The sequence below is a fragment of the Cygnus atratus genome, chromosome 2 (assembly GCF_013377495.2).
Source record: "Cygnus atratus isolate AKBS03 ecotype Queensland, Australia chromosome 2, CAtr_DNAZoo_HiC_assembly, whole genome shotgun sequence".
Taxonomy (NCBI): Eukaryota; Metazoa; Chordata; class Aves; order Anseriformes; family Anatidae; genus Cygnus; species Cygnus atratus.
Genome location: NC_066363.1, coordinates 145774992 through 145909219, shown reverse-complemented (window position 1 = coordinate 145909219; position 134228 = coordinate 145774992). Strand labels below are relative to the sequence as shown.

The 134228-nt window shown below is 40.9% G+C and overlaps 2 protein-coding genes across 2 annotated transcripts; one reads left to right on the top strand and one right to left on the bottom strand.

The window, feature by feature from the left end:
* Nucleotides 1–18821: 18821 nt before the first annotated feature.
* Nucleotides 18822–22555, bottom strand: UTP23 (UTP23 small subunit processome component). The gene is made up of 3 exons (XM_035556288.2): nucleotides 22308–22555; nucleotides 20194–20368; nucleotides 18822–19317 (listed from the first exon to the last, which is right to left on the bottom strand). The coding sequence occupies exons 1-3, from the start codon at nucleotides 22493–22495 to the stop codon at nucleotides 18937–18939; spliced, it is 744 nt and encodes a 247-aa protein (XP_035412181.1). The 5' UTR covers nucleotides 22496–22555; the 3' UTR covers nucleotides 18822–18936.
* A 10927-nt stretch (nucleotides 22556–33482) lies between these two features.
* Nucleotides 33483–118945, top strand: EIF3H (eukaryotic translation initiation factor 3 subunit H). Its single transcript, XM_035556275.2, has 8 exons — nucleotides 33483–33648; nucleotides 55557–55713; nucleotides 102028–102195; nucleotides 103681–103780; nucleotides 105164–105313; nucleotides 113251–113371; nucleotides 116042–116174; nucleotides 118684–118945. The coding sequence occupies exons 1-8, from the start codon at nucleotides 33529–33531 to the stop codon at nucleotides 118779–118781; spliced, it is 1047 nt and encodes a 348-aa protein (XP_035412168.1). The 5' UTR covers nucleotides 33483–33528; the 3' UTR covers nucleotides 118782–118945.
* Nucleotides 118946–134228: the final 15283 nt, after the last annotated feature.

Sequence of the window (134228 nt, the reverse complement as noted above, 5' to 3'; positions counted from 1 at the left end):
TCTTTTCATGAGTCTGCAACTGTAGTCATTTGGCGCTCAGTTATTTTTCTCCAGCACTGGCAATTTGTTGTTTCTCTCAAATGTTCATCTGGCTCTGTTTTGTTTAATCGTGGTGTCTCCCAAAGGTCTGCGCTAATGAGTTTCTGCATTCATACCATATGCTTTCTTTGCCATGGAGAAGTTTAGCTGTATGGAAAACAGATTTTGAGACTCTTTCTATTCCCTTCGCCCTCTCCCCTCAAATCTGAGCGGTCTTCTAGGCAGAAAAGGCTTTGCGGGCCCATTCATCCTGCTGGTTAGAACCAGACCACATCTTAAGAGTGCTCCCACATAACTTAGATACATGGTGGAGTTTTGAAAGGAATTGCCCGCTTGCTTCTTGACTCGGATTTAGGTTACCCAGCTTGTTTTGGAGCCTTCGTTTGAAATCCCAAAGGCTAAGGTCATCCGCATACTCCAAAAGTGTTTGAGCAGCCACTGGTGATAAAAGCAACCAGCTTGTTCCTGAAGGAGCTGTGGTTCTCAGGGTGGCATTTACAGCCAGGTGGGCCAGAGAAGGACTGCTCCTGAGCAAGGGGAGGTGTCAGGGGGGTTCAGGAGGTGGCTGAAGGTCAGCGCTGGGGCAGAGCCTCCCAGGAAAGGCCAAAAAGCTGCTCTGGAGGTAATCACAGCTAGCAAAGGGAGTCACCCAGACTCCTCAACTGCTAAAACAACCAATAAAAGCTAAATATCCTAGACAGAGAATTTAAAATCTCATTTAAAATTCTCCAGTTAGGAAACTGCCCAGCAGGGAATGTTCTTTACAAGAAAATCCTTGGAGGATTGTTTTTCCCACCCTTTCTGGCAGTCGCTCTTTCTCTCCACTACCATAAATTCCCGTCCCAGGGCACTTCTGGCACAGATCTGCTATCAACAGCAATGCTCAGCTTAGCAAAGCATCACAAATTCAGTTCCAATAGCACAGAAGAGTTCCCTCCTGCATTTTCCTCATATAAATCACTTTATTTCTAGTTTTCTCCTGTAGATGCAGTGGATACAAATGCATACAAATGACGTCCCATTTTTTCAGAATCTGCTCAGATTGTCCATCAAGTTGAAAGTGTATATGAGTGGTGCTTGCTTATCGAGGTGCGTGCAGGGCCTGTTCCCTGATACAAGAAACCGCCCAGTGGCTGGAGCTCCAGGACATATGGGAGAAGCTGGTGGGTGCCAAGGTCCTAAGAGAAGCGTCAGGAAGGAAGACGGCTCACTGCAAGGCAGCTGTTGTGGGAGACCTCCCATGCAGGGAGCTGTTCATGCTGTCGATGCATCAAGTGTGGGATGCACCTGAAGGGTGGAGACAAGGGCGGTGTTGCTGACACACACCAGGGTTTGGCAGAATTGTACAGAGGAGTTCATATTGGTAGGCATTGGGAGCAAGTGGCAAAAAAGGGTTGTTCAGGAGAATTTTGGGGAGGAACAACAGGTTACCTATAGCCAAGGAGCTTCATAGGTTCTCCCTTTCCCTTTCCCTTTCCCTTTCCCTTTCCCTTTCCCTTTCCCTTTCCCTTTCCCTTTCCCTCTCCCTTTCCCTTTCCCTTTCCCTTTCCCTTTCCCTTTCCCTTTCCCTTTCCCTTTCCCTTTCCCTCTCCCTCTCCCTTTTTCCTTTTCCTTTTCCTTTTCCTTTTCCTTTTCCTTTTCCTTTTCCTTTTCCTTTTCCTTTTCCTTTCCCTTTCCCTTTCCCTTTCCCTTTCCCTTTCCCTTTCCCTTTCCCTTTCCCTTTCCCTTTCCCTTTCCCTTTCCCTTTCCCTTTTTCCTGTTTTTTTTTTTTTCCTTTTCAATTCTTTTTTTTTTTTTTTTAAATTCTCTTTTCTTCTCCTTTTTGTTTCCTTTATGGCACCAGGCTAACAACTTCCCCTATATCCTTCAGAAAGAAATGGTTTTCTTTTCCTGGAAGCTGTCATTTCCCGACCTGTTACTGGAGGCTCAGCCAGGTCTGACAGGCTTTGTCACTATCCCAGGGCGGCCAGCCTGCCTAGCAGTGGTGCCAGTTACAGTCCATCACAGGGTCCTGCTGCTGCATATCCACTTTTGTATCCCTTCGTGATACTGAGACGGGAATCTCCGACTACTCTTGGTGGCAAGAGTCCCATCTAAGCATGTTCTGCCCTCTGCTTTACAAGCCTACTGCCAAGTAAGAAGAACATTAACACCAGTGGCAGACATTTGGGTCTGAGACATTAACTAACTTTCAGGCAGTGGTATCAAGTCCTAAATAACTATCGAGGTGTTGCCAGAAGAGCAGAAGACAAAACTGTGATTATGTATCCAAGACGCCAGCTCCACTCTGTCTGCTGACGTTACTGCTGCTACATTATTTTCCAGCGTTTGAGTGTTTGCCCAGATGTCTGTCATATGCATATTTTTTTTCAGTTACAAGGGATTTTCTAATTGTTTAGTTTTATTTTCTTTTGTCTGGTGTTACAGACACTTCCCAGGGTTCAGGATGCTTTAATGTAAATATTGAGCTTACCTGTAGGATGTCTCCTGATAAACTTGACTGTCAGTTATACAAGCTCAGATTTTTTCACCAGCTGGCCAGACTTCTTCAAGCAGCCCAAAGAATGTTGCATTAGAGTATGGGAAGAGGCTTAATCTACTTTTATATCCATTTTCAATAAAACACAATTTTCTCCAAAAGATCTGCCTAAAACCTTTGTCTCCCAGCTTGAAATATATTTCTGAAAGTAATAAAATTTTCCATTACACCAGCAAAGTAGATATTAAATTTTATTTCTGTGAGTATCAGAACTTCCTATCCCTCGAGGGATATCTTCTGTGTATCATTGCAAACCTGATAAATGAAGTACAATGAATCCAACTGATGTCCCACCTTCACAGCAGGGTTATTATAAAGTGGGGAAAAATGTTCCTACAGCACAATGCTCCTGCAGAAAAAAAAAAAAAAAGTCTCATTGCATTCTCAGGAAATTCAGAAAGTTCTTGCAAAAATTAGGACAATGTATTTTACTCCTCTCTGTGCCTGTAACTGTAAGATGAGCTTGCCATATACTTCACTCATTTAGAGGAAACACCCCTGTGATGGATGACACAACTCTGTAAAAAATAACAGCCTGATGATAAATTCATCATGCAGCTCTTACCTATTATCTTCCTAATACCCCATCTCCATGGGAGTTTCTCATTTCAGATCTCCTAGCCTCCTCGGCTGTTGCTCTGTCTTCCTCTATTTCTTTTTATTTTGTATTTTGTATTTTGTATTTTTTATTTATTTATTTTTTATTTTTTATTTTTTATTTTCCTTTATTAAACTCAGACCATGGGACAAATGGAGACGTGTGATGTCTTGTCACATGAAACAGAAATGCGTTGAAATGCCAGCCGCACTGAAGGGAGAGGAAATTTCCCTTTGGATCTCAGTGAAGCCAGCGCTTCACCCTGGGCTTTGACACCACGGAGCTGGGCTCCCCAGGGGACACCCTGGAGGCCGTGTCCCCTGGGGGCTGGCTGCGTGCCACTGCTCTCTCTCACTCACCTCTGGTGCTGGAAGGAGCAGAAATGGTGGTGTGGCTGCCCACTCGCTCGGAGTTTCACGCGCTCCTTATTCCTCCCTGTGCCAGAGAAGGCTTAGTAATTTAACCCTGATATCCATCCAAGACAGCATCCAATGTTCCTCTTGAAAGGATATTTATAGACACAGTAGTTCACAACAAGACCAGCAAGTGACACTGTGAGAAAATAAAAAGCTGTTTTGCCCGGATTAAGGGAACTGATGGATGCTTCTTATGCTGAGAAAATGCAGCTAGCATTCAGACATTATCACTACACAGCCACGTGCCAATTTGGTCAGCTAACTCATGTGCTGCCCTTTTGTTTTAGCTGGCAAGGGCTGGGGGAGTCCAAACCAAGGCCTCCTCCCGACCCATGACCCATGCCATGACTGCTCCTGGAAGCAGGAGTATGTAGAGGTTCCTCCTTCCCCTGAAACAGAAACCTAACAAGAAACACAAATGATTGGAGCAACTGCAACAGCAGTCCAGAGAAGGAAGACAGATTCTTTATTTTTGGTAGATTGAACAAGATAGGTGGGAGACATGGGCAAAGATCTTGCTGAAAGGAAGGTGTGGGGAGCTGGGGTCAGCCTCTTCTCACAGGTAACCAGTGATAGGACTGGAGGGAATGGCCTCAAGTTGTGCCAGGGGAGGTTCAGGTTGGAAATGAGGAGACATTTCTTCTCAGAAAGAGCAGTCAGGCACTGGGACGGGTTGCCCAGGGAGGTGGTGGAGTCACCGTCCCTGGGGGTGTTCAAGGGAAGGTTGGACATGGTGCTTAGGGACAGGGTTTAGTGGGTGACATTGGTGGTAGGGGGGTGGTTGGACCAGGTGATCTTGGAGGGCTTTTCCAACCCTGATGATTCTGTGATTCTATGGTTAAGGGGTGAGATCAGCTGCCAGGTGAGCATCGCAGCTCAGTACTGACCACCAGTGTGTTATTTTGTTTTCTTAAGGGTTCTCTACTATGTTGCTGTCCCCTTCTAGCTGTCTGCCAGCTGTTTCCATGCCCAGTTACAAAGTTCTCAGTCATCCTCCTCTCAAGATATTTGATGTGGTGAAGGAGGGCAAGGAGGGCACCTACCAGAAGCCTGTCTTCGAATCCCGCACTCCAGATATCTTCTGATCAGCCCTGGCTGTGCTTGGAAGCAGGGTATGGGGCTGAATGGGCTGGGGTTGGGTCTCCTGCTCTTAAATACCCTGCTTCCTTCTTGAAAGCCATCCCGCTCCCATCCTCCTGCTCAAGCTCCAGCCCACCCATCAGACCCTGCCTCCCAGCGCCAAGCCGGGGCTGGCTCAGCACTCCCATCTGATGGAAACGTTTCATTATTCCTGAAATGATTTGCTGAGCTTGGAAGTGGGGTGCTTAGCACAGAAAGATGCACGGCAGATAGCATAGACCAAGCCAAGGAGTTTGGGGATGCCTCACACCTACTGAGAGGGAGCCAGGAAAAAGCTACCCCTTTCCCTCTAAAATGTCCGCAGGTAACAGGGACAGGCAGCCTGAATTGTGATAGTAGTTGGGAACGTTTTAAAATCCATTTGCAGGTCACATCTCACAGGCAGGCAGCCTGTCATCAGCTCTGGTCTTGCCATGTCATTTCCACTCGCTCTCATTCATGTGGAAAGATCCTGGAGCGCCTTGGGCTGTGATCTGCTCCGTTCTATTTTTGGCCGTCTCCTTGCTGAAAGAAGGTGATTTCGCACATGTGGTTGTTTTCCAATTATCACTTGTTGAGACATACCCCCTGGCCGTATCACAAAGAGAATCAGGCGGCGAGTACATATTTACAAGCCTTTATTCGGAGGCACAGGGATGCCTTATTGATTTGAGCTCTGAATCGAAGCTGCGGGGACTCTCTGGAATCACATTTTTCATGGCTGAGTTGATCCAGCCTCCTCCTCTCTTATGGGAGACACGGGAGATTAAGGATCACCCAGTTTACTGGGTGTGTGACCAGAGGAAGGAAGGCCCATTGTATAAGACTTAAAATAAGCATCTCCTACAAGACGCTGCAAAGATCCCATTGTATTTGACATTAAACAGGCTTTTTTCCAGTTGCCACTCACGCGCTGCACAGTGAGCTGCGGCCCAGCTGCTTCCTTCTTTTCAAAAGCTTAATCTTTTGGGTGTATAATATTAGTTTGTAAAGCACTTTATCAGGAAAGCACAGATTTACAACGGGATGAGTGGGTGAGCTAGCAAAGCTGTGGCCTTTCTGTTTGCTCTGTCCCACTCACAAGATGCACGGGATTACCTCTGAGCTCTTTTAGCAGCGTAAGTTTGAAAACTGGGGAAAAGCGTGACGATAAATGAAATACTCCCGTTAGCAGAGAGCAGATGGGCTTGTTCTGCATCAAAAGTTAGCTCAAATATTGACAGTATAACACGCCGAACACAGGAAAACAAAAGCCTGCCGCTCCACCTTCTGGCAAACCAAGCCACGGGGGGAGCAAAGCCACCTCCCTTCCTGCCACCCCTTGTCCCAGCAGGGTCCCAGTGCAGATCCCACCAGTTCCCAGCGCGTCCCAGCACCACCAGCAGGGCCTTGCAGTGAGCAGCCCTGCTGCTGGTGGAGGATCCCTTCTGCGTGGCCGTGCAGGGTCAGCATGGGTAAACGCTCAGACACCAGCGTTTTTCGAGCTCCCAGCAGTGGCAAAATTCCCAGTGCGAGCCGCTGAGAGGAGAGGATCTGTTTTGCTGACGCCGTAGACGTTTCATGGCTCATAACCTTTGCCTTTTCTTGGCAGCCACCCTGTCCTTTGCACCAGTGTGGTCAGCAGCTGTCTTTTCTCCTTGAAACCTGAGCAAATTTGACATTTTTTTTCTGCAGTTTCTATTACTTTGGTGAGCAATTTATCCCAGGCTCTGGGATCTCTAGTATTTCTACCAGCTGTTTTCCTCTCCCAGCTGTTTACACCCATGCGAGGGAATGATTCCATTAGAGCAGCTTCAGGCTCCTTGCAGTCAATGACCCAGTTTCTTCTACAAGTTGTTGAGTTGCAGTTTGTTTTCTTGCTTGTAGTTTTGGAGACTGAAAGTGAGCTGCATCAACATTCTGGTAATTTCTGGTGCTTTCTTACCCATCTTTTCCTTTATAGACAGCCTACTTTTTCTAGGCAACCAAGACACTCGTTATCCCCCTTCTCTGTATGCATTGTTTAAATAAGGAAATAAAATTTGTGAAAAATCTCACTGTGTTTTTAATCTGCAGATTCACATATTCAGACTATGGTGACTTGTTTTTTCTCTGGTTCATCCAAGCAAGAAGACCAGACGTAAATATAATACCAGTAGGGCAAGGGAAATGGAAAAAGAACAGCATCTTTCTGGCAGTGCCAGGAGGCACACAGCAAGTGTAGGAGCTCTCTGTTTAGGATGTGGGGACAATAAGAACAGAGGTCCTGGACTGTGCAGCCTTGCTTTGCGCCACTGTGTTTGGTACTGGAGATTTCTGTGAACAACAGCTAACGTAAAGCTTGCCGGGAAAGATATAAAAGGGATGATCACACTGCAAAAAGCATGGGCAACTTGTTGAAAAGTTCAGTAATAGCACCAGATAGCCAGAATGGAAAATGCCCTAAAAATGTATGATTACTCTCCACACCAGAGGCTTGCAGCTGAAATTTCGGTACACTAAATGGACTATTTCCTTATCAAAAATGACAGAAGGCAAAGCAGACTGTAAGGTACTGTAGAAGTATGAACTATGACCACTATTTTAAGCCAGCCTACTGAATAGTCTGATACCTGGAAATCCACCTACCAGCAAGAACAGTTATTTTGTCCACGCCTAAATCATATTTCTGAACATTTTCAATCTGTAAGTAGTTAAGTTAGAAATAATTACATGATTCAACAGTGTGTTTCTGGAAAAAATAAGCAGTATGAGAAAACAGGTCTTTTCTTTTTTTTTTTTTTTTCTTTCCCCGTTCAGCTTTGTTTTCCATGCTCCCTTCTGTGCTGCTTTCACTCTCCAAGTATTATGTGAGGGATTCACACTAATCTGAGGGAAGAACCAAGAGGCCTGCAAATACCTTATTTTAAATTACATGTGCACTTGGGTTTCTGACCCATGGTGCAGTCTGACAGAATAAACTGCTGTGGTGGATTTCACTTACATGGATTTTATTGAAAACAATAAGCAAGGGAGTGTACACTCTTCAGGCAGCAAGGGTTAACCTGCTACAATTCTGCTAATTTAATTAAAAATGGAACAACGCAGTGATCACATCAGGCTTCCAATTAGGGCTAAATCAATAAACCAATGGATTCAAACCATGGCATTGCTACATTAATGCAGCAGGTAATCAGACTGGAGTAAGAGGCTGGCAATGCGAGAAATCGCGTGGTGCTAGCCCTGTTTCAAGCTCTCTGGAGACAAGAGACAAAACTCAAGGAAAAGCCAGCTTCCTTTCCATCTAGGGCTGCAGGCTGCAGTCTAACCAGCGCACGAAATCATTTAGCCAGTGAAGAATCATTTTGGTTTGAGGCCCATGCCAAGGAGACGTGGTAATCCCATCCTGTTTCATTTTAAGGAAATGCAATTTAGGAGGTTCTCAGCGGTTCCTCTTCATGCTTGGCTGCTGCTAGCAGTTACGGGTTAACTGCTCTCTCTGAGCAGCACAACGGCTAGAAACTGCTCGGAAAAGAATCAAGACTCCATCCATGAGCTGGAGAAGAAGGGATACGAAGAGGAGCCTGCCTCCCCCGGACCAACAGCTCTTTCCACTCCCCGGGCACTTGTTCCCATCAGCAGAAGGCCAAGCGGTGCTCGTCCAACCCGCCTGCCCTGCGGGGAGGCTGCCCCAGCACAGAGGTAAACAGATCCTGCACTAATTGCTCCACTTGGGTAGCTCTGCAATGGAAAAGTTACTTGAGATTAAAGACGCTTTGCTTTTGAGTACATCCACAACTCAACATAAATTACTCGGAATTTGTTATTCCAGAATAAAACGTCCACCAGAGTGCTCCTGGCAGACAGAGAGCCCCTTGTGTGGATGTCACGGCGCATCCTCCCTCCAGACCTTTTGGACCAAGTGCCACGGCTCCCTACCCGCTAATCAGCCAACTAAGCAAAAAGAATGCGGGAGAGATTGGAATAATTATTCTGTGTTGTTGCTTGTTTTACTTAAAGTCCCTTTAACTCCAAGCTGTCTTGTTTCTCAGAAGAGAGACCACAGCCTCCTCGGTGTGGCTGCGGCTTTCTTGCTGCACTGCCTTTATCCAGGCAATTTCAGGGGAGCACACCCTGCAAAACTAAATGCTCTGTTATTTTCCAAACACTCCTTTCAAGACAAAGTAGTACAAGGAAAACCGAGCTTTTGTCTGTGGAAATTCAGATCAGGCTTCATCAGTGAAGTTTAGAGAACCAGATTTTTAAAGATGCTTTGATGCTTGAAGATACTGGCAGATGAATTGCAAGACATTTCCTACCCGTTTATGGGTGATCTGTGAATTTTTTTGAGTTTCTAACTCTCACTTAGATCAGCGCCTTAGGAAATCAGGTTTAATGCTTAATGCGTGGGTGCTATGAACAAGTGAAAAATTGGTCTATGGATTTCCCAATGCTTAAAAAATATTTCTGTTACTACACAGCTATCTGCAAAGTGGCCAGGTGGGTATCTTTTCCTATGTTTATCCATTCTGATGTATTGTTTCAGTCTAGAGAGTGACCATCAGACAAATGTGGTCCTTAGGAATTCATTAGGACACTACGATAAGCACAGGATGCATTTTTTTTTTCTTCTCACACGGAAAAGATATTTCTGCCTTTATTTCCTTGTGCGTAACGCAGGGTAGGGAATTGGGGCCCTCCTTTGCTGTGGCTCATCATCCCCATCACATAGCGTGATAGGGGAGAGGGACAGACCTCTCCTGGTCGAGGTGGCCCCACACCTGATGCAGCACCACAGGTAATCAGTACAATCCCTGTCTCACTGCAGGAAAGCTCCGTGTGGTCACCAGGCCATGCAGAACAGTCAGAACGGCCAAACGATTTATTCCAGCTGAAATATTTTTTTACTGTGTAATGACTGGGAGCTAAGACTGCAGAGCATAAATACATCCTATGTGGCAGAGCAGTCGGGGTTGTGCCACAACCTGGTAACTCCTGAGGGCTGGGCAGGCAGTGATCTCCCTGCCATGGACTTCTACGGGACAAGTGAAAAATACGCAGGCAGACTGGTGTGCTTTACTGGATTCAACATATTTTTAATGAATTAAAAAAAAATCCATGGTAAATTCATTAAGACTTTTCCATGGGGCCTCTAACCAATGTCCCACAGCCGGGATTTAAAGGTCCTGAGACAAGACGTAGAAATTTTCCCCTTGGATGAGGCCCAGAGAACGTACTGGTAAGATAAATGCATACTTCTCTCCGCATCTCCTTTCCCTCTCTGTAAAACATTTAGGCTTAGATCTTCCCTGGAGATAAATTGGCATAGTTTCACTCGTTGCAGTAGAGCTGCAATGATTTACAGAGGGCGTATGCATTTTAAATCATGTCAGTTATGGCAGAGACAGAGGGAATACTGCAAACCACGCTCCCTTCTGGACCATCCCTTTCCCTCCAGCTCCCGGTCCCCACCTGGACGTCCTCCCCATCCTCATGTGAAAACCAGGCTCCTCTTACATTTTCCCATCCATCCACCAGCCCATCAGTCCTGGCTTGGGGACATGAAGTCCCCTGGGGAGCAGAGCTGCAACCCCACATTTGGGAAGCAGCTCGGTGCTTCAGACCAAGGCTCCCTGCAAGGCTTTGGGGTTTGCATGTAGCAGGCCTCTGAAGTAATTAATACAGAGGGCTGTATGCTGATTCTGCAGAGCCCATTAATCACTTTTGCGGAGACAGAGGGACTATTTGCACAGAGTTCTTGGAGATTATCGCCCTGGCTCCGGGATTTGTCATGCTGCATTACAAATGGCATTTTAGTGAGCTCCTCAGGTCCCAGGGGGCCGTAACCTGTCTGAGGCAAAGTCAAATGCTGTTGAGCAGCAGAGGTTTCTCAAGAAGGAGCTTATCTGTTCCAGATTGCTTGATTATATAAATAGAACCTAGATATGAGATATAAATGCAATTAATTCCTCAAGGGTTACATTTGATAATGGCACTGAAATTAATCTTCAGTGGCCGAAGTAACACTGGGCATTTCATGGAGTTTAAGTAAAAGCCTATAGAGATAGCCACTCTCCCACCAAAAACACTGAAGTATTTTCCCTTTTAAAAGCATATGTTTTTATTGTATTATTAGCCTTTGAACCTATTGATAGTTCTTAATTTAAGATGTTTTAACAGGGATTAATTTATTAGTGATTGTCCTGTACAAGCAGCAGGCTGAGCCAGGATTCCCAGCTTCCGGATCCACTCTCCCAGTCCTAATTTGTAAGAAGGATGAACCAATTTTGTGTTTTACAGGGTCCTTTACCATGTCTGAGTCCTGCAACATGAGTTAGGTGCCCAGCACCCTTGGGAGCTCGTCCAAGGTAACATAACAGGTCATCTCCCAGGGTGACTGGGAAACTCCCAGGTGATTCTAAGAAATCTAAGATTCTAAGATTTCTAAGAAAAAAATGCTGATCACAAAGCTGATTCTGCAAAAGTTTACCAGCTAGACAGCCAGATAAGGATAGTCATAAAGCCAAGGGCATCAGTGAACAGTAAATGTTTTCAGGCTACACATTTTTCAGCTGCTTGCTTTGCTCCCAGCTCCCCCACAGAAATTCCACTGTCTCAAGCTTTAACTTAGAGTAAACTTAGCAACTAGATAAACTTACTTAAACTTAGGAACTGTTACAGTTATCAATTAATTTTTAGGTTAGATCTTATTTGCAGGGCCCAGTCTACCTGTACATGTAAATGCACCCAGTGCCCCCCCCGACTTTCATCTCCACCTGGTAAGTGCCAGCTCTGCCCGGCCCACAGCCTGTTACACCCCATATGCCCATGCAGAAGACCTATGCACATAAATGCCACAGATTTATGAGAGGAAAGAGGAAAGAGGAAAGAGGGAAGGAGGAGGGAGAGGGGAAGAGGGGAAAAGAGATGCAAAGGCCGGGGGGATCCAGATTTGATATAGCGATTCTGGTGCAGGGGTCCAGCCAAAGAGGAGCAGTGTTCGTGTCTCTCAAAAATACCAAACAAGTGGTGGTCACCACTATGGAATTGAGTAGGATATTAAGAGAAATGTGACCAGGCACTGGGACATATAGTCTTGGCCCAAGCACAACAAAAATGCTGAGAAATCCTTCCTGGAGGGAAATGTGGTGGTGTGTGTAACAGAAAAAAAGACAAGGGAAAGGAAAGGAAAGGAAAGGAAAGGAAAGGAAAGGAAAGGAAAGGAAAGGAAAGGAAAGGAAAGGAAAGGAAAGGAAAGGAAAGGAAAGGAAAGGAAAGGAAAGGAAAGGAAAGGAAAGGAAAGGAAAGGAAAGGTGAAAGTAGGGCACTAGTCTTCTTCAGTACAGAGGTACCAGGTGTGTTTGTGGTGGAGGTAGGTTAGCATACAGCAGAAGGGTGGCTGAGAAAGCCTTAATCAAGTTGTGAATGTAGTTTTAAAAAGCAGACATGAAAGAAAAGTTTTGTTATTAAAAAGTTTGGAGATTATGTACTTCAAGCAATCCTACCACCTGCAGCTTGAGTCAGCTAGCTACTTCAGAGACTTTGGAAGGCACAAGTGAACAGATGGTATGTTTTTGACACCATCAGGTAGTGGGCAGTGAATATTAGTAAACTGGCAAGTATCCACTAAAAATTATTCCAAAGCAGATAATTAAATAAGTTATAAATAACAAAAAGAAATCTCAACAGTTGAAAAGGAAGGAATGAGGGGAGGAAAAAGGATTTTTTTCAGATGAATTATACAGCCTCATTTCTTACCTTTTTTCTAGCCCATTACACACAGAGACCAATTAAAAATCTAATAAATCAAACACCCCTCAGATATTCTACATAACTGAAACTAATTATCTACCATTTTGATACGGTCAAGCATATGTAATAACAATGTTCTAGCTCACATTAGCATTAAGAGCATAAATACAGACATGAAATCAAGTTCTCCAAGTATCACAAAGAGGTGATTTTTATGAATGTCGTATCCCCATCTTAGTTTTACTGTCTTCAGTGCAGAAGCTTGGCTGGCCTGCCTGGGTTCTCGTAGCATCCTGGTCACCGATTTTGGATTACTTGTGCAAGTTTCTCTCTGGCTCAAGCTTGACACTGATGGTATTGTTCTTGTTTAGGACAGCACAGCTACAGATCTGACTTCTTTTCTGCATGATGCAAAAGGAAATACAATTCTGTAAGCATTCTAGTGATGATTCAGAAACCTTACGTCATTAAGTAATCAATGGTTAATTTATAAAAAGTATCCCAAGTAAACAAAAAGCTCTAATTCTGAAAACTGCGTTGTGGATAAGTGGGATAGGAATACAGTCACAAGACTTGGGGGAAGAATTCTATTCAAACTATCATTTAAATAACAATTTTAGGATAAGGGGGTACAGGTGGTAAGTGTACAGCTGAGCTTTATCAAAGATTTATCAATTGTTGGATGAAGACTGGTCTCTTACAATAGTGTTAGTCAGTTGGCTTGTGTATGCTAGTGTTCACAACCTCTGCAGAGCCTGGGAGCTCAGGGAAACGTTTACACCATCATTGCACAGGTGAGGAGCCAAGACATGTCCCCAGGCAATGCACATCCAGGGGCATACAGCTCAGGAACCCGGGTGGCTCGTGGCAAGCGAAGAAATGAATGCAGAGCTCCTGTCCTGAGCCTCTTCTCACCAGACTCTTCTTGTCTATTCTCTCATGCAGAGGATATCCAGCAGAAAACAGACATGCTGGTCTTTGGGTGGGCTTGAAAAAGATTAAACTTGTTAGGTGCTGCTGTTTGGTGGCAAGAAGAGGAAGATGCCCTGCCTTCAACCTGGAAAAGAGATGAAAGAGGGGAAAAAATCACAGAGCTCTGTGCAGTCATGAGTAGCATGGGAAGGATGACTAAGGGATGCCTGTGTAACGTTTCATCCGTTACAGAGGCTAACTAGTAAGTAGCACACTCAAAGCAGACAAAAGAAGGTATTTTTAACAAAATATGCTCACGTTGTGCAGCTCCTTACCACGGAAAATAATAGAGGTTAAACCCTGACATGGTCTCAAGGAAAGACTGGACAAATTAGTGAAACAGAAAGTTTTTGTGTGCTGTTAAAAACAACATTTTTTTTCTGGGTCAGGAATTCCCTAACAAATTGTCAGAAATTTGGAAAGTAATCTGGGGAAGTACCAAGAAACATTTTATCTGTTTTCATCCCATTCCCGGGGAACAGCTTTTGGCCACTATTGGAGGCGTGATGCTGGGCTCAACAGATTTTTGGACCGTCCCCGAGCAGGCATGCCTGTATTCCTAGGAGCTGCCGGAGAGGTCAGAGGTGGAAAGAGGGAGCCAGGAAATCCAGAAAACTGCTCTCTTCTTTATTTTTTCTGCAAAACCTGCCTGTCAAAACAGGTGCCAATTCACACAGTGAAATATATCCCCAGCATTTCTCCACGACATCCCAAAAGAGAAACCAGCCCAAAGGGTCAGACCAGTAGCATCTTTGGTCCCCACGGGTCGAACATGGCCAAAAGATCATTCTGCATCAGTGAGAAGTCAGGACTGCAACGAAAATCTTCAAAGTCCCCGGTGGAGTTTCTGGAAGATTAGACTTTAAGAATACATACCATGCTCTGGGTCATGATTTCCACAGCCAGAGAAGCCTGTATCTCGCTGCGAGTACCCTCGGGAGCAGTTAACTGCATCGATTCACCCTGTCATTGGTGGCACGGAGAAGGTTGCTCCTGGGCGTCGTATCTGCCTGCCGGGCGGCGAGCCACACGCAGCGTCAGGCTAGCTCTACAGAAGAAGGATTTGGCTGCAAACCTGCCAGTGCTGCAAAGTGTAACACTGAAAAACCATAAAGCCGAGGCGCCTTTGGCACGGGGAGAGGCTTGTTCTGCTGGAAATCCAAGGCCACGAATGCAGGATCGGCGGCAAGGCCGGTCACTCCAGCTCCCTGTTTTAAGGATGCAGGAACTGGGTCAGAAAAGGCAATGACTTTCTCCTGAGGGAATCAGGAAGATTTTTTTATTTTCATTTATTTATGGTTTATCATTTTGTTCCCTACTCTCAACTACAGCTAAGCCATTTCTGGTTCACTTTTCCCTCCTGACCAATCCTCTCCTCAGCTTAACGCCCGGAAAGCTTCATATATACATTTTCCCCTCTTCCTCGGTTTCTTTGAAATCCCAGTGCCTAATTCACCGTCTCTTCTCCTCCTCCCACATCCTGGCTCTGGGTTGTTTGTGCCTGGGCCCTCGTTAGCTGCCTGGTTGTTCCCCCGCTCGTGCACACAGCTGCAGACGGAGCAAGCAGGCAGCGCAGTCCCCTGAGAGCCCAGCCTCTCTCCTCCTTAACAAGCTGAAGCAACTTTTTGAGAAATGTCAGCCTCCCCGGGCAGGCGGCTGAGTTCTCCAAGATAAATTTGGGACTCGGAGTGCATAGACACAGTAATTACCCAAAATGCATCCGTTAGTCCCCCCTCAGCCATCAGGTGCCGTCTCTCTGCTGCTGCCGACGCTCTGGATGCAAAAACCTTGCTTTCTGTCATCCTCCCTCCCTCCGCTGCAATCTTTCTCCCCGAAATTGTAAATGATAACACCTGTGGGGCTCTTATTTGTTCGTTCCCCGTATCTCTGGCTGCTCCCAGGGTGAGATATTACGCCCACACGGAGGCATGAAATATGCTGCAGCGCATCGGGGAACTTCTGCATGAAAGGCGCAGGGAGCATAAGTGGTGGCGGAGCTCTGACATTCCTCATCTCGCCTCCGGCAGGACGTGTTCGGGAAACTACAGGAGCACACTAAAGATGATCAAGAAGTCATTCGCGCTGTGTCGGCGTAGCCGAAAACAGATGAGCGGGACTGCTCTGGACATCCTATTTTCCTTTCAGCACCGGCGCGTGTTTATTCTTCGAGTCATGCTATATTCATATTTACTTTAATGATTCATAAACAGCCCAGGTTCCAGAAGCTTCTAATTAACTCATCTATTTAGTGCTGTTAACAGATGCTCAGGGAGTGATTTATCGTACAATACCGGCTCGCACCAACGAATAAATCCAGCCAATTGAATTGGCAGGCAGGCTGGGTAAATATCTTCGGCTGCTGGTGGATGAGGCTCTGTCCTAAATGCAGTATTAATGCTCTGCAGGCTGTGGCTGAAGCATTATTTTCTTCTTCTATTGCTGTGCACATGGAGCTGTACTCTGCAACGCTGGTTATTTCTCTCTTTTAGAAGAAAAGATTTAGTGAGGTACTGCAGAGGATGGGGGGTACGTATTTATCTTGTCTGAGAAAAGAAGAAATCAATAGCCCCGAAGAAGTTTTTGCTCAAGCTCCTTTTCATTTACCTCTAGCTTTCTGTAGGCTCGAAAACAAAAGCAGTCTGTCCAACATGCTGCAGCAAAACAATCCTAAGCTTTATCAGAAAAGTCACGCTGGGGACCCTGGCTGTAGGGGAGATGTGGCCAGACCTCCAGACCATTTAAATAACTAGGGGAATGGGACCGGCCACCGTGGCTTTGGGCAGAGCATGGAGCTGAGGCGCATACACCACCAGCCAGACGTGAGCAGCCCAACAGATTCTTACATGGGGGTGCTGTGCGCTGCACCTAGGGCCAGTCCCAGTGATTTGCATGGCTAAATTAGTAGGGGATCCTGGCACCGTTTCCAGCCTGGACCAGCCCCAGCCCCACCAGACCACGCAGCCCCACCAGTCTGGGCTGCGAACGCCCAGTACGGGCCGGTCCCTGCCAGCAGGGCTGCCTTACAGACTGCTTGGAGCACTCCTGATTTAATAATATAAATACATCCCTTCCATTTTGGCCTGGTACACTTGTTTTACTTGGAAACTAATTTTTTTTTTTTTCAATTTTCAAAATGGTAACAACACACGGTCCGATTGCCTCTGCTTGTTGCCTGGGCAGGAGCTCTCCTCCAGAACTGGAAGGCGCGTTATTTACCTTGCTGGTCGGGAGCTGCTGTTATGCTGCAGACGAATTTTTACAGCTTTTCTCCTAAGAGCTCACTCCCTTTTCATCCCATTTCTTCCCAATGGCATCATGACTCAGTCTGTGTTAACAAAATACTAAGGAAACAGAGGTAAATATTTGTTTAAACTTCTTAAGGTAGGAGTCATTCGAGGACTGTTAAAATATTCTTTTTGCAGTAATTATGTTAATCTTTTTTTTTTCTGTCTGCCTCGTCTTCACAAAGGTGAATTTAAGTTTTGTGGCCCAGCTGCACTGAAAGGGACTGTTGTAAATAATAAGGGTTTATTTTTCTGCCTTTTTTTTTTTTTTTTTAATAAAATGTACAGCAAAGCCATTGTTTTTAATATACTTTTTACTCAGAAGGAGATTTTAAAGATGAGCCACCTCTGATGTCTGCTCCAAACTTTACTTAAAGCAGCGCTTCCTGGAGCTGGGTTTGGGGAGGGGGGAAGAAATACAAACAACACTCAAGGGGGAACAGGAAGCAAACTACTTTAGCACTGTGCCCAAATAAATGAGGAAGGGAATAGGACAGCTTGCAAAAGGTGATACACATTAAATAAATACGCTGCACTAAGGAATTTCTAGGAATTATTAGATTTCTCTTCAGCACTCACTGTTAGCAATCAGTGGAGGAACAATACCATGATGAGTGTGACTGTTTTAATTAAAGCTTTCATCTCAAGTACATTAACCTTCCTTGCTGGTTTGATCTCTGGCAGCCAGTTCCCAAGGTGCACGTACTCTCTCATATGGAAAAATAAAAGGTGCAAAGCATTCCTAACAGGAGTGCGCTGTGCTGTAAGCAGAGCACGCTGATAAACCTCTCTTGCATGGCCTTGAGGGAAATCTGCAGACTCTAGGGACTGACCTTGCAGTTTCCACTAAGACCAGCCAACTCCCATCACTCGGGCTGGTTTCTTAAACTCCATGAAGTAACTGCCCTTCTATTCTGAAAAGCCAATAGAAGGCATCGTATGTTACAGCCGTGTACAGACCCTATATATTTAGGAATCTGTGCAGATAATGCACAGGTGAGAAATATTTTGCAAGCATATGATGCACACGTTGAGGGATTGTTTACAAACGTGCCTTAAACTCATATAGGGGAAGAAACTTTTAAGAATTACATCTCTGTTAAGCAGAAACACATGGAGAAAAGTTTAACAACTGATAAGGGATGGCTGGCAACAACATAATATTGTACCCGTGCCACAATATGTATTATACAGCTGATCCCTGTACTACGTCATCTCAGTTACTCACTTCTGCCTCCTAACGTTACCAGACGTGCAAGGTACAGGAAACAGCTACTCAGGTAAGTCAGATACTCAAAAGATTCTTGGCAGTTCCCTCCTCCAAAGCAGTTCTGTTCTGGTCGTAACCTTCCAGAACAGTGAAACAAGGGCAACAGCACACCAGTCCCATCAGGGCCAGCTGGCTGTCTTTGGGCTCCTCCACAGCCACGCTATGCTGTGATGGCTCTAGTTATAAGTCAGTGCTTTGTTTCAGCATTTTAAATTTGCATTCTTCCCATTTAAAAAGGTAGGATAAACTAGATGCTATTATAATATGTCAGGTATACCAATGCAATCACATGCACTCCAGGATCCCCTTAATAAAGATGATGAACAGACATACCAGTTCACATGGAGTAATTCATGCCTGAACTGACTTGTTGAGGTCACCTAGTCATTTTGCAAAAGTGTTAACTTTTGTAAAAGCAGATCTGCATTTAAACAATACTGATAAATAAAGAAAGGTTGGACGTGGTGCTTAGGGACATGGTTTAGTGGGTGACACTGGTAGCAGGGTGATGGTTGGACCAGATGATCTTGAAGGTTGTTTCCAACCCTAATGATTCTATGAAAATGCTACGCTCTTCTAGGTCCATTTCACATTCTGTAAGTGAACAACTGCCAAAACTAGTTTTAGTAAGAATAGCAACTTAGATTTAGAAAGAAGGCTAGTATCCTACCAAAAACCAAGATGAAGTCAAAGAAATATTTCTAAAAATTGTTAATGATCATGTGAATGCTCCAGCAGGAATCATGAAGCTGGAGAGAACAATGAAACTCAAGGTTTCATAAAAATTTTGCTGTGCACCCGATTTCTGAACAACAGAATAAATTATTAGGACAATAACCTCAAAATGTTTAAAATGCAATAATAAGCAGTACCATCTCATAAAAATAAGTTTTAATATTAACAACTTAATTGCAATTATTACAGATCAATCTCGCTTTTTGCAAAGTTCAAACAATGCTCTAGTCCTGCGCTGTTGCACAAACATGGATCTATTCCTCCTCATTCTTCTGCACTGGTTGCACAGCTTTTGTTTTAACCCTGTTTCGCTTTCTTCTTCTTTTCTTCTTCTCAGCTGAAGGCTCCTTGCTCTCCTGTGTTTTCTTCTTCTTTTTCAGACAGCTGAGAGGATTGGGGCCACCTGCCCTTTTACGTTTTCTTCTCTTTTCACCTTCTTGCTTTGCTAGTCCTTCTTTTTCTTTAAGCTGCACAATGCTTTGTTTTTGGTGCTCTGGAACAAGCTGACTTGTCTGCAACGTTTGAACAAATGCCAAAGACTTAGGAGAAGGTTTGTCTAGCACCATAGTGTTCTGAATAATAAAGAGGAGAGGAACGCCAGCCTTCTTTTTCACTTTGTTTGCTAAATCCTGGTCCTGTAAAATTAAATACTTTAGTCAATATTTTGGGATTAAACAATATTTGCAATTCAAATGCACCTACTTTTAATACAAAACTATAAAGATAAATTACATTACAAAAAAGATAAGAAACCTAATCTAGTAGATATAACTGGCAGAGTCTTTCAGAGCAATTTAAATTTAATTATTTTGCCTTCTGATTAGCTGTACTTCTGATGGAAAATTTATTGTTTCCTTTTTTCTTGGATGTGTAAGCACATATGGATTTTTTGAGAAAAAGTCCCAGTTTATTGGTATTTAGTCCATGATTTTACAAAGAACTAAAATAGTTCATTCTATACCAAGTCATTTAAAACTCTCTGTATCTTACATAGGGATAAAGAATTTTACTGTAAACCATTTAATATCTTGCATAAGTGTTACATCTACAGTCCCAATACCAGATCTAAGAAAAAAAAACAACTTGCCTTTCTTAAAAAATCCTTAAAATTGCAGTTATACAGTGTTTTAACACAATATCATTTCACTTTTCAGACTACTGTGCACAGCAGTTCAGGGTTGTGGATACACATACAAGCAATAGGCAAACTGACATTCAGCTTTTTTCTTACATATCTGTAGGTAGTCAGTGCATTTTCTCCACTTTCTGCTAAAGTAAGTAATATGCTTCCTGGGTAAAGCAAACAAGCTGTTCAAGTAATATCAAGTAATACAGAATATTCTCTATTTCATAATTAGCAATTACATTTAAGAGTGAAGAAGGCTTTACAAGATTAATTTCCACAAGCTATTTAAAAATCTCATAATCGAGGTTTCCGTAGATTTCATTATCCTTAGGTATCAAAGGATGACTTCAATGGAAATGGTGTTACATTTCCCATGAGCATTTACCTGGGTAGCAATAAAGAAGTGATGAGGGTTGCCTTCTTCAACCATGGAAAGTAAACAGGCCGAGCCGCTCACAGGATCCTTATGGTGAGAACAGTTTTGAACTTCACATCTTTGGGCAATTAATTTTGCTCCATACAGCGGTTTCCCCAATGATTCCAATTCTTTCAGAACACATCTAAAAAACAAAAGCAACAATGATTTTTTTTTTTTTACAACATTAAAAGGTTGACATTATGAATCGTTGCATGTGAGTTAATATGGCATGAGCAATGCCCACTTATTCTGGCTCTGTGATCTGTAAATGGCACCCAGTAATCTGAAAGGATTAACCACCCCAAATGCTTCAGTGACACTTCCTTGGTTCCAAACAAAGTTCACCAGTTACAACACTAAGTTACATTAAATGGATTTTAAGATATTTTGTATCAAAGGCAATGCTAAATCCTAACATTTATACACCTGAACTACTACTTAACAAATAACATTATTTGAATCAGCACAAATTGATTAAACATTACATGCAAGTTAAACTCTGCATTGGTATCCATCACCTCGCTTCAAACTTGCATCAGAATCCAACTGATTCACGCAAAAGAAGATAAAAAGATTCTCCACGTAATTAAAAATCTAGAAGCTTATGGCTTCACAGCATTCCAATAAGACAATAAAATGCAAAGCTGAAGTCCTCCTCTTGGCTCTGCTTAGAGATAATGTGGGTGCAGGACAGCGTAGTAGTCTATAAGGCTGCTAGCTTGGATCCTAACTGCATGAAATTCAGAAACGAGCAGGGGATGAAACCTAACCTACCTAACTTACTTTGGCTACTGAGTCTTACTATTACATGTGGAAAGAGGTAGGAATGTATGTACGGCCTTGACATACAGCTTTAAGAATGCAGTACTATGGCAATTCATCACAAGCGGGCATACCAAAATACTTTTCTAATCTTTTATTTATCTTACAGTTATCTGAGAAATAACTCCAAGACATTAAATAAAAGTATTCTTCTCTCCTGAGAAGAAATTTTAGCTGTTGGGGAAAAGTATGGAGATTTCAGACTGTTCTTTTTGTAAAGAATCGCCAAGTGAGCAAGAACATTTCCTTAAGGAAGCCCTGGTTATGCAACAGATGTGCTTCCTCACCTACTACAGTGTGCTTACAGAAGAAAATGAGTCTGTTCAGCTGTCCTAAGTAACAACAGGTCAAAAATACCCATATATATTGCTTAAAGAAGGATGAAGTGATATTTAAACAATTGGAATAAAGTTTCAAAGTGATTTGCAAACCTTTAAAAGCTAGAGGTGTGACTTGATCCTTTCAACTGCTTAGAAGCATGGGGCACTTCTGCATGTGCTATAGGGTGAAAGAGTGGTTAATTTTTTATCCAAGGGTATACATCTTACTGATATTTGCAGTACGTGCCTCTGTGATGGGCAGTGGGCTATTCCATCCACAGGTGATGGTGACTTTATAACATACAATACTCAAAGTCAAATGAAAACAATGGCAACTTCAAGGCAACTTGGGTATTTATTTTACACGCTCTGCTTCCACATCATCGTCAAGCACACCCGTTAGAGCAGTCACTCTGAGGAACAGGTTGCCCAGGGAGGTGGTGGAGTCACCGTCTGTGGGGGTGTTCAAGGAAAGGTTGGACGTGGTGCTTAGGGACATGGTTTAGTGGGTGACATTGGTGGTAGGGGGATGGTTGGACCAGATGATCTTGGAGGGCTTTTCCAAGTTTATTGATTGTATGATACTGGCAGGCTGAAATTCCAGTCCAGCACTACTTCCAACGCCCACAAGAGACTGAGCTTGCCTCTGCTGGCCTCACGTTGCCGAAACCACGCTAGGCACTAGGAGAAGCTGACCCACGTGCCACCGACACAACGGGTTACCCCCTGCCCTCCCATCCCTTTCGCATATTTGTCATCTGGGGAAAAGAAACAGCTGCTTCTGAAGGAAGCGCCCCCCCCTCCACACCCTAACTGAGCGACTCCCCTCGCCCCCAGCCCCACCGCCCTCCCAAAATGGCGCCGGTGCCTGAGGAGGAGCCGAGCGCGGGCGAGCACCTCCCACCCCGCGCATGCGCCCCGCTCCCCGGGCGCACCGACCGTGTGGTGCAGAGCTGCGTGGGGCCGCCCAGGTAGCCGGGGAGCTGCTCCCGGATCTGGATCTTGTTCTGGAGCGCGGCGTGGCAGAAGGTGCCGTCCAGCAGCACCTGGAAGGGCTCGCGGAACTGGAAGTTGTGCTTGTAGAAGCCCATGTTCTTCTTGGCGTGCTTCTGCCGCCGCAGCTTCATGGCGCCGCCGGCGGAAGCGGCGCTGAGCCCGCCCCGCTTCCCCCGCCCCGCCGGGTGCCGCCCGCCTCCGTGTCCGTTGTTACCGGTTCTCCTTCTCCTTTGTCACAGTCACAGAATGGCCGAGGTTGGAAGGGACCTCTGGAGATCATTGAGTCCAACCTGCGTGCCGAGCAGGGTCACCTAGAGCACATTGCTCAGGATGGCATCCGGTGGGGTTTGGGTATCTCCAGAGAAGGAGAGTCCACAACCTCTCAGTGCAACCTGTTCCTGCGCTCTGTCACCCTCACAATAAAAAGTGCCACCTTTTATGGAGCCAGAATCTCTTGTGCCTTAGTTTATGCCCATTGCCTGTCACTGGGCACAACTGAAAAGAGACCGGCTCCATCCTCTCGACACCCTCCCCTCAGATATTTATACATATTGATGAGGTCTCCCTTCAGTCTTCTCTTTTCCAGGATAAACAGGCCCAGCTCTTTCAGCCTCACTTTTTTGCTCCCATGTGTTCCTCCGCCTCTGGGAATATCCTGTGTCGGGTGTGTAGCTGAGCAGAGCCAGCTGGGTGTCCTGCCTGTGGTACGGGATGGCTGTATGAGGCGAGCGAGTTGCTTCAGGCACATAGCTACCCCTTCACGCAGATTACCTGTAAATTAGTTTGTTATTCTGTGTTTTGGGGTGCTGTTCTAGCATCTACCATTTGTTAAGAGCGGAAATACACTTTTTTTTTTTTTTCTAAATCAGTATAATGGTTAAATCATAATTACAGTCCCAGAGAATTCAGCATCAGTGTAGTTCAATCATGCATTGGCATACTTTTGGGCAGGATTATTCAATTCCTACTTATAGCGTTTGGCTGTAGTAGATATGTTTATGTATATCAAGTTCTACGTGCACAAAATTCAAGTTGAAAAGCATGTATTCTGCATTTTAATACTTTTTTTTTTTTTCACGACACATAAACAATGTCATTTCACTATAGCATGGGGAAACAGCTGTCATTCAGAAAGCTAGATGGCACAAATCTCTCCCTGTTCATCTGAAAACCTGAGCGCACTAGACATTTGGCAGTTAACAAACTGAACTTAATGCCAGTATTTTAGGCATGCAAAGAGGATGTGATATCTTAACACCATCGAAATGATAATTAGAGACATCTGGCTCTGTGCAGGTACAACAGGAGACATCTTAATGCCAGGGACAACTGTATTACAAGCAAGATACTGCAGGTACCTGCCAATATGCTCATTGTAATCAGTCAGTCTGCTCTAAGGTCATTTAGGCAAATACCGAGCTGTCATACTGTGTTGTTGTTGTTCCTGTGTTAACAAATAGGTATTGGGAACATCTGCTTCCAAAAAAGTTACTTACTGTTAAAAGAAGCTGAAAAGCAATGCAATTAGTTACTGTTCTAGAAATTAAAATGTTTAAATGGGGAAAAAATGGGAAGTGCTTGCAAGATGAAAAGTGCAAAGAACAGGTTATTGAAAGTATTTTCCATGGGATATGAGTGTGCTGTTGGCAGTACTTTGCTGTTAAGTCCTTTCCAGCAGTATTCAGGGAGCAGCTCCATGTGTTGATGAGTGTCATGAGCATACATGGGTACTTGTCCTGTTCTGTGAGCTAAGTGATATGCTGAATTTGTTGTTCTTTATTACATTTCATTCGTGTTGCTGACCTATTCTCATACTGGCATGGTATCCCAGTTCCTCTAATTTCTTAGTTTCATTATATGAAACAATCAGACAAAATCACTCAGCAAGACTCCAAAGCAAAACCTTAGCAGATGAACTCTATTTTTCTTGAAGTAATCTCCTCCTCCTTCTTCTTCCACAAAATTAACTGCCAAAGACAGGCAGTTATTCCTCATTAAGAACACTTTGCCAGCACATCACACACTAGAGGTGTCGGCTAGAATACAGAACTGCAATGATAACAGCTGCTAATACACAATGAGATAAAAAGGAAAAGCAAGTAAATGAGAGCTTGAACTAGTCATAATTTTGAACTAAATGCAAAGGGAGATAAAATCCGGAGCTGGCTGTTAAATACCATTGCAGTGAGATATTTCCCACAGCTCAATTGGTAAATAGTATCATCACAGACAAGTTGTAATGCAATTGGTATGGTAAAATATGTTCAGAAGGATGGCAGGCAAACCAACAGCACAGATTTCTCCTTCACTGTGTGGAAGATAGCATTAACTGTGTGATAGACTACTTGCAATACCATTCAGTGAATTGTATTTCACTTCAGTGCAATTATTCTAAAATTTCCTTTTTGATACATTTTAAATGTTAAAAGTAGTGTCTGTAAGAACACTGTACCAGTTGAGTACTACATTTTCTTCTTTAACATCTTGATAGTATTTTATGTATAATAAAATTATGTGTATAATAAAACTATATGTATAATAAAATTCACCATTTTCCTTTTACATTCACTTACTTTATTATTCCTGTGAGGCTTCCATAGAGTGGATGTTTTAACAAGAAACTTAAGGATCTCTTGGGAACTGCTGAATCCCGTGGTCACCAGGACCCGGGGATTGTTTCTTCCCGGCTGCTGTAGTGGAGCCACGTACATTTTGTAGGAGACGACCGGGTGCTGGACAAGTATATACACTTGCATACACACAGAGGGGACACTGACACAGCCAGCCATAGATACAACACTACCAAAAATCGTATATAACATAAGTACAGACAGCAAAGTCCTGTTCTCCCTGTCTGGCTGCTCAGGACTGGAATTCCCAATTCACACCGCATTGCAGATCCCTCACACAGTGGCACAGTCCCCCAGCCCATCCGATATCCTTGCCTAGGAGAGTGAGTTTATACAGAAGAAACAGTTAAGAAGGGGTTTTAATAAGAAGACCCTTCCTCCTCCCCCTTTTCCCACACTTCCTCCTGGATCCACCCCAATCCTTCCTTTCCCTGCCTTTTGGCCATTTCTGTGAACACCCCACTGTAAATTTTACATCATCTCACAAGCCCCTGCTGATACCTCATGAAAAGTTTTGCACAGTCCCATATGCCCCCTCAAATACTTTTTAATTCTTGAGATAATGATGTTTTCCCCTTTTTATCAACGACAAAGGCTGATGCTCTTCAACGTGGCTTTTTGGGGTGTTCCTTTACTGGCCATCAGTTTGTCCCTAAAGAGTGCTGTTCTTCACTCTTGTCTTTGTTACCACCTGCTCAGTTGGTAATTTCTGTGCATCTGTGTGTGTGTAACATGCCACTTAAATTATTTGTTATTTCTTTTGTACTGACTTGTCCTTAACCACATTATTTAGTGAACCAAATGCTCTCATTCATATTCCACGTACTCTTACAGAGGCTGTCTGTAGCACAACAAAACTTGTCGTAAAGCTTAGAGGAAGATACCTCTTTGAAATTACTTGCTATTATACTTGTATAGTTGAGAAGTTTCATCAAATATCTGGCTGCACCACTATAAGACTAAGAGATTTATTTATTTATTTATTTACTTACTTACTTACATATTTATTTTAAAGTGAGCATTTTATCGAAGAACTGGCATTAACAGTGGACTGCCTTCCAGGAGTATCATTGTGGAAAAGAAGGAGAAGAGAGTGGAAGGTGCTGAGGCACTTTGTAGCCTTGGTAAGCTTTGTTAACTCACAGGAACTGTTTCTGAAAGACAGAAAACAGAATTTGAAGTGTGGAACTTCTTTGTCTGAAACACGGGTCCCTGACTGCTGCCAGAATACTTGCAATAATATTAATACCCTATGGGTAAGTATTTATGAAAATAAGTATTTATGAATATACAGCATTTATGAAAATGAGCTGTCACACTAGAGAAGGAGACATATATATCGAAAGCGTGAGCAGAGCTTCATACTGAACTTCCCAAACCTGAGCAAGGATAAGCCATGCTTCAGAGGAAATTGGGCTTCTCTGCTTGCACACAAAAAGACTTGCACCAGAAGAGCATTAGCTCTTTGCAGGGAGGACCGTCTCTTGGCATAAACGAGTTGAACTCTTGTTTTGAGATACAAGGTAAGGCAAGAGTAGAATTAAGTAACAGAAAATTGCTGTGACATGTGGATTACTTGAAGCTATAGCTGTTCTTTAGCTGTTCTTTATCAAAAAAGCTTTGATGTAGGCCTAATAACAAAGATTTGCCTTAATAGCTGGCACTTGGCAAATGCTTGTAGCTTGGCAAGAAAAAAGATCTCAACTCCTGATTCTCCCAAACTTGTCCTGTGTCAGACCTTTTTAATCTGAATGTGTTGCCTTTGGGCACGTGTTGTGCCCTGTGGTTATCTGCAATAAGTCCTAGCACCAGACATACTTAAATATGAAAAATGAACTGATTTACAAAAATGAAAGGGGTAGGGTTTTCCTTTACAACATTTGGAATCAAAACTATCATAAATAAACACACGACAGTAAAGCATGGTTGGAATATGTCTGAAAATACTTTCCTAGGGGTATTTTAGATTTTTTTTCTGAGGTATAAATAGGCCACAGAAGAAGATTCAGCAGCATTTAATATACTAAATTATTATTTGTCAGAATGTTTATTATTCATTGCTGGCTGCTCCTTTCATCACCTTGGGGCTGGTTTTGAGCTTTTGAATTCTACCCTTCATCATGTACATTCATCTTTTACAGTACCTATTTTTCTATTATCTCTTGGGAATGCAGCATCTGGATTTATAATAAACATGGCTGTGACAATCCCTGCTTTTTCTTTATGGATTGGTATGAACTCAGCAGATGAGAATTTTACATGTGATAAAGCTTTCAGAACCCTTCTGGTCCTACTGTTACTGTACTCCTCAATTGGAAATTACTTCTGGCTTAAATACCCTAACTACCCATCACAGTACATCCCACATTAACGATCTTGTAAATTGTATGTCATAAAAAGGAGACATTTAATGTGGAGGTCAGGATATTTAGTTTCACTACATACTGGTGGCTTCCATGGGTAAGAAAAAGAGTACAGCGGGCATCTATGTGGGCTTTTAAGTGGCTGCTTAGTAGCAAATAGGTGGAGAATGCTCTGGAGAACAAAGATTTCACAGGAAACTTTAGCTTTCCTACTGGAGCAGAAAGAAATTAGAGGGCTGAAAATAATCAGTGGAATTCTTGACAGTTTCTCAAATGTTATCCCAACCTTTTTATCTCTCTCTCTCTTTTTGACCGTGAGCTAAATTTCTACGGGTGCTAAACAAAATGGGTTACATCAGCTAACTAAATCTTTTATCTTTCAGAGTAGATACACTAATACACATCGCTTAGGTTATGCAGCATTTTTGGTTGACGGAGCTTGTTAAGATGTACATGTACATACAAACAAAAGTTTTCATGCTGCTGCAAGTACACACGGGCATCAACTGAGAGCAGCCTTTCCTCCTGCACTGTTCATCAAGACGTGCACTCGTTAGTTGCCATTCTGCTCCATGCATGACATTGCAGCACCGCTCCCTCTGCACTTGCAGAACTTGTAGATGACTTGAGCTAAAGTGTGATATCAAAGTGCCATAATTTAGAAAAATAGGAAGTCTGTGGAGTACACAAGACTGGCATTTAACACTGTGTGGCAGCTGATGTGAAAGGTAGATGGAGGGGAAGAACGTCTTTATGCTGCTTTACGTTTTGTCTCCTGTTGTGCCTACGAAAGTACCCATTGTTTCATTTTGAGCAGAGCATCCCTCTCCTTCTTTCAGTTTTTGTGATAGAAAACAAATATATCTGGTCCACTTTAGTTCTTTTGGACGACTGCACTGTTGTACTTTGGAGATTGGAGGAAGTTGGAAGACATAAAACATTTTATATTTTTTATATGCTTACTTCCATTTGTTTCCTGATTTCTTGTTCTTCTTGAAGTTTGTTATCTTCTGCATGTGATAGCATACATGTCATCAACAATCAGAAGGTACATTAGTTGATTACAAAGATAAGGCTAAACAAATTGACATCAAAAGTAAAATTACATGGTTAATTTCTTTAATTTCTTACTTGAGATGAGAAAATAATTTTATGGCCAACATTCTGATTTATCTGAGAGAATTCAATTCTGCTGCATGAGATATTGAACATATCTTTTCACCCTTTCATTGATTTCAGGTAGAAATAGAAACAGAGAAGTGGAATCTTTAAATGTGGAGATAAATGATACATATTCCCCATACTTACATAATCTTCTAACTTGAACCTTCTACTACACTAAGAGCTTGTATCTGCTTAGAAACTTCCAGTAAGTTTGTGCAAATAACTATTTTCTTTGCTTTGCAGGCCCAAAATTAGCAGTTAAAATGTCAAAGTCTTTTTCATCAGCTAGATTTTCAATTAGGTAATTTTATTGTTAGGTAATTTTATTGTTAGTTTCTGTGTCATTTTTTGTTTCTGTTAGTTGTATGGTAAAGGTTTTGAGGCACTATAGTGATGGTCCATTAGTAATAATACAAAGTAGCTATAAACACCTTGAATGTGGAAAGAGTGGATAAGAATAGAAGGTAACTGAAAAGAGTTATTGGAAAACAGTTATTGAAAAAAAGCAGAGAAAAAGCTGAGCAGTGAAAAAAGTGTTCCAAAAGAAGAGCTCATATTTTTAAAGTGTTTCATTCATGGGCAGAAATATCTTATTATGCTACTGCCCAGAACAGCTGCTCCATTATTATTTGTATTTAACTGTAATGCTTTTACATTTATTCAAACAAATGCTAAAAGGTTATCTGTTTAAGAGCATGGCTGAAACCACGTATGACCTCTGAAACCTCCATTCTTCTTGAAAAGAAATTGAATTTTCAAAGCTCACATTCTGGCCCTGGAGTTCCTTTATTGCATTTGATGTTTGTCTCCAGGGGTTTCCATGTGGCTGTAGCTCCCACCTTCACCATTGTTCTATCACTGCTGAACCTTATTACTTTCCATTTCTTATTTCAAATAAAAAATCCAATAAAACCAATTTCTTCACTTTGATTCTCTTGGAGAAACTTAGAAAAAAAGTATGGAATGGATTTCAGTATTGGCACCAATAATGTCTAAAATCACAATCAGCCCCATGACAAGTCCTAGTATTTAGAAGTATTATTCTTTGGGACAAAATGCCCATGCAATTATATAACGTGACGTTAAATTTTCACATTGAGCTCCTCTGTGGGCAGCAGTAAGCACTGGATGAATACCTGACCCTTCAGAAGATTATTATTTATCAGTGAAACAGGCAGTTGTAGACGCTGCAGACATAAGTATGCAAAGGGCCTGACTTCGGTGAAGGGATTTATATCTGAACAAAGGGGGTGGAGAGCGCTACCTTATTTATCAGCGAGAGCCTTTGTCACCCTGGAGTTGGTGTGCCAGGGAACATTTCCTTAGGATGGAAATGCTGAGGTCGGCAGAACACAAGTGGCTGAAAACCGTGAATTACAGAGGGTTTATACACGGCTCTGCTTCCAGGAGCTGTGGGTGTTTGAAACTGCCTGCACGTGGCGCTCCGTGCTTCTGAGCACAACTGCGGTTAATGGATGGGCAGCGCGTGCGCTTGGCAAAGCTGTGACCACTGGAGAGCCCAGGCCACCGCCCTATCTTCTTCTGACCCCTTTTGTCTGTAAATAAAGGAAGAAAAGAATGAGCATTTAAGAGATCTTGCCTGCCCCGTTTCAGTCACAGCTCCTGAAACTCGATTCAGAAGTCTTCTTGCTGCTGTCCGTCCATTTTCTCCCAACCTGTGGCAGAGGGGAGTGAGAGGCTGGGTGGGTATCCTATGGGATATGAGAGTGGTGTGTAACTGAGAGGATAGTACAAAAGGCAGGCTGTGAATACAAAAGGGATTTCAAAAGGAACGAAGAGACCGTGCCACTTAGCACGGGCAGAGTTACGCAGATTAAGCTTTGCCCTTGTACGTAGCCATTAAGGAAGGACAGCCTTACGTTCGCTGCAGCGCTCCCAGATACAAACCCCGCTCCACAAAGGGACGATGTTAGATGCTGACTTCTCTTTCGAGTGATGTACGCACGACCTAAGGCAGAGTCGGTGTTACATGTAACGGCACATTGAAAAGGGGCAGCAGTCTGCTCGGATGTGCCAGGTGCCTGCATTCCACCACGCTTAAAAGAAGAGGCCCGAATACCTCATGTCCTCCAGATAACTGAACAGGAAACTTCTGTGGGGGTACAAGATATTACAAGGCAATTTTAACTCGGTGTTAGGAGAATCTGTTGCCACCGAGCTGTGGAGATTACTTTAATGCACACAGTTTCTGTTTGTAGATAATTAATGTTGTTTTAGGCAATTGGAGCTATTAATGCCGCTTTGTATTTGGGGTGCTGTTGTGTCTCAATGCAAGTACAGACTGCTATCTGCGTATCCTAAGTGATTCTTTTGTATTCCTGTACACTTTGTGATAATGAAATTAAGGCATTCATTATGCTCAGAAATATTTGGAATTGCTGAGGGTAGGGAGAAAAAAAACAACACAGAATTCAGACACAACTCATTAACCAACAGGTAACAAGTCATTGCAGGTTAGCCGATCTCTGGTAACTATTCACGTGGATGGTCTTAGCCTGCAGCATGTACAAAAGTAATTCAAGTTGCTTTAGCCCTTAAGGTAAAGTCAGCCTGACGATTTGGAAGGGATTACATCTTTGAAGCCTTAATCAGATAATTTCCATTTAGCAGCGCTCCTTCTGCTCATTGCACTGATATGGTGCAGCGAGGCCGTGGAGGGAGATGACACATCTGACTTATATCAAGGTTCTTACTTAGGCAGGAGTGAGGAATAAAAGGGCTTTGTTTGGTTCCATCTGCCTTCTGACTTAGACTATCATTTAAAAATGACTAATGGAGTTTGGGCACCGCTTGAGTTTTCTAAACTATTTTGTGATGGAAGTCTTATGTTTGTGGTTTTCCTGAGTAGCTTGGGCGATGCTACTCATTTTTTTTTTCAGTTTGACATCCTTTTTATGTCCTCTTTTTCAAAAAATGAGTATTTTAAATGGTGAAATTTTCTATGACCTCTTGCCTCCAGTGACGTGATGAGTTCTATATAGTAGGAAGTTGATATTTTTGTTTCATTTTTCATGTTAATCATAATTAACTAAATTGATTGAACTGTTCTGGCAGTGCACTAAATAATGAGAGCCCTGTGCAAGTCCATAGAATACGGCTATTTTATGTGCCCACAGTAACGGCTTTGAACATGCTGATGTTCTGTGCTGTAGATACTATTTTTTTTAATTATGTGGACTTTTTGTTTAAAAACTGATAGGCATGAATAACGAGTCACATTTATGTTATACAAGGGGTTTTCATTTCCTTTTCAGATCCCTAGGAATTTGCCGGTGGTAAAGCACTGTGTGTTTACCGATATACCGATAAAAAGCATTTGCGTGTTTTTTCTTTGTAAGTACCTTTCACCAACATCTTTGAAGTAGCCCACAGATCTCCAGGAGTCCGAAGGCTGGAGTTGAGAACCACTACATTATCATAATATTGCCTCTTAATCTTAGTTTTCTTTAATTAAAGCTGTTTGATCATATTTGTAAATTAAATCTGGATATGCATGCATATATAACAGCACCGTGAAGTATTAATATTGAATCAAGCGACTTTGTTCTCTAGAAAAACTTCAAAAGGCAATGCCAGTGGGTGTGCAACAGTCATGGAAAGCTGCTAAGGGTAGGACTCCAATTTGCAACACCTACACGACGGTAGAGCTCATTGGCCACTGAACACCACTGTGAAACTCTGTGTTGGTATTGCATCAGCCCTTGTGCGAAGTATTTTTTTTTTCAGAACAGCACCCTAATCCTGCTGCACATGCACACTTAAGTCTCTTTGGGGCACATTTGACCTCCTTGATGCTGCAAATTCTAAACTTCACGCTCAAACTCCACTTAATGGATATCCCCCAATGGGAAATCTGAAGTGGGCTTCATCTCACCAATCTTTAGCCATCTATTGTGAGGTGTTCATGGCTAAGCCAGGCATCTACGTCTGTTGTTATAGTCAATACAGATCTTGTCAGTGATATCGGTGGCATTTAGGTTTTGATTTCCCTGATGGGTATGTTTATTAGACGAGATTCTTTGCTTGAATCTGTTCTAGCCCTCATGCGGGCAGCTGGTAGGGAGCATTCTCTGTGATGCTAAGTCCATTTTATTGGAACAGACAAGTGCTGGGCCTGTCTGCCGGAAAATACAGATAATTTTGGTATTGGCGTTGGTATGTTCCCCTTCCCCAGTTAGAAGTTAGTGTCAATCACACTATTGAAAGGGTTCACAGTGGATTTTTATGAGGTTACATACTCGGCAGAACATCTGGAGAGCGTTGAGGTGCTTGGTACACCTACCTTTCTCAGACAATTTAGTTTTTCAACTCAACATGGGGTTTGGTGCAGTTGAAGGGGAGGGGGGAAGCAAATCAAAAGCAGCATTTGACTTTTAATATATCACTTAAACCCTCTCTTGAGACTAATGTGAGACATTGATATTTCAGGGCTTTGTATCTAATGTCATGTTTTTGTATCCTGCCTCAGAACACGGGTTGTTATTCACGCTCAAGATAGCTATTCAAGTACCTTCGCAGTACTCTACTACTTTTAAAGCGAAAATCCTACACTACCAAACCCTTTTTCTCCCGGAGGTGCTTCCCCCCCGTACCAAGCGAGCTCGTTAGCTGCACACCTTCCCCCTCGGCGCAGCCCCTGCCCAGCCAGGACCACAGGGGTGCCTCCACGCCACCCCCAGCCCCCGAGCTGCCCACGGCGGTGCGCTGCGAGCCCCCCGGGTGCCCACAGAGGATCCCCGGAGCCCGGCGGGTGCCCAGAGCCAAGGGGCGGCACCCCGCCCCCCCCACAGCCCCCCGCCGCCCGGGAGACACAAAATGGCGGCGGGGCACGCCTGAAGCCCTGCGCCCTCCCACGCGGCGCATGCGCGCCCCGCTGCCCCACCCCAGAGGTGTTTCCGCCCGGAGCCTTTTCGCTGCGCACCGCCGCGGCTTCAAGCCCCGCTTCCGGTGTTTCGGTTTTCTCTTTCCGGCCGGGGCTGGGCGAAGATGGCGGCACGCAAGGAAGGCTCCGGCGCGGCCGGCGGCGGCTTCGGCGCCGCCAAGGGCAAAGGCAAGGCCGCCGCCGCCGGGGACGCGGCCGTGAAGCAAGTGCAGATCGACGGGCTGGTGAGTGCCCGCTCCGGGGGTCCTGGGGGGCAGCGGCGGCTTCGCGGGCCGGGCTCGTTCCCGGAGGGCAGCGGCGCCTCCACGGCTGTCACCTTTTGCCTTTCTCCCTTCCCCTCCTCTGCTCCAGAGCCCTCGTTTTGTGCTTCCTCCTTTCGTACCCAGCGCTGCGGGAAGGTGTGGGAGGTGGTGGGTGTGTGTGGGGTTTCTTCGCCCTTTGTGTCTTTAATCTTCTTTGTCAGACTGGCCACAGCTTACCGTGTTTTGTTAGTACGATATAAAATGCCAGAGTGAAGTTATTCTGGTGAAACTCTTTAGTAGAATTGACCACGCAGACCTTAAGCGGAAATGTGTGCTAAAGTTGGTTCTCAGTTTTGCTGCTGGCACTCTCTGTGTTGGCTCCTATCTCTGCAGTTGGCAGTACTCTGAAATATCACAGAGTGGGGAGAAAAAATAATTACTTGGACGTTTAGGAGCATAAATATTGTTTACTTTTTCATTATTTTTGCCAGGTGTCACTGGAGCACTGTGTAGGTGAAGCACAAATGAGGGTTGGTATAATAGTAATGAGAGCAGCTCATCATTTTGGGGCAACATTGAAAGGCCTGCTGGGCATTAATTAGGGGTAGACCCCCTTGTTATCCCAGAGTTACAGTTTAATAAACGTTTGGGTAGATGAATAATAATTTATTTCTCTGTACAGGTCCTTATGATTGGAAAGAGAACATTTGAAGTAATGGCTGAGAGTATTTCTGCAGCACAACGTTCAGTTGTTTACAGCATTGGTGCACGTGGCTTATCCGAAGGGGTAGCCAATACTGACCAGCTGTTATGTTTAGTCCTAAAATCAGTAACTGACGGTGGGCTGCTGCTGTTCTTAGCAGGCTAGGACCAGACGGACTCCAGTGTGTGTGCGTAGCTTTTTGATAACGCGTTTGAGGGAACGAGGGAAAAAAAGCAGAACACAGGTTGGCACCTTTAATTCCATTTCTGTGAGTGTAGAAACTTTTTTAAAATCAATTTTGGGTTTAATAATAACTGTTAAACTTGATTTCTTTTGACTCTATCTCAACTAGAGAGAACAGATGTTTCAAAACTGTTCTCTCTCACATGTGTGATCTGCTTCGTGAACTGCTGTTTGCTCAAATGAGCTGTGAGTGGCCCTGGTGGTCTACTTCTGACTGTCCAGCACATGTTCATGAATGCTTTTTGCTTTCTTTTTTAATCTTGTCCTCGTTTGTTACTCAGATACGCTGTGGTGGTGTCTCTTGTCTAGAGGTGAAGGTGGCTTACTGAGAACACTGAGAAGCTTTCACCCTTCCACCTGCAGATGATCTCAATGGATCTTACACAGAGCTCTCTCGGGATGGTAACAGTGAGATTCACAACCTGCTGTGATGCCTGGGGTGAAGGGAAGCCTAAATTTGCTTGCCTTGTAACTGAAGTGGCTCCCTTTGCGAGTCCTCGGATTGTTCTACTCAAATTCTGCTACAACTTTGCTAGCCTCCTACTGGTTTAAGTGTCTCAACTGTGCTCTCACAAGCTAATGGCGCTTAATTAGCCTTGACCAGAGTAATTACATGCCAAAACTGGGGATGAATTGGTGGGAGTCAGGCAGTCAGTGGTCTATTTCCCTCCGCTGGCGCCGCATCTCCTGGCGGTGACATCAGTAATGCTGTCGGATGGAGCCGCTTTGAAAGCGAAGGCACACCACGCAGGTTGGTTTGGATTTGCTGGTATGAAATGGAAGACACATCAGTCTCTTGTATGTGTGAGAATACGAAAGTACTTTCAGAAAGTCGGATTTCAGGGGAACAGTGAAGTAAAAGAAAAGAATATTGGTACTGGAGAAGTTCTAAATGTCAGCGTGTTACCTTAAAACATAATACACAAAAAACATAACACACAATCACACAGCAAAACCTACTTTTCTGGCTTCCTCTTAAATTAGGCACAAGTAGAGCATTTTGTCGTTAACTTCTTTCTCATTTTAATCTGATTATTTCCTTATTCTATTATGCAGTGGTGCCATTTGGATTTAGATCACGTGCAATTTTGTTCCAGGTAGCGCAAGAGGAAATTAAAAACCACTGTCACGGCGGAAGTAAAAGCTAACAGTGAAATTCTGACTTTTAAGTTGGGCTAAGTCCATATAACTTTAAAAAATGTTAGCGCTTTATTAGCGTGCCCCACAAAATAATAGTACAAAAGTTTGGGAAGATTCAGGTAGGTGTCACATTATAGACACTCGATAACTTGAATGAAGCACCTGAGTGCTTTTTATTATAAAGTGCTTCTGAAATGAAATGTGAACGTAATTTTCCAGCCTTCGCAACTTGACAGGAAGAAGAGCACAAGTCTGTACCCTTTTCTGCTAGTAGAGCTGAGAACTCAATCGTCAAACGATACTTACATACGACTAGCTACTCTCCTGCAAGACGAGATCTAAAGTATTTCATTCTGTTTTGTTACCTTGAGCAGACTTGGTGTAGTTTTTCTTTGTGACAGAGTTAAGGTCGCCTCGTTATCACCTTTTGCCACTTGAGAACGGGATGTTAAACAGAACTCAGACCTGCGAAGACTAAAAATTGCCTAGATTTATGGTCGGCTCTGGCACTTGTGCACGCTGTCACCTGCCTGGTGGTTGCTCAGGCAGCCACTTCTAGATGTCCAGCTGCTTTCACAGCTGGTTGTAACTGCCTTTAATGGCAGGGGCATTGCTTAGGGATGGAAAGAGGTGCGGTTGTGACCAGACACCCGGGATGTGTCACCCCTTGTAGATAATTCAATGTTGTCTCTGCTCGCCGCTTCATGGAGAGCAGGGGTTATAACATGCTTTTTCTAAGCTTCATGCGTGGAGGAGGAAGGGAAGCACAGACCTGGGGGGTGCATGTGGGAGGGAGGGAGGGAGGGACGCATGGAAGAAAAGGACAAAGGCTTTCTTCCCAATTGCTTGTCTTCGACAGATTGTCCACCCCTTTTTTCCCTGCTGAATGGGGAAGCAGAAACAAATCCCACAAATGTGATGTGAAGCTTAACACATTTGCTGGAGGCCTCTGAATTTTTGTGCAGGTAATGATGTCCAGGTACACGAGCACCATATTTGAGCTTGAACACTTGAGTATTTCTGACAGAATTTATGGGTGTAGTGTAGAGAAGGTTGTGCCTGACCTTGGGAACTTGTATTTCTCCTGTGTTTATAAGCTTGCTAACTTCTCAGTTCCATGGGTGGATGGCTCTTTGTAGCAAAGACCTCAGGTGTCACTCATGATTTGACCCCAGAGGTGTAGTCATTACTACATGCTATCTGAAATAAATGTAAAGCAATGCCAGAACTTGCTGGTTTTTCTTTTTCTTTTTTTTTTTTTTCCCTGAAGAGGTGTTGTTGGACTTCTGTTTATTGCAGTCATTCAAATTCTTTGAGGGTGCTGATCTGAATTTTTGGAGTTCAGCTGCTGTAATTAATCTGATTTGGTTCACTGACCTGATACTCTTTGTTTCCATGAGGTGCAGTAAACTTCAAGCTGTAAGCTGATGAATTTTGGAATATTGGTAATACTGATTCCTTTATTGAAAGAGGTTTTGGGGCTGGCTGAATAGAGCTGGCAGTTTTATGAATACTCACCTGTGCAATGAAGTGACCTACATAAGAGATGTGTGGATGTGGTGCTTAGGTATGTGGTTTAGTGGGGGACTTGTAGTGTTATGTGATGGTTGGACTTGATGGTCCTGAAGGTCATTTCCAACCTAAATGATTCTGATTTTTTCCAAATCTTCACGTTTGTTTCCTTAATGCTAACAAACGTCATCTTTCCTCTTCTTCCTTCGTTAAGTCCTGTGCTCATTTGGGATCTGACTTTTTGGTAAATTATCTCCATGGCGCAATTCTGTTCGTGTTCAGTGTTAGGGCCATACCATGAAACACTCCTGCGTTGTGCAGGGTTTCAGATGTATAAGAACACTTATGGGATGTTGGTTTCTTTGGAATATTGTTACCGTCTTGTCTTCAGGTGAAAATTTGAAATAGAGGTTGACAAGGAAATGCTGTGTTACTGTTGTGCCCACTGGGTTAATGATCAAGGTAGTACTTTGGTTTTTCTTGACATTTAAATAAGAGCCGTCATAAAAATATTGTGAAGAACTGCATTTGCAGGATTCGTTATCTCAAACTCCAAGTCTTTCTCAGAATGAGTGTTTTGCTCTTGCGGTTTTTATTTGGGGTCTTTTACGCGTGCACTAGAATATAGCCTTTAACTGCGAGTGCCAGCTGTTTGCTCTGCAGGGTCTTTGCATCCTTTATCTCACGCAGCAAAGTGAGTAAATGAGGCAAAGAGGACAAACTCTGGCACTAAAACAGCTGCGCTGTGACCGTGAGGGCAACTGGAGCAAGTCTGTCGTTACGAAGTCCCGTGTCCCACTTGGGCGCATCACTGCATGGAGGGAGGGCATATCACTGCAGGGGAACCTCGTTTCGAGTTTGTGGTAACTCTTCAGCGTTTGCTTTCGCGATATTCCCGTTTTTTTGTTTTGTTTTGTTTTCAGCAAAGTTGTCATATGCATGTTAATATTATTCAGGCTCAGCATAACGTTGCTTTCCTGCTGGTAGCAGGCTGTTGGGCGACCCAGTGTTTCTTCGTTTGCGTGCTGGTTTCCCATTGCTTCATAGCCTCATCTTGCGAACTTGCACTCTTGGGTAAGCTTACACAAAATGAAACTTTCAGGCATTCCGTGAAAAAGCTTACAGATCGTCCAGTTTTTAAATTTCTCAGGAAGTGCCGTAGCTTTAATAAGAGATCCCGAACTTCCACCAAGGTTTGGAGACTTTTCTAGAATGCTTTTTTTCGTGAAACTTCTAATCCTGTTCAACTAAGACTGCACCAAGGGCCTCCTCTGTGCATTTCTGCACATCTCACAATTTCAGTGGTGTTGTCAGGCAAGGTGTAAAGCTGTAAAAACAGGGACGAGCTGCTGTGTCACTTGGAGACGTGAGATCAGGTAGGATGAATAACATTTCTGCTAGGTAAGCACGAAAGCTGATGTCATGTAGAAATCGAACTAATATTAAACAACATAGTTGCTCTGTGGTGGGCTGGGGGCCGTGTCTGACCACTAGTATGGGGATAATGGGCATGTGGAAGCCGCCTTCTGCAAAAATAACAGTTGTGGGTTGGGCAATGGGCGTCTTTCAGTAAGGCAAGTGTCCTGGCTGCCAGACCAGCTAAGTGCTTTTTATTTATCACGTTTACCTTCAGAGTGGTCACACAGAAATACATTGTTATTGGGAAGCTGTTCCGTTTTTTGCATATCCTGCATTATGCGAGGATATTCCAGGAATAAACATAAAATGAATAACAGCAGAGATCGTTTTTGCAGAAAAACAGCTTCTCAACCGACTAAATCCTTAAACACCAATATATGACTTTTAAATCTATTTCTAACCTCTACTGAATGTACATATGCATTCAAAAACTATATTCAGAAATACTTTTGGAGGACATTGTTGACTGGACAATAAGGTTTTCTCGTTTATTGCTCTTGCGTAGCAATGTAATTACAACCATAAGAACACGATATTGCATTAAAATGCTAGTTGCTGTTATTACTTCATTAAAAGGAATGATATTTCCTTTTTTATTAAACCATTGTGTAGGAGTCATTTTCACATTTATGGCCATTGTACATAAATTTTACGTGTTGTAGGAAGTAGTAAAACTTATACAGACTTCTCGAAACTACTGTAGGATTCTGTTCCTTTATCTTCGCAGCTGTTAATGTGGAAAACCTTAATACTAGTAACAAATTGCTAGTCTGGAGTTAGTGAGTATCACCAGAGCTTTTGGCAGAAGCCTTTGTGGATAACAGCAGGTGAGGCATGCCTGAATCTTCAGGCCATCAAACTCGGAGAAGAAGTGTAGAGGCACTAGTAATACTCCAGACGATGTTCCAGTGTCAGGTAACATTCCATCTACTTAATTCTCTGAGTATGTATTGAGGCACTTTCTAAAAATTTGCATAGAGCTCAAGCTAAACCTTAAGATATCCTTGTCTGGTTAAATAAAATGTAAACACACATTGACCAAAACATATCTTCCAACCATCGTCTAGACATACTTGTAGGCTTTGTATTTGCACTAGTGTGGCTATAGTGTAGATGCAAGATTTGACTGATTTAGTCCAAGATTGTTACTTTAAGCTTCATTACATTATCTCTGATTTGGTGATGTAGTGTGCTTAATGGTTTGTATTCTTGTCTGTGCTACGAAGAGTTCTGTTTGTTGTTTTTATTTTCTAATCTACATAAAAGCTTGTGAGTCTGCCTTAAAGAAAATAAAATTATTGAGCTGTTTTTTCCATAGTTACTTTACTCACTGTCATCTTATTTAAGTTGCTTGTACCTTGTTTTTTTATTAGCAGCCATTTTTGTCCAGAAAGTATGTGATAAACAGGATCACGTTCCCAGCAGTTGATAAGGAAGGCCTAGATAGCTTCGGGGGTAAGGGGCTCTTGAAGATGATTTGTCTGATCACTGTAACTGAAAACACAAGGTTACATTTACTGGAAATTAGTTTTTGAGATTCATCTTCAAACACATTTTTTTAATAAGAGCTTTTGAGATGCTCAGAAGGAAAGCAATACACTTCCATAGCATTTGAGTATGTTTCATTTAAAATTTATAATAAATGAAGCCAGTATTGAATTACCTTAAAAATCTTTGACATTTTCTTAAGTTTTGAATATTGTGCTTTTCCAGTTTTCCTTCTGGTTTCTTCCTTTCTTCTTACCCACTTGAAGACTTTGCAGAAGTGCCCAGGATGTGTGCTCTGACGTTGCATAGCTATAGGAAGGGATTTTAGGACTGCATGTCCTTCAGGCTGCGTCTTGTTTTCTGCGTCCTTACAAAGAAGTCCGAATGGTATTTTAAATTGAAGTTCGGTCTCTTGGATTTTTCCTTGACCTGTTTACCTTAAAATGTAGATCAGATAGAGACTGAGAGTTAATGTGTGAACTGAACACTAGCTGGATGTCTTCCTGGAAACATGAATGGTGGAGAACATGCAAACATTTGGTATTGGTTGGGTGATTTTACATATCTCCATATTATATATACACACATACTTTGTATTAATATTTAGGTATGATGAATTGCATGAATATAACCCAGAGGGGAACTGCTGACATATAAGCAGTGCTTCCATTCAGAAGGGAAAGTACTGATGTGTACTACCAAGTTAGAAAGAACCTCATTGGAATATACCTTCAATTTTTTCAGGCTTAGTGGAAGTGCCAGTGAAATTTGGAGGCTTTTTTCCTCACCCCTTTGTTCTCCAGCTGGCTAAGTTTGTTGGTGACACTTTGGTAGCACTCTATGGAAAATATTCCACAGTGTCTGACTTGTTGGCCTTAAGGGTCAATATGTTGGGTTTACACAGCAAGGTTTTGGTAGTGTAGGGCTGCAGGGGTGGCCTCTGTGAGCGGAGCCCAGCAGCTGCCCCATGTCAGAGCAGAGCCAGCTGCAACAGGACCTGCTGCTGGCCAGAGCCAAGTCAGTAAGTGATGTTGTTTGTGCCTCTGGGACAGCAGATTGAAGAACGGGAAAAAAACTGCTGTGGTTGCGCAGCTGGGAGAGCGAGGAGTGAAAAGCAGCCCTGCAGCCCCCGAGGTGAGTGCAGCAGGAGGGCAGGAGGTGCTCCAGGCATGCAGCCGCAGTTCCCCTGCGGCCTGTGGAGAGGCCCCTGGTGGAGCAGGCTGTCCTCCTGCAGCCCATGGGTCCCACACGGAGCAGATCTCCACGCTGCAGCCCGTGGAGGAGCCCCCGGTGGAGCAGGTGGATGTGGCCTGGAGGAGGCTGCGGCCCATGGAGAGCCCCCGCAGGAGCAGGCCCCGGGCCGGAGCTGCAGCCCGTGGAGAGGAGCCCACGCAGGAGCAGGGGGTCTGGGGGGAGCTGCCGCCCGTGGGGGACCCGTGCTGGAGCAGTTTGCTCCTGGGGGATGGACCCCGTGGTACGGAGCCGTGTGGGAGCAGTTGTTGAAGAGCTGCTGCCTGTGGGCAGCCCCCGCAGGCTCAGTTCGGGAAGGACGGCATCCCGTGGGAGGGACCCCCCGGGGAGCAGGGGCAGAGAGGGACCGTGAGGGCGCGGAGGAGACGAAGCATCAGGGACTGACCGCAGCCCCCATTCCCTTGCACCACTGAGGGGGAGGTAGAAGATGATGAATGGGGGGCAAGGGGGAAGGTGTTTTTAGTCTGCTTTTAATTTTCCCTGCTCTAGTCTGTTATTAATTGGCAATAAATCAAATTAATCTCCCTTATGCTGAGTCTGTTTTGGCCATGATGGTAATTGGTGAGTGATCTCCTGTCCCAGCCCATGAGTTTTTTCATTGTATTTTCTCACCGTCCTTCTGAGGAGGGGGAGTGAGAGAGCGGCTGCGTGGTGCTTGGCTGCCTACCAGTGTGAAACCACAATAGCTAGCTTTGTCCGTTACCACAGTAACAGCCGTATAAATCAAAGTGGTAGAGAGTTGAATGAAGTGTGCCAAGAATATTATGTGTGTTCTTTATTCCCCTTTTTATGTTGGCATGTTTCTATTTAAAACAAACAACCTTTTTTGTTGTTGTTGTTTAGCTAACCTAGCGTTCCTCCAGTCCTTGGTCTGAGTGGTTTCTTCTAGCGTGGAAGAGACTTCTATTTATTCTAAACTGTTGCTCTTGCTATCAGTCTCACTCCTAAATATAGAGACTATCCTCTTTGAGATTTCTTAATTAAAAATGGCTAAAGCACCTATATTGAGGTGGTTTGAGGATTAAAATTTCAGTGTCTCTTCTCAATGGGTAACAGGTATACTTGCTAACAAAGCACGAACTTTAAATGATTTGTAAGAACGCATTGGAGCACTCAGCATCTCCTAAATGTCACGGTAAGTATACTCTAGTGAGGCATTCAGAACTAAAACATCTGGTATCACTTCACACTGTGAAACTAGTGTGCTGACAAAAGGAGTTAATCTAAACGTGGAGGTGGTTTAAATGTGTTGAGCAGTGTTAGGCTTCAGACTTGAAGGGAAAATATAATTTCAAAACAGCCTTTTTTTCCCTGTGTGCAAGGAGAAATAATATGTTGCCCTCTGTGCTACTGTCATTTACAAACTCCTTGTTATTTGCTGTTCCTGCTATGTGCGTATCAGTCTCCTCTCTTGCCTTGTACTTGTGTATGCATAGCTCGTGAAAACAGTGTAATGTGCTCTTTTGGTACCTGGTGGGCTGTTTTAATATTAAGGAGAATATTGCCACCAAATACCTTTCAAATAATTCACTGTGTTTTAATGATTGGAATGTTACATCAGGAACAAAAGAGCTAGTAAGCGTTACCTTTGTGTCTTATTTTAGGTGTTAGTTTTGACTGAGACGCCTAAGACTGGAGAGGAGACAGTAGCTGGGTTTATTGCTGAGGCAGTACGTTGCCCTCTTGCACACTGAAGTATTGTTAAACATGTTCCTTTGGTTTTCATTTTATTGTAATAAAATGAGATCTTTGCAGTTGTCATGCAGCGTTGTATAGTTCAGGGTAACATCTAAGATCCAGCAGGCCATTGGCAGCAGATAGAGATGCTGAAAGGCCTTTTGTGGTATGTATAAAATGAACGCCTTTTATGCCTTATTATGTAATAGCATTTTTTCTTCTACCCTTTAAACAAATCGTACAGACTTTGAGAGATCTTGGAAGAAGAGGAAAAAGTCATTTTGTTTTTCTGGTCTTTGAAAAAAGATAATGTATTTTCAATTTATTGTTGCTGGCTTCTTTCCTATTAATCTTTCTTTGCCACAGATGTTTTTTAGATATGATTCCTGTGCATATTATTTTTCCTTGTTTACATGCATGCTCAAAATGTCTTCTCAATGATGGCACAGTTTGAGCATGCTGCTTTTTTAAAATCTTCAGGAAGTGTTAAGATTACAGACGTCGTATCTGCTTTAACAACAGTGCTTAGCAGTTCAATTGTTACTGCATGTTACATGGTATTGTCTTAATGGAAAGTAAATATATTTGTGTAATTGGAAAATTTCATGCTTGTGTAGTTGTCTTGTGAGTATCTTGTAGGATTATTCAATAATCCAAAATCAAGAATGCAAAACAAAGACAATAGAAGTTATTTAACCTTGATAATGTCTTGTGTAACATGCATGCACAAGATTATTTAGGAATAAGCGTAGGAAAACTCTCGAATCACTTGTGTGTGTATGCTTGTTTCAGATAAGCATTTTATTCATTTTTATGGCTAAATCTAAAGTTAATAAAGAAAGACTTGTTGTTCACTGGAGATTGAAGATGCACCTGAATTTTGCCATGTGTATGCAATAACAGGCTAATTTTCTGTTATAAATATTTGATCCTTTACTGGAAAAGGAGGGTTGGGAAGTTGCTTTGAGCAGATAAGGCTTGTCAATTTCTGCTCTTGTTCTGCTTAAACATTATGTCCTGCTTTGCTGTCTGCTTGCTGTACATCCTTCCTGTTCCAGGGAGCCCTGTATCTGTGTGGTATGTAATAGACACACATTTTTTTTTTTTGTGTTAAGCAAGTGCCTGTTTGGTGTTCAGGAGGTATAAGTTGCTTTCTGTCAGTATTCTTTATATGTGCAGATCTGAGGACAACAAGCAACCTGCTTTGTTAACATAGGGCTGAGTTCTGAGCACTTAGCACTCAATTATTTTTTTGTTACATTATTGATGCTGAAAATCGGCAGTCTTAAAGCTTTTAAAATTATTTTAAGGTGGCATACAGTGTTTACTTCAGCTATCATATCACAGTTTGGGGATAATACAAAAGGCCATACTACCTTATCCGTAGGTTCTCCTGGTGAGAAAATGAGAATGGTGTTTAATCTCACTGCTAATATTAATAATGTTAGCTATTATTAGAAATGAGCTCCTTTGGAAGTGGTTTTCACACATCCTTATTCAGATGGAGGTACAAAAGCAAGGCTCTCTGAATGATGGGGAAGCTGAAGGTTACCAACAATAGCTCACTCTTGGTGGCTTTTTTCCTCCTGCACTTCTGTGTTTTAAGTCCGCGGGAAAGCTGAGACCCAGTCCAGTCTCTGTTCTCAGGATTGTGCTACCTGTTACTAGGACAGTCTTTTTTTATCTCAGTCCTTTAGTACATAACCAAGCATTTGCCCAAAAGGGTAAGTGCTTGGATGTGGAAAGTACGTCGCACAAAAGGTTATAAATGATTAAATTGTCATACAAGTCATGTCCAGTAGGGATTTTACTGGCTACTTGAAAACATCTGTTGAATGCACGTGGAGGTCATGTGTTTTAAGACACTATCAAACAGTACGTGTATTCCAGTTGCGTTGAGCAGGTTATGAAGGACTTTGCAAAGGATCATTTGGTGGTGAAAACCAGCATGCTCTGCCCTATTCCACTAGTTTTTGAAGGCCAAATAGGTAAGGGTGACTTTCTTGCAGTTTCTCTTCAGCTTCAAAATCATAATAGTTTTGCACAGTTTGATTGAAAATATTGATTAATAAAATTGGCTGCTGCTGCTTGTGGCTGTCATCTTTAAATCTTTTAATGGGAAACTGCTGGAAGTTGATGCTTAAGAGTAAACCTGCTTGCAAATGCACTGCTAGTTCAATAAACACTCTAATAATTCAACAATGGCAGTTTACTAATACACAGAATATATACGTATTGCTTGTATGGTGAAATATAAGCGTAAGGCTCTGGTGTATCAAGTAGAAAGCCTTGAAACTGTGCCTGCCTTTACTATTTCTGTGTGCGCTCTACAGGAGCGTGTTCATCAGCTCTCACCCTAAAAATGAGGGTTGTGTATTGAATTCATTAAAAATAATGAGTCTAAACCGTGGTGGCAGTTTAGAAAAGTTACCTAAAATGCTAAATTTTCAGCTTTCGAAAGATTAGAGCCCTGCGAATCTTGTGAAATAGGAGAAATAATGCACTAAGTAGTGCTGGTGAAACGCTCTGTCCCACTTGTAACTAGTAGGATTTGGGCCGTTTATCTTATTACAGCCCTCTCGCTGCCTCCTAACAGCGTGGTAATAACATCTAATGCCCTGCGGCTCGCACGATTGAAATCCTGGGGCTGTGTTAGAGAAATGTTTCTACAAGAAAGTTATTCTGCAGGGCCCGTGGCCCCGGTGGTTTCCATGGAAATGAGGCTGGATCCATGTACTGTGAAATTTGTTATGAAACTTTGCATTGCAGAGAAACGCCTTACACTAGCGTGTGAACAGGGCAATGGAGAGTTTGAATGCACAGATGTAATGGTGCATTTTTACTGATGTTGAGGCAATAATTAAAGTATACTAATGGCCTGTGCATAAGCACGGGGATGGTCGTTAACCCGCACCATTGTGCAGTCAAAAAAGATAAATGAAAATGTGGTGGGACAAAAAAGTCAGGAAGAGGCCGGTCTATTAATTAAAAGATGCCTTGATTTACATTTGGTATTTTTGTGTTTCTACTATTATAGTAGATAATACTATACTATTATTTTCTCCACTGTCTAATGACTGTCTCATTTGGCGTGTTGCAGTTTAACTTCCTCCCCTTGCAGGAACAAGCAGCTCACTTGCACCTAAGTGAATGACTTAAACAGCTCTTTTGTGGTGCCTACAAGACATTAGCTGATTGACTCAAGTTCCTGAGAGAGCTGAAAAAAGCCACATCATATGACAAACTGACAAGCCTCTACCCAGCGATCTCCCCTTCTCATGTTGTATTTGTACAGAAGCAGACTTTGTGTCTGTACTATTTCAGTTCTTCAAGCCAAATTCCACCTACCTGTTTATGTCAGTAGCAATTTTTTTTTCATTTTACGTTTTAGATATTTGCCAGATTTACTTCTAGATGCTAACTAACGTTTTGTTTCATGTTATACGTCTGGTTTTGAATAGAATCACTTATTTTTATAATTCGAAGCAGCTTTTTTTTATAGGCTGTGTAGTCTTAAATCCCCACAGTTTCTGAAGAGTGAGTAACTGAATGAGAAGCTAACACGTGTGAGCAGCGGGTGGGTGTGCTGCCAGTAAGTGGGTGTCAGTTCACCTGGCAGTGCCTGCAGTGAGCCTGACTTGCTCTGTGTGGCCACCACCTTCGGAAGGCTGGAGGTAGGAAGGTGCAGGCAGGCTGTACCTGCTGTAGAGGAAGACCTGGTTTTGTTGGGGTGCGTTTCCCCTCTTGCTTGCAGGGAAGTTCCTGAGCTCCCGTACTGCAGCAGTTTGGAATTAGTTCCTGCTAAATGGAGAAATAAAACAACTATAAGAGGGGATGCTTATTAGGTGTTTTATTTGGGGCATTGCCTGGTAGTAGTTGAACCTTGTGGTCTTCAGTGAATGTGTGTGCTGGTTTTGCCCAGCTGGGCAGCTGAACTCCACCACAGCTGACCTCTCACTGCCCCTCCTCTGACAAAGAAGAGGAGAAGAAAGTATGGTGGAAATAATAATAATAAAAAAAAAAAGTCTCATGGGTTGAGATAAGGATAATTTATTTAAATGGGAAAGGAAGAGGGAGAAAACAAGCAAAGGTCATGTGGAAACCCAAAAATATAATTCTCTACTTCCTATCAACGAGTGATGTTCGTCCCTGAAGCAGGGCCTTAATACACACAGCAGTTGTTTGGGAGGACAGACGGTTTCATAACGAGAGCCTCCTCTCTCTTTCCCTGTTCCCACCTTTTATTGTTGAGCGTGACACCACATGGCATGGAATATCCCTTTGGTTGGGTTAGGTCAGCTGCCCTGGCGATGTCCCCTCCCCACCTCTTGCCCACCCCCAGCCTGCTGGCTCTGGGGGGGCTGGAGGAGGGAGTCCTGATGCGGTGCCAGCACTGCTCAGCAGCAGAGACAACCCTGGTGTGATACCACTGCTGTTCTAGCTACAAGTGCAGAGCACAGCACCGTATGGGCTGCTGCTGGGAAAGTTAACATCCCAGCCTGACCTAGTGCAATGTGTTGCTGAGAGGTATTTAATCTGTGGCTGTGGCGGTTTTACTCAGGTGGGCGGCCGAGCTCCACCACAACCGCGCTCTCACTCCCCCTCCTCAAAGAGGAACGGGGAGAAAATACGATGAAAAGGGCTCAAGGGTTGAGATAAGGACAAGGAGATCGCACAGTAATTATCATGATGGCCAAAACAGACTCAGCATAGGGAGATAGTAAGATTTATTGCCTATTACTAACAAGCTAGAGAAGTGAGAAACAAAGGAAAGAAACCAAAAGCACCTTCCCCTCCAACCACCCTCTTCCACCTCCTCCCCCCTGAGTGGCGCGGGGGAATGGGGGTTATGGTCAGTCTATAGCACTGCTTCTCCGCTGCTCCTTCTTGGTCACTCTCGTCCCCTGTGCTGTGGGGTCCCTCCCACGGGATGCAGTCCTTGCTCAACTGATCCGGCGTGGGCTTTCCACAGGCAGCACCTCTTCAAGAACTGCTCCAGATATGGGTCCGTACCACGGGGTCCATCCCTCAGGAGCGAACTGCTCCAACCTGGATCCCCCACGGGCAGCAGCTCCTGCCAGGTCACCTGCTCCTGCGTGGGCTCCTCTCCACAGGCTGCAGGTCCGGCCCGGAATCTGCTCCGGCAGGGGTCTTCCACGGGCCGCAGCCTCCATCGGTGCAGGTCCACCTGCTCCACCGTGGTACTCCATGGGCTGCAGGGGGACAGCCTGCTTCACCATGGTCCTCACCACAGGCCGCAGGGGACTTCTGCTCCGGCGCCTGGAGCACCTCTCCCCCTCCTTCTTCACTGACCTTGGCACCTGCAAGGCTGTTCCTCACTCCTCTCACTCTCCCAGCTGCTGTGTGGCTCAGCGTTTTTTTTCCCTGTCTTAAAAATGCTCTCACAGAGGCACAAAACAACATCACTTACTGGCTCAGCTCTGGTCAGCAGTGGGGCCCTTACCTAACATGGGGCAGCTTCTAGATCCTTCTCACAGAAGCCACCCCTATGGCCCCCTGCTACCAAAACTTTGCCACGTAAACCCACTACAGTGGCACAAACTCCTTACAGCATGTACAGAAAGTGAAAAAAAAACAAAACACAGAATGCCTACTTTTTCTAGACTGAGCTTCAGGGTAAATAAGATACAATTTTCCATCTATGCCCCAAGAAGTTCACATAACCAGTTAATGCAGAGGAAGGAGTGATAATGTCCTTGAACTGCCACTGCCTTTGGGTTGTGCTTTGATTCAGCCACTTACTGAGAAAGGGGCAAGGTATATTGTTCTCACTTAATGCTGTGTATGGATGTAATTGCCTTTTTTCTCCTGTTGAGGGAGAAATAAAAGAAAAACAAACAAGTGAAAACAAACCCCACAGCAAACAAACCCACAGGAAAGTGTTGTTAGAGGCTTAAAGCGCTATATGAGGCAGGAGATGATACGGAAAGTCATCTAGATTCCTCGGGTGCCCTATAATTCCATGGTGCTATGGTTCATAAACGAAGCAGAAGTGACTCAGAATAACTGATGTCAAATCAATAATCCATTATGATTTAGGTAGTTTTCTTCGGCCCAATGTGTGGATTATTCCGAAGGTGTACTCCTTTTTGAAGACTACTGATGCCCTTCTGTAGTTAAATCTTCTGAGATCTTGAGGTTTATAAACTAAGCAGGTGATGTGGTACCAACCGCTGTAACAATGCGCCCAGGGAATAAAAAGTTTTGGATACTCTTCATACATTTCCTAGTACCCAGAAATATTCAAACGGTACAGGAACATTTAAGGTATTTTTTCAAAACCTACAGTTCAAGATCCAGTATTTTTCCAGCCAGTTTCCCATCAGATGACTTGGCGCTGAGGACCTGTGTGAGGCAAAACCTACAGAGTTCTGTGATTCATAATTTTAGTATGAAAACACACACGGTATCCTCTGCTTGAGTGCCGCCTCTGATCAGCACGCATTGTTTGTAGCAGCTGAATTCAGGCTCAGCTCCAGGAAACTTCCAGTCTCACATCAAAAAGGAGATTTTGATATTTGCACCTGACTGCGATGGTTTGAAATGGCACGCATGGCTTTGCTCTGCCTCCTGTGGAATTACTGGTTTCAAGCACCAAGTTTCTGTCAAGTTCAGAAATGAGGCTTTAACATCTGGTATTTATTAGCTGCTGAGCGACAGAAAATGCAAGTTGACAATTCCAAGAATTGCATTTTCAAAGGCTTTGTAAATGTTGGTATTAAGGCTTTAGTCAGTTAAGATAAGGGTAAAATGTGGGCTTTTTGAGTCCTTCGATCCAAAGGACAGCTATTATGCTTCACTGTACAGAACAGCGAGGGTTGATCTCATTATATCTGAACTTGTTGCTGAACAGCAATTCAGAAATAATTTTGTTTTAAAGCTACCTTGGTTTTCAGGTCTGCTAAGTCTTGTCCTTTTGGTCTTAGATTTTGTACGGTCTATTCAGATAATTTTCATTTTATTTTTTGCTTCTTCTGAGTTAAAATTGTGGTCTAACTGTTGTAGGAGCTTTTTATTCCAACATTAAGATGGCGGAGTGGGTGGTTTCCAATGTTTCATGTTGGAAATGCTGAAAAAATCTGCACTATAGAATAAGATAATTAAAAAAAATAATCAAAAACTCTACAAATGGTCTAGAATATGCACTTAAGTGAATTCAAGGTTTGATTGTCAATACAAATTAACATATTTTTCAACATTATTATGTGGAAAATTTAGTTTCATCTCACCTTGAGATGGCAGTACTTTGTAGCAGCAACCTCATGTTGTGAAGGTTCATGTACAGCAACTAAAAGGTCAGGACATCAACCTGTTGAGTCGTGCTTTTGACATGGTGTGTCCATGCCTTCTAGGAAAAGTCTGTGTGGACTGCACAGATTAAGTTAGTTTTTGGTGTATGCACGTAAAGATCTGTCACCTTAACCATCCAGAGGAGGGTAGTATGTGTGTTAGACATGTATTTTTTTTTAACTTTTAGCCATTGCAGTGGTATACTTAATTTCTTCGAAGTTTTTCTCCTGGCAGGAAAGTTGTGAGACTTTGTTACTGTCTTATCAAGCAGTGCTACAGCCAGGAGACTAATCAGCTCAAGGCAAGTTTCAGCTTGGTCACCTTCCAGAACTTGTATTTTGTAAGTGTAGGATAAGCGCTCACATAGCCTGGGTAAAAGCCTCATGGAGCTCTTCAAAAATGATAATGCTGCCCGTGTTTCACTGTATCTTCCTCTAGTTTTCTCTTTATACCCACCCCCTGAACCCTCCAGGTCTTTGTTAAAGACAATGTCATTCCGTGCTTACCTGAGGACTTTCAGAACTGCTTAATTAAACTTAATTTCTGAGTAGCTAATTGGTTTCAGCAAAACACGGATTGTGGATTTGCTTTTGGTGTGGTGTGTACAGAAAAAGCAGGCAGGGCCACGAAGCTAGGGGTACGTACAACTTGGTATGTCTCCATTTGGACATTATTTAACACATCAATTAACTCTTTTCCAGAGGTGTTATAAATTCATTTAACAGGTGTTAGGTAGGTGTCTAAATTTTAGCTTCACAGCATCACAAACATCTTTGAGTTTAGGACAGTTGAAACTCAACTGCATGAGTTGTTAGTTTTGTTAGTTCAGACCTATCCATTTACAAAAATACCTTGATATTTTTGCTCTCTTGAATTTTTCTAGACTAGGAGTTTAAGTCAAATTGCCATTCCTCTTTTGTACTGTTTAAGTGTAAAGGTCTGTGGTTTGAGGTTTAAGAATTACCATGGGGAAGGCTGCAGGACTGTGATAGAATGCATTCGAAGTAACTCAGCCACTATTAGCAATAAAACCTTGCACGGCTCTTTTTTGCCAGGCTAAATGCTGATTGCAGTTTCCCTAGTGTTAAATGTTGAGAGGATTGACGTGTTGTGGGACCATCTGTACTTGATGACCACCTCAGTTGTGGTTGATTTGAAAACAGCTAAGTAATAAATTGTTATTTACACTCTCTTGCCATCCCCTTCCCAGATACTGGTAACTGGTGCTAGTGGTTGTGCTGATAAAGCTTTCTTGGGTGGGAAACACTGTTAAGCACTCAAGAAGGTTTAAATATTTGATTTAAGAATGTAAATCAGCTTGTTTCATCATGTGTCCAGAAGCTCTGTTTTGATTGATTTCATAAAATGGTGCTTAGGGATGTGGTTTAGTGGGTGACATTGGTAGTAGGATAATGGTTGGACCAGATGATCTTGGAGGTCTTTTTCAACCCTAATGATTTTATGATCACCAAGTCCAACTGTTAACCTAGCGCTGCCAGGTCTACCACTAAACCATGTCCTTCAGCACCGCATCCACACGTCTTTTGAAGATCTCCAAGGATGGTAACCCAGCTAATTCCCTGGGCAGCCTGTTCCAGTGCCTCACAACCCTTTCAGTGAAGAAATTTGTCCTAATATCCAACCTAACCCTCCCCTGGTGCAACTCGAGGCCATTTCCTATAGTCCTATCTCTTGTTGTGTATTTGTAAGGCAAAGCACGGCAGAGGTATTGGGAATCTGAAAGTTGCCACATCGAATCCATGTATCGACCTTCAGCACTTTGATTTGGTGTTTTCTCTTTTTGGGGAAATACAAAGATGGGCATCTTAGCATATTTGTCATTACAACTGAAGGTTCCTAGGATCTCCACAAGAGTTTAAGATGTTTTGGTTGACAGTTCGTGTTATAGTAATTTCTGTATTAAGATACAAACTTCTGAAATTAACAGCTGTGTTATCGGATTATATCCAAAGTTAAAATTTGGCATCATACAGCTAAAATATGCGTCTTTAAGTGTTTTAATAGGTTCAGAGGTTTTTTTCTGTTGTATGACTTCATTTTTAATGGTTGAGCAGTGCTTTGAAGATTAGAAGCGCTGCTGAATTGCAAGCATGTTTCTTTGGTTAATTAAGGATTAATGGCTTAAAATCTGTCAAGTTGGCTGCTCCAAGTGATTGAGTTGCTTTGGTATTTTTGAAGACTAACTTTATAAGGCAGGGAGGACTTTGGAATATTATTTAGTAGTTACTTGTATAACCTCTTCTAAAGAGCCAGTGTATGCCTAAATATTTCTTACATGCTAATTGCATTTGCTGAGTTGTGCACGTGATTGACTTGCATGTTCAGAGGTATCAGTTGAATTTTTAAAATATATGTATTTTCATAATAAGTCAAAGTAATTGATGTGTTTTTTACTTGAGTACGTAGCCGTTCCTGGTTGGCCCTGCACGTACTGTAGCTGCGATGCAGTGACAGTAAGAGATGTGGCTTGGTTGCTGTTCGTTTCATGTGGCCGTGGCAAAGCAGTGGTGTGTCTAAGGGTATTTAAAACAGATTGTACAAAGAGGCAGCGTGTCTTACTGGATGAATATATATAAATAGTATTTGGAAAGTGACTCAGCATTGGATGAGTGATGGCTGATACTGGTGTTCACTTGGACTTCTTTGGGATATTTGTGTCATTTGGAAGAACTGATTTGTAGTTCAGTGTGTTGTATTACTTAGCGCACTTCTTTTCAGACCAGTCAAACCGTTCTGTTTCTGTTCTGATGCTTTATAAGCATAACATCTTTTTGGGAAATATCTAGGTACGAGTTAGCATTCTTTGAGGTTGACTCAGTTTGAGGCATTTGTTTGTGCAGTCAGATCGTGGCATTGCTGCTTGTACAGTGATCAGCTCTGGGTTAGCAAACTTTGCATTTGGAGGGCTGTTCTTATGACTGAAACATTTCAGTGCATGTTTCCACATCGGTCATATGGTAGTATTTTAATGGCAGGTTTTTCAATCCAAGTTTAAGAGCATGCTCTACTAAAGGCTTGTGTGTTATGTGCTAACTGAAACTCTCCAGAACAAAGAGCAAAATGAAAACAAGGATGATGTGTCATCGGGTGCATTTCTCAGACTTCACGATCATTTATCGTTTCATAAATGATTTCAGTAGCTAATGTGTTTTCCAGGGCAGTCATAAACTGTAACTTCTGCAGCTTGTTAACGGGTGTGAAATCCAGAGAAGTGAGCTCATGAGCTACTTTTTTGCTACCTTTCGTAGACTCCTTTAGAAAACAACCCTGTAAGTGAGCCTAATTTGGGGTCTGTATCTGCCTGGATGAGCCTAAATTGGGGTCTGTATCTCTGCTGTGGTCTTCAGGTTGAAGATGGAAAACTGCTGACTTAGGTAACAGCTTTATTGTGTATGGGAGCACTTGGTTAGCGTTTGAATGCCTGGTTTTATCTTCCTGAAAAATCATTGATACTCGGTGACAGCCCACACGCTTTTAATTTGCTGCTGCTTTCTGTGAGCAATTATTATCAGAAATGCTGTGATAAAATTGACATCATATAATGCTTCTGGAGCAGAATCAGTGGGAAAACAGGAATTATAGTAATGGGGCCAGTCAATGCGCACAGAAAACTCGAGAATGAATGAAGAGAAAATCAGTGGAAAACATGAAGCTTACAGGGTTATAAAGATATTGAAAATAGTTATTCAGTAAATAGAGAGCATGCTATGTTGTAATTAATTAATAGTCTAGTTATGGATTATATTTTGTTATGGATTCCTTGACCGTGGAAGACGGAGCTTGTGGCAAATATAAGGTATTTGGTTAGCTAAGGTTTCTTAGCTAATCTATACTAAGTACAAGTTGAGTATTTTTAATATGTCAGCTCAGTGATAGAAGGCATTTGGTAGGTTGAGATAATTTAGCTCTTGTTTGCTGCTCTTTTTTTCAGCGTTTTTAAATTCTATTTCACTTCCAATTTTGCCCCAAGAAGGAAATCTATTTGTAAAGGATTTTTTCTAATCACTTTTGATCTTCCATTTAACCCATACCGTGGTGCTCTAGTTCATTAAGGGTGTTCTTAAAATTGTGATGTAGTTATGCTAAACAACTAAGTAAAAAGCTTGGGAAAAATATATAGGGACAAATATATATTCCTGATAAGTAAATATGAACTCTCCCCATCAGTAAATACCGCTATTTGCACGAAATCTGTTCTCAAATTGATTGAGCTGAAGCCCATTATATGAGGGGGTTTACCAATGGACATTATAGCAGTAGTATAACAACAATGTGGTCATCAGACATTTTCTGGTGTGTTTTGCTTGGATGGATTAGGATATAATGAAATAAAATCCACTTGTGCTGGACCAAGTATAAGTTTGTTTTTCAAGTCCGTTTTTTGTGGTTAGTGTATCTTATCTTGTTCTAGTTCTTGTTAAACAAAATTTTACTCATGTAAAGCATTTCTAGCAAGTGACTGTTTTGGAGTGATGATTGTTCATACTGGTCCAATTTACAGTATCATCTCCTGGGAATCATTCGAGTTCAAATTTAGGGAAGGAAGTGAGAAATACTTTATTAAAAATATAAGTAATTTGTGTTCCTATTTTCTTTTATCATTCATTATTAAATATCCTATAAAATGCACAGTTTACCAAATACAAATTACTTGAGCATCTGAAGTAAAATTGCAATAAGATGTAATTTGAAAACATGCATTTTCTGCCTTTTAAAAATTTCCTACCAGTTTCTACATAATTAATATCAAGGTGTTTTGGTGGTGTTTCTTGTGCAGTGTTTCCCTCAGGAGGGAGCTTATTGCCCCTGCAAGCAGCTTTTAACAGATACAGCAAGAAAGTAAAGTTCAACCCCCCCAAAAATCAATATTTCATTTTAGAAGGTGTTTCAGAAAATTGGTTTAGAACTGCATTTTGACTGTTCATTTAATGGTCTTTTAAATTCCTCTGTAATTTTAGAATGGCTGTTCTTTAACCTGTATTGAAGTTGCTGCTATTTTAGCCAGTAGCTTACTTGGTATGCAGCTCCAATTTACGCAACACTTAAGACTTTCTATTTGGAATTTAAAAATTGTTGGTGGAAAAAATGGTTACATATTATGATTTTCTTGTCTTTGTGTTTTTAGGTTGTGTTAAAGATCATTAAACATTACCAGGAAGAAGGACAGGGGAACGAAGTGGTCCAGGGAGTGCTGCTGGGTCTTGTGGTGGATGACAGACTTGAAATCACAAATTGCTTCCCTTTTCCTCAGCATACAGAAGATGATGCAGACTTTGATGAAGGTAATGGTTACAGTTTTGCAAAACTTGAGGTAAAAAAAAATTCACATGTGCAAAATAACAATTTCTTTTTCTTCAGCAACTAGAAGCTTGTATGCGATCAGTGTTTTTGTCTGACTTGAGATATAAATTTCAAATCCCATCCTACATGTCCAGCTGCAGTATCAGGAAATTGATAGTGCTACTGTATTATATACACACACACAAATTTTAGGGTAAGACTGTCACACAGGAAATCACATTAGTTTCCAGTATAGAATTTTCAGGCTTTACATCTTTTTATGGAAATATCTGCGTGTTTATGGATTTATTTGTATGTATTAAGTACTCACTGAAAGCCTGGAGAGCAGGGTTTGGTAAGTTTAAGAAGCACTGGTTAAAATCTGTGTGATTTTTGCTTCTCCAAGTGACCTAGAAGTAGCATCAGTGGTTTACATCTGGCTCAGTGTTTCCCTGCTGGCCCAGCAATGTTTTCTTATTGTCAAAGTAAGTTGATATAGTTGACTTGACAGAGAATGATATAAAATTTATAAAGTAAATTTCAGAGGCTTACAATTCTAATCTTTGTGTGTGCATATCTAATGATACTAAGTAGAAATGCTTCTTTGTTAGAGCTTAGACAGTTTGACTTCAAGAGTAACTAAAGAGGCAATATAATCAAAAGTAGTTGTGGTTGGAAGCTTGATTCTATCTAATTTTGGTAATTCAGTTTGAGCAAGATTACTTAATTTTTAAGTATAAACTGCTTTTTCTTGCTTGTAATAAGATTATATATTATTAAATTAATATCTTATTTCAAAAGAATCTGAGACTCTACCTTTAAAACAAAGATTGTTTTAAAACCTGCAGCTTGGTAAGGTTTGTTAGCTGTATATTGCTTTTGTTGTGAGATTGTACAACTCACAACTTCAAGAATAACAGAACAAGGAAATATTAATTGTTCTAGAGTAATATGTTGCAAGAGTCAGAACTATATTAAAGCCTAAAAGATGTTTTAAAGATTATTTCTCTCTTCTCCAAGTCTTTGAAGAGCTATAGTAAGCTAAATTTTTAATTGCAGACTGTGCTTCAGTTTTTTTCCTGAAGGAAAAGAAAAGGCTGAATTGTTTCCGTGTAGCTGATAGATGAGCAAGGAGTAAAATAATTAGTTTCTGAGATGGATTAATCTCACCATAAGATGACTGCCATACTGGAAACTGCCTGTGATCTTGCATGCAAGGTTCAGCCGTTGGAAAAAAAAAAAAGTGACTCTCATTACCAGTCTTTCTCTTCTCAACAAGTAGGACTTGATGATCTTGGAGGTCTTTTCCGACCTAAGTGATTCTATGATCGTATAAGTAGGCAATGATCCTGGCATAAAGTAAAGTGCAAAAGGCAGTGCTCATGGAGCTTCCCTCACCTGGATGCCTTAGCTTGGCAGACCTCTGTTCCCATGCTACAGGCACAGGGAAGAAAAGCAGACTCGAGCCAGCATAGGAAATGCAGCTATCGCAGTAATGCTGATACATGTGTCTGACAGCGGTAGGGAATTTGCAGCCACATCCGTGGGGCTTGCCTGTGCTGAACCCTATAAGGGTACAGAGAAGTTCTCTGCCTAGTTGGTAAAATACTTAAATAGACCTTACCATCACTGTTGTTCAATCTGCATTCCCTTTACTTAGGGCCTGTTCAGCGCTTTGGCCCACGTAGTAGAGGCTGGGGAAGATGAAAACCAAAAGAAAATGGTTCTTGAGGTAACCAGTTGAGCATTTGGTTCCTTTTTAGCCTCAATATAGTTGTCTTCTGTCTTGCCAATGTGGAAAAACAGTGATGTTTTGTAAATATGCCTTGTTTGTTTTCCCTGAAGCTATGTTTTCTTATTCAAGCATCCTGCCAGATCAAAAGATTCTTTTTTTAAGGTGCAAATTTCCTAGCAGGAAAATCTCTTGTTATCTGCCAGAACCTTTAACTTCAGGATGTTCAAATCCAAACCAAACAAGCACCTCCCTCCCCTCAAGACTTGTAAGTTAAGTCAGTGCCACGACAGGCTTTATATGTCTGCACAAATTTAGGGCCAGAGATACCAAGAGAAAGAAGAAGAATCACTGCACTTAAGTGCCCCATCACCCAGGAAGGTGCTCAACTTTTTATTCTCTCCAGTCTGAATAATGTTATATTGCCCTTCCCTCTTGCTTAGTGTATCTTCTGAGTTTTCTCTTTTCCTTTATCTAAGATATTGGAATAGAAACAATCCTATTGAGCATATGTTTCTGGGCCTGAGAAACACATGTCTTGGCAGTCTTCAGCCGTACTTGATCTTGTATTAATGCAGGGACTGTAGCATAGGTTGAAGGGCCGTGTTACCCCAGCTGACCTCCTGCAGGAGGAGCAATGAGGGTGCAGGTATGTGTTGGCAAACTCCTAATCTTCTATGGTGAGAACTGAATTAATGCATCAAAATTTTTCTTCTGTGTCATTCTGCAGGAGCTCTAGGAATGTATCACCTGAAAAATACTCATTTACCTTTTGGTCTTGAGGTGATCATTGTTAGGAGTATGAACCTTGCACACGAGAGGGTGATACTTGAGCAAACAAATTGTTGAGTATTTGGCAAGAGACATTAAAGCTAATGATTTGTTTTTTAAACTGAGGAAACCTAATATAAAGCACATTTATGAGGGTGCTAAGAAAATGCCCTTAACTTAAACTTGAAATAGGTACTTAAATATAAAATATTTAAGAATCAGTTGGAAGAAGATGGCTGTTACTAACAACAGTTAGAAATCTATTTCTTCAAATATGTTTTTCAAAAATGGTGCCATTTTGTCTTTTATGGCTAATACCTGAGCTGATACTAAGTTTTGACTATTTGCCTCAACAAAATTGCTTCAAAAATGAAATTTTGGATTTAAAAAAAACAACAAAACAACCACTTTTGGTGTAAGAAGATTCTGCAGAGCAGCTTGGACTGATTCTGGAAACTGCAGAAAACAGGAGAGGGTTTTTTTTTTGGCTTTATTTCTTATTATAAATATGGAAGGGTTGTCTAACACTTATGAATCCACAGGTATTTCTCATCGTAGAAAGTTTCTCTTGTAGTGTCATCTTCCTGAGATTCTTTTTTACAAAGTATAATTTTTTTTGCTAGATTTTTCTGTCAGGGAAGTCTTAAACACTTACAATGGCCTGCTGTAGCATACTATTTTTCAGTGAGACTTTCAGCCCAACAACCTGTGTTAGAAAGCTGTATGTGAAGTTCAGTTGATGATGTGTGAACTAATGGAGGAAAATTGCAGAACTGTTCTATGTTGTTGAGTCCTCAGCAAAATATGCTTCAGCACAAAGTTTTTCGTATTTTGGGGCTGTACTCTAGACTCCTGTTCAGCCATTTACTTTCAAATAATTTTTTGCTGATTCCTAACGTGCTTAAATGCTCACAGGTATTGAAATGATTTCTCAAAACAGAGATCTCTTAAGCTTGAAAAGATACATACGTTTGTGTGATTTCCCCCTCCCTGATTCAACTGTTTAGAGAACATCAGATTGCTGCTCTAATTTTTGGTGAAAGCACTTCAGTGAAATGATGCAGTACCCAAGCACGTCTTTGTGATTCTTTAGTTTTCTGAGAACTACTTTCACTTTAGGGCACTTGAAAGCTTTTGTCTGAGTGAAGTTCTGCTTTTCTTTCAGTTAAGGTCTACACAAAAGGTGTAATGCATGAGAGATTTATTTCTTAGGAAGAAAATACATACTATTCTTGACTACAAATTGTGTCTCTAAGGGGCATGTTATGTTCAGTCAATGTTATTAACTCTTGCTTTTCATGCAAGGAGTATAAATTTTCTTTAAACAGGAAGAAGAGCTACTTAATGAATAGCATTGAACAGGAAAATGATGTAGCATACATCTTGTAATTCACTATAAATTTTTAGACATTATTTTGATAAGGTAGTTTGAAACAGATTTTATTTCAACCTGATACATTTTACTACCTTAATTTATCTTAACTTTTAAAGGAAGTGCTATGGTAATTGTGCCAATAGCAACTTCGAGACAGTTGTGTAATTATAAATCAAAAAAGTTCTAGAAGGTTATAAATTTTTTCTCATTTTATAACTATACAAGGTTTTCATCATAGTCCTTGTGAAATGCCATAGATGAAAAGGTAATGCCTTCTCCACTCCCATGATTACATCCTTACCTGAGAAGGCTAATTTTGTTTGTCAGTTTTCATAGTAGAAGTATGTAAAGATTCTGATACTTGTATTTATCTGGTCTGTGCTGTAGGTTGTATTTAGTTGTATCATCACTCTGTAACAACTAAAAATAATATAGTGAGTGTTTTGTGGAAATGTTGCACTATTTCCTTTTTATGGCTTTTATTTAGCCTCAAATGAATACAGTTGCATATAGAGAAACGTGTATCTCCCATACAGAGTTTTTTTCAGGGTTTTTAATCAGACAATGGTATCAGCAGTTTATACTGCTGAGCCTTATCTCCAGTGTTGCCAGCGCAGTGACCTGCAATAACGTGATCCTTGTGGAAGCAGAGGACTTTACATAGCTAAAAGAAACATGGCTTTAGAAAAGCTAATTTAAGATAAAATGATGGACTGAATGGGTGCTTCTGAATTGTTGCCTACTATGGTGAGACTGAATTAAGTGTTCTCTGTATTAAGGTCCTTCCTGCCTTGTTGGAGGACTTGTGTTTGATGTTTTATTTCTTGAAGTTAAGCCCGTGGTTTGATACTATAGGGACTTCAAGATGAAAGCTGTGAGAGTTCTTACACTTTCCAGAGTACTCTGTCAGTGTGCAGATATGGTGGTGTTCGGTGGACTGGCCCAGGTTTTTAAAAACTGTCTTAACAAAAAAAAGGCTACAATTTTCTAAGGTTGTATTTTTTACTCAGTTAATAGTGTAGCTCCACAAACAGTTTTGTGAGTACAGTTGAAGAGGTAGTATGAACTGCTAAGCTGCTTGAAACCTCCATATTGTCAAGCCAGAATCTCCCAAACAGTACGTATATACCTATAGGGACCTGATGGGTGATGTGAAGGATGATTTCTTTTGCAACTAATCCTGTAAAACTCCTCATGTCGTTAAGTCATAGCCAGCTAGCTGTGTTGATCCTTTCTGTAAAGGCTTCAGTCAAGGCTAGATTTTGTCAGTTTTATTTGTGAAAACAACTTCTGGTTATTCCCATTTTAAATCTAATAGTATTACTCAAAGAAAATATCGTTGTGGACTGACTTTTTGTCTTGTGTCTGTCCTTATTGGCAGGACCGAACTTGAACATGCCATAGCTGTTCTGAGTAGGCAGGTATAACTTAGCAGACAAAATTTCTGCATGTAGGTATAACAGTTGGCCAAAATAGAAAGGGTCATTCATATTTTTCCTTTTATTATAAGAAAAGAGAACGATTATAAAAAACAGAAATCCATGACTGAATATATGAAATTTAAATGTTATTTTACTAGAGTCAGGACAGATGACCCCAAAGCTCCTAAATCACAACATTTGTTCTGGTTCTGTTTGTCTGTTTACCTCAATTCTTCAACCATATTTTTCTGTAAGTACCAATAGTATTTTGTGGAGAAAGCTACACCAGGTAAACATTGAATTTTCAGTTACTAAGAGCTGGCAAAGGCACAACAGGTTTGCACATGCATTTATGAACGTTCAGTTTGTGCTCTATGTAAAAAGGATGTTGAACTGCAAGTTAGAATTTTTTTCTTTATTATTTGGATGTACAGAACCATGAAGTGGTTTGTGGGCTTGGTGAGGATTGGTGAGGATTAGTGAGGAGCTGAGGCGATTATGACAGAAGGTGGAGGGCCGCTTGACGGACGAGGGGCCGGTGTTGTTGCACGCTTCCTGCCTGAGGGGAGCCGCCGCCAGGGGGCGCTGCGAGCCCGCCTCGTGTCGGGGCCGCGGCCGAAGAGGCTGCAGCGGGGCGGCCGCCCCTTCCCTTCCCTTCTCTTCCCTTCCCCTCCTTTCTCTCCCTTTTCCTTCCCCTCCTTTCCCTTCCCCCCCTTCCCTTCCTTTCCCTTTCCCGTGCGCCCCGCGGAGGTGCCCGCTGAGGAGAGCGGTCGCCCCCCGGGGCCTCCGCCGCCTTCCCCGCTGCTGGGGCTGCGTTCCCTGAGACGGGGCCGTTCTGGGGCTTGCTCCCCGAAACGCTGTGTTCGTCGCCCTTCTGGGGCTGCAAATTGATTCTTTTAAACTGTTTTATACTTCAGCAGCACATAAATCCTTCTGTTCAACATCTAACTTTGTATCAAAACACAGAAATCATTTCGCTCTTTAAAGCAACAGATGTTAAAATTATGTTTCAATCCGCTTCCATTAAGATCTCCCTGCAAAAGGAGGCAGTGCAATTTTGCCTTTAAACACAGACGTGCCGTGCTATCCTTTATCTGATTTTACACAAACATACTGCGTGACACTTTTTCTTGAGTGAGTTTAAACATGCAAACCTTTCGGCTGCCGACATCCTGACAGCTTCAGTCAGTTTGTTTGATTTCTGCAAGCCACATACGCGGTGGATATTATTACCACCCCTAAAAAACTTCTAGCTGCTTGTAGTTACACTGAAACTTACTGAAAATTATGCTTTCGAATGCTCATTTGGTAGTCCTAAAAAGGAGGTTAGAGAAGCATCTCTTTTAAGCGAATAATTTGTTAGTAGCTTGCTGCAGGCAGCTGTCTTTTAGCAGCACTAAAATGAGCTGGAAGATTTGTATCCACCTAAATTCTGCGTTCAAGTATCTCTCTACATGCAAGTTTTGAACTTGAAGTCAAAAGATTTTTCTTCATGCTTTGTTTGCTCTTAACTGTGTTCTTTATTTATAGTCACCATATACAATTGTTTAGTTTGCTAGACAGATATTTCATATAGCTTCAACACTTGCAGGAATACAGTAATTTTGATGTAGTCAGCAATATGAAAGCCCAATTTCTCTTTCTTATTCTCTTCAATTTAGGTAAAATACTGCAAATAACTTAATCTGAATTTGATTTTTCTTGCTAATAGGCTCAACTCTGACTAAAGAAATCAAATTGTACAGAAGAGTATAAGCAAATAAGAAAAGTATATTTAGATTTTTAATATATATATATTTTTAATTTCAGGTATTAGTTTATGAATTTTATGTTAGTCATATGAAAATATTCAGCCTTATGCTCCTTGTTTGTTGGGAGAGAAAAAATGTACAGGTTATTTTCCCTGAGTATTCAGAAGGTTTTTTCAACTCCTTTTTGGTGAATTACAAAGAGTCTGAAGGTTATTTGATTTTTACAAATTCATTTAATGTATTAGTTGTTCAGTTTTGTGTATATACAAACTTAATATGAAAACATCATATATTCTTCCAAACTTCAGATCACCCAGATACAAATGACCTCATGTTTATATTTTATCATTAATTTGTTGAAATACTGTGGTAAAGGATATCTACTGTGTTAGTTTCTACTGAAAGCAGAGTCCCGGCTAATTCTTGTAGTTGCTTTAGTACAGATCCATTTATGAAACAATATTACTCCAAACATATGGCAAAGGTGAAACTTGCTAGTTTTTTTTTTTTTTTTCTTACCAAGCATTTGAATTTTGCTGTACCATGAAAAAGAAGTCTGGATATAGCCATTTGTTTTTTAGGAGAAGATTTTTTTCAGGCAGTTGCTAGAATGTATAGACATCCTGGCAGACCACCTTGTATTCAACTATCAAGCAGAGGTAGGCGCCTTCCTGGGTGCCGAAAAGTTAGGAAAGCAGCAGTTTTAGGCTACGTGTTTGTTTGGTGGAAACAGAGATTCATCTGGAAGGACACCCAGACTATGTGAAGACAGCGGTGTCCATTGTGGTAAAACTTTCTGCTTCATCTGTGATTATGAATCTTTGGTCTTAGACAACGCGCTCCAGGAGTGGAAATTTCCATTCAGTTTGACTGCCTGGATTGCTCTATATCTACTTTGTGCATGGTTTGTTTTGGTCCTTTCTTAAGAGATTGATTTTTTTTCACGGTCTCTGTGTTCCCATGTGCCTTTGACTGGTTATTTTGACTCTCAGCTCATTTGTTCTTTTGGTAACACTTCTCCCAGTGTGTCTGGACCAAAAGGAAGAGAATGATCTTTTAACACCTTCTTGCCTCTTTCCATTCCCCCCTCCCCTTTCCTTTTCTGCTAATGCAAGTATTTAGCCGTTTCCTTCCCCAAAGAATGCTGTAATAAACTTGAGGGAGCTGAAGAAAAGCACAGCAAATGGCACAAACCCCACGTGCCAGGTTCTTATTCCAAGAGTTAAAATAAAGGAAATACAGATAGTTCTTTTGAGCAACCATTCAAGGCAAGAAATCTTGGTTAAAAAATAATGAAAATGGGTTGAAATAATTATTAGTAGTAAATATAAAACAAAAGATTTTTTTTTTTTAGGTATCTTCACAATCAGATGCATTTTCTGTTTTGTGGCCAGGCACTAGTGCTGATGTTCTTAAGTTACTACCTAAAATAGATGCTTTCTCCTGAAAACAAGAGTGTTGTTTGGGACGTAATTTGCATAATACAAAAAATTGGAAAAACACATTGAACAGCGAATTTCTTGCAAAAATTGCATGTAACTTTTGCATGAAACTTTTTTTTTTTTTTTTGATCTGAGAGTTGCTTCTTGCAACAGCTTAAACTGGCAGCGGTCCCTCCAGGCAGGTAGGAGTGCACGCAGCGATGCTTCCCTCTCCTGCTCTCAGGGGCTGGCGGGTGACAGTGGGTGGCTGTGCTTTGAACCCCGCGGGTGCTGAGAGGTTGCCAAATGGTGAGGCTGGGAACAGCACTCAGGTGTGAACAGAAACAACGTGAATCCCTCCAGTTTGGGGGCTGTCAGAATAGTAGCTTTTTATATGCATTTCATTATTCTATAACTTTTTTTCTCTGAGGAATATACTTTTTATCTTGCATTGCAACAGAGTTATCATAATTTTTTAAAGATCAGCAAGGATGTTTTAGTGAGTAGGAAATGGCATCAGAAGAGTTGTTCTTTCTTGGTTAATAATGTTTTATGGATTTTCCACAACTGCATAATCTAGAAAAATTAAGTAGTGTTATTCTTTTCTAGAAAAAAACAGCAATCATATGTTGTCAAGGTATAAACTGCATTAAACACAAGTCATGCCTTTTTTTTGTGTATAGTGTTTGTATTTATTTTATTAATAGACTAAGACGTGTTACTGGCCCAAGGTTCAGTACCAAATCTTGAATTGAATCCTTGAGCAATAGACTTGGTTGAAATCCGTCTTCCTAACAGGAAACCTGCTGACGCACTGGACTTGAAAAGAAATCGATTCAAAGATTACTAAATGTAAATGATTTCGTAGAGAAATATCAGCCTTTGATAGAAAGGAGAAAAATCCTCAGAGCATAGATTTATATTTTATCATTATTTGTGATTAATAAATTCTATTAAATCCAGTGGTGCAATCAAAAATATGTGGAGGAAACTGGAAGAGCTCAAATGAGCAAATCTTTTTGCTGTAGTCTGGTGAGTCAATATGCAGAATCTTTATAATGGCAAAATCGGGGAAGTAAAAACTTTAAAAACTGTACTGAGAATGACCTGGGGGTGCATAGCTGCAGATGTAATAGTTAATGTTAAATGTATATAACTTCTCATCAGCTGTACGTACAAAATTATCCTTATTAGAGATAAGATTGTTCCTGCCCATCAAACATAAAGACATTTGCTTTATTTTGGTTTGTGGTGTATTGGTTGAGAAGTTTCTATAGTATGCAGCTTGTCTTTTGTTTCAGTGTTTGCTGAATACACAGTTTGATTTCTTTTATTGGATTACATGCCTGAGTTCAGCATAAATTCATGCAGTAGAAAAATCCACATTAAAATAGATTGTTTACTCTTCAGTAAAATACTTGTACGTTTTTGTAGGTCTAGTATGATATCCTCAGTGCAGATATTTATAGCCGACATGCAGCACTGTGGAGCTTTATTCAATAATAGAAATGGAAAGATTTGTTAAAACTTTTTTTTAGGGGAAAAAAAAAAGGCATGTTCTTTGTGTGATATATTTAGGTCATAAGGGACATCTGCTAAGGATAATTTTTTAACACTTGCTAACAATCCTAATATAATATGGCCTATTCATCAGTCATATTGTTCCTGACTTGGCTGGTGTGGATTTTAGTGATTCCCGATGTGCATTCAGACTCTCTTAATTGCTAGTTTCTTGCTGTTCTATCTTATTGTTTTGGAGGACAATGCATAAACGGGCGCAGAATAATCAAAATGGTTTCCCTGGCCGTATTAGGCACCTAACAGAGAGATATTTACTGTGTGTGTGTGTGTTTGGTTTGCAAGTGGAAGTCTTACAGAAACAAAGTAAATCTTAATGTGGAAATAAAGCAACAGATTTGAATGCTCTCTTCATTCAGTCTGTGTGTGTATATATATACAAATAAGTAACTCCTGATATATCTTGGAGCTTTTATAGCCTGCGTTTATGCAGGAGAGAAATTAGAGGGGTAAGGTAGGGAGACAGAACAGACACTGAACTTCGGGATTTTAGGGTTCTTGATAACCTGTTATATTGTGCCAGTTCAGTGCCTTTGATTTAGAAGGAAAGCTGGTTCGGAGATCTTTGTGCTGTAACTGAGATCTAATCTTACATTTGCATGAAGCCAGAATTGCACTCAGCTGCGAGGCATTTGACTTCTGAAGAGGTGCATGTAATATTCCTCCAACTTGCACGCGCAAGACAAATAGTGAGATGGGCAACGCAAAGCTGAGTTGTTTGGGGGGGAGGTTATGGAAGGCTTCTGTGTTTTGGGTTTAATGTCAGTGAAACAGGAAAAGTGACCAGCTGAAAGACTGGCAAAATTCCTGAAAGGTACTTGCAATTTGACTTCCCCAGGTAAATGGAAATAGAGCTTCCCACCATGTTTTTTTGTGCAGAAATCTTGATTTTTAGTGGTTTGCATTGCTCTGTACTTCGGATTTATCTACTGATAAAGTAATATCTGATGCTTTAGGATAATCATTCTAATCATTGTTTTATCTTAATCCAGATTTTGTAACTCTCAACTGTTTGTGATAGTGCAGGAACAAAAGTAGAAATCAGGGCTTTTACAGCAAGCTGGGAGAAGCTCTCTTTACAGCTTGCTTCAGGTGTTGAATCTCTTTTTAAGTCTTACCCCTCTGATTTTGGGAGGAAACAAAAGGACTTCATTTGCTAGATTTGTCACACTCATTTTTAATCGGTTGTCTTAGCCAAGCACAACAGGTCATCTTTTAAAATCCCACATAGCTGCAAAACGTGCAAGTACTTTTTTATAGTTCCTTAGGTGATTTTTAGTTCTGCTTTAACAAGACATGTTTAATAAAATTGGTTTGGGCTATTAAAGTAGTAACAGCGACCGGGAATAAATCAGCTTGTGACTGTTCAGTCACTTGCTGAGTATACTTGAAAGACCATGGTGTAGGCAAATGTTGATTTTATTCCGAGTCGAAATCTTTAGCTACATAGCTTAATTAAATAATTTTACCAGACTTGATAGTTATTCTCTGTATGAAATAGTTTAAAATTTGATTCATCTATGCGCTGTTGATTAAAAACAGTTTGGTAAAAGCTTCGTGTAAACTGCTTTAGTTAAAGTATGCTTTATGCTTAAGCCGTGCGTTTCACAGAGCTGCTGATTTTCCGTGGCTGCAGTCGGGGAGAAAGGAGTGAGGGAAGACGGTTTGAAAAGGAAATTGAAGATGCTGTTGTAAGAATGCAGTTTGGACACTGGGTGCCACTCCTGGTACACACAGAGGCTCGAAAGCCTTCCTCGTACAGTGAAACAACGAGCACTCTTAAAAATGGAGGTCTTTTTTGCTCATAAAATTCTGAAGGTCTCCGTCCTCTGAGCCAAGTGGTTCATCTGGTTGGAAAAACATATTCTTCAGTCCTACGAGGAGTAAGTAAAGCTTACAAGGGCAAGGCTTTTTTAATTTCTTCTGTCATCATGCTGGGGATGATTTTCTGGACTTGATGTCTTGCTATCTAGTTACATAGCTTCCGTCATGTGCAAGAAAGACAAGATTACAGCACCAGGCGTTCAGGAACAGGGGAACTAGACCAAATACAACAATTCTCCTCAGAAATAGCAAGAGTAATTTGGAAGTAAAGTAGGAATGAAATGCCTCCCTCAAATTTTATCATCTTTGTGTTATTTTTTTCATAGGCTTATTGCCGTTAAAAGAGTACAGTGTTAAAAACAATCATGAGGTGGTACGCTGCTGGTGGAAAACTGCATTGAAGGAGACCGTTAAGGATGGGTTAGGGGTTGATCAGCTTACAGAACCTAGAATTGGGCATATAAAGGTCGTTTTCAGTAAGCACCAAGTGCTAAAGGTAAGAGGAGTGCTGAGGAGTGGGAGCGAGGAGAAGCGTGCAGATGTAAACTGGAAGAAGGTTACAGCTCCCGTCCTGAAAGCTGTGGAGCTCAAGCTGGGAAGCGCAGCGTGATTAATGCCTTACTGTGCTCGTGCCCGGAGGCGTCTGCTGGCTCCGGGTGTCCTGAACGTTGTACAAACACATACGTGCTCAAACTGTTTAGAAATGACACGGGAGTGGAGGTGGCCAGGTCTCCTGGTGGAATACTGGCCTGTCTGTAACTGGCTCATTCGGAAACAGAAATGTCAGTGGTATTGACAGGTAAATGGGGGGTTTAGAAGGCTAAATGGCACAGCATTTTAAAAAATGTTAGACTTCTAAACCCGATTTCCATGCTAAAATTTTGCCCGCTGTCTTGTTTGAAAAGGAATTGAAATAGTGGGTCAGAAATTAAAATGTGCATGGAGGGGGGGCGGGGAGGAAAGCAAGACACTACTTGAAATAATGAATTGCAGGGTGAGGGATGAGGGAGTTCTTTGTAAAATTTTACTTTGATACAATTATGCAGAATTAAAAGCAAAAAGTCCCTCCATCCTCAAATGTAGAAATTTGAGCTTTTGGTTTCGCTTTTCAAAATGACATTTGAAAACGGGCTCGTGTTACTTAGTGCTTCGGTCCGTGCTGTTTGAACCTTCCAAGCCACTTTTCTTGTAATGATGTTCCAAGTGAAAAGTTAATCGATGTATTTGGATGCATAAAGCACAGAGCTAAGAATGAATAAATTTCAGATTGTCCCATTTCTTTTGTGTGCTTGCTGTCAGAGGTTATACTCCTCCTGTTCAAAACCTTAAAAAAAAAAAAAAGTTAGAAAAAATACCAGGTGTTTTAAATGAAACTTACAAGTTAAGTCTCACAGTTGCCATTATTTTTTTGGGACTTCCTAGGACAAGCACACTGGCTCGTCAAAAACTATGGCAAACGTGAGTCATTTGGTACATCTTTTGGAATTAGCTTAGTTTTATGTAGCTAGTGAATAATACAAAGCCACATCGGTTTCTGTAATTTTGCCAACTGTGGCAAAAAGCCTGACTTTTAAAATAAGTCTTTTTTTGAGACCTTCTTATCGAAAGACACCAGATTCATAATCAGAGCCAGAAATGAAGGAATTGGCAGCAAACCGTGTGTTGACACCTGGAAATCTAATAAATGGACCAATTGAAATTAGGAATAGGGTGGGTGATAAGCTGGAGCCACCAGGCTTTTATGGCCTGCTTGATGCTTTGCTCACAACTTTATTTGGAGTTGTCCATTTATATTGTCAATGTTCCTTGTTGCTGCTGTGATTTCGATTTTAATCTCACACAAAAGGAAGAAGGATTAGAAAAAGCAAGACGCTACTCAGATCAGAAATTGGGGTGGAAAGATGCTAGTTCAATGTGCCCACCTCAGAACAAAGGCACCTGTTGGATAAAACTTGGGATCGGAAAGCGGAGCGGCAGATGACTTTCAGCCGGGCCACATCTGCGTGGTGCCATGAAGAGCATCCTAACAAGCCCTCAGAGCTCGCGTGGGCTGTGAGCAGACGGGAGTTCACATCTCCTGGATGGTTGTGCTGCCATCTGGGTGGAGGGCTTAGCCTGGCCAGCCGTAGCGGTGTTTTTGTGTTGGCACGCTGCAGGGTGCATTCCTTAGGGGCTGGGGTGACCAACAAGTGTCGCTGCAGGGCTTCAGCTCGAGGCAGCCGTTGTGCAGCTCCCCGTCATGCTGAGGGTCCTGGTCCAGCTTTTGGTTCCCAGGTCTGCGCTCCGTGTGATGCAGGCCTGATCCTTGTGCTTTCCCTTTGTTTATTTATATGTCTAACATGAAGGAAAGGATCCTTAAATCCATTTGGTAACAAATTCATAAAAACCGATCCAGTTTCCCAACTTGAATATGGAAAATACCTGTCTTTATCCTTTCTCTTAAAATGTTTTTTTTTTTTTTTTTTTTTGATGTAGTTTTAGGGAGATAAAATAAAACCTTCACTAAACACCTAGATGGCTGTAACTTTCTGAGGCTTTGCTGACTGGCAGAGCTCTGAGAACCACCTTGTCTGATAGCATCTGTGTATTTGGTAGTGGATACTGAAGCATATTATTCAGACTCAAACTCAGCAAGAAAAGTAGCATTGTTAATCAGGTACTCAGCACTGTTACTAAAAAAAAGGCTAAGAGGATGATAGCTAATGTTTAATGCTAAGGATGACGATAATTCTCAACTGGGATTTGGTTCGTTTCTCTTGGGTCTTTAGGATCTTTGCAGCAGACAGTGAAAGGACATTTGATTGGCTCCAGTAAGGAAAAGGTTTCTACAAAAGGAAAAAAAAAAAGATTTTGCATGTCCAAGATGGCAACAAAAAGAAAGCAGTGGGTTTAATTTTTGTCAAGGGAGGGGTAGGGGAGTCACCAGGAGGAATGCTGTAAGGACAGTGCAACACGACGGCGGGGTTGAAGGAGGTGGGTAGGGGTGAGTTAGCCAAACCCTCGCCAGAAATAACAGTTAGTCGTACCAAAATGGGACAAAACGGGGTATCAAACGACTTGCAGCTCTGTCCCTATGATTTGTCTATTCTATTCTATTTATCCTGAAATTGAAAGATCTTAAATTACTTTCAAACTACTCAAATCTATGCATTTTAACATCTGTAATGTGATCAGCTTGTGTGGTAATCTTTTCCATACCCTCCCACCCCCGTGTGCTCCTCTTCCTTTGTACAGCAAGTGATGGGAATGTAGCTCGATTTCACTGAAAATATTTGGTGTCGTGAAATGGAAAACTGTACTTAGTGTGAAAGTTTCTCAAGCTATATTTCAGGTTATCTCTGAATAATACAAAGGAATAATGCTTCACTTTTTATTTGGCGTTTTGCTCAGTTGTACACATTGCAGGGTTTTCCCTTTTGACACAGAGGAATGCAGTTGATGCAGACATGGTAAATAGAGTATAATGTCCTACTGACTTCGAGATACAGTACATGAGAAAATAATGGGTCATTTGGGGAGGATTATTCTAGCATGCGTGGGGGAAATATGGTAAATTCTCCCCCCCTTAATAAAAAAAAAAAAAGATTCTGTATTGTTTTTCTGTTGCCTGTTTGCATAGAAAAGTTAAATCCATATGTATTTTTCCTGTAAAATATTTCTTCATTATCATGTTTAGTAATTTGAACGTAAAACTCAAGTTCATTAAATATATGCAGCTGTTTCACTAATCCATGTTTTTTCTTTCAGAGCAAGTTTAGTTTTGAGGCTAATTTTTAAATTATTTTGAGTGTCATATTTTGCATTCAATGCTGCAGCGCCAGCATTTTCAGCTTATATACGTGCAGTGTGTACATACATCCAGCTTGTTTATTTCCTTTCTCCTTTCTTTAGAAATTCATGTCTTTACGATAGTTTGACTTGCTTGCAAGGCTTCAGCAAATCTCTTTCAACACGTGTCCACGGAAGGCGCTGGGCTGGCTCAGATGGCCCTAGATCCTCTTGCCTACGCTTCGCAGGTGCTGCAGGTGGCGTGGGCGGCAGATCCCAGGTAAACCTGGGGAGGTCCACGACCGACTGTGGGACCTGCACCTAGCTGTGCATTTGAGAGGCTTCCGAGTACCTTGTGCAATGCCTGTGCTTCTCTCTGAGTGCTTAAACATGACGCAATGCTTAACGCTATGTACATAAATAAATTGAGCAAATAAAAATTGGCCGCTGTTTGCTTTCATCTTTGTGTCAAAGCCAAGTATGAATATACACCCCCGTCCCCTTTTACTGTCCTAAGTCAGCTACACAAGAGGCACAGACTTGTGCTATATTCAAAGCCTTTCTGCCATGTGTGTATTTAGCTATGGAAACCGGCTGATTAAAAGATTTGTTTCTTGTAAACCTGGACAGGTTATTTACTGGATAGTGGTAGTATCAGCACACTTTTGTATAAGCCATTAGTAGGAAGCACGCTGCCAAATTTTGGGCTTTTGACTCAGGTAGACTTTTTCTTTCTTTCCTTTCCTAGTAAAGTCTTGCAGGTCTTTGGCTCAGATAAAAGCCCTTCCCCATTTCTAGAAAATGACAGGAAACTGTTAAGGGAATGAAGTATCTTGCACTCTTGTGAAAGGTAATGATCATATGATAAAACACAGTCATCTTTCCTGGTTTTGTCAAGAAACAGCTAAAATATTTAAAGAATTGTAGGCACGGTTGAATAACTGAAGCTTTCATTAAATTTATTTACTAATGTTAATTGTATTTTGTCTATAAATCAATTCAAAGCCTTCCAAATTAACAAACGGTCATTTTTGTTAGGTAGGAATAGAATTAATGTATTGTGACATGAGCAACATAATAGATCAGGTGTTTTTAAATACTTCAGCAGTCCTTTAATTAAAAATGTATTAAATACTCAGAACTGCAGTTGGTATTTTTCTTGCAGAATACTTTTCTTCTGCAGTAAGGGCTTCTGTAAATGTATATGCGTGTTCCTTTTTGTTTCTGCATGGCAGAAAGGTGTATAGCGCACTGAACATCTATAAAACGCTGTTGCTGTTGGCTCCGTGGAAAGGGAAAAATATTCAAAAGAGATTTGGAAGAAGAGAATGGAAATGGACTTCTGCTTCAGGCCTGGGGAATGGCAAAGCGTTTCTGAGCTGCTGGAAGAAAAAAAAAAAAAAAGGCTTTGTTTATACAACTAAATCAGAAGTCAAAGCTCTAGTGCATGCAGAACGAAAGTGTATTTAGCTGGTGTCGTGGAACTTTGATCATCACCATGGTTTGTTTTGCACTTCCTTGGTAGTGCCCAATCGGGCTGTCTTTGAATCGGCTTCCTTGTCATCGTGTCATCCACACGTGCAGGCTCCGAAACTGTGGCTCTTCCATCATATCTGGAACCTTACAAAATGCTGCATTTTCTTTAACTTCCTGAAGTGAGTTGCTTTTTCTTCTGTCTTTTCTACAGAATACCACTTTGTGCTAAATTCATTTGTACTGGCACCTCTTTCCTGAAGTCTCTCCCATCTCCCATCCGAATGATGGCACGAGGGTAATAGCTGATTAACGACTATTTTCTGCTCTTTCCTTGATCTTTCTCTTTCCTTCCCCCTGCTTGTCCTCTTTAACGCAGAGCAGATCTGCCCTCGCTTGCACTGCTGCTCTTTTTTTTTCCCCTGCACTTCCTCCTTTGAAACTGTTTTCTCTGTCTGATACTCTGACCTGTTGGCCAGGCTGATAAAAGCTCCCTTAGCTGCACTGTCCCTTTGGCCGCCTCTGCTGGATCCGTATCACCGGGGAATCTCGACTGCGAATTTTCCAGTGTTTATCTTCTTGCCTGCTCCTAACTTCAGATCGTTTCATTGATTTAGAAGGGAATCTTCATCGAACATATTATTTAAAAAGCATTACGATGAACGAAGTGCAAGTGTTAAAACTGGTTCTAGACCCAACGTGCAGCTCGAAAGGCACGCAATTAAAAGCTAAACTTACAAAAATGGCCAGTGATCCTTGTGCTCCCCTACGCTACAGCTTTTATGCGAGCTAGATGGTACCTGGCAGCATCTCCCTTACATGCAGCTGACAGAAGTTTCATGGGTCTCCTCGCCTTGCAGCCGAAAACCTGATGTCTGTATGCAGCTTGCAGGCCTGCGTGTTTGGGCATTCAACCTGCAGCTGCAGATCTCTTGAACCAAATGCCCTCTTTTATGCAGCAAAGGGTAGGTAGCCGAACCACAAAAGTGCACTGTGTCTAAGATGTCTGCTGCGGGGCACCTCGCCAGCCGGTGTAGTAGAGAGTTTAAATGGTTGTAAAGCTGCCAACACGAGGTATAAGGTGGGATAAGAGAATGATTTGTACCTAGAGTGTGAGATTAATACCCTGCACTTGCATAGCACCTTTCATTTGAGGATCTTGGCACGCTTTATGATCAGTTAATTGCCTCATAACCTCTCTGTGAGGTAAACTATCAGTAGTTTACAGTCAAAGAAAACTGATGCATAGAAGAATTGAAGTAACTTCTTTGGGATGCCTGGGTAGTTGGGGGAGAAACGTGTGAAGTTTTTCTCCTGCTAATTCTGGAATGCCGAACATCACAGCGTTTAATTTCCCTAAACAAAAGGCAATAACTTACCCTCGCTTTCTTATTCCTCCAGCTCTTCGGCTGTGTGGGCTCCTTTTCTGTGCTTTTTTCCCTCTGTGCTCCTTTGAACTGTGGTCTTCCAGGTGGCAACTAAGGGAGCTGCTGGAAAGGGAAACCAAGCGCGCTTTTAGCCGTGAGTTACAAGCACTGCAGCTCACTAAAAAAGTCTTTTTGAGACCCTGAAGAGCAGAGTTTTGCCATGAAACGACTTTGAATCTTTTTGCTTTCTTCCCGTTCTCGGCATACAGGTGGCTCAGAGCCTCCCTGTTTGTTTCCCCTTGTTCTTGCCACTTTGAGAGACGATAAAACAGAAAACAGCAGTGCCTGATTCACCCTGCTCCTTCGCCAGGCTGCGGGCGAGGGTCTGGCGGCTGATGGTGAGGCAGGGCTTTGTCTCTGCTAGACCTTACAGGCATCAAGTCGTGGCAGCGCAATTCATATGAACGCGGCTCTCCGTGCTCCAAAGAAAACAGCTTTTGCAGTTAGTTTATTCCTAATTGGCTTTTTCCACCTTAGGAATAAAACAATCGGAGCTATCTTTTTAATTGCTTTAGCCACACTTGTATAAAATTCCTCTTCTATACTGATTATAAAGACAGGAGTAAGGAGAAGTTACTACGTGCCAGGAAGTAATATATGGGGTATTTAGTTGAAGAGGTGTTGGAATATGAAAATTAAATTTGTCTTGTAGGGAAACTGTGCTACAGGCTGCATCCTTCGTAATACGTATGGAGTGCTATCTTTAGAAACGTGACTGAGTATAGTAATGCTTAAGATAGAAGAGTGCCTAAAAACATTTGGAGCAGTGACAGTTTTTATTTTGGTTTGAAGTACACGTGGATAAAAACTGAACACTCGCCCCGCTCCCCCCGTGGAACGTGATTTCCTTATTCCGTGTACCAGTTCTTGTTAGTAGTGATTTTCTTCTGTTTTTAAGACACAGAGTGAGAGGTGGTGAAAGAAAACTGGTATGAGCCATGTGCTCAATAAGCAAAACACATATTTTCGACCTCGGCATTGGAGACGAAAAAGAAATAAGTAAGCAGGACTTTCCCTTAAGATACTGTGGACTTGACAAGACTGATAATTGGTTTTAATCATTCATTTCAGATGCTGTTGCCTCACAAGAGAGAACATTTCTTTTTTGACTACTTAATAAGTAGTAAAGCAGCTCATGTTGCAAGGCAGAATCAGAAGGTCAAGTATTCAATATGGACAAAGTTTTTTTGTGTGACTTATTTGTATTTTTATCCCAAACCTACTGTTTAATTGTTCTGCTTTTCTCATCTGCATCTTGGTTAAGTTATACAGTAACTCCTCCTTGAAGTAAGAGCAACTGGAGCTGAACATAATTTAGCTATTTTTAGAGATCTTTTCAAAAAGAAAAAATGAGATTTACAGAGCTTGTCTCTGTTACTAGAGACAATTTTAGGAGCTTTTTAGGTGGTACAAGGATGGCTATTGTGATTGGGAAGGTAATATATTGTTTTTGGGGAGTAAACAAAAGCTTTAGAGTTCAAAAAATTAGTTGAGTGGTTTTGTGCTAGATGCATCTGCTGACAAAATTTTTGAAAATGATGCTTTGATACCTGTGATGTACTGCAAACGTGTAATGTTAACCTGCTCACTCCAGCTTATTGTCCTACCTCCAAGAAAGCTAATTAGGGTCACATTAGGTGTGTTACACATTTTAGAGGTTTGTACGGGTACGTGTTCAAATTTGCATGAGTGATAACTGAGCAGAATTAATCCCTTGTCTTGTAATTATACCTGCAGACCTTTTGATCATAGCTGTTTTCTTCTAGTGCTTAATAGTGGTATTTCTGCATTCAGGATGTAATTAAAGAGCAGGCATTATTGGAGTACCTGTTGGTGTGAAGTTATGGTCTTCATCTGAAGAATAACACCTTTGTTTGTTTGTTTTCTTCTGTGTAGTACAAAATATATGGTATTGTGGGATTTTTATTCATTTATGTGCTCCTTCTGCTTGGGGTTTTTCTCCCCTGTTCGTGCATTTTTCACTGCTAAAGTGGTACTGATGCATCACCCATTTTCAGTGCTCAGTTAATTTGTCACACAGAAGATAACTGACTCTACTGGCCATAAAATTTGTTTTATTGCCAATACATTTAAACACTTCTGATTAACTTTTATTGGGGTCATTTTATTAAATTTGATGCCTGTGAGTATCATGCTGAGTTAAAGATTGCTACTTCAGATGCCACAAATTTTATTAAATTGTTATCTGAGAGCATGGTGGTTCTTTGTTCCTGGCCTGGACATCGAGTTTATTTGGAATCTGACACAAGAATATGTTGTTTCCTACTTTTAAATTGGTATCATGCTAAGTAGTAGGGCCTCCCAAATGCTTTACACAATTATTTTTAAAAGATACAGGAAAAAAAAATAAAAAATGAAGAACTCACTTAAAAGCTTGGAGAGCTCATTTGAAAAACAGTTTTATTCGCTTTGCCCCTTTTATAAAAGTGTTTACAAAATAATAATGCCCATTAAAACGTAGCTTTTTGTAGGTAGTTTTACTGTTTTTTGCAGAGAACAATCCATCTGACCTAGTTGAAATGCACGTTTGCTGTTTCTCTTCGCAGTGGGCTGGAAATGAAGTTTTCGGTAGTTAATGATTCAGCCCTGGAGGAGCGTGTGCGTGTGGGGGGTGGCTTTTTTCAAACTCCGAACCGGCTACTTCTAGTGCAAGTTAATTAGATTTTACCCCTAAGAAGAGTAAAATAGTAGTAGGCTCACAGTGGCTCGATATCGATTTGAAGATTATACGCTATTAATTTAGACTTTAAAAATACATCAATACATTTTCATTCTTTAAGAAGCATCTCTGGTAGAAATAGATGTTCGTATTTTTATCGATAACAATTCATTTTGATGGCAGGTAATGGAAGTTATATCACGAAGACTTTAAAGTATGTAGGAATTAATTGGTACCGTAGCAGTCAATGGGTATTACGAAGCCCGTCCTGCTGAGGAATGGATGTGTTCCAAGCTGTTGGAACAGGCCAGATAGGATATTAATTTGAAATAGTAAATGGGCTACTAGGCAGTGTTTACCTACAGTTTATAGAAGGAAAAAGAATGTCGTCAGCCAGCTTTTGGAGAAATTCTTAAGTGGATTAGCCCAGGTACCCAGCAGGAAATAGAAAGACAAAGGAGGACTGGCAGAACATACCAAGAAGCAGCACTTGAGGAAATGCAGATGATGGTTTAGTACTTCTATGTTTACTCAGTCAGAGTTGCCCAAGAAAGTAAACAGGCAAAGCTTAAGCAGCAGGGACAATGGAAAGAAATACAGGAATTTAATTGGCAAAGAGGGATCACAGCAATGAGTAGAGGAGAATTTATACGTGGAGAAATAATGTGTTTACCGTGGTGCGAGCTGTAATTTGGGGTTACTGGGAGGGAAATGATTACGGGAAGTGGAATTTATCAGGCAAAGTATTAGGCTTTTGGAGCATGGTCTTTCTGAGCGTAGTCTCTCTCTTTGTAAAGATAAAGGCTAAAAATAGGTAAGTTGATTTCCTAGATTGTAAAAAATTGAGGGATTTAATTCGGTGCATAAAAACAGCATTTGAGAAATTTGATGAACTGCATGGGAAGTGATTATTTTACCTCCGCGAGGGACCCTGTGGGCCCTCAAGTTTTTGACACTGAGGTAAATGTGTAATTCTTTAAAATAACTCCTGCTGCTAACCTAAGTAAAGAGAGAACTTTCATATAGAAACCTAATACACGTGTTCCTTTAGTCATGCCAACAGCACAGCCGTGATGTTTCATAGAGGCTTGTCTGCGGCTCCCGGTAACACAATTGCCGACCATCTGAGAGCAATGAACGCGTTTCACCATAAACCTGTAATAATCTGCTCTTCGGGAGAGAAGAGGGTAGTAATCCTTTGTCTTGTGTCACCTAATCTGATTTTTAATTCTTCAGTTACATAAACACTACAAAATCAAAACGTGGGCATCTGCTCTGGAACATTTGGTGACTTCTTTTTTAATAACTTATTTCTATTTTTGGCGTGCATCTTCTGTTAAAGATTTTTTTCAGGTTTTCATAGACTAATCTCCCTTCACGTTAAACCATGTCTTTCCTTTCATGTATTACTTTTATAAAGGGGAAGATAATAGCTGTGAAACGCCTCATTTCTTGAGCATTAAGTAGTTTTTCACGTGAAGAACTACATTCCCCCCTCCATTCTTTCAGAGGAACATGCTTTGTATGATTTTTTTAATTAAAAACATTTTACCATTGTGTGATCCGTCATAGAAGACAGTGTACTTGTACCTTAGGTGTGTTCATCATGAAATACAAAGGGTTTTGTACTCCGTATAGATGGTAGTGAAGGTGACTTGTCTATGTACTAGGAAAGATGTTTACCTCTACTCAAGAAAAACAGATTATTTTCTTGAGCAAGAGAGCTGTTTATACAAAATATTGTCACTTCAGGATACATATGAATTTAATGACTAGATGAATCTGTCTGAAGTGCCATCAGATGGTGGTATGTGTTTTTGGCACACCATACTTACTAGTAGTCTGATGCCTCGGACCAGATTTTTATTTTAAACAGATAATTTATCTGAAGACTGGGCATGTAAATACTGCTGCCCTTCCCCCAAATCAACTTGATTTTTAAAAATTTTGTCTGAGATGTTTAACTATGTCATTGTAAAACCCACTGGAGAATGGGACCCGAACACAGGAGGGGACAGCATTGAGTTTTGGTCTGCCCGCTGTTTTTGGTAGGAATATTTGACTTGATATGAAAGTTTACAAGTAAGAAGAAAATAAATTGCTGTAAATTACTATACCTGGATGGCCTTCAAGGAAGTTGGAAAAAGAAAGAAAAACAGCTGACCAGCTAATAGATTGTATAATTTGTTATTGGAAAAAAATGAGGCTTAATAGCTGTTAGAAGACAGTAGGCAATCTACAAGCGGCTAAAGGATGATGGTTTGTAAGTCAATCCAAAATAAATAAAGCTGGTGGTTCTTACTGTGTGACACTGAAGGGGGACAAAGTGAAATCTTAAATTTTTTAACGTGTTGTTTTTCTAGGTGCAGTTTATTAATGACTCGTAAGTTTGTTTATTTTTTATATAATTTATGTAATTACGACTAATGGGAGGGGAAGAAAAGGATTTTCAGTTATTTTATATAAAATTTCACAAAAGATGAATTAGGTCTGGTAACAGCACTGGTCCTTGCAGTGAGCAGATTGAAGTAGTTTTTTGGGGGGCAGGGAGGGGGGAGAGGAGTGGGCTTTGGGTGCTTCTTTTTAGAATATGGCCTGTGCAGTTTTGCAGACTTTACCAGTCTCATATAATTAAGGGACGGGACACTGACAAGTTGATTTGACCCTCATCTAGTCACACTAAACATTTATGCTGTGAACTGAAGGATTCCTACATAACATAGGCTGCTTTGCGAGTTTTTTAAATTTACATTAAAGTAATGTGTAGGTTTCCTGGTACCTGTAGTCTTTTGGATATGTGGTAGTTACAGCTGCCATGGAAGTGATGAGCAATTGCAGATAAAGGGAGAAGTTTCCAAAAGAGTAGAAAGGATGGGGTAGTAGCTTGTGAATGTTCTTCCACAATATATTAGAGGCCAAATTTAATCTGTGGAGGCAGATCTTCCTAGGCTTGCTCCTCACGTATGAGAGGGAGAAGCTCAGAGTAGTTCATTGGGTGGCAGGGAAGGTCTCAGCTCTAACTTGGTCCCACACTGAGAACGTGCGCATCTGATCTGACCCTAATAAAGGCATAACACTGAATGCAATCGAGCAACAAATAGTAAAAATAAATATTTAATGCAGTGCATAACTAACCAGTTCAGTATTCACAGCATTGCTGAAGGAAACGATCGTTTTTCATTCCAAACTTGTAAGGCGTTGCACCTTCACAGAAACTTGCAGGCGACGAGAAGGTGAGGTGAGATATCCCTGTATTTCGCTAGACACAGGAATTATTTCTCAAAGTATAACAAACTTTCAGTGTAACACTTGTGTTAAAATAAGGTACTAGCTTTTAACCAAGTTCTTCCTGTGTTTTAGCTGACACAGTTTGATCATTTTGCAAAAGACCCGGTGAGATTCTTCTTCAAGCACATTTTAAACTGTAGCTACACTTACTGTTCTGGTGAAATGCAGGGGACTGTATCTGTGATTAGGCTTTTCATTACACACTGAAACATACTTTATGTATCAATAAAGGCAGATGTATTCCAAGGTGAGGGGTTTTCATGCAAAGTAGAGCTTGCTTGGATTGCAAAGAAAAGCAGTAGGGCAGGTCAGATTGAGGAGGAAGGCCAACTGGGAAGAAAAAGAAAATATGCTTGCTAATTTTTATCAGCTATGCTATTTTGTGAGGGGATTGAGAGGCTTTGAGAAAAGGAGAAAAAGTAATTCAGCCTGTTGGTATAAGGCCTGAGCTGGTGAAGTAGTGTTTGTTCAGTAGGAAGATGCTTGAAGATGTCACACTCTAGGAAGGCACGGAGCGTTAACTGGTGCTCTGGGAAATCTCATGCTGTTATGATCATATCTGAAACCATCAAACTCAATTTGGGTACTTGATCCTGCATTTGCTGCAAAATTATATATATGCTTCGCTCCTTTTAATTGTTTTGCTATTTTACCAGTCTCCCAAGGATAGAAATCTGTAATAACACAAGAAATGCAATTCAGCTGCAGTTTGAGTAGTCATCTTGGTGATTCATCTTGTCTATGTAGGCTTCTGCAGAAGGGGAGGATGTTTTCTTTGATTCCTGTCCTGACTTATTTCATGCAGTTCTTGATTGGTCATAGGGTGAAATACAATGTGCACCATTATTTTCTCTGCCCGATTTGATCCTACTTGACCTGCCGACAGCACCACAAAACTGTGTTTGGGGGGGAGTGGTTGGATGCACTGGGGGATCAGGAGAAGAGGCAGAATGGCTTAAAGGAAGGTACGTCAATGTTTTGAAGCCCTGAAATTCTCCTTAGCTGCCTAAGTTTTCAGAGCAAGTATTTCCTATTAATTTATATAAAAACACCCAGATCAGAAATGCTACTTCCAAGCTGTAGACCTGGAGAACTAACAAAGTCTTGTAGTGCATGGGTTTCTATTTCAAATGGTATTGGAGCTGTCCTTTTTCATTAGAGCGCTTTCTGTATTAATACACACTACCCCCGGAATACCTGTTTTAGTTGACAAAGCAATTGCTTACTCTTTACACAGAAGACTTTTCTTTTTATAGAAAAGATTTATTCCTTCAGAATTCTGACACTCCTTTTTAATAATTCGCTGCATAAATCCTGTATCCGTATGTAGGGCACTGAATACAGAATTGTCTTCCTTTACATTTTAAACTGTAGTGAATTACAGTTTTAAGTTAACGTCACAGGGCTTTTGTTTTGAGTTTTACAATCCTTTTTTCAATTTCTCATGTGCAAAACAAATTAAGGCTGTATGTATATATTATCTGATTAATTCTGTAAGTTTTGGATTACTTTAAATAATTACGCTATTTGTTGCGACTTCCCCAAATTGGTTATAGTTCTTGTTAAGCTTCATATTACCAGACAAGCAGATCACTTTATTGCGCTGCCATTTCTGAAGCAAACGACCGTTGTTACAGGGAGACTTTTGTAGGTAATGTTTGGTTTCGATGTGTTCTTACAGCAGTCTCTCGGCTGTTAGATTTTGTAATTCAAGCATCTGTCATTCAGAGCTCACTACCTGGCAAAGCAAATCTTAGGTAACAGAGGCGTTTATATTGCGGCCTGGAAGCAGTAGTGTATTGATTAAGTTGGATGGTTTGGAGAATGGTAAATTAACCGTAACATGTAATTTACCCCTTCTTTGTTTTTCTGGTAGGACAAGGGGTTTTGTCTGATGTATACCAAAAAAATAAAATAAAAACGGGTTGTTTCTGGTTCCAGTACTTCTTATTCTGGAAGGAGTGATTTGTTGTCTGCAGGTGAACTTCCACAGGACGTGCAATCTAATCTCCCAGCCGAGGGTGGGAACCCCGCCGTTCCTCTGCGCACTTGGCTGCCTGCTCCTGCCTCCTCCCTTGCGTAGGATCGAGCGATTGCGTGACCACAGACTGACTCAGATGAGTTTGTTGATCCGCCGGAGAAGGAATCCAACAAGTTGATGCAGCTCATGTAGCTGGAGGAAGAGGCGGAATGAGTAGGGACCACCCATTTCAGCAGTAATTGGTGGTAAATAGGATTGAGCGTGACGTGCAACAACATCAGTTTTGTTCCTGGCTTATTTATTTGTTGTCTGTTAACACAGCGGGGAGTTTATCATAAAGTGATTGAGAGATCTAAACATCACTGGGGTGACTCATTTTTCTCTTAGCTAAATATCTAGATAATGCATTAACCACTATTGTTCAGAAATAAGCTTGAGCAAAATATCATATCACAGCCAGAGACACATCTGTCAGACCATGCAGAAAACCTGAGCAGTTGTTATGTTTGTCATTAAGGAGAGAACTAAATTTGAACTCGCTGACAGGTTAGCCAAGTATGGATCTTTAAATGATACTTACCATGAGATTCCTCCAAACTGCTCTACATGGACAAGGCGGTGTAAGCAGATAATGATTTATAGACCCTAGCGTACCAATTTCATAGGGGTGCCTTTGTCAGAATAACATTTTTCTCATTTGTACTGTTTTTTTAACAGCTGATCTTAGTTACAAAAAGCTTTTGCATCACTCTTGTCTACAAAGTGGTTCAAAGATACATTGCAAGGTAGACTATTTGCAACAGTTATTTGGAACAGAAGTTGAATCTTGCTTTTTTTTTTTTTTAAAAGCCAAATAAACTCAAGCTGCCCTCCTCCTGCCCCCCGGCTTGCTTTGTCAGAGGTGGTCCCTTTCTTTATCCATTCTTCCCCTGGAACCTTTCAGCACATTTCTGCAGGGTGTCAAGGAGCAGGACACGAGCCTAATATCAACACCTAATAATTTGGTATGCTTGGTATCACAGCTCTATTTCTGCATGATAGATTCTTGGTATCGTGCATGATTTATGTCATGACACTACTGGCTTATCCACATATCTTCCATGGCCAGTTCTTAATCTCTGTTTTCCCTAGTTGATCACGTTACATTCATCTGTTCCTTGTTTTTGTCTCCTGTCTTGCATTAAGTACATGTAAAATTTCTCGATTAGTATAATGCAGGCTGTTATGCAAAGGTAAGTAGGAGAGGAGGGCCTTGTATGGGGAGAGCTCGCTGCAACAATTTGTGTTAACGTGTGGTCTGTTCAGTGGGAAAGTTTTGGTGTTCCTGTGATGGCATTAAACATTTTAATCACGTTCATTTCAACTATGAAACTTTTATCCAGGAAAAATAAGTTTGGGTCTGGATATTGTTTCTTCATCGTCAAAGTTGAACTAACAAAATGCCCACTAGAGTATTTATTCTTCTGATTTTTGTCCCAGGCTTGATGTTAGAATTGTTTAGTGACCAAGCTCTGTTTCCACTGTCAGTAATGTTCCTACCATTTATAACACTGTGTAAAATCCAGTCTCTCTTTCATCAGTACTAATGGAAGTGAATGATAGTATGAGGTGATGGAAACATTTTATTTCCTAAACACTTCTCAGTTTGCCGTTGATTTCGGTTACTCCGGAGGACTGATCTTTCACAGCTGTTGCAAAATGTAAGTGGGTTTTTTCCCTGCTGTGCAGATATCTGCCTTTTTCTAAACTCTCCGTGGCACAAAAGGGTCTTTTTAAAATGTCACAAATACAAAGCAATTTATGTTGGCATTAAATGTAAACATTTTGCTGTGGTTGTTTATGGAAGAAATTGAAAGTTTAGGAGTGAATGGGTAAAAAAAAGATAAATATTGAGCAACCTTCTTATAGAAACAAGAATGCGAGTTACACATAGTTTATTTCTTAGGAAATATCTTACATTCAGTTTTATCAGATACTGTTTGAAAATCCTTGGGGCTTTGGTTTTATATAATTACAGTAGTGCCTTTTATTGTGTACTCCTGCTTTTTGAAAGTAAATTTTGTCAAATGTAGTGGCATATGGAAGAACTATCTGTTGAATGCTTGCTTGTGGTCTAAGGCTAGTGAAAAGTAGAGAAAACGACATTTGCACCTAGATAAAATTACATATATAAATAAATATAAATACGCTTAGATAGCCGCATACGAGTAAAAACTGGCTAAAACTGCCTATGATATCAAGTGTTGGGGTAGGTTTTAAGTGAGAACTTTACTTGTAGGAATTATTTTCCGCTGAGGGTTAGCGCTGGACATTAATGCATACATATGGAAGCACAATGTTGATTCAGATGGAAGAGGAAATATCAATTTAGATTGAGGAATGTGTTCCTTATAATCCTCCCTGTTCTCAGTTATTCTTATAGAGCTTTGCATACAGCTTGTAGCTATGGTGCGGGAATACTAACTTCAGTAGCAGATGTGAGCCTGAAGCTTATTACATGTTTCACCAGATGTTTCATTTATCTTTAGGGCAACCTTCTGGTTTGTTTTTTATATCAAACACTGTGAGAAATCAAAATTCTGAATGTATTTTAAACATGTTATGGGCATTGGAGATGAAGGAACCCTTTTATAACCTAAAGAAGCATTATGATGTTTCATATTTAATATATTTTTCTTTTAAACCGTATTTCAATAAGGTATTTTATAAGTTCATGTATTGATCCAATTTTCTTTACACTAAGCTTGCTTGTAAAGAAAATGTAGTCGTAAACTGAGTGGGTTTTGTTTGTGAATGCTTATTGTCTACTTTTATATTTCTATACTAATAGCTCGTTCTAATATTTTAAATATTTGTTGTTAAAATTTGTCTACAGTTTAAAATCTTCAGGTTGAGGAAAGCTCAGCGTTTTCAGTAATAACTTTGAATTTCAAGAAGAGGCACCATAGAGAAGGGCGATTCAGTTGGTGGTTGTGAAGGGAAACTTGTCTTTGGGACATTTGTGTGTCTTTGCACAATGGCCACAGTCTCAGTGCAGAACAGGAGGTCAGAAATTCAGCTTCAGTGTTCCTGTGCCTGCTCACGTACTTAAACCACGTGCCATCCTTGCCCTGAGTTACAAGGTTGTCCTAAAGCTGCCGTCTGTTTGGTGTCTCTTAATGAAACACTTGAACCGCAAGGCAGGAGTAGTAAGAGTAGAACAAAAGCAAATTTTGGAAAGTCTTACTGGTGAAAATTGTAGGGGACAGCAAGCCTATAAAAATCAAGCACATTTAGGAGCTTTGCTCATCGGGCACTTTCTCTGCCTTCTGTCTTTACTTTCATCGCTGTTTTAGATCCCTGTAAAAGAAATATCCCACTTACAAACTTAATGAAAAAGCAGAATGAATTATTAGTCAACTTCAACTGAAAAGTAAGTAGGAACCAAGTAAATAATCTGAATTTCTGAATATTATACATGTTCTGGAGAAAAATAGTAATAAAATGTTGTCAGTTTGCGAAATCAAACGTAAGTGTAATTCTTCTCTTGAAATGCACCACTGGAAAACAGCAGATCTTTTTTGCTCTCGTCCTTGAAATGAGAAGTACAAGACAGTCATTTCGATAACACTTTGGATCAAGAGTTTGTGAACGTGGAGCAGATCTTAACAAAGACTGCTCCATGCCTGTGATCCCTTGTTTGTGGGTCCCTCGTTTGTGACCGTGCAAATGTCTCTCTCCTTTGGGACTTAATTACAAAACCTCTACATAACCACTGCAATTGCTCACCTAGAAAAGTAATATTGGGAGAGTAATTAATGTATTTATAGCTGTCTTTTGAAACAACTTAACAGCTGGCAACCGGAGGCAGTGTGATGCGATCAGCAGTTGATCCCAACACAGAATTCGGATGTCTGCTGGAAAAGCTTCTTGGTGTATCTTCAAATCTGGGGTGGTTCTTCTGTTCCTCCTCATGCTTCCAAAGTAACCCCTAGGGATGTGAGATAGACTTTTGTTGCTGTGTGAACGTGTGGGGCTAAGGAGAACCAAAGTGAACAGACTTGTCTTGGCTCCTGGTTTAAAAGATGGTGGTGGAACAGGTAAATGTTTGGTTTGAAAATCTCACTGAAGGGTTGTCCATTGAGGAAACGAAACCATTTACTGTTGCTGAGAGACTCATAGAAGCCTGAATTTGTGAAGCTGCTGTAGATTCAGCTCTCCCACACCTGAGTTTCTGATGTTTTTCTGTCAGTTGGCTGAGTGTTTCTAACCCGCAAGGCCCTGGTGGCATCTTCACGTGGGGCCTTCTCATCCACCCGCCGAAAGGGTGGGGTGTGGTTTCCCCAACCCCTCCACCCTACATATGAAAGCTCAAGGAGGATTATTTGTCAGAAGAGTGTCTTAGACTCTTAAACCAAACAGTAACTGGAAAATATGATTTATCAGGCAGGAAAAAAAATTCCTCTTCCTCATGCCAGCGACTGGTGTGATGTAGACGGTGTTTTATGGCAAGTGACTCTGTGTCTCTGTGTATGCACCAGTGCTCTCTACCAAGCAGAGCTGTGGCTCACTGTCTTCCTACAGAAAGAAGGACTCTTTTTGGCAGTCCCCTTGGGTATATTCTTGTGATAAAATACGGAGGAGGTGTTAGAAACACAAATTGCAGTTTTGAGTAGGTGTTTCGAGACTGAGAGCGATATAAACATTGCCTTCCTCTGAGGCAAAGAAAACTTCTGATGAAGTTTGCATATTTCCTGCTAGCACTGGGTATTATGATTGTGATACATAAAAATAAACCAAATCGGGAATTTTAAAATAATTATTTCAATTAAACAGAAGTTGAGCTTATTTTTACTGAGTTATCACCTTTCCAGATCCTTCAGTTAGCGCTGTTCACCTCATAAAACTTCTTTATTCTGAGCTGCTTTCTGATATTTGCATATATCTGTGACACATGTAAATGTTCATTTTTCAGTGAATTACTTCAGAAAATAGCTTTCTTTGTAATATTTTGCAGAGAAAGGGTATTCAGCAGTTTATCTAGATTTTAGACTGACTATAATATTTTTCAAGGGAATTTACTGACTTTGCTATTGATGGCTGCAACAGTCTTCCTCAAGTTTCTTGATTTAAATGCAATTTTAGCCAGTGGAGCTCACGGTCAGTGTATTGAGATGCTTTTAAATTTGTTATAGCATATTTCTTTCTGCCGTTTTTCCCTGTCTGTTGAACAAAATGAATTCTCTAGGCCTTTCTTTTCAAGTTCACTTGACATTGCAGTTCAGTGTTATTCAGTCCTTGGCTTTGTTTCCTTTCTGTCCTTTGACAGTTCTGTATTTTTGTGTTTGCCTACCATATTGAACTGCAGTTGCAAATCTGAGCACAGTTTGTGAAAAAAATATTTTTGGACTGTCTTAGCCATGTTAATTTTTTGAAACCATTTCTGTTGCATTTTTGACATTCATTGAGAGTGAATAAAATAAATATAGTATGTGGCTGTTAACCAAAGATTTTGTACCTATTGTAACAAGTGTCTTGTTTGCATTTGAAAAAGTATTTAGGCTGAATCCTTTGAGAATTATATAGTGCTCTGCATAATTGCTTTTAACGTTTTCAATAACTAACAAAAAGATGAATGCAGAATGAAAATAACTGCTTTTGAAACAGAAAAAGTTTCCTTTGATGAAATTTCACACTACGGTTGTTTGTTTCTAAAAGCCTGTATTTTACTCAAACACAACTTGGATCACCATAATTTTTCTCCAGTGCGTAGCAGAACTTTTGTGAACTTGGTCCCTTTTAAAAACATCAAACAATGATATTTTGTGGCTTGGATTAGTGTTTGGTGTTTTTCATGTTTTCCTTCTCCCTCTTAACAAGGTTCTAACTCACTAAGCCATCTTTCTAGTCACAGATTCACTGAACAGCTGGGGTTGGAAGGGATGTCCAGAGGTCCTTGGTCCCATCGCCCTGCTCAAAATACGGTCAGCTAGGGCAGGCTGCTCAGGGTTTTGTCCACTCAGGTTTTGATTATCTCCGAGAATGGAGACTCCACATCTTCTTGGAGCAGTCGTTCCACAATTCACTCATCCTAACAATAGGAAGAGTGACTTCTGTTTAAGTTGAATTTCCTGTGCCCTTTACCGCTGATCCTAATGGTGGGCATCACTGAGAAGTCTTTTTTTTTCCTCTTCTTTATCTCCTCACCTCTTTCCTGCTTAAGTACTTAGACTGATAAGATTCCCCTGGGACTTTTCCAGGCCGAACAGTCCCAGCTCTCTCAGCCTTTCCTACAGTCCATTAATCATCTTCATGCCCTTTTGTTGGACTCTCTCCAATATGTCCATCTCCCTCGTGTACTGAGGAGCCCAGCACTGGGCACAGCACTCCAGGGGTGGCCTCACCAAGCTGAGCAGAGGGGAAGGATCACCTCTCTTGCCCTGCTTGTGATGCCCGATGCAGCCTATGAGACTGTTGGTCCTCTTTGCTGCAAGGGCACGCTGCTGGCCCAGGTGCCACAGGGACTTTTCTGCAGAGCTGCTGTCTAGCTGGTCAACCCCAACACATGTTGGTGCCTGGGATTATTCCTCCCCACGTGCACGTCTGGTGCTGCTTGTTACAGCCCCTCTGCCTTTTACCTCGGGTCTGTTTGGGCTGTATTAATCTTGATGAACTTTTTAAAAATCCAGGTATTCTCTAGTTATGAAGGCATTTTGGCAGCCTGTGAAAGTAGAGGAACCACCAGGTGATGCAGTGATTCATTTTTTCCTGTAACTGGGGTGTTGTGCTCTTTGGCTGCTGTCAGAGTAAATGGTGAATGCTGTCTCAAGAGCTTAAAGTCTTCAGAGGAGAAACACAAATGGAAGGTATTGATTTGTCCAGTGTCTGTCAGCTGAGCAAGTAATGGAACAGCAGCCTCTTGCCTCCAGCTCCAAAGTTTCACCATGCTTTCTCTTACTCATTAGAGAACTGATAGTTGTGGATCCATCCTTGTACTTCCCAACTTGTTTCCCATGTACAAAACCTACTTTAAGTTTATAACTTCCTCCTTGGCGCAGAGTACGTCTTCTGCCTGTTTAAACAGGGTGTGAGTTTAGTTCTTGGCTACTTTAAAAGAACAAGCCACACTTAGATATAAAAGTTGCAAGTGTTATGTTGCTGAAATATTAGCTTTGGCTTGCAGAATTATGCTGTATGATGTTACATACCCTAGAAAGGGGAGAAATTCACCCTAGCTTTGTCTTACAGACTCAGTCTAAAAGCCAAGAGCTTTATTTTCTAGATTTAAGATTCTTAAGCTTTTGAGGGTCTGAGTTTTGTTTAAATTATGTGGTAATCTTTGCATTTGATTATAGTGTGTGATCTCAAGTTGTCAGATGCCAAAGGCTGCTTGTGAGAAGACGTGACTGTCTCTCACCTCAAATATCTAGCCACTCCTGTTTTTATTGTTCCTCTTGCTGTGCTATGGAAAAGGCTTTTTGAAGCTTGTCTGCGTTGCCTGTAACATCGTGAATTCATTGTTTCAGGACACGCTAAAGAATTTGCACTAAAATAGGGTATTACTGGTGGTAGCCTGGGCTTTAGGACTGAGGAACACCAATGTTAGTGCCTCTCAGTAGGTACCTTGCAGTGTTAAAGCTTCTCAATACAGCAATACCATGCAGTGACATGGAGTTTTCTTGTAGTATTGAGTTGCCTTGGTCTAAATGTCCTAGCTGTTAGTTTATGATCAGAGCAGTGCTGTGAAATTGTAAGTTTTTCCGGTTTTGTTCTTGTTTGCTTTTGGTAGAGATAAACATTGTAATGCTGCAAATGATCACTTGCAATGAGGTCTCTGTCTTGTTTGTTACTGGGCAGTGCCCTTTTTATTACTTACTGTTGAACTTAAGTGTAGTAGTAATAGACATGTTGTTACGGTTTACTTCAAGGTATAAGGTATTTGCTGAATTACTTGCTTTACAACACCATTTTTCCACACTTACAAGTATATGACCATGTGCGTTAACATTTGCTATGGTATTCATCTTGTTTCTTGGTTTAATGCTTGTCAAAACAGTATTTTGGTATATTCGCTCTCTCCTTCCTTCCTTCATCCTCTCTCTCTTGTGTGTGTCCACGTGTATATGCACACAGAAGTGAAAACAAGGAAGCAGTAAGTGATAAGAAATCTGATTTCCTTGGGAAGAAAACTTGACCTGTAACAGTTAACAACTCGGGTTGTCCGAGACAAGATTGGAAGTCTGGTACAGAAATAGTTCAGGGATTTGGAGAGTGTTAATGCATCAACACAGTTGGGCTGGATCTGTCGTGGCCAGTTGAAATATCATTTAGTTATACCAGGTTTTACTTTCTCCACATCTGTGTGGAAAGCCTCTGAAGACTCAACAATGCTTATTTAAGTACTTCAGTGATTTTTGCATGTTAAAATGAGGACTGGCTCTTCCTTTTTTTTTTTTCCCTCCCAAGTGTGGCATTCTAAAATGTGTTTCTCTGCCCCAATTAAGGAGAGAGCATTCTCGTCGAAAGGCAGCAGGGGCTGGAAAAAATTGGTTTCCATGGTTCTTGTGTCGTAATGGTGTAGTTCTCCAGTGCTGGCAAGCCTTTCAAAACTTTACCTGCTGGCTTTCCTTGGCATCCACGTTGTAAGTAGAAATCTGTACTGTTATGCCTCAAAGCTTACACTTTAAAAATGTTAAGTAACTTAATGACGATTCACTAATTAAATGTTGCACGATGTTGTGGCAGCAGTGATGTAAGGAAACAGTACAGTGACGTAGCAGTGATGTTCTCCTTGAACATCTCTGCGTCGGAATTGGCATAAGGTCAAGGTTTCACCTAATGAAGCGGAAAACATTTCTTCAATTGATCAGCTCCAAAATTCTGTAACACGTTGTTTTTCTTTATCCCATCAGTGCTAAACAATGATGTTAGAAGTGTGTAAAAAATAAATAAATGTGGATGTCATCATTCTGTATGACAGCTTTCGGGTAAGAATATCCTATTTTCTCATCACCGTAGGCTCTTGCTTCCTGCTAGCGTCCATGGTCACTAAATGGCATTTTGCATCTCCAGTTCACTGCTGATGCTTTTGCCCATCGTGTCAACATTTGCGTAATATTATTTGGCTTTGGGAATTGGAGGAGGTTGGTTTCCACAGGCAGGAAGGGATTGCCTCTATTGGAGCTTGATTTCACCAGCTGTTCCTTGGTGCAGCCAGCAGCTTCCAAAATGATTGTGCCATGGCCATTGGCAGGCAGGACTTGATTAAAAAAAAGAAAAAGCACAGGTTTTCATGAGATGTGAAGGTGTCTTCTTGTCCAGCTGCAATTATCTAGAAGACTTCCAGGCAAATTCCTTCATAATTTTGGGACCACTGTCCACTACCTACTTGTCCTCCAAAGTATTTTATTTTTCAGCCTCCCTAGATGTTAATCAGGGTCTTCCACTGTTCAACCCACCTACAAACAATTCCCTTGGTAGTGTTTCACAAACTAAAATCTATCTTAAGAGAATTGCAAAGAGCTCATGGTAACCAACATGGTACAATAAAGTACCAACGTAATGTATATTCCCTGTGAATATTTTATTGTATATATTTAAAAAAAAGGCAATTATTTCTTATTCTCATTCTTTCTTATTCTGTCTCTCATTAGGCATCAGCTAAGTACGGATCTGCAGCCTCCACATGTGCAACGCAAGCCCTTCATTTCATCTGTAGAAATAGTTAGCTGGAGGGATTGGTTAGTTATCCTTTCAGAAACCTACATGTTAAGATATTTTTGCGTTAGCATTATGATATTAAAAGTCAGCATTTTTTCCCCCTTTGATTTAAAGAGTTGTCCAGTGATAATAAGTGATGTAGGTGAATGTATCCATCTCCTGGGTAGTCGTTGGGTCTGTAGTCTGAGAGCTGAACCAGCCCATCTCAGACCTTTCTGTGTACAAAGTAAAGAATAATAAAGGTTCTTATTGTGGCAGGAATGGCAAGCAAGAGGACTTGATTAATTTTTATCTGAAAATCAGTGCTTGACAAAGTGAGGGACTGACCACATGTCTCATAGTGGAGAGGTGGTTGTGCATCTTTTTTGGATTCAGGACGACTTGTACCTTGTGTGGATGGCAGTTGTGTTGCGTGTGGTTTGAGGGCTTGGCTGGTAGATCCAAACTAAGGTATCCTTGACCGGTGCTTTCGTGGCTCTTAATCATCTGAATGGGGTGTCTTGGTCTTTCTACGCGTGGTGGACAGCCGAATGGCTACATGCTGTATGGGATGTGTTACCAGGGTGTCAGGTGTTTTAAGAGGTATGTTGGAATGTCCTTTTGACTCTGTTCATCGAGGTATCGTACAGGGCTCCTACCTATTGATTTAAAAGAAAGAAACACTGTATTATCAGCAAGTAATCCAGCAAGTGGACCATATAAAACTAGTAGGCTTTGTAAAACTATTGCGAATTTTGGGGGGAATTTGAGTGGGGATCCTCCGTCCCTCCTGATAGGAGCAGTACCTGGTTTCTATTTCTGGTCTTCTGGCACGTGGTGGGATCCTGCTCCGTGCGAATGGGCCCCAGTGGAAGATGCTCTAAGCCTGAGGCTGAAGACATGCTTGTCTCTTTTTTTTTTTCCTCCCAAATGCACTTAACACATTTGAAAGCTAGATACTTGTGTAATTTTGATTCAAAAGGCATGCTTAAGGGGGTATCAACCACATTCTTCCTATGCTTTGCCAAAAATTAGAACTTTTCTTGACTGATTCTCCCTGCCAAATGTTTCAACAGTGTTATCCCTGCATTATGGGCTGATGGAGGTCACAGAAAACAAATAGCTTGTGTAATTTCCAACTGAAGAAATAGTCTGTAGCAATGTTTTTCTTTTTAATAAATCCTGTTTTACGGTAAGAACGACCCGTGAAAATTGTTGTGTGAGTGGAGTGTCTGCCCAGTGCCTGGACCACATTTTGTGAGCTTGAAACATGAGAACAGTGCAAGAGATTCTTCAAAACTAGATGTGCGGATGCTTAATACCCAGCCGGCCAAAAAGCCCTTGCTTCACTGTATCGGGTAAGATGAGATGGGTGATCTGGCTGTTGAAGATGCCCCTATTTCCCGCATCCCCCAACTTTTTGCAATGCAAGCACATAATGGTACAATTTTCACAAAGTAGCAAGTATTACAAAAACAGAAAATCATTCTGTTTTTCAAGGGGAGGTGGGGAGGTTTAAAAGCCTGAAAACCTCTCATGTGAAGTCACCGTCAATTTTCTTCACTTACTGAGAAGGTACTAACGAAATGAGACAGTCCTTCTTGTGATGTATACTGCATGACACCACAGATTTTTAAAATGCAGCGGATTGCTGAGTAGTTTCCATTACACTGTCTGTCCTGAGTTTGCTTTCAAACTGTCAAATGTGAAAATCTGTGTTAAATTAAAAAAAAAAAAAAGAAGTGAAAGTTATCATGTAATTCATTAGTCTTAAAACATTTCATTTTTTTCCCAGATAATTTAATAAGATCTTAGAACAGTTTTGTGATAGAAAATTTCATAACAATACATTGGATTGTATCCATTAATCTTTTTGGTACTTGGAAAAGGGGTTAGATTCTCACCACACGCTCTTGTTTTATTGTGTGCGTAATTGCTTTGTAACTCGTAGCACTAAGGTAGGTATGTTGATAATATTTTGTAAAGAGCGAGCTCTTTTGACTGTTAACATAGCCTCGCGTGAGTAAGCAAGCAAAAATCAATGGCCAGTAGAGAAACTAAAGAAGCTTCTTTGGGAATTTGGCCTCTTAACTATGCTGTTCTTAAAATTTATTTTGTAAAGGAGGTGCTCAATCAAATAAGTTACTGTACCAAACAGTTGAGTTTGGGTTTTGACCATACTGGCTCCCTTTCATGCCTTTAATCTTACTTTGAATTTTAGCACCTAGAATCATATTCACTAGACTGAAATTGTATAAGTAAAGGCTTCAAGGTGCTGAAGTTGATGGGAATGCTTTCCTAATAGAAAACATTTGATGCTTTCCCTAGGAATTTGATTTTTATTAGGAAATCAGATTGCATCTTCTTGCTCTTTTACAAGGAAAGCAACAATTAGGTTGGCCAGATGGCAGTTTTTATTAGTATTATTTACTGCTATTGTGACAATGTAGTGCTGATTGGAGCTTTTTTTATTGATGGAGAGTTCAATATTGAACTAGATGCATCTCCAGCCAACAGCCAAAAATAGTAGTGTAGTAAGCCAAACGGAAATTTTAGATACCAAAAATGTTTACCTGCCTTATAGGAGGAGGTTGAGGATTAAGTGATGAGTGTTTGTACAGTATGTGAAGATGTAGCTCTCTATATAAATGTCAAGAAAACTACTCCAGATATATGGTGGAAAACATTCACAATGTGTTCCATTTGTCTTATGACAATTCCTTCTTAAATATCATTGTTAACAAAGTAGTGACATTTGTATTGCTTGACTTCAACTTTAACTTCAAAATGTTAGTTTAGAATGGATTTCTGCATTAAAAAATGTTTTTTAGAAGACTCAAGTGTTTTAGTATTTCTGGAAGTTATTATTATGCTTTTATCCTGTGGAATACTGTTGCAAACTTCAAAAGACAATTTTGGAAGTCATCTTGATGGTCCTGCCCATTCCCTGCTCTTCTAGGCTCTTCTTGTGGTTCAGGTGTGTTTGTTTAGAAACAGCACAGGTTTCCTTTACCTTGAGTTGTGTAGGGAGTTGTGTGGTCAGTAAGATTTATTTAGCTTTTCCAACGGCTTATCTGAGCATTCACTTACGTTTTAATAAAATTACACGATAGCTTGATTGGTTTGATTGCCTCCTTATTCGGTGGTTATGCGCTTAGAGTGAAGCCCCAAGCTCGCTGTCAGTGAGCACTGGGCGAGTGCCAGCACATGTGCAGGAAGTGGTGTGCTTCCACTTGCTGCTTTACGTTGTCCTGTCACGCACACCCCCATGTTCCCCATTCCCTTGTTTTACTCCTTTCCTCTGGAAACTTGTCCGTATCCTTCTTTATTCCCACCACTGGCAGCTGTCCCTTCCTGCCTTGCTTCCTCTGGTAGGAAGCGCGGCCTTGTGCTGGGCCACGTCTCGGAGCAGCCTCTGTCGAGCACCGAGCTAGAGGTTGGGCGATCACTGCCTCTCTTGGTGTGGTCCCGAGCTCCAGGACAGCCACCCCTGCACGTGCAGTTACTGCCAAGCCTCCCATCATCAGTTCTGGTGGAGGGTGTGCATGGGCAACTGCTGTCTGCATCGGTAATAAATAGCGGTCCAGAAGCAGGTGCTTACATCGGGGGGACTATCTCCCCTTAGAAGCACTCCAGACACGTTTTATTTTCATGCTTCTGTTCCTTGTTGCCATTCACCTACAGGTTAAGATACCTCCTCTAGCTATCATACACTTTTTCTGCACAGCTCTCACTTGACATCGCTCGGTGCTGTGGTAAAACTAAGGTTGAATTGTGATCGGCATTAAAAATGAATGAGCTTGCTGAGCCTGCACAATTACTAGTTAATTTAGTTTTCCCTCTTTTGTTCCTCTCCCCTTCTTTCTCGTAAAATGAAGGTCTTCGGGCTTAAAAAGTGTTGAGAAACTAGCAAATGATCGTGTACTCACGGAAGACAGCTGGGATTGCTCTTCATACAGCAGCAGCATCAATGTCATAAATGGAGGTGATTGCTCCAGATTTGTTTCAATTTATCCCGTAGTCTCTGTTAAAATAGAAGAAAAAAAACATACGTGCTTTTCCAAGGGCAAGCAGTTTTTTCACCAGAATTCCTAACTTATTAAAATGTAACAATTCCTTAAGAAAAATTTAATTCACTTTGGACAAATTTATTCTGCCCTTCTTTCTTTAATCCCTGAATGTAGCAAATGAAGTGGAGTTGAATTAAGTCTTTTGACTCACTTTTGTTTTTGTGGTCTTGTGATTGACTATGACTCTTGGACTTTTGCCTATTTTCAGGTGATTTTTTTCCCATCCAGCTATTCACAGGCCCTGGTCTGCTTAGCTTCCAAGTGTAGAGGAGATCAGGTGCTTTCAGCCTGCTATAGCAAAAATGCATAAAATAGAGTACTGTTTTGTAACCGACTTGATATTTCAGAGGAGGAAATGAATATTATAGAGGAAGGCAATATTTACTTTTAATATTTTTTTCTCCCTGAATAGGTGAATTGTTGAGTTACTAAGCTTGTGCATTTGTCTTGGGAGAAGTTGGGGGTTGGATATAGATAAAAATCTGCAAATACATGCATACATGTGTGTTGTAGTCTTAAGCTTAAGAAATATGTTTCAGTGGTATCTAAAGGCTTTTTCAGGTGAAATATTGCCGTCGCTAGAATTAACCGTTTTCTTGTTTTCTTATTTCTCTTTGCCAACCCCTCCTATTTTTTATTTTTTCACCAGAATAAGTTGGCTGTTGTGATGCTTATATTCGTATTTTCACAATTTGAGTTGCTATCGATAGAGGTAGTCCATGTGATTCTTAGTTTTTTAGACAATTAATTGAGATTGTATGTGTGGAGGGAAATGAATTAATCTGTTGTCTCCATAATTCTCTGCGCTTAATTAAATTAAATAAATCAATTTTCCTTCTTTTCAAATGCATACGCTAGTTCCTTGAACTAGCATCTGCTAACTTGTTTTAGTCATTGAAGATACTGTCTGAAGCATACATGTGGTTTGGCAGAGCTTAATATGCATAGAAAAAACAGAATTTTTTGTACTGCTAAAAAGTACCATGGAGTGTATAGCACTTGTTTAGAATGCTCTCTACCACATGGTAGCACTTCAAAAGAGACAAATTATTGCCTGAAAAATACTAGCCATGTTAGAAGCGGTGCTACAAAAGGGATATTTTGGCTGGTTTTCAGTATAGCTTGACCAGAATAACCAAAATTGGCCATGCCCGTGTTGTTGGTTAAATTCAGAGAGGTGTTGGTGCAGAAGCTGGTTACTGTGTCTTTTGAGGGACTTCAGTGTATCTGTCTTTTGAGTGCCCGAGGTTCTGCGAGGAAATAATATTCATCCTCAGGTAGTCCGGGCAGTCTTTGAGGAGGCCATTGGGGGTGAAAGGTGTGGGAAAGGTCTTGAAATTGTACTTGAAATCGCTTGACGTGCCCTCGTGAAGACATATGTAACTTTTGCTGCTTGAATTTCTAGCTGAAGCACCAATTTGCTGAATATGAGTCAAGACAGATACCAAAAGTGTGAAATCCAGCCTGGAGGTTATGGTAACAGTAGAGGTTTTTAGTTTCTTTGGTAATGCCACGGGTGTTCAGTGGGTGCTGCAGAGAGCTGGATGAGCAGCAATGCCAAACCAGTCCACAGCCCGTGGTACTGGTACGAAGTTCTCTTCTGGGGAGACATCTTGGTTGCCACTCTTCAAACCAGACTTCTTAAGATGTAACAACCTAAAATAGGTTTTGGAAATTGAGGTCCTACACGTCTAAGGTACTGTCAGATGCATTGGTCAGGACTGCACATCTAGTATTTACCAGTAGTCTGAAGATGGGCAGCTGGAAATGCATCTCATTGATAGTACAATATCTATTTCAGAACTGAATTTTGGCAACCTGTACATCGCTATGTGACTTCCTAAGATATGGATTTTAATAATTCGTTCATAAAGACATGAAAATAATACAATTTTAGAGTGTTGAATAAACTTGCATCATGTGTCAGGCTGCTACAAGAACGCTTGTTTTGGAAGAGTTTTAGAAGTAAGCTGTTGCTTCAAGCAGGATGTGAATTTGCCAATTGTTTGTGAACTCCAATGCCTTAATTTGTTTGCATTTTAAAATCACCACATTGACTGGTTTTTTTTTTCAGTATCTCAGTTGATTTGGCCTATTCTGAACTTAGGTTTTCAAATAGTGAAATTGACTGAGGATGTTTTAAGGTGTTTAAGGAATGTGGTTGAGTTGTCCCCAGTGTTAAATGGGTCACCACATCACTGATGAACACATCAGTGTTCAGTTCTTGGCCTCGTCTCTGTTCTGTTATATAAATTTGGGTATGTTATGTTCTTATTGTTAACATAGGGGATATACCTCTTCTACGTTAAATCCTAGGTAGTTTCTAATATTGCCAGTATTTTTTGGAAAAGGAGAAAGTGTTGATGTTATTTTAATATTGTCTTTAGTCTTGTACAACAGGTTTGTTAAAACTTAATATAAATCAGGGAAAAAAAATACCCACCAAACTACTTCAATAGTCTCTTCTGTTTCTGTGTTCAGTTAAGGGATTTTGTTAGTACAAATTCACACAAGTAGCAGTGAGATTCAAGTAAAGCACCTATTCTGTACAGTTTTGTGTTTTCTTTTCCAGCTGTAGATAAATTATAATAATGCTTACTAGCTGCATTGATTTTTCTCCTTCCCTTCTGCCTCCCTGTTAAATTTGTTTGCAGATGTGCAAAAAAAAAAAAGAAGGCAATTTTAGAGGAAGAATACTTTTTTGCTATCATTAAAAAAAAAAACAAAACAAAACAAAAAAAAAACAGTTCTGTTGAAAAAAAACCACCCGTGCAGGTGCTCAGGAGATGGACATGGGGTCCTGTATTATGGTGTTCCTGTTCTCAATGCGGGAAGCACAGGGAAGTGCAAATGTGCCTGATAGCTTGCCTCATCATAACAAAGCTTCTGAACAGATAGTTTCCTTAAAATACAGGTTTCACTGTTTAAATGAAAACAGTCTTCTAGCCTGATTGACTATTCCCCAGCCCTTTTCCGTGCTCACGTAAGTTCTGGGTGTTCTGTCTTGGTGGCATCTTTGCAGCGTGGCTAAGGAAGGAGGAGGGTACCCACGTTTCCAAATCCTGGGCTTTGAACCAGTGAACTCCGTGGTGAAGTGCCTGACTTTCTCCAGTTCTAGCAGAATGGGGACCACATAGGAAAAAAGCTCTTGCCTAAGCTGTGCTTAACTTGTAGGTAGAAAGATGATGTTTTGTAGATTGGGCAAAAAATGTAAAGAAACGTGGCAATGATAACAACAAAAGCAACTTGGGGGCTGTTACCCATTTGTGCAAGTTGGCAGCTTGTTGGAGCTATCTAGCAGCTAATACGTGTTATAAAATATATATGTTTGGTTAAAAGAGTTTCCATTTCTCTCTGGTGGGGACTGCATCATGTTTTAATTTCTGCAGTTGTTTTCCCAAGGCAGAGATGTTAGCTATTGATGCTTTATTGGTTCTTTGAGATTTTTCCGCTATTGCCTTCATTATCATCTAACTGCTAACAGTCTTCGGAGGAGGAATTGCTGACTTGAATCTGGATGGTTTTCAGCAAGTCCTTTTTCTTCTACGTGATATCTCAAACTGATGTTCAGTCACACGCTGCTGGTTATACTGCGTCTAGAAAAGAAGCTGTCCTGGAACTTAATTACAGGTTACCTCTCAGTGAATGCTTTTAAGAGTGTGGTATGCCGTATTCAGGTTTTGAAAGTTTTGGATGTTTTCTTAGGGTGTTCCCTGTCTTCAGCATCTCCTTAAGATCTCTTAAGGGAGAAATTATCTGAATGGGTCGACCATATGATTTCACAGGAATCTGTATGTAAAATATCTTTTTTCCATCACCGTGTGGCTACCTGTACTTAGTGTCCTCAATTGCAAGAGAATCTCCGCTGCCAGGAGCAGTATAACTCAGCTGTCTAAAAATCCACACTTAAATTTAATTCTCAAAAAAGGTTTTCTCGCTCCCAACTGCTTTTGAAAATCCATATCTATTTTTTTTTTCCTTTTCATGATTTCATCTAGCTGGAAAGCATTTAACCATAATTTCATGTCTTAGCATGTCCTAGCAAGTAATGTCAAAAGCAAGTCTTACTTGCTTCTTACACAGATAAAACTTTAAAAAACATTTTTTAACCAAAGAAGCCTATTCTATCTGAATTTTCCACATTTATTAAATATATCACGTGCTTTTTCTATTCAAAGTCATGGTCCCTGCAGTAATCTTATAGTTCTGGGCAAAGTTTGTGTTTAATAAGTTTTATTTTTAAAAGGGAGAGACTTAATACCCCCACCCCTGATGCACACGCAAAAGAGGAAACAACAAAACGTAAATCTAAGGACTGAGATGCTATGACAAGCTGGATCTTGGCTTTGCTTTTGTGAGAAAAGTGGGAAATGTCTTGAGGTACTACCTGCTAAAGCAGCACAGGCTGCTGAGTAAGGAGGATTCGTGGAAGTGGCTAGTATTTCTGGAAGCTGTGCGATGAAAGGGGGATTAAAATTTGTTTTATTTCAGTCTGGCAAGGGGGAAGGTTTTCATAGTGACATTAGAATAGCTGTTTTGATCAGTTCAGACTACTTAGCTGTCTGTCCAGAGGAGTGTAGTGGCATCCTTACATCTGCCTTGGTTTGGTGACAGCCAAGAGGTGCAGGCCTTTTCCCTGCATGCAGCACGTGGGGTTTCAGGCTGTAGCCTGGATGGGTTTGCGTGTTAGTTTGGGATGCTAGATTATCGTTGGTGTCCTGGGTGAAACACAAATTGTAAGTCATGTATGCTAAAAGATTATGAAATAGAATGCAAGCACCAACATATGCTGATGGAAAAAGTCTGGAAGTGATCATGTAAATGTATGTAGATTACTTTAAAAATACAATTAACAAGATATGGAGATGTAAAAGGGCTAGCAGGCTGCAGAATTTAGTTTGTGTTTTCTGTGATAGGTTGGAAAATGTTTGTCCATTCTTGAAAAATCTCTCTTTATATCTTTAAAGAATATAATTGTTTTTTCTCCTGGATATGGTACGAAGTGGGGTCTGAACACTTAGCATGTTCTGTCCTCTAATTAAGTTGTTGCTCTCTTTTATAATGAATATCATATTTTCATCCGTGCGAGGAGAAGCCATGGGAAAAAAATAACAAAAATAAATGCACAGGATCGAGTTGGTTTTATATTTGTGAATTTGCAGCTGCAGACAAAACTTCAGGATTGTGTAGTATTGCGTCTGATTTCCTAGGAGTTGGCAGTGAGCATGGGCACACTGAAATCTGCTCCCTGATGTATAGTCAGCAGGCACAGTGTCTGTCTAAAAGGTCTGGTAAGTGATAAGGTGTGTGGATCTGCTTGTTAGGATCATGTTAAGCATTGCTTCGTAGAATGCTCTTCCATCAAGGCAATCTGTTTTAATGAGGCATGTGATAGAAACAGTTTTATTCATCGGTACAATAAAATATTACAGCTATTGGTGTAAAAATCAACAAATTTTCTCTACTGTTTAAAATGTGTATGTTTTATATACTGTGTGTGTGTATAAAAAGAAGAAACAGTGTTAAGAACTTAAGAATAAATGGAATCAAAACTCTCTGACAACTATAGCTGGTGCCCCAAACTACAATGCTGAAAATGTAGTTCTCAGTTATGGTGAAGACTCAAGTGAGTTCTCTCCTATTTCTTATATACATTAAACAATTTTCCTTTTGATTCTAAAAGTTATCTAATTCCTGACAGTATTATAACTTAACTCATGATTTTTTTTTTTTTACAAAATGGTAGATTGCTACTGCTGAATGAAACCCAGTATCTGAATTTTTTTATGAATGAGCAAGGTAATAGACACTGTAAATGACACGTAACAGTTTGTTGATCATGTTAGCAATTAAGTCCAGCTGAAAAAAGAAACAGTCTGCTTACTTAGGCTAGTCTTACTCTCTGAGGAAGCTCTGGATTCTCCTGCAGATAGTCCAGTAGCAAATAAACAAACTTCTATGCAGTTGCAACAATGAAAAAGAAAAAAATACGGTTCAGTCATTTAATATTAAACTCTCTCTAGAAATAGTACAGGTTGTGTAAGTTTACTTTTCAAACATACTTTTTGTTTAATCTAGTTCAGTACCAGATGGAAATGATGCGAAGCCTTCGCCACGTAAACATTGATCATCTTCACGTCGGCTGGTACCAGTCCACATACTATGGCTCTTTTGTCACCCGTGCCCTCCTGGACTCCCAGTTCAGTTACCAGCATGCAATTGAGGAGTCTGTAGTTCTCATTTACGGTTAGTATGAGGTTTCCTTTATTATTCCTTTCCCCTCTTAATATTATTACTACTATTTTTGTATTCTGTCTTTTGCCTGTAAGAGTAGCCTGGCAGGCCTTTTCAAGTAAATACCAACCCTGTGTCTACGGCAGCCTCAGCAGCAGCTAAGTCTAGACAGGGTTTCCTTCTTTCTGTTTATTTTTCTTGCTATCAGAGCCCTGATGTGTACGTTTTGGAATGCTGGAGTAGCTGCTTCATTTTTATTCCTTCATCTCCCCTCCCTCGTCGCAGGGGCTGGTGGAACTCGACCAGATGTCTAACAAACCCCGATTGCTAGCGTGTCTGGCTCTGTACGTGACTGACCAATCATGACACGAATTGCCAAGTTTTTTTATACCTCTGACAGAAGCATACAAAACCTGGACTGTTTCTTAGCACAAAGATTTTTTTCTTTTCTGCCTATTTAATGGTGTTTCCTCAAGCTCTCCAGACCAGATGTTCTGTGCTGTATCAGAACCGTAGGCAATTTAACAGCTTTATAGCCTTCCCCCTCCCCAAACACTCACAGTTTGCCATATCTGGCAGACTTGCATATAGTTTCCAGCTGAGAAGTAAATGTAACGTCCTGAGTATCTGTCAGAAAAAATACTAATGAATACGATCAATCTTATGAGCTGCCCCAAAATTGTTTCAGTATGTTAACAATTGGATTACAGTAAAGAACAAGTTGTTAAAGTATACTTATATTGGCTGGAAACATTGCATCATCAGACCTTGATGAATTTTCCACTTGTTTCAGTCTATTTTGGTTTTCATTTTATCACCGATTGCTAAAAGTTTTACCGTGTTAAGTTTCAGACAACATGAATGTTAACACAGCTTTTATTCTAATGTTGGCATGCTTCAGCCATTATCATGCAGCAAGTGTTAAGCTTCTTTGTCCTAGGAATGTAACAGTTTGTTTAGAAAATTTCCCCCTAAGTTCCGTATAGTGTGTCAAGGCAAAATTAATCATTTTATATACCGGTTACATTGTTGTGTGTGAAGCACCGGGGCAACTTGATCTGAATTGGCTTATTGCAAATCTAAAATATTTTTTTTATAAAATGTTGCTTAACGAATATTTTGATTTACTGCATAATAATAACTAGAGGGAAAAATATTTATTTAAATGAGGTAGCTCTTACATGAGTTATGTAGATAGTTCACATGAAGGAAAAAGAAAATGTGAATTAGACCATTAATGGGAAAATAATGTCACAAGCAGAATGGGTCTATATCCCTCTGTGTTCACCAAGTTATGTTTATCAATTAACCTCATTGTATATAGTTCAGCTGTATTTTACATTTCAGTACAATACACTTACTTTGGCTATGGTCTCCATTGTGTTGTCTGAATTTTAAAATTAGATTTAGATTTTTTTGCCTCCTGTTTGTCATTCATATACTGAAATAAAAAGCAGTCTGGGGTTTATAATAATCTTCCTCCATTTTTGATTACAGATCCTATTAAGACTGCCCAAGGGTCTTTGTCACTAAAGGCGTATAGGCTGACTCCCAAGCTGATGGAAGTTTGCAAGGAAAAAGACTTCTCTCCAGAAGCGTAAGTAATTGAAAAGAATGTTTTCTCATAGTTTTACCTGGATTATTTGGTAGGCAGGATGGTACGTGGGGTGATAAAATACCGTATTTTAAAAATCTCGTGTAATAGCGTGTGCTGGGAAAACTGGATAGATTATGTGTAGTGATACAGTGTGCCAAGAAGGAACAAAGTCTATCTTTGGGCGTTTAAATAAAGTCAGAAGTGGGGGAACTTGGACTGATTTTGGAGATGGCCAGCAGGCCAGCTGTAAAGAACATGGTGAAGGTAGCTGTGTATGGGAACAGAGTCAAAAAAATATTGGGGAGGGGGAAGAAGGGGAAGTAAAGTAGCTGGTCTGTCTTTGAGCTCTTTTTTTCCAGAAGGAAAATTGAACAGGTATTCCAGAATAGCTGGTCTTCTATATTTATTCCAAATTAACTCCCCCACGTGGACACAATCTTCTGGAGTAAAAGTAGGATAATTATTCTGCTTCAAAGGAGTAGTTGCTTGTAATAGAGATAGCACTGAGTTGCCTTCTTTTTCCCCGAACAGCTTGGTGTTCAACAGCAAAAGCCCAAGCACTTGTTAAACTGTATTTGTTGAGGAGAAACTAAATCATTTCATTGTTCTATGTCTAAAGATAACATTTGCATAATGAACAAACAAATCTGGTGCTTAGTCAAGAAAAAAAAGGGGCAAATGTTTTTGTTTCAAAATTCCCTATGCATACACGGAAGTTAAGGATATATTTCCTTAGAAACTTATATATCATGCCTTTATTTCCAGATTTTATGGAAGGTTGTCAGTATCTACTTTATTGTAAAAGAATCAAAATATTTTATATGTATTTTAAAAAAATACTCTGCAAAGTTATGTTTTAATATCCATCATAGAATTTAATTGTTCCAAAACATACTATTCTGTCAATCTGATTTTGATCAATAAAATTCTTAATTATTTAGGTATTGGGGAAAATGTTTTACATTGTAGTAGTTACAACTTTAAAGCTATTTCAGTGTCATGTGGTAACTAACTGTTTACTTCTATTTAAGAAACCCTGATGGTAGGGAAATCAAAAAAGCATTTTGGAAGGGGCAGAGTTAATCCTGTCAGTGCAGTCTTTTGCTGGAGGCTTTTTCATGTAAGTAATGTATTAGCGAGCAAAGCAGCTGCTTGACTTCTGAGAATTTTTGCTAGAGCAGCTTTTCCTAGTCTTTGTAAACGTGAGGTTTTGCCATGCAAATCTTCTCTTACCAAAAGACTCGACTCTTGCTTGATTATGGAACCCTGAAAATTGGGAGTTTTAACAAAATTGCCTATTTAATGTAGCTGGAGCAACAGTTCAACAAAATGAGCAAGGCAGTTACTGGTTATTTTAATAAATATTTTTAACTTGTTTCACAGCTTGAAAAAAGCAAATATTGCTTATGAAAACATGTTTGAAGAAGTGCCCATTGTAATTAAGAATTCATACCTGATCAATGTGATGTTGTGGGAACTGGAAAAGAAATCCGCAGTAGCCGATAGACATGAATTGCTCAGTCTGGCTAGCAGGTAAGTACTTGTTACAATAATGGATGTATTTTTATTCGCTTTCCCAAACCACAGTTTAACACCTTGGGTGAAATCCCAGTCTCATTACAGTCCATGGAAGCTTTGCATTGACTTTAATGGGGTTAAGACTTTACCCTTCGTATGTTTTTGCTGAAGGAAAAGCTGCGTGGTAAAACTATAGCATTAAATTCAAGGACTAAAATCAGTCTGCAATCTGTATTTACCTGTACTGCTTGAATTGTGTATTTCTCTCAGTAGTATATATTTCTTCACTTCAAGAAAATACCAGCATTCAGAAAATTAAGGCAAATAAATCTGTTAAATATTCTTTAATTTATGAAGTATTTCTTAGGTAATCCTGTATATGATTTTAATAAAAAAAAATCACATTTGTCCTACTTTAGTTTGCAGGATGCACTTAAAAAAAAAAATCATCTGTCTGAAAAACTGGCAAACATGCTCAGATTGATTTTTATGACGACCAGCATTCATAGTGTCAGAAATTAAGGGTTTTTAGAATGGTCTTCTTATAACTTTATCTAAGAATAACCCTGTTCTTGTAACACTTTGTTCTGAAAGTCTATTTGTGGTAACAAGGTAGGCGTGGCCTCTAGCAGTACGATCAGAAATTTGGTGGTACTTAAATCTTACGTGATGCAGTATAGTTAATTTGGTTATTACTGGGCTGATAAAAATAACCCGATGCACAAAATGATGCAGTATCTTGTTGCATAGAAACCGGATTTATTCACTAGTATGTTTTTGGAGCATAACACTTTTTACCTTGAGATATTATCTGCCAAGGTTCTGATCTCCTCTCTTGACTCTGCCAACCAGACTAGCTGAACGCGAGCAACCTCACCACGTAAGGCTATTGTTAATGGTTTGGTATCACTAGCAGCCCATATACTGCTAACTCAGGCAGCAGCCTTCCGCTCTGTTTCCTTTTCCAGAGCTTACGTGCACGTGTTGAGGTGTCTGATTCTCAGAGAACTTGGGCAAGAGAACAGATCTAAGGTTGAACTCTGCCTGGAAATTTACTAATGTCGCAAAGGATATTTAATTAAAAATTTTGTTCAGTACAGTTATTGTGTCTTTGCACCTTGGAATTAATTGATTGGAAAAGTATTTTTGCTGAGATATCCAAGCTGCCGAACTTCCAGACTTTATCAAGCTCTTTGCTTTGTCAAAGATCACAAAGCTTTTGCCATTTGAGGAGAGGGTGGGTGCTAGATGTGGGAGACGAGTAGGCTCTATCTACCACTTTACTGTCAGAAGGAGGACCATGGTGAGCATGCACCGGGTGTCCAGACGATAAGACAGTGTTGGACATGTTTGCTTCTGGGGGTTTGTTCCTGTTGGGAGCAGGAAAGGAAATGGAAAAGGGTTGGGATTCCCAGCGACCTGGGTCCTAACACAGGCTGCTACTAGTCACATAGCACAATTCTGGAAATGGAAACGAGTTTGAACAGATCACAAACCACAGTTGAAGTTTTTCATCAGCTTATCTTTTGTAGAACTGTGCTGTACTGCTACCCTGACTCAAGTCAGAAGATAGTAACCGTACAGATTACTTTTCTTTCTGGAACGACAGCATTGGAGTTGTAGCCAGGTACAAGACAGGCTTTTGTGTTGATCCTCGCATCAGAGATGAGAGAGAGAAAAACATGAGTCCAAGAGAAAAAGGGAACTCTCCATCATTTGTGCTTAGGAATCCTTCTCAACAGGGAAAAAAGGAGAGCTTTTTCGTACTGAATCGAAGTTTCTTTTCAATAGGTGTTTTCTTAGACCAGCGTAACACTGTTGTTGACAGTGACACACGTGGAAATGGATTATTGATAAACCTGGGTGAACGTGCCTTTTCAATTCATTGTGCTTCTCTGAATTTACACAGTTACTATCCCGTATCCTGACAGTAATTTCTTCAGCTTGCTGAAGTCTAGAACTTCCTAATAATGGGGAGCTCAACAAATTCATCGGTTTTCAGAATTATGTCTCTTGAACTGACTCTCCTGGCAGCATTCCTTTCTTGCTCACCTGGTCTATTGGAGGAACTTAAGGTGCTTAGTTTGATTTGAAGCAGGCTAAAGCTTTGGGAATTACACCAGTGGGTTTGTTTGGAGGCTATTGTATGTGCTTTTTTTTTTTTTTTTTTTTTAATTTCTTATAGCTGGTTTTAGTTACCACGCAGGTTACCTTCAGTGATATCTTACATTGGTATGACTCAACTGGCAAATTAGAAACATTTTAATGCTCATTTACTCTTGTTAGGGTGACTTACACTGCCTGCCTAAATATTTAACTCGTTTTTACTTGAATTCAATTACCAAGATTTCTCTATCAAAGAATATATTGCCTGAAGTAGGGGAGTTCAAACCGCTGCTATTCTGGAGTTCTTATTTTCATTTTGTATTTCCTTATTTTTGTCTTTGGATAGTTGTGGCTGAAACATCTCAGATATCAACTGTTTTTTTTTTTTTAATGTTGGTACGGGTCTTCTCCACTGAACTTTGCTGCCGCTGTAGATTTAGTTGGCAATAACTTTAAGGCTACTTTATTTTAGGGTTTGCGGTGGGTTTTTTTCGGTCCTTTGGGAGCATCCTTGAACCTTTTTTTTAATCTTCTGAAGCAATGGTTTTGGCAATGAAATTATTTACCCATGGTTATTCTCCTCTGGAGTGTTTGTTTCATCAAGATTCTCACATGTTCAGCCACCCACCTTGTCTGAGTTTGAAGCTGTACCTATTTGAGGTACTTTGACTGCACCTTAATATCTTTTTCCTTTTGAAGTACATTTGTGATAATTGTGTAGTAGTAGTTTAGTAGTTTACTTTTTAAGCATAAATCTGTGTTTCTCTTCTGAAATGTGAATTGACTGGAATATTCTAGGGAGAGAAGTTAAAGGCAGAATAGCATACAGCTAGCAAGTAATAGCAAGTAAAGGCCTTTTGCTCAAACTGTTATCCTCCTGCTACCCTTAAGGACCAAAATGTCTTGAAGACCTTGGAGTACTGCCAGTCTTTTGATAGAGACTCAAGAATTAAAATCCTGTCAGATAATGTTCCAGATCTTCAGAGAAATAATTACAACCAACTTTCCCATTCTCATCCATCTCTTCCCTATTCTATTGATGATCTAGTTTAAATTAAAAAAAGCTTTTTTGTGGTCTAGCTTCATAATAGGGTTGTTCTATAATATCTCAATTTGTCTCAAGCAATTTTTCTAATAGTGTGCGTCAGTAGAAGCAAACATGTGCTGAACATTTACTGCAGTAACATCTCCTTGGCAGATAGATTTCTCAAACATCAGATGCAGTATTTTTGCAAAAGTGACATAAGGAGGGTTACTTTGGCTTTCAAAAGCGATATTAACCTTTATACATTGTACTGCTTATTCAGAAATCTCAGTGTGCTTAACGGATTATTAAGATAATTATGAAAATCTCTAATTTGCAGATGGGGGAAGCTGACACAGAGAGGGTAAATGTGTTGCCCAAAGGCACACATCAAAGTCGGAGCAGAAAAGGGAATGGAGCTCGAGACTCCTGACTTACATATCTCATTCAAACAAAATCCTCTTAAAAAGGGTGCAGGTTGCGTTCAGGCTGAAACGCCGAGATGTAAACAAGTTCTTCTGCTAAGCGGTGGGAACGTTCCTTAGAAACATTTAATCAAAAAGATGTGCTTTGCCCCAGCAGTATCTCTCTAATCCACACAAAGCAGCTCTTCCCAGGAGGAGAAACGCTGTGCAGGGTGGCACCTCTCCCAAAAAGCAGCGACTGAGAGGAGCCTCAGCACGACTGATGGAAAGAGGAAAATCAGAGCAGCAGACACAGCATGTTCTTGGTGCTCCCTGTTCTCATCTTCTTTAGCCAGGGCGCAAGCAAAATAAATGGACCTTCTCACCTACTTTATTTTAGGGTGACTGTGGGTGGTTTTGCAGGGGTCATCTTTTTTTGGATACCTCCAGCTTCAGTATTTCCGTAGTCCAAAATTAGGCCCATGGATCAGCATGGTTACTGATACCAGAGGCTGTGCGCCTCTTCTCCCTCCTGGGCCAGTGCAGGTAGGTGGGCTTCTCCAAAAATGCAAACTATGAGGCCCACAGGCCCTGTATAGGGAAAGCTAAAACTGATGAGCAGGACATGGGAAGCTGAAAACGATGGGAATTGCTGCCTATTTTTTAAGCTTTGGTGTTTGACTTGAGGGCTGCGTTCTGGATGTTTCAGACCTTCAGCAAGTACATCTGAAGTCCTTTCTCGATTAAAGATGCTGGGGGAAATGTGGGCTTCATGTGTAGCTCCACGCTATGAATCCTACAGAAGCGGAGCCAGTTGAGGTTCCAGCCCCCAGCTGCTTGCATCATTCCTCCCCACTACCCCCATTTCATCTCTACATCCCTCCCACCCTCAAAGATTTTTATTCCCTCATCTGTTTTGGAGTTTGGCTGCACAAATAGCTTTGTGGAATAGTCTGGTGGAAAAAGTCAGGCTCCTACTCTTCTTCCCTTCCAGCCTTTCCCTCAGTCTCTCTCACTCTCTTTTTTTGAAGCCCCAACAGAGGGTGTTTTTGCATTTACAGTAGACTACTTCACTGAAACAGTTTAAAGTGTGCCCACGCAAACAGCTGAATCCATACAGCTGAGAGTGCTGTAATCCCTGGGCAAAGGGAGAGGGAGAGGCAGGAAGATGCTGATGCTGGAACCTCTTAAACTGGCTTTGCTGGCAAGAGCAAACCGCACCTTTGCTCTCTTTAAAATGCATCCATAAAGGGAGGCTCTGGTGGTACGAGCATTCCCGCACGCAGAAGGAAGCTTACAGTCAGGTGTTTTTGCCAGATCTATATCCTAACAGGATGCGCTCATGCAGTGAGTGATACGCGAGTTTAGTTAATATGTAGGTGATGTTTTCTTCTTCCGTGGGAGCTGGACCATAACACTGCCAAATGCAGTGCTCATCAGCCAGAATAACGAGAACTGTGACTGTTACATAGGGATTAGGGTAGTACTTTGACAGGTTTCTACTTCCCACCCTCAGAATTATATGACCTTCGATAATCCTTCAATAAGGAATTGGAAGTAATTCATGTGTCAAGGCCCTTTTTGGTGAGGGGTAATACCCTGTGAAGTATAAGGCTGTTACAGAAGTGCACAGCACCAACAATTACCGTGCAGGCCATGTTTTCTAGCCTGTTTTGCCTACAAGAGCAAGACTTCCCTTTGGCAATTTGTATCCGTGCGTGCCTTTTTCTCATTTTTGATGTCATCCAAACCACACAGATAAGTATCAAATGATAATTTCTGGAAGTTTGATAGGTGGCCAAGGGTAGGTGATCCCACCTGAAACACGTATAGCATGGACATCATTTTCTCAGCACCTGCTATTTAGCTTTACAGGTCTGTTATTGGTCACTTCTTGCTAATCTAAATTTAAATTTGATGGAATAGACTCACTAAATCAGCTGACTGAATTGCATTGATTGAAAATGCAGTTTCTGTATGACCGGTGCTGTCAGAACAACTTGTCACATGCACGTGCAGAACTGTTGTCTACCTTTCACTATCACAGAGCCTTGTGGGAAAGTTGAGTCTTTATGGTTATGCAAGCAGCAGTTATGTGCGCTTTTGTTTTTATTGCATTAAAGTGTAGGAGACATTTAGGTACTGAGTAGTGTGATTTTTTTTTGAGATTTTCTATAGGAGTGCGGAAGGTAAGGAGATGCCTAAAAGAGCTTTTGGGCTCTGTGTGTATGGTGAGTTTTTATGGGCTGGAGCAATGCAATTTAACCTTCTAAATCTCACCAGAATAAACTTCTGCTAAATAAAACTTACCTAAACATTGTACGTAGAGATTTTTACAAATTACTTTCTATTTGCTTTTATATATTCTTTAAGAGATGGAATGAAAAAGGGTATCATATCAAGCACATGAGAACTGAGGAAAAAGCTTGTCCTGTATTTGGAGCATACTTATCACTTCATGTCTCAGTTCACATCTGTTTAAGTTATCTGTTTTTAGCTTTTTGTTTCCCTGGCAATGAGAGCAAACACTATATTACTGCAATGTCTAACAATAACTCCCTGTTTCAGTATTCTGCTGTACTAAGCTGGTCCCAGAGAGATTCACATAAAATCATTCTTTGTAACCAGCTATATTTCATACGGACACTATCTGTAAAATAATTATGTATTCCTGATGTCCACATACCCTACAAGGCCATTCGTGTGTACCTACATAGGCATTTCTGATAATATCCAGTTCTTACGCTAACTCGCTATAGTATAAACTCTATAAAAACCTGAAAATATGCACACCCATGGCCATGGCAATATTCCACAGTTCTAAATATCATAATACTTGAAATGTTGAACTGAAAGGAAAAAGTACTCTAAGAAGTTTAAAAATAATTATTATAGTGGCGCCTTTCTGCTGTGTGTAGCTGAAGTCCTCGTCACCATCTGCCCCTGTAGTCAAGTGGAGGTTTAAAACTCTGGCTTGTAAATAAATTGTACTTGGAAATTACTGATACAGCCTTTCGTTGGATGAGCAGGCAGCTCAGCTAGTGAAATAGCTCTTCCAGTACTTGTAATGATGATAAGTTTCCTCAGCTATATTCTCAGCAGGTATCCTCTAGTGCCTCAGTATGTTACCAGTGTCTGTCTACAGCTGTGAATTTTGTGGATTTGGTGAGTAATTTGCACTTGAAAAGGGATGCGTGTAGTATTGCACGTGTGGTTCCCTTTTCACATTATGCCTCTATTTCCTACTGGCTCTTCCAGTTAGAATTTCCTCAGTCTGTAGGCTATAGGATGGTGGGAATGCATTGTAAAAGGCTATAGAAATCTCAGATAATGTGGAAAAGCAACAACTGAATGATAGGATTCTGACATAGAAGTACACCAAACAGTTTTTATTTGAAAGAAACTCCACGAATACTAGCGGATTGCAGTTGAGGAGGAGAAGAATGGAGTTTAGCTGTTTGAGTCCTTGGTCTTCAGCCAAGTAGGACTGGGTAAGGCTTAGATTGGAGCCAACAAGCTAGCTGCTGGTCAGAGGGATCAATACAGCGCAGTGAGTATCCTTCTTTTTACTGCACTACCCTGTAAACACAATTTAGGATGAATACTGTCTCCATGGGCACCAACCTTAGAAGTTCCAAAACGTAAGACTTGGAAGCTATACCTTTAAGTTCCTGCAAAATACCGAATCAATTGCTAAAAATGGTTACAATAAAAGTTGTTTAACAGACTGCATTTGTCTGGCCAAGGCTGTAGATCGCATAACTGGAACTGGACGCGCCCAGCCTAGCTGCTTCCATGTTGCCTATGGTATGGAATGTGGAGTTGGCTGGGCTGGATGCAACGCTCCCTCTCAACAGCGAAAATCAAGTGTCTGCTGAACTTCCAGGCGTAGTTTGATAGTCTAGTTAATGAGATAGAGCTCAGAAGAATATTTAACTATCCCTGCTGCGGGTCAGAAATATTGGGAAAAGAAAAACAAAAACTAACAATAACTTAAAACAAAACATCTCCTGGAACATCGTTCAGTGTTGCATGTCACCACAAAAGCATCAGATGTTTTCTTTTAAACATTTAACCTGGATCTGTAATATCAGTGAATTCATGCAAGGCTTTTCATAACTATGAGATTCATTGCAAAGACCAAAACATTTAAATGTGATAATAGCGATGTGGCAAAGACGCTAGAGGAGGAGATGCCAGGTAAGATATCATCATATATATATATATATATGTATGTATGTATGTATGTATGTATATATGAACAAATATAACAAGGAACTGAAAACATTAAAAAAAAAAGTGCGAACTTTGCCATTAGTGCAGAAAAGCTTGTCAGGTGACTTGAAATGAATTTTCAATTTCAATATTTTGTGTTTTTTAATGAATTCAGTTTTTCAGGAATGTTTTTTGTATTTCAGTAATCACCTAGGGAAGAGTCTGCAGCTGCTGATGGACAGAGTGGATGAGATGAGCCAGGACATTGTTAAATACAATACCTACCTGAGGAATGTAAGCAAGCAGCAGCAACAGAAGCACCAGGTTGGTAACAGGGAAAACCTGAATGAAAGGACTTTTTCCATGAAAGATCATTTTGAGGGGTATTACCCAAGACAGATGGGTCTGGATCTGGATCTAAGCAAGATAAAATTCTTTAAGAAACACGTCCATTAAATACAGTTATAAAATGTTAGAGCCAGTGGGGAATCATGAAATGGATTCAGTTCTGCCGACACATGGTGTGGATTGGCTTGTCTTTGCTATTTTACGTTTTGTTAGTGATGTACGATAAACAAAATCATTGATAAATGTGCTGTGGACATGAGGATTAGTGGATTAGTAAGTGTACTTCCTTCTCTTTCATCTCAAGTGAAGTGTTCTAAAGCAAACTCTGTGTTTTAATACCATCACATACAGTCATGCATCTAGGAGTAAAGAAACAGTCCAGACTGAAAAGACAGCGGACTGTCCTCTTACCAGCAGTGACATTTCAGTTGTGTTTGTATCAGTAGACAGTGATACTGATCAGGTGATGTTGGCTTTTAATTCCTAATGCCAAAAGAGTTGTTTAAAATCCAAAAGAATCTGATTAGGGAATACTGAGTGTGGAGACCTGCTGTAGGTGGCCCTGCTTGAACAGCAGGGTTGGACCAGATAACCTCCTGAGGTCTCTTCCAGCTTTCAACCATACTGTGATTTTGAGACTCTATTACTTTATTTGCTGTTGCTGCATTTGATAAAGCAATACTGTGTCTAATTATAGAGGAATGCTGGTAAATTGGAAAAAAGCTCTATGGGAATGATTTAAAAGCCTTGAAAGCAGATCTTAATGAATGCAATTTGCTTCATGTGATAAGTGAAGTTACGAAGTGACCTGCTTATTCAAGAAGTACCTACGTGAAAAATAAATTTGAACTCTTTAATCTAACAGACAGAGATATGACAAGATTCAATATTGGCCAACTGAAACTGGGGCAGGCCAGTTTGCAGATAAAATATTGCAGGTATTGCTGTAGAAAGTAGCTAATTATTAAAGAGAGTACCTATGGCTCATGTGAAATGCTTCATCACTGACTACTAAATCAAAATTGGCTTTTCTCACTTAGATATAGCTTGAATAGGGAGTATTTTAAGGAAGCAGTACTTGATCAGTGGTCTGTCCTGGCTTTGTGATTCCTGAGGACATAGAAGCTTCCTGCATGTTATCTTCAGAAGATTTATTTTCCTTTGCTGCCTAATTTGAGTAGAAAGATGGCATACACTTCAAAGGCTTTGTGAATAACAAGAGGTTCTATTTATTTGGAAAAGCAGACCCAAGTAGGTTCCATGGTGTCCCATTTCGTTTCTTTACTAACTATAACTGCTTTAGTAGTGGCTCATTGCAGCATAGTTAGTGGTCTTAACTTCATTTTTAAAATGGAGCAATTGTGATTAAGAGCAAGCCATTTCAATAGAGAATAATAGGCAGACTGCTGAGAAGTGAATGGGGTAATGCAAAGAAAGAAGAAGCTGCATGAAATTCACATACAAATATGGGCATTTAAGATTTTATTTTTAACAATGTCCAAAAACATGTATTTGTCACTACTACTGGAAAAAAAATTACTTCATTTCAGTATGCCACCAAGTATGAACTGTTCTCAAAACTCTTGTGCACAGATACATTTAAGTAAGTGAGAGAAAACACCCTGTACAATTTGGTTTGTTTATTTTAAAGAATTTTTTTTGTGTTGAGTATGAGGACTCTGGTGGACAAAGCTTACAACTTTAATTCCTGGCTCTGACATCCAGTACAAAATCTCACATACGTGTTTTTGAACGTATGTTCTTCTGCAAGAATAAATGTTTATCTAATAGCTTAAAAAATGATCAGCTGCCATAAAAACTGTTTGAATAATCTACATGGAAAAGGGAAGTGCTGAAAACAAATCTCAGTATTTTTTAATAGCAGGTTAATTTCTAAAAACTGCTCCTTTAGTATATCCTGTGGTAACCTACAAAGAAATGACATGGAAGTGGCAGAATATCTAAATAACTCAGATGGAAGAATGAACCATTTTACTTTGTTTCAGCCACGACTTTGTTCTCAGTTTAGAATTAATATTTTTTGGCTTTAAATACCTTGTTTAGTCAAGTTCTCTTCTCCTTTCACATTAATATTGTTTTGACCTTTAACTTGCATAAAATTAGGAATTTCTATCGTTATATAACTATTTGAGGTAATGGCTTCTTATACCTTCATATTCTAACCTTGTTTTCCTTTTTTTTTATTTGCTTGGGGAGGTTTTATCTAGTATGCTGAAATCTTTCCGTCAGATACAGCATTTACACCTACGAAAAACATTAAAAAACAATCCATACCACTTCAGTACTGCATAATTTTCTAGTGCCTTATTTCCTTAAGGTGCTGACTTGAGAGTAGTGGGAGGGGAAAAAAAAAAAAAATAAACCAAACCAAAATTTTGATATCGGTGAATTGAAATAAACTGAATTGCATTTGGGGTTACCTTTTAGAGCTTGGGCTACTTTTTCATTTGGTCTTTTTGTTTCTTAAATAAGGGGGTATTTGAATTTCATTTGACTCTTTATCCTGTATGGATAAGTGCAATTTTGAAAACATACTTGCTAGTTGGGCAAAAAGCATCTGAAAATAAATACTTATCAGTGCTTTGGAAGTCCTGTTGCATTCTGTTCCTGTTGCTTTATTTTCAGTACCAGCAGAGACGTCAGCAAGAAAATATACAGCGTCAAAGCCGAGGGGAAGCCCCTCTTCCTGAAGAGGACATCAATAAACTTTTTAAACCACCACAGCCCCCTGCAAGAATGGAATCACTCCTTATTGCAGGTAATGTCCCAGCAGTCTCTTTGACTCAGCTTTTCATATATGAATGTTACCTTGGGGAAAAATGCAGTTATTACCCTAGAAGGCATCTTAATTGTTCATTACCTTTGACATTATGGTGTGATAATTTGGCGTTGATAGCATTCCAAATACTGTCCTTCATTTGGTCAAAGGCAGTGGTTTCAATAAACTGATCCACAGTCCTGGTGTCTGAAGTATTCAAAAAAAAAAAAAAAGTAGGTAAGAAAAACAACTTTATTGCTAGTAGGCAGTCCTTGCCTCTGTTAGAAAGTGAGCTTCCTCACACAGAACAATTTCAAACCATCTAGGGAAGTAACTGAGGCGTGTTACAGGTACCGATAAGAACATACGTGTTTTCATAAACGTGGGCCACCGTGTTTAAACAGAATGGCTGTGTAAAGCTCTAAACTTGATGTATGGAGACTTGCTCCTTTTATTTCTTACTCAGCCATTGTAGCTAGCTCCTGCTTGACCATCTGTGCTTCACGGGTTGCTGGGAAAGGGCAGGAGCAACAGCAAGAGCCTCTTCCTGGCTCCGTTGTGACAAGGTGAAGTGGGATTTGAAGGGACAGCTAGAGAAATGCCTTACGGAGCTTGGCTTTCTGCGCAAATGGGTGTAGTGACTGCTGCAGTCAAGCTGCTCTCTGTGCTCTGCCCAGCTCCTCCCTCGACTCCAGAAGTTATGGGGCTGTACAGATGAGAGGCAGGAGTAAGCTGTTTGGGCTGGAACTATTGAGTCAGAGCAGAGCATTTCTCTGCCTCATTTTCTGCAGCCCTAAGTTACTGCGGACATCCCTAGGTGTTGAACTGGCTGTTGCAAAAGCTGAGAATTTTTAATTTCCCACAGAATTGAGCTCATTTCTTTGATCTTGATGGACAGAGTTCTAGGGAAACTATCCCCCGTCTCTACACACCTAATGGTGAAGGAAAATGTAAATGAGAACAAAGCAGTGGTATTTTTGGTTGTCTCACCCCCCAATTCCTTCAGTTTTCTGGTGTGCTGCATTGTGTAGCCACAGTTTGTTACAAAACGTTGTGCCTGCCCCTTACCTCCTGGAAAAGCAAAAATAGCTGGGACCTCACAGTGGCAACAGAGCAGAAAACTTAGATGACCTGCTAAGTAATCTAAGTTTGGAAAATGTTGTGAGAAATCAATTTTCTTTCTTTAAACTACAGGAGGCATTTTAGATCAGATAGTTATCACCATTGTTTTGCACTGAGAGAAAATTAAATAGAAGTCCTGGTAGTTTAATGAGTACTGAAAGAGTAAGTAATTTGACATTAAAAAATAATAATTAGATTAGTATTTTTTCACACTGCTAATAAGTGCTGCTTTTAAAAGAAATAATGTTCTTGATTTATTGTTCTATCCAGAGTCTTTCAAAAAACTATTGTCTTGATAGTTTTTAACAGTAAATGAATCCTAGCAGCAGTAACGTATTTACACACTTGGCTTTAGCATAGCTTAGAATATGCAAAAAAAGTTTGTGTGCACGTGTGTGTTATAGTAGTGTTGATATGCTTAAGATGAATCATCTCCTATAAGAGAAGGAATTAAAAACTATTATACTTCAAGGAAAAAAAACAGAACAGTTTTCAGCCAAAGCTTCATTTGTTCTTTTACTGTAGTCAGGGGAAGAATTGAAAGGATCCACTTCAATTCAGATGAAGTAAAGTTTGTGGATAAAGAATAAAACTTAGCTCTTTTGTCTCTGAGGCATTAAAAAACTTTTTTTAAATAGAGCATTAGATTGAGAGTTTATTGGCCTTCTAAAGAGTCTTAATTTTGATTAAACTGGCTTCATGTTTTGCTATTCCTAGCTAACAAGGGAAATAACTTGTAGCAGTTCTTGTATAAAAATGTTTTGATGGGCACATTTGATTTGTATAGCACTGACAAGTCTCCATACCCTGATGATTTTTCAAATAGCTAGTAAAGGGAAATATTAGGTGAAAAAAAAGACTAGCAAAATGCCAAACAGGAGTACTACAGCTTTCAATCTGCTAGTGGAAAATATTTGTTATAGTATTTTAATAGGGCAGCAGATGCATAGGAAAAAAAACTGAAAATCAGCTTTATAGTACTTTTAGAGCAACTAAGTTGAACAGTTGGTTAATGTGATTAAGCTTCTAATACAGCCGCAAAAATTGTTTGTTCATTTTATTGTCATATGTCTTTTCTGAAATTGTAAATAACAAAATTGGAGGAAAATTGGGGGGTGGGGGGGTGTACCAGTTTACCTAGTCTGCTAATTTAGTTTATTATTTTTCCCAAACCTATTTGGGAATTTTGAAAATGTGAATTCCTAAGTGTAGAGTATTTGAGCTTTTTTTGGTTGTTTCTCTTTGTAAATCCTATATGATTAATTGATTTTCTTTGGGGGGGTGGGGTGGTGGTGGTGGTGCGGGGTGCATTTTAAAAATCGTGTTCCAGGATGTCCTTTCTGAATTTCAAGACTGATAAAGGTTTATTCTTCTTTCCTCTTGACAGGTCAAATTAATACCTACTGTCAGAATATTAAGGAGTTCAACGCACAGAACTTGGGCAAGCTTTTCATGGCTCAGGCTCTCCAAGACTACAACAACTGAAGAAAAGTTGCTATGACCCTCAACAGAAAAAGTTATTTACAGTTTTATACTGTTAATGATCCTTTTGAAAATTTGGTATATTGGGAAAAAAGTCTTGTAAAACAGTCACGTTGGTTTGTGCAGAACTCTCCTATAAGAAAAATAAAAGGCAAATTTTAATGATATTTTAGTATTTCCTTATTTGTTGGCCATATTGGACTGGAATGTTCTGTGGTCACTCGGGTTTGCTAAGTGCTTGGCGGTTATTCATGTTTAGTCATAGCAAATAATACAGGTTTAACTTGGAATCTTAAATAAAAACAAGTTATTACAAATGTTCAGTATAGCTGACTTCACAGAAGAAATTTAAATTTTCCCAGTTTTGATTGAGAACTTACAGCCATACTAAGCCAGTCACTTGGAACAGTTGCTTGTTTTTATTTTAATCTGTTTGGACAGTCTGGTGCATTGGATCTTCCATGTTGCAAGTATTTCATAGGCTTCACAGTTGCAGCATAGAAAATTAGTATTCTGTGGAGATTGATCCCCACCGTATCATGCTAGGCTGTGTTCCCATTTCCATTGACACCACCAACTGGACTGAAATCCAGTGATATGCTACTGATGTCTTCATGAAAAATTGTAGAACTAGGTAACCTGGAGTAGGACACAATACCTACTCTGCATTAACTTGATCCTGTGCACATGCATTTATTCCTGAACTCAAGCTACTTTACTTTTTAAGAACATTGATTAAAGGGTTTAATGTGTGGCAAATTGCTCATGTTACTGTCATTTTGAAAAAAATAAGTTCTTGCATGTTACGACGTGATGAGTTCTGAGAGCCTAAAATGGCTGAAGGATTTTTTTTGTAAATAACATCCTCTAAATACAAACCTAGTATGGAAAATTTCAGCCTCCAAGGTGAATGTTTTGGAAAGTCAGAAATGTGTGAAAACTGGGGGTTAGAGTAGGACCTTGTTTTTGTCAGTCTTAACTATAGCGATTGTGGTATTTATGTAAATATGTATGCAAATTTTTTTCAGCCCTCAAATATCTGGCAAATTTCCAGTCTCTTTTTTTTTTTGCCTTGAAAACTTTGGGCACCGTTGTTGACTTTCACACAGTAAACTTATCTGAAAACAAAGATCTGTTAAGTATCCTGCTGCAGTGCCACATGATTGTTTTGTTTCCTATACAAATAACATTCAAACAGCGTTAATTTTCTAGTTTTCTGAAGGACCAAAAAATACTAGGGAAGAGAAATAGGAGCAAGTAATTAGAATAAGATGGGACATTTGAGATAGAAATAAACTATCTTCTGGATAACTGGGAATAAAGGACTGGCTCTGTAGTGGCTGTCTGTAGAAGGAAGCAGCAGTAACATACATACTAAAAAGGTCTGCAAAAAAGGTTTTAGCAAAATAAATACCTGGTATAGGTTAAAAACAAAGTGCGTGTTTGAGTCAGGTCTTTGATTGTGGATGAAAATGTGAGAGAGTGCAGTAATTTGCTGTGTTGGGGAGCTAACAAGATGAGTGAATTTAATATAGCTAAACTGAGTGTGCTTGATGTCAGTTAAAGCCTATGAAGAAATATGGAAGACTTAAGCAGAGATTTGTGGCTTCTCAAGGTAGGGATTTGAGTCAGATAGGGAAATGAGATATAAAAGCAAGTAAAGCATAAGTAGTTTTTTGGAGATGGTTTGACTTCCAAATCATACTTCGGTCATTTGTCATGGTGAAAAAAAAATTAGGGGAAGTCTACCTGAGCCAGGGAGGTGGAGTCAATTGAAGCTGTCAGTCTATAAATGTTGTGGGTGTTAAGAATTAAACAGGGCTGTGTCTCCATGCTGGGTTCAGTGTCAGATTTCCCCACAATCTCTGGATTCTTGGAACTTGGCTCTTACACACTCTCTACCTAAAGTGAGCGAGCTTGGCAGCTCATTCTCTGTATGACATGTCCTTCCCATTTCTAATTATCACAACGCTATTTTTCCACATCCTTGGCTGTGGAAGGCTTTTCTTTATACTAATAAATATGCAGTGACATTAAAATCTTTAAAATTCACTTTTAAAGAAGTTAAAACATCTTTTTCTTTACCAGTCATACAGAGTTTAGGCTTTAAAAAAAAAAAAAAGGAAAACAACACAAAGCCACCTGCTTTCTTTTCCCAGAATACCTGCTCTGCTCTCTTTTCCTATACTTCTCAACATTAATAATGAAAAGATGGTGAATTCTGGTATCTGTAGTGAGCTGCAGTAAGAAATCTTTTTGTGTTGCATAAAGTAGCTCACATGTTCATAGGTTTCGATGCATATAGAGTCACATAGAGAGGAACTGTATAGGAGAACTTCCCCGTATTGCACATGGTAGTTCCACAGAGACAGTAACAGTTGTTTACTGTCAGCACTGACTTTTTTTCCATCAGTGAACCTATCATTGTTCTGGCCAGCAAGGCCTCTGCACGGAGGTCCCATCTCCATCACCTGTCCTCAGGTACTCCATATGCACGTGGGAAACAAAATGTGCCATCTTTCTTCTGGTTGGCTGATATTTGGGATCTTTATGTGTTTATCTCCCATTTTACCGTGACATTCACTGCCTCAGTCCCACTGCTGCTGTTACGATGCACTAATTGTGCGTAATTGAGCCTATGTGGGAAGTGCCTTCAGCCTTAGTGGCAGCACTAGCTCGGTCACATCACTGCTTATGGGGTGTGCTCCTCGGCCCCAAGGTTTTGCTGGTGGGTGCAGCTTGGTGTTGCATAAATAGCAAGTTCCTGTTCCTGTAGTTAGAGGTAACACCATCCCTGAGGACTCACGTAATGAACTGTGTGCTTCTACTCTTACACAAGCACAGAGTGGAACAGGATAATCACTGAGTCTGTCTAACGCTCTGAAATGTGTCTGATTATACTGACAGCTCTGAAATTGTCTTCAGGACAGGCAGTAGGAAAGGATGTTGCACTTTGGACCATCCTTTGGTAAACTAAGAAACTACATGCGATTCCTTAGTTAATTCCACAGTTGTTATCAGTGACTAATCCCTAACATTAATATTTAAGGAAAATGAAACTGAATGGGGAAGAACTTTTCTGTAATCCAACCATAGTTGGCATGCTGTTATCTCTACATCAAGTTATGAAGCAGTATTCCACACTCCATCAAGTTATTCCACACTCCTTTTGGAGCAACTTCCATCTGAGTTGTAAATATTCTGCAGCAGACTGCTCCCACGGAGGAAACCACGGCTTCCCCAGTTATTCTATATACATTATCATGTCCATTTTCTTCTTACCTTCACCCGATATTCCCCCAAATTGTTAAACTTTTTAGAACCTGAATTTCTACTTCTATGCATCTTGTTGAAATTAGGACTTCTGTGCAGAGTTGAACAGTGTGACTATAAGGTACTGCCAGGTAAGAACAGGTAGTGTTTGTGGGATGTTTGCATCTGCATGGAGTGCGCAGTGGAGGAGGACTGGATGATGCAGATGTCCCATTTTGTACAAGCAAAGATGTTGGGTGGGGTTGGCAGCAGCGACCAATATACATATAAACAACATCTGATATCTTTCTGTTTATGCTCCTTTTGCTGTGTGAATTCCTGAGCCTGGAGTCATTCATTAATCTCAGTGATTCTTGCCTGTTTTTTTTTTTTTTGCCTTCTGATGACTTTGCTATGACAAATCACCAAAGATGAGCTGACACATCTTTAAGTAGCAAGAGGCTATATAATGGTTCTCACTTGATAGTCAAAGGACTGAGAAAACTCTTGGTGCTCTGTTAAGAAGTCATTAGGAGCTGGTGATGCAAATAATATCACCGGCGTAAATATGTGCAATGTGTGCAGTGAGAGAAATTGAATTGCTCTCTGCAGAACTGCTTCTCAGCCAGTTTGCCAGCCCTGGGGTGAAAGATATACTGTCCCTTGTGATTTTCCATGCCTGTGCATTTTCTTCCCTTAGCTTTTATACTTGCTTTTAATTTTCTTTAGATTTTGCCCACAGCTTGTTGATTTTTAAGTAAAAAGAGCATGCTGCTCTAAATCCACTGATGGCTGTCATTATGTGCTTTACTGTTGCCCGAATTCTTCTGGAAAGCTTTGTCTGCAATTGGAAAGATACTTTTTAAAAAATTTAATTATTTTTTTGAGCAGCATATCAAATTCACAGTGGAAGTTTTCATGCTCAGGTGTCAGATATGCTCCTGAGTTCAGCTTTCTCATGACCCTAGTCTTCAGGTGTTAGGGGGCTAAACGTATTGGCACTGCTCAGAAGATGGTGGTGCTGCCACCTGGGACTTGTCCAGAGTGAGTGATTCAAAGCTTTTCATACCAACTTTACAACTGGAAGGCAGTTTATACAAAGTTGGGCCTTTTTTTTTTTTTTTTCTTTTCTGATCTTTTAATAATTGACAGAACAGATTGCTGTTGACACAACTCATCATATGCTGAGCAGTAGCAAATTGTGCAGAGCTGTAGAAGATGTCTTTAAAAACAGCTTTGGCAAAAGGCTCCTTAGTGAGAGAAAACTTAATGTCTTATTTCAATTAAAGAGAACATTTATATGTGGGAAAAATAGCCAGATCCATTTTACAATGATATTAAAAGGCATTAGAGTGTCAGTAAAATAAACAAGGAAGGGTAGCAATGTATTTATCCAGCAGAAACAGCTAAAGACCTCAAAAGCTTTATAAGATGAAAAGAGTGCGTGCAATGAGGATCTCCATTCTGTTTTAAATGATCAATTTATTAATCTGTTACCATTATTGAGGGCGGTGTTCCTTAAATACAGAATAGATACATCAAGCTTCCGATCTCTTTTTATCTAGATTTGAGTAATGCAATGTACGATTTCAACTTTAATGTCTCAGTAAAACCGATGGAGTGAGAGTCCTACCCAACAGGTCAGAAAGCTGAAAGCTGATGGAGAGATTTGGGGGGTCTCATACCACAGCCGGTGTTTGCATGCTTGCGTATCCTGACGTTTGAAAGCAAGTCGCTGAAGGATGTCTGTCACAATTTTTTTGTTGTTTTTCCCAAATCTTTCACTTGGCTTTTAATGTTAGTCAATTTTGTTTTTAGCTTGCAGATTGCAGATAAGGCAGGAAAATATGTAACTGGAATGTAGCAGTGGCAATATTCTTGCCTGTTTCAAGCTGTGGTAAAAAATATGCCCCAAAATAGTCTAAATAATAATGACCAATTTATATATTTTAGGACAAGAAGTAAACAATATGATGATCAAAGCTAGCCTGTACTACACCAGATTGTAACACTTGAGCACTTTCTGCTTTTGACCAACTGTGTCACTTCCATATGGATTATTTTAGTTTACCTTAGGCAAAAAGCACAGTCATATTAATCGCTATGACATTTAACACTGTAGTCAGGCACATCCAGTGTTACTAGCTGTGAAAAATCTCGTTTCCAAAAGGATTAGCAATTACGAGGTCCACAAATGTTAACAACTTGTTGATATGGACCACGAGGTCTTATTTGATTTAATCATTTTTAACGTGACTTCTGGTGCCATGTTCTAAGACTATCTAGGTTTCTAGTGCTATTAGGCTTTCAATCAGTGGAAAAAAATAAGAGCTTACTGTTTATAGAAGAGCACTTTCTGCAGTTATATATATGAGCACAAGCATTCATGGACTTGGTTTCTTGTGGCTTTTTGGTCTTCCTAGTTCGACCACAAAAAGCTGTTCACAATGACTCCCACACACGACCGCCACATTATCTGCAGCTCGCTCCAGGAGCTGCTGCTTCTCCCTCTCTGGAGCATGTGTGAGTCCAGATTTAGCCGAATTTGGCCAGTGAGTTCACAAGTTGTCAGAGTGGAGTTCAGACAGAATAACTGTATGTGCACTATTTCTTTGGAAAAGCTCGGCGTAAGCCTTTACTTGCGCTGATATCAGCAGCTACACGTATCGTGGTGGACGTGTGAGGTGGAGAAAGCAGAGGAAGCCATACGGACCAGGGGTCACACAGGCCACCAGCATCCATCAGGGGCTGGGTAACAGACTGCAGTGCAAGCACCTCCTTGCAAGGGAAAGGCTCTCTCGGTTGCTAATTGGTTTCCGTAAGCCTTTAATGAATCCTCACTCTGAAAGGTAAAATTTCTTTGTGGGAAGGGTCCTTAGACATTTTAACTTTATATGTCTGTGCAAGGGAAGTAAGGGGGTCAATGAGGAGAAAAGGGGATTCTGGATCAGGCACTAAACCAGTAACACACTCAGGAAGTGACTGGGTTGTGGCCATCTACAAACTATGTATGTACATCCTATAGCGGTTCTTAATCACAACATTATTAGAAGAAACCTCTTTTGTAAATTTATGTTATTTTAAAAATAAATTACTGAAGTGGTAGCAGTCGGGCATTTATCTGAAATTTCTCATCCACTCCATGTGCCGCTGCTGCTGTCTGTGTTTGGACAACTGAATCTGCTTTTCTCTGACCCAAAGTAGGAGGGCTTCCCTTGTCGCAGAGGGCAAAAGAGGACTTGGGCCGTGGGCTGAGCAGTCCCACAGGAGGAAACCACCACTCCTGGAGAGAAGCTTGTCCCTGTCTTGTGGCTTAGTAGCCACAAACCTTCAGCGTCACCATCTCTGCTTACCTTCCAGACAGTGGCTGTGAACTTGTCACTAATTACTGTAGTGTCATAAGTCATGGTGTTGGTAGAAATAGGTGAATAATTTATGTAAATAGCATCTCTTCCTGATGCAAAACATACGGGCTGCTTCGTAACTTGCACCTGCCTGACAATGGAGGCATGAGCCTAGCAGGGAACCCTGTGTCTGAGCCGGGATCCGGCAGATCTGGGTAAATGTCCCGAGCGGGCCCTTCAGGCCCTGTGCTTCTTCAGGCCTGCAGCGCAGTGAGAACCGATTCTGGCTCTTTTGTATTTTGAGAGTGTAAGCTCCTTAAGATTGATGCCATGCCTGTCATATTCACTTGAAGTGCTTAATGTGCTCGATCCAGTCCGTGCTCAGCATGTCCTTGATATCATTTGGTGAATTTAAGTGTAGTTGCCTGATTATCACATCCTATGGAGAAAATAATACATGATTATGCCATTAAAAGGTTGTGTGCTGAGTAACTGGATGAAGATTGTACTGACAACTCGAATTTCCTAAGTTTAGCAAAGCACGTTTTGTTGTACAAAGCCACGTAGCCTGCCATGCTGGCTCTGTTTTGAGGCTGTCCTGGGCACGCAGTTATCCTCTCTTAGAGCTAAAGAACCTAAAGCAGCAGCACAATGCTGTATGGACCTGCCAGCGAGGAGGTGTTAAAGGTTTCTTTGCTACTTGCTGAGCAGCAAAGTGGTGTTGAGGCCAACACGTGTAGGTGTGGACACCCCTAGCCTTGCAATCCTATCAGCCGTGCAAGGTCATGCTGCCTAATCTCTTCCTAGCACCTGCTTTTAATTTCTTATGTCTCTTCTTTCTCCAATTAGCACATCACTTTATTTTCAGCCATGCCCTGTGCTTTTTCAGCCTTACACCTCAGTCATTGCTTGAATTTTCAGCAGCGTGATTACCCAAACTCTTGTTGTACTTCATGGAAGCACCAGAGCTTTTCATGTGAAACTGTAGTTTGTTTTCTCCATTTTTTTTTCTTTTTTTTCTGTAACCTCAGTCTTGGAAATAGCTGAATCCCTTGAGCAAAAGCTTCCCAAAAAAGATCCCATTAGTCAGACAGCTAACATCAGGAATGCTTAGCCTGAATTGTTCAAAGTTATCCTGAAGCAGAGTATTACAATGGAAAATGTTAAGTAGCCTCCGCATAAATGCGGCTACTTGTGCTGCCATTAATAACCTTGGCCTTGTAGAGAATGTTCTTGTGCTGGCTAAATTAGATTAACCAGTAAATTTTCTCCATCTTTAATGTCTATCAGATTTAAGGCTTCTGGGCTTAAGCCTACTGCCACTAAAGCTGATGGTAAAACTCTGCTGGATTCTGTGTGAACGCCGACTTTTCAGGAATGATGTCAGAATTTCGCACTGCTGAAATTTGTGAGTGTGAACAATATAAGAATATGAACATTACAGTGCAAAATTAAAGTGAACAACTTTCAGACTAATTCTAAGTGAGAATGAGGATGTATATGGCACTTCAGTTGGTATTAACATTAGCTTGTAAAAATCTTTAAGTATATTAAGAACACAGGAGTCCCCATGGCTTGTGGTAAAATTACATTTTTAATATTGTAGGAAAAAAAACCTGTGTGATGAAGGGTTCAATTCCGTTTTTCTGAATGCTTCATATATCTGAAAAATTACAACTCTTGGGAGAGCATAATATCATATCTAAAGTCATATTAGTATTTAATGTTTTATCATTGTAGTTCTGCTTGAGGCCTCTGCACCTTATTCCATCACTCTCGTATATGCCGTAGTGTTATTCAGATTTAAACAGCTTTTACCATTCCCTGGCAAGAAAGCCATTTCAGGGATATTGTCTGCACTGCTTGCTAAAAAACATGATAATGTAAGCTGCTGCCCTTTTCAACTGGTGATCGTTGCCTGGTGAAATAGAGGGTAAGCAAGTTGCATCCCAGGGTCTCAGCCAGCATAATGCCACCCTGGCATAGTAATATATGCGGTACCCCTAAGTGGAGGGGAGACATTTATGGATTTAAAATACTGAGATGCATTGTTCTGTATTTTGTACCTACTAGACATTTTTTTGTCCCCATCTATGCCTAGAGACTGAATTCAAGAGTTTCGCTAACCATGGAGAGCTGGAGCACAGTCCCAGCAGAGGAGAGCTGACGTCCCAGCAAATGGGGAGGGACAGGGGTAACAACTGATCCAAGTCAGACAGGGTGTCCACATGCTTGTGTCCGTCACACAGAAAATTCACAGCCCAGAAATGACCACCCTGCAAAGCAGTCAGACCCGCTACAAACGAGCCTCTCCGTTCTGGAGCGCTCTGCCGAGCTAAATGGGAGAACCTCTCTGGAGCTTGCTCATTGCTGATTTTAATAGCAGCATTCTCATCTTGTTGTGGGGGGCTTTAATTGTGCACATCCCATTAGTGCTAATGGAGTTCTGCACCTGAAATCCTGTGTATGGAGATGAGACCATAAATCTAGGGTTACAACCTCATTAAAGTTGTTTATTTCACGTGTAATAGCCCCTTTGCCACCAGGATACCTTAATTCATGACTTTATTTGTCCCTTTAAATAAAGCCTCCACTTCTCAAGACTATAACTGCCTCTTTTGTGCTGTGCCCTGAGATGACCGCTCATACTTTTCTCCACCTCTATTGTGCAGCATGTCAAAACAGCCAGGATCCATCTCCAGAGAGTTATTGGGAGCATGATGCAGAGAGATTATGAGTGCTGGAGGTTGCTGCCAGGCTATGCTGTTTCTCAGCAGTATTTACCACTGCTTTTGGGGACGTAGCTGTACTCGGTGCTTCCCCACAGGCTGTGGTGCTGGGTGCAGCAGTAGCTGGGCTGGAGCTGGAGAATGTGCAGGGGTGCACCAAGGAGTGAGCTGCTGTGGCACATAGTGGAGTGGGAGAAGGCTCTGCAGTAACAGCAGGGGGAGAGTGAGGGTGGGAAAGCCAGGAGAGGGCTGGGGCTGGCAGAACTGAAGAGGGAAGATGTTTCTCGAGTGTCAAAACTAGGCTTAAGACTCGTGAAGATGGACCCCTTGGTGGTCTTCTCTGCCCTGAATCTCATCGGTGTTATATGCAAGAACAGCAGGGTCTTTTTAAATTATCACAAATAAAGGATTAAAAAAAAAAAAAAAAAAAGAGGTGTTTTTTTCTAACAACTTTTGTTTTGAACTTTATTTTTTTTCAGCAGAGTTGATTTTGTTCAGAGTGTTCATGGGAAGATTTCCCATCCCCAAGCCAAGACTTTGTACAGGTATTAGTAAGCTTTGTGCCCATTACAATTTGTCTCAAAAAGCCTGGCTTGCCAAAGAAATTAAGGGAAGTCTGAACACTGTAAGTAGGGGGGGGATGTATCAAGGTTAATGGTCATTTGAGAGTATTGGTCTTTTCTGACATGGAAATGTTAAAGGAAAAATAAAAAATCTGCTTTAGGCAGTTGGATTTTCATGACTGTCGTGCTCTCAGCAGTGAGTGCTGAGGCTGCAGGGAGGACGGGGAAGCGAGTGCCTGTGCTTCAGCCAGACCAGTGTGTCTGGGGCAGCAGAGGCGGGGGTGAAGAAGCCAGCCAGCAGGCAGGCTGTTTCAAACACACAGGGGGGAAGATGCTAGCTAAAAGGATAAGCAAAGGGTGGGTTGTTTAAGAAACCCTCAAGTAGGTGAGAGGAAATGGGAGGATGAGAGGTGCAGAGCTTAATTCCCGCCCTGGCAAATTATTGCTGGCTTCAAGAAATGCCCGTATATGAGGAAGACATGAAAGGTAGATGCAAGTGTGGACTTTCTTATTATTGTGTGGGGAAGAGTGCTGCATGGAGGAAGCTGAAATTAGGTAGAAAATCACAAATGTGAGCAGACTGGAGGCAGTGATGAGCAGTCTGCTGCAAGCAGTTGGCCAGTGTTTGTGAGCTGGGAAGAGAGTAGAGATCTGAGCAGAGGTAATGCTAAATGGAGATAAAATTGGTGGAATAGGAAACTTTTCCCCAGGTTGTAGTTACTTAGTTCACAGACACCTTCTTCTGGAGAATCAATGTGTGTCCCTGCCAGTCAGGTCTGCAAACCAGAGCCCAACCCCTCCACCAAGGCCCCGTTTTCATTGCATCCCCCTGCACCATCCTCTGCTGTCTGGTGACTGCCTCTTCTGTTTGCATGTCCAAGTCTCTTGATAAACTTTAATAGCATTGCACAGTTTCCACTTCACTTTCACATTCGATTTTCAATATGTAACTCGTGGAGTTAATTCACAAAGGTATTTAGCGCACAGTTTGAAACACCGCATTTGGAGATGGATCCAGACGAGACAGCAGCAGCTATGGAGCTCCGTGTTGTGCACTGAAATTATAACCAAACTGAAACTTGCCCATGTTCCTTCCACTTCCATTTTGTTTCCTTGATCATTTAAGTGGATAATTAAGATTCAGGTTGCCTGCAAGTACCTGTTTCACCTGCAGGTGCATGATACCCTGGGCAGCTGAACCCATCGCAGTGACCTTAGATGTGTTTTTAATTGTTTTCCAGGCTTGATTATTTGAGACAGCCTTGAGATTTCGGGTGTACCAAATGTATTTGTCTGCCTTGCTCTGATAAAGGTATGCCTACCGCTGGCACTTGCTCAAGCTCCAGCGTCACAAACACAGGCAGCATCCAGGCACAGCGCTCCCTCTTCCTGTCCCTAATTGAGACCATCATTTCTCAGCCATCCCTCGGTGCCCTGCTGGCATGGCGAGCAGAGAAGCTGTCCTTGCAGTCATTCAATTTGTGCAAGCCTAGGGAGAGAGTGAGGGCCCTTCAGCTGAGGACCCTTCAGTGAAACTGCTGGCTCTACCCCTTTTGCGATAATCACAGACATTTATCTATTAAAAGAAACAAATTCAGACACTGTGGTTTGTACCAACTTTCTGTTCTTCCGCACTCATCTGGTTTGTTGCTCCAGAGCTGTGCGGTTTTTATGTTGTTTGCAAGGGCTTTTTTTTTTGTCCAAATCAGCACAAAGTTGTAGTGGTGGTAAAAATCAGACTTTTTTTTTTTTTTAAATATTTGGCTTTGAGTCATGTTTCACATTGGCAGGGAATAAATATAGGCATTCTATTGTTTCTCTGTGCAATTAAATTTTTTTTCCAGGCTTTTAGGTGTGTACTGTGCTCCATGGAGAGTGTATCCCATAGCTTCTCGTGAAGCTTTGCTAAACATTGATCCTACCTGTCCCACTGTTAGGAATTGACCTGGTGGGGAAGCGCTGCCAGGAGCCACCACCTGATCCTAGACCAGATCCTGCAAAGCTGGTACCACCGAGGTTGTGGCTGCCGTGCCACCCGGCTTGCTGGTTGGTGACTGCAGAGAGCCCTTTGATGGGGCTACACAAGCTTCCTGGAAGTTCCTCACCTGCAAAGGGCTCTGGTGGATCGCTGGCCGATGGTGACATTCATCTCAACTGGCTCCTTCTGCCTGTGCTGGACACGATCATCTGGGCAGCTCAGAGAAGTGTGTGGTGGTTGGGGGACCAATGTCAGCACCTACTTTTGGATGAGATGTTTGTGCCCTGAGCTCCACTGTTATGTACAGACAAGTCCATCTCTTCATCCATGTGTGCTACTCTGAATTTCTACTTGAAAACGTGTGACCCTGCACGCAAGGAGTGTCCTCACTGAGCATTGCCACCCTCAGCTGTGTGCCACCAGCAGGTGCTGTGCATGTGCGCTGATACCTGCCCTGAAAACCAAGTCTCCACTGATAATCAGCCTTCAAAGTGCAGCATGCACCCATCCTGGTGAGAGCTTCATGTTGCTTACATGGAGTGTATCACGTTGCCGGCTTTCTCAATGTTTTTGAATAGCTACAAATATTTTCTATCGAGTTTTATTAAGTGAGACCCACATACTTCTTCCAGCTGTGACCGCGCGGTCTGTTTCTACATAGCTACTCACCCCGCCCTTGCTCAGCAACACTTCACAGTCATGCTGTGGTGCAGATGAAGAATTTGGGTTTGAAGCTGGCAATCTGATTCCCATTAAAGCTCTATGGAAATTTGCCACACACCTGCCTAGAAAGCTGGAATAAATAATTCAGTGCTGCTCACTGGATACCTAATGGCAAGCAGATAACTTGGATACCCTTATACTGGGTTAGGCTCATCAGTGCTGTCCTTTCATGAAAAGAGAAGGAAAAAGAGAGCAACAAAAAAGAAGCAAGACAGGCGTGGAGAGGTTAAAAAGGGCTGGGGACTTTCTCTCTCCTGGAATCAGCTTTCAGCCCTTCCGAAACGAAGGGGCTGACATCTGGTCCAGCTGAGGAATGCAGCAGCGAGAGCAAGCTGCTGGACCCGGTCACACTCACTGTGGATAGTCAGCAGCAATGAGAACACGGCCGAGTTAATTGCTACATGTTAATAGCCATACAAGGTAAAAAAAATAGAGAGAAAAATTAAATCTTCATGTCTGACACATTTTTGGAAATACCTTCAGACTTTAGGAGCAAATGTTGTAAGTAGAGTTGAGACTCCTCATTGCCTGAATCGCTTCTGCAAGTAAGGCCACTTCATCTATTAGCCACTGACTGTGGGAGCAGCTCTCCTGCGGGCATGATGGATTTGCCATCGCTTGGATGCAGCCACAGAAAGTTATTTAGAAAGCAAGGCTTAAAGGAGCTGTGGGCAGAAATTTCTGGGTCCACGTCCTGTGCTTCTTAGGGAGTCAGCTGGTTGCCTGGCTTTCTTAGTGCTGGAGCTGCTGTCATCAGATGTAGCTGCCATTGCTTTGTCTTATATTTTAGAGCTGTGAAAGTCTAGGCATTTTGAACGAGGTGGTGAAACTATCATGTTTTATTTTATTTTAATTTTTTTTGGGGGGGCGGGGAGGGTGAGGGAAGTTTACAAGATAATCTATGAGAAAATATACTTAACAAATACCAGTTCACTTAAAAAAATGCAACAACCTTGATTTGCAGAAAATCATATTAGTTTTTTTTTTGTCTGCAACACCTTTTAATTATCACTGTTTCTTATTCTTGAAAGTGTAGTAATCCCTGCCCCCAGGCTGTCGGTGATCTATAAATTACAGTGGAGGCGATACATCTAATTTAGTAAGAATGATGCTCTAGCTCTAATACGTGATGCAGCTTGTCAGAAAAGATAATCTAATCTTTTTTTTCTAATCTTGCATTAGATTAGATTTATGTTAATAAACATATTAATAGATTAAGAATGTAGTAACAGTTGCAGTTTGACTTGGCTCGTGGGCTTCAGTGACAGCTCTCCCCCTCCTGCCCCATCACCAAACCCACAACTGCACCTCACGCACAGCAGATTGTTTCAGTTCCTTCTCACCAAGAGCTAAAACGATATCAGCTGCGTGGAAGAGACACCTGTTAATCCTCTGCAACCCTTTCCCCTACGGACTTGTCATTGCAGGCCTGGTCTTGAGAAAGACAAATAAAAATACCGATCTTGGCTTTGCACACCTGATGCTATCCAAGCTGCCGAGCAGTTGCAGCCCTGGTTGCCCTACGCCAGTCGTGGTGGGGCCCTGACCCAGAGCCCTTGGGGGAGCACCCCCCAGCTGGGGGTACAGCTCTGCAGGGAGGGGAGGACTTTCAGAGCAAGCAGGAGATGCACATAGGGGGAAGATCTGCTGGATAGGAAGGTGCCATTCTCATAGAGCTGCTTTCCAGCACTGCAAAGTCTCTGGGCAGACATAAATAATATTGGTGAATTAAACAGAAGTGGTTTCTACTATTACATAGCTATTGTAATTATTTCCAAGCTCTATGGCAATGAGATTTTTCTGGCGTGTCTATGCTCAGAGGGAAACTGTAGGTAGGTCTGTATGCTCAATTTCAGCATTTAATCTCGGGACAAGTAGGTTAACAAGTAGTCTCTCAATGACATTACGGTATATTGTGTTTACGATGTCAAACTAAGGCCATTCTGATTTTTTGACTTCTATAAAACACCCCATATACTGTACTAGGAAATAGTCACTTTCTTACATATGATGTGCCAGGTTGGTATAGCGAGACAGCTTTGGTATGTTTCCAAAGAAACTAGACTTCTGGGATTTTTTTATTTCATTCCGCCCAATGCAACCTGATCTACTGTGGGTCCCATGTGAAGTCAGTTTATGTACCTTTGGCCACACAGCCCCACATGATTACTGGCTGACTTTCTTGGCTCTTAGGAAAAACTTTCAGGCAATTTTTGGTGTTATCCCCAAACAAGGAGAAACAGGGAGCTTGCTGGTCCTAGTTCTGCACACAAGCATCGGGGAAAAAAGCACATCTCTTCAAATGAAGAGTTATTTTAAAAACAACTACCCTGACCTGCATTCTTCTTATATCTGAGATGGCTTCTTTATCAGGAGGAAACAACATTCTCACATCCCTAATTGCAGACTGGAACAGATCTTGAAACAGAAAAATCTACTTTACTAATAAAACCTATCAATCAGCTAAACATGCGTGCCCAATAACTTGCAGTAGGTCACGGTAATTGTTCCCTGGAAAACCCTTGGGGTTTGTAATATTTAAAAATACATGTTATAATTTCTGCGTATTTGTTTTCATTTGGTGATGTCAGCGTGCCAAATTTATACATAATGGGATCCTTTCACCTCGTAGTTAACTACTGGACAAGCCTTGTGCCCCTGTCTGCAGTCTCCCAGCTATTAACTCTGTTTTCCCAGGGAAGCCAGGGCATTCCTCACTAGGCAGAGGACAGGGATTGGGCTGATCCTGCGAGAGGTGAATGCAGCAGCATCACTTCTGGAGCAGTAACACTGCCCATCGGGCTGCTCAGCTCAGTGGAGTCTGGTCCTGAACCCTACTGACGCTGCCCACTAAAGGATTT

Bases quoted from the DNA above. Each gene is read 5' to 3' on its own strand.
- UTP23 (XM_035556288.2), bottom strand. From the start codon at position 22,495: ATGAAGCTGCGGCGGCAGAAGCACGCCAAGAAGAACATGGGCTTCTAC. The intron at 20,369-22,307 runs GTCGGTGCGCCC...TTTGTTTTTTAG, and splicing joins ACGCAGCTCTGCACCACACG to ATGTGTTCTGAAAGAATTGG. The intron at 19,318-20,193 runs GTAAATGCTCAT...TTAATTTTACAG, and splicing joins ACTTCTTTATTGCTACCCAG to GACCAGGATTTAGCAAACAA.
- EIF3H (XM_035556275.2), top strand. From the start codon at position 33,529: ATGGCGGCACGCAAGGAAGGCTCCGGCGCGGCCGGCGGCGGCTTCGGC. The intron at 55,714-102,027 runs GTAATGGTTACA...TGTTTAATCTAG, and splicing joins TGATGCAGACTTTGATGAAG to TTCAGTACCAGATGGAAATG. The intron at 113,372-116,041 runs GTTGGTAACAGG...CTTTATTTTCAG, and splicing joins AGCAGCAACAGAAGCACCAG to TACCAGCAGAGACGTCAGCA.